At 41.4% G+C, this 144,179-nt stretch overlaps 2 protein-coding genes across 2 annotated transcripts; one reads left to right on the top strand and one right to left on the bottom strand.

Moving 5' to 3' along the window:
• Positions 1 to 29,814: 29,814 nt before the first annotated feature.
• On the top strand, positions 29,815 to 85,484 carry LOC308668901 (cytochrome P450 2J2-like; the record flags this gene model as incomplete). Its single annotated transcript, XM_081329168.1, has 9 exons — positions 29,815 to 29,985; positions 33,029 to 33,191; positions 49,883 to 50,032; positions 50,222 to 50,382; positions 63,448 to 63,624; positions 68,500 to 68,641; positions 69,859 to 70,046; positions 70,167 to 70,308; positions 85,300 to 85,484. The coding sequence occupies 9 exons, from the start codon at positions 29,815 to 29,817 to the stop codon at positions 85,482 to 85,484; spliced, it is 1,479 nt and encodes a 492-aa protein (XP_081185294.1).
• Positions 85,485 to 108,545: 23,061 nt separating this feature from the next.
• On the bottom strand, positions 108,546 to 138,805 carry LOC308668900 (cytochrome P450 2J2-like; the record flags this gene model as incomplete). The annotated part of the gene is made up of 9 exons (XM_081329167.1): positions 108,546 to 108,730; positions 112,248 to 112,389; positions 112,510 to 112,697; positions 117,474 to 117,615; positions 124,707 to 124,883; positions 126,831 to 126,991; positions 127,180 to 127,329; positions 133,059 to 133,221; positions 138,635 to 138,805. The coding sequence occupies 9 exons, from the start codon at positions 138,803 to 138,805 to the stop codon at positions 108,546 to 108,548; spliced, it is 1,479 nt and encodes a 492-aa protein (XP_081185293.1).
• Between the last annotated feature and the right edge of the window lie 5,374 nt (positions 138,806 to 144,179).

The following is a 144,179-nucleotide window of genomic DNA, read 5'->3' as shown; positions in this document are numbered from 1 at the left end:
ACACACACACACACACACACACACACGTACTCTCAGCCGTGGAGATGGGGGGTTGGCCATAGATGAATTTTCCCTGAACACAGAGGCTGCACCCACTGAGTGGAACCGGCAAATGGCTCCAACTTTCAGCTCAGTGGGAAATGTTCCCCCATTGGACTTTGGTTTGGGTCTACCGGAACAGACCAGCCAAAGAGACTGAGGTATTTGGCAAGAACTGGACCTAAATATATATTTAACACAAATGTAATCAGAAATCATTTAACATTGTCTGCTGATGCTTTCGGGTATTATTTTTCCCAAGCTTCTTGACTTGTTTTCCCCTTTAGGATTCTCATCCATGGAATTCTTCCCATGGTCTCTCTAAGTTTATTGAAATTAGCTCTTTTAAAGTCCAAGATTCTAGTTTGGCTGTGTTCTATTGCTTGTGCCTCCAGAATGTTGAATTCCAATATTGCATGATCACTTCCCCCCAAGGTTCCTGTGGCTTCGACACCTTCTATCATTTCATCTCTGTTTGTGAGAATTAAATCCAATATGGCTAATCCCCTAGTTCCCTTCTCTACTTTTTGGGAGAGAAAGTTGTCTGCTAGGTTTGACAGGAATCTGTTTGATCTTCCACTTGGTGCAGAGTTTGTCTCCCAGTTGATATCAGGGTAATTAAAGTCCCCCATTACTATTGTGATGTGCTTCTTACATACCTTAGTTAGCTGACTAGCAAAAAGTTCATCTATTTCCTCTGCTTGGTTGGGCGGCCTATAGTATACACCTATGGCAATGTCATTTCCCCCCCTTTAATATTGACCCAAATGCATTCAAGTTTACAGTTTTTGCCATTGTTGTGCTCTATTTCTGTGGAGATAAAGTTATTTCTTATATATAGAGCAACTCCACCTCCTCTTTTGTTTAGTCTGTTTCTTTTAAATAGTTTAAATCCCTCTAGCTGTGTGTTCCATTTGTAGGTTTTGTCCGACCATGTTTCTGTAATGGCAACAATATCATATCTGCCCTCATGTCATCTGTATATAACTATTAATAGACAATTTGTTTGAATGCCAAGCAATACATCAAGTACATCTCAGAAACCACTAATAGACTTTTACCACCACATGGATTACTGTAGCTCTGCTCACAAAATTGTGTATTCTTCATCATGCAAGAATATTTTATTAGAAAATAACAAAAGCTTTATCAATTTAGTCATTTAACCCTATCGAAAAATAAAATATTTTCTAATTGAATACTTGAATTACTAGATGGCTTTGTATAGGGGGTATACCACCTAGAACCTTATTGCTGGAAGTGGTGTAGAGTTATCCACCCCCAGGATACATTTCAGAAAAGTAGATTGCATCATTTCCATTAAAAAGGCATTTGTATATTCCCACAGCTCTGTGCCATTTGCGATCATTGGAACTATTTTGCTGTAATAGACCTCTTTGATAGGAAGTAAAGAATCCAAGTAACTATACTCTGCCCTATTGCATTGGCAGAGGCTGTAGCCCTTCTCTTAAATGTGGGAGTCAGAAACCTTGTTTTCAGTGAAACCCAGTCCTGTGTATAGGTAGGATGTAACTTGAGGTGTACATTCCCTATCCAAGTTCCAACTATACATACTCCACCTCTTCCTGAAAACAGTTACTTTGGGTTTGAACTTATTGATCTTCAGGTCATTGAGTGCACAATATGAGTTATCCCTACCTGGATACATGACATTAATACTACCTCATCTGCATAGAGCACAATGGTTATGTGTTTAATTTTGCGGATATTGGTTAAAGTGAGGGACCTTAGGATTTCATTCATTCAGGTAGTCCATTGCTAAGCACAATAGTTTTTAAGTAAATTTTGCCCCAGTTTATGATCTTTTTTGCCATTGTTGTTAAGTGAATCACTGCAGTTGTTAAATTAGTTACACAATTGTTAAGTAAATCTGGCTTCCCTATTGACTTTGCTTGTCAGAAGGTTGCAAAAGATGATCACATGATCCATAAATAGATGTCAGTTGGCAAGCATCCATATTTTGATCAAAGGACCTTGAGGTTGCTGTAATGGTTGTGTGGAAACATTTGTTAAGTCTCTTTTTCAATGTCATTGTAATATTTAATAGTTACTAAATGAATGGTTGTAAATCAAGGATGACCTATATCCATATTAGAGAAAATGGGAGCCAGTATACATCCTTGACTGACTCCCTTATTGGTACTAAGTGCTATGCATTCCTCTATGTACCTTAGGCATGAATTTGTGTATAATGCCTTGAATAAAGAGAGGAGTCTAGGATCCATGCTCAGGTCCATAGATTTCTTCCACAAATGGTCCCTGTTTATTAAATCAAATGTTGCACTGAGGTCTATAAAAGTTGTGAACATCTGTCTCCTCTTAATGGTATATATTTGTATTAGATGACATAAAATGAAACCATTATCAATGGTGAGGTGACCAGACTTAAAACCAGTTTGCTCTTTGAATAGTAAGCCCTTTTCAATTACCCACTCCTCATTTGGCCTATGATTTGGCTATGGTGTCAGTGGGACTAATTAGTCTGTAACTGAAAGATCATCGTTATTACACTTTTGCTAAATGGGGACTACAATTGAAAATTTGACAGGAATTATTTATATGGGTAAATAAGCTTGCTTGAAACTAAACATTAAGAAAACCAAGATCATGGCATCTGGCCCTCTCCATTCCTGCCAAATAGATGGGGAAGAAATGGAGGTAGTAACAGATTTTATTTTCCTGGGCTCCAAGATCACTGCAGACAGGGACCTGCAGCCAAGAAATTAAAAGACACTTGCTCCTGGGAAGGAAAGCCATGGCAAATCTAGACAGCACATTAAAAAGCAGAGACATCACCCTGCCAACAAAAGTGTGTATCGTCAAACTATGGTCTTCCCAGTTGCAATGTATGGCTGTGAAAGTTGGACCATAAGAAAGGCTGAGTGCCAAAGAATTGAAGCCTTTGAACTATGGTGCTGGAGAAGACTCCTGCGAGTCCCTTGGACTGCAAGGCGATCAAACCGGTCAGTCCTAGAGGAGATCAACCCTGACTGCTCTTTAGAAGGCCAGATCCTGAAGTTGAAACTGAAATACTTTGGCTACCTAATGAGAAGGAAGGACTCACTGGAGAAGAGCCTAATGCTGGGAAAGGTTGAGGGCAAGAGAAGAAGGGGACGATGGAGAATAATGTGGCTAGATGGAGTCACTGAAGCAGTAGGCATGAGCTTAAGTGAACTCCAGAAGATGGTAGAGGACAGGAAGGCCTGGAGGAATGTTGTCCATGGGTTCACGATGGGTCAAACATGACTTCCCAACTAACAACAACAACAAAAACAACATCTATTTCTTGCTCAGGAATCCCTGATCATAAAGATGATGGGCAGGACCAGGATACCAAATTTCATAGGATGTCTTTTTCGGATTGCACAGCCTGAGATTCATCTTCAAACCTGGTTCTCATCCCACATGTGAATAGATCAAAATCCCATAGCTCGGGCAGCTGTAGGGCAGCTGTCCACTCCATGGCTTCCCCTTCCAAATTTGCAGTCACAGTATCAACCATTTCGGAATCGTCTAAGTAAGCACAGCCATAACAATTTACATGAGACCACACCTGGTTCAGGAAAACAGTCACCTTCTTGATATCACCATCAAAAGTGGGCTTGGGGTGTGTGGATCTGCAGGTTGTTGGTCCCAGAGATCAGAGATGGATTTGGAGCCTTCTGGTATTGAACACCAGGTTATGGCAGCAAACTTTGGAATTCTAAGACATATATTTATTTATTTTATTTATTTATTTTAATTCCATTTATATCCCGCCCTTCTCCGAAGACTCAGGACGGCTTACAAGCTTAGCCCAGAAGCTGGCAATAGCTCGAAAGACAAGGAGAGATGCTCTGAAGAACGTTGATGGCAACAAGCCTTTGGGACTGACAGGGAGAACTGACAGTATTTTGGAGGATACAGAGTCCAAGACTCTGAAGTGATAGTGAGTTTGGCCCTAGGTTGAGAGCATAGGGGTCACCTGAATGTGTTGCTATTCTACAGTTGCTACCCTTTTGCCTGGGTGTGAGAAGTGAAGAGCCTATATGTGTGAATATGGTCTCCTCTCTGTTTGGCCACTAGGAGAGACCAGCTCAAGGTGAGGATACATTGAGTGTGTGTGTGGAGATTGTGGACCATGAGGATTCCCATTGGCGCTAAGAGCTACAGTGCAAATGCCACACATTGGGTGAGTCTGTATGACTGGCAGAATGGCAGGTCTGCAAGCACAGTGGGAGGTCAGGTTTAGGGATAGAAGATCATCTCAAAGGGTTTAGGGCAGGAAAACCAATTCCACTGGTGATGGGTAGGAATATAAACAGGTGCCAGAGGCAGGTCCCAGAAGCAGCTTAAGAGTTCATGGCTACCAAGGTGGCCTTCTCAGGTTATCCATAGCCCAACCCAGGATAGTGGACACACCCTAGACATGATCTTCTTGTCAAAACAGTGGCAATGTAATCTGCTCTGGGAGTTATCATTATTCCCTCTGTTATGTATGCAGACATCTGCATAGCAACAGCCCTCAGGGGGCGTTGGCCTGGACAGTTTCGGCGGGAAACCTAGGGCCAACCCCATTGGCTGTTAGCTTACCTGGCCAGGTATATAAGGAGGCAAGGTAGCCCTTATTCCTCAGTTCACTTCCCCTTCCAATAAAGAGCTGAAATCACACACCGGCTGGCGTCTCTCTTGCGTCGGACCCACTACACAATAGTGGCGACGAAGGTGGGATTGCTGCCGACCAAGAGCTGAAGTCACTGGGGAAACGCTCCGCGAGCTGAAGGGAAAGGCATTTTTCCTTCTTCCCCCCACGACCGCCAGCCGAACCGGCAACGCCAAGCGCCACATCCACGACCAACTGCCGCCATGGCTAGAGCCGGACAACCCCGCGAATTCGAGACCCGCCGCCCCGAAACCTGGACCCGTTACCTGGCTCACGTTGAACTGTACATGCGGTTCAATCAGATATCGGAGGACGGTGCAAAGGCGGCCGCCCTGCTCTGCCTTGGGGGACCAGCGCTGCTGGAAGTCGCCGTGAACCTGTTCCCCCAGGAGGCCATCAACACCGTCGCGTACCGAGACCTCGTGGCCAGGCTCAATGCACATTTCAGGCCCCGGCGCTCCAAGGTGGCCGCATGGTCACAATTCGAGAAAAGGGACCAGCGCCCCGACGAGACCGGCGCCGACTTCCTCGCCGCCCTACGGGAAGCTGCCGTCGCTTGCAGGTTCACAAATTTGGAGGAGCGACTACGGGACCGGCTGATTTGCGGCCTACGCGACAGGCGGTTGCAGGAGCGCCTGTTCGAAAGAGAGGAGGTCTCTCTCCAGGAAGCCGAGGACGCCATCCTAGCCCACGAAGCAGCCTGAGGGGCCGTCCAAGCCTGCCAGGGAACCCGGCCCGGCAACCAGGCAACCAGCGTCCACCGGCAAGGGGCCACAGAGGAGGACGACCTGAGCATCGACCTCCTCCAGCGGAAGTCGACCCCCGACCAGCGAGCCAGATGCCCAGACAGGCCCAGGCCTCCCAGCAACACTGCCGTTCCCCAGAGGTGTGCAGGGTGTGGTGGGAACCACATGCGCAGCCTCTGCAAGTTCCGGTCCACCACGTGCCGGGCCTGCAAGAAAACAGGCCACATAGCCGCCGTCTGCCGTAGCCGCCGCCCCCGAGAGGAGATCCACGAGCTGCAGCCGGAGGAACCACCGTTCGAAGGTACTGGGGCCCCCACCAAAACAAAAATTGGCTATGTCGAGAGCCGGCTGGCCATTAACCATACGGGTAGCCGCCGGCTGCTCAAACCCAAAATTAGATTAACAATCCGTTTGCAAGGTGTCCCTTGCAGCATGGAGCTTGACTCCGGATCAGCGGTCTCGATTATTTCGGACGAGACCCTTAACCACATAATTAGCCGGAGCAAGCAACGGATTAAATTACGGCCTACTAAATTAACCTTGACAGATTTTCAGAATTCGCCGGTCAAGGTGAAGGGGGAGGCCACCATTTCAGTGGGGTTTAAGGGTCGCGAAGGGCACCTGGATGTTGTAGTGGTAGAGGGCCGCAGAGCCAGCCTGGTTGGGCTGGACTGGTTTGAGGCCCTGGGAATCTCAGTATCCGGGATCCATCGGATCCAGGGGGACTCCGTTGAGGCCGTTTGCCGGGAGTTCGCCGACGTCTTCGACGGGTCATTAGGCAAGTACACCGGGGCCCCCATATCGTTCAAGCTTAACTCGAACGTCTCCCCCGTTAGGGTCCGGCCGCGGCGAGTCCCGTTTGCGCTCAAACACAAAATCGAGCGCGAACTAGACAAGTTGGTGGCCCAGGGAATCTTAGAGCCTGTAGATGGAGGGGAGTGGGAAACCCCCATCGTGACCCCCCTCAAATCCAACGGGGAAATAAGGATCTGCGCCGACTATAAGTGCTCGGTGAACCGCGCCCTAAACCCGCACGCTTAACCGGTTCCCGCGGTCAGCCACGTTCTTGCTTCCCTCCAAGGCGGTGCCATTTTTGCAAGGCTCGATCTTGCACAGGCGTACCAGCAACTCACGGTCACTAGGGAAACAGCTGACATCCAAACCATAGTAACCCATAGGGGGGCGTTCCGGGTGAACAGGCTGCAGTTTGGAGTCAGCGTTGCTCCCGGGATTTTCCAGGAGGTTATGGAAAAGACACTCAAGGGCATTCCAGGAGTCTGCCCCTATTTTGATGACATCCTGATCGCAGGAGCATCAGCAGAGGAACTGGCAGGGAGGCTTAGGGAAGTGCTGGCAAGGCTGCGCACAGCTGGCCTCAAACTCAAAAAGGAAAAATGCAGCATAGGCGTTCCTTCCACAGAATTTTTGGGGTTCAGAGTAGACGCCAGGGGAATCCACCCCACAGAATCCAAGGTGAGGGCAATCAAACTAGCACCCACACCCAAGAACAAAGCAGAGCTTCAGGCATTCCTGGGTCTGCTGAATTTCTACCATACATTCCTCCCACACAAGGCAGCCATCGCTGAACCGCTCCACAGGCTGCTAGACAAACAGGCAACATGGGCCTGGACAGCCACCCATGATCAGAGCTTCAAGGCCCTGAAGGCATTGCTGTCGGACAAGTCCACAGTAACCCATTTCATCGAGTCCAAGCCCATTTGTATCGCCTGCGATGCATCCCCTTATGGTGTGGGCGCTGTCCTAAGCCACCTTGAGCCCAACGGGGCACAAGTCCCCATAGCATACTATTCTGGGACACTGTCTGGAGCAGAAAGAAACTACGCCCAAATAGACAAAGAAGCCCTGGCAATCGTGGCAGGAATCAAGAAATTCCATGATTACTTATATGGCAGGGAGTTCACTGTCTTCACGGACCACAAACCACTCCTGGGCCTGTTCACCACAGACAGGCAAACCCCCCAGATTCTGTCCCCCAGGATGCTCTGGTGGTCTATCTTCCTTGCAGCATACAATTGCAAGCTGGTATACAAGCCAGGGAAGGAGATGGGCCACGCAGACGGTCTAAGTAGGCTCCCCCTAGACACACACGACCCAGACCCAGCACCAGCCACACAGATCCTAGCCCTGCAGGAACTACCCGAGTGCCCAGTTCTTGCCAAGGACATTGCCAGCCACACAGCCACAGACAACATCATGGGCAGGGTGCACTCATGGGTTTGCACAGGGTATCCTTGAAATTTTCCAGCACTGCCCCCTCTGCAGGGAGGCTGGACCTATTCACATATTCCCTTCTTGATGACTGATGGACCATTCAGATTCCAGAAGGAGCTGTGGGATTGTCCTGGGGGATCTGCTGCATGGCCCTTTCAAAGCTCTGGCCACAGCCTGGAATCAGAAAACAGCTGGAGCCACGGACCCATGTGCCCTCTCTTGGTCCATCGCTTCTGACACTCCAGTGGGTTATGGAAGAGTTGAGCATGTTGAAAATGGCCAAGAGACAAATGCCACTGGAGGAATACAAAAAATGCTTATGACTGGAAATGGATCAGAGTTGCCATTAAGTCCTTACCTCATGGTGCTAAGAGTGACAAAATGCCACATCACTGCAGAGGGGATGTTCACAGCACCATTTATGGAGGCCTTGATCTGACTCTTCCTTAAGTCACCTTCACTGAACCACACCAATCTTGACAATTTCTGTCTAGTTTGCCATCTCCCCTTTTTAGTGAAGGGGAAAGTAGTGGGGAAAAATGGTTGCTCTGTTGGTCCAGAGGGTCCTGGATGAAATGGATTATCTGGACCCCTTTCAGCCAGATTTCAGGCCTGGTTATGGGACAGAGACAGCATTAATCACACTTTCCATCATTGCTCTTCTTTTCCCTCTGCGGCTTTTGATACCATCAAGAAGGGCGGTATATAAGTTCAATAAATAAATAAATAAATAAATAAATAAATAAATAAATAAATAAATAAATAATTCCTCCTAAGATAATATATATTCATTCCCAAAATTTCTTATTCTTTTTAACGATGATTTAAAATATATTTAATCGTTAAATATTCCATTTAATGTGCCTAGTCATCTAATCCTTTAACTCTTATTCAAAACATTTTTTTCTTTTTTATACATTATAATTTCCCTAAATTCAGACACATTGAATTATCTAAAACATTTCCTTCATCTAGGCCATTTCAGCAGTATTATATTACTTATATCAAGAAATAAAATAAAAAGGGGGAAAAAGCATACAGTATTATTTAAGGAATTCATCTCTCTTAGAACGACATATGTATTCAGAATCTTTTATATTTCTTTAACCCATACTGAAACAACTGTTTCTTTTTGAAATATTCTCTCTGGTAGATCCCATCATCTATTTTCTTAATTTTCACTTTGATCTTTTTCCTTTGACCAGTATCTTTCTTGATCAATGTGTTTTGCTAAATCAAAAAGTTTTCCCACATATTCATGTTGCTGTAGGTATAAGAAATAAATTGAATAAAGTGTCTTTATGTGAGGGTTTTGCCTTTCCATGTTTCTTGAAAATGTTTTTCTCTTTCTCGTTCTTTGCTTCTCTTATCACTTCCTTTCTCTCTGATGATTTCAACATCTCTACATTCCATTTTATCCAATCTGTTTTTTTATCCTTGGATTTATTTTGTAGGCTTAAGGGATGAGTTGTTTTTCCCATTTCTTGTAAATTTTCCCCACTAGGATTAAATCATGTTTTCTTGCTTTATTAAGTTCCGTCTTTGAGTCTCCATTTTCAATTTTATGTCCACTTATTTGTTTTGTCTTATTTGTTATGTCCACTTATTTGTTTCCTGGAAGTTTTTTTGTTGTAAAGTTTACTTAGAGAAAGATTGATTTGTATTTTCAAAGTTATTTTGGATTTCTTTGTGATTTGAACTCAGTATTATTTGAATTAATTGCAGTATACTATACAGTATATCTCCTCCTGAGAGGTATTTATGTTTTCTTGGTGTGTTCTGTCTACATCTCTCTGATCCAAGATGGCCAAAAGTTGGAGTTTTCCTTCTTATTTGCAAATAGCTTTAGTGTCCTGGTTAAATAGATATTTGTAATCCAAAGAGTTCAAAAAGATTTTTCCCTAAAGTTTATAATTCTCTCTTTGTCTGCTGTCTTTTTTTGTCACAGCTGTTCTTTATTATTAAAGATTTGAAGGTCACAAATATAGAATAGCTTTTCCCAGATTTTGGCAAATTCTCTATAGAAATCATAGCTGTCGTAATCTTCATCCAGCACTAGGTGTCAGCATCTATTTAGTTTTCAGTATGAACAATGGTCTTTAAAATAAGTCTTAACCATTCAACAATCTTAAACTTGTCCAAAGTTAAAATTTAGCTTTCAAGTTTATAAATTTATTTCACTACCATATATTTTGATCCTCCATAGAAATTTTAATTCACTGCTTCCATTAGTACATTAGTACATTAGTAATTTGATTGAGGGCCACATCAGCATTGTGGTTTCCCTCAGGGGGCTGGGTGGGTGTGGCCTACTGGGTGGGCGTGGCTAAAGTGCGTATGGCCTACTCGGTGGCCGTGGCCAGCTCTACATCATTTGCATCAAGGGTGCCTATGGGGGCCTGGGCAGGAGTGGACAGATCTGAGGGTCTCTGGCAGGAGGAGGGTCTCTGGGCCAGGGCCAAGGCAGTGGGGGCCATTCCCTCACTGTTTCCAGGATGGCTTCGCGGGCCACATGAAACCACTGTACGGGCCAGATCTGGCCCCCGGGCCTTGTGTTTGACATGTCTGCATTAGTATAATGATGGGGCGGAAGTCCTCGTCCTTCACTTTCGGAGATATTTTCTTCTTGGGGATCTTTTCCGGGAAATTAAGTGTAAAATAGAGAAGGGAAAACCAGATTCCTCACCCAGTTTCAAGCATGCTGTTTACTGCAGTTCTGGATAGTTCTTTTGGACTCTTGTTGCCAGTAGCTTAGGCTGATCAATAAAATACAGCCTTTCTGCTGTCGGGTTAGAATGCTTTCCCCAAGATGAACGGAATGACTGCCATCATTACAGAGTTGCCGAGGCACCCTTTTTTCTTCACTGCCTCTCCGGGGCAGCTTGGACCCCTTAGGGTCTCCAGGCAGGACGAACGTTGGCTATGGGCAGTGCTTTTTTTGTAAAAGAAAAAGGTGCCGGAACTCACACATGTCATACAACCCACCTTGCCTACCCTACAAGGTTCTATTCAAAAAAGGTGCTGGAACTCCATTCTGAGGGTTCTATGACAAAAAAAGCCCTGGCTATGGGGGTGCATGGGTCCACAAGCCTGCAACCAGTCACTACCGTGCAGGACCGGAACTCCGGGAACCTGATATATTTAAATATACACACTGATTGGTGATTTTGCTTTTCCTTGAAGACTGTATTTGCCAAAGCAGCATCCCTGGTCAATGCAATTCTCTACTATATTGTCTTCCCTTGTTTGCAATGTTTCCTCTATTTCCTTGTGAGTCTTCACCTGGCACTCCAATGGATTGGTTTTAAGGTTGTTCATCTTAGGCTCAATGCTAGAAGAGGTCTGAAGATCTTGAATATTTGATTGAGTCTGCTGAGCTAGAGGTGTTGTTAGTCTGTTCATGGCAGTGGGTTAATCCAAAGTTTTGTGAATTTTCTTTGGAAGTGGGATTTAGTTACCCAGCAGTCCCTTTGGTAAAACCATGGCATCAGGTAAAAGCAATTGTTGTTTTTAATGGTGCAAGATCAACCTTTCTTCATCTTTTAAAATTGCCAGATTGTCTTCCTTCTGGTTGCTCTTCTGTTGAAAATCCTCATTTAAGTCAAAGTGTACCAGAGATTTTTGTAAATTGCTCTCATTGTTCATGCAACCTTTTTTGGAGATGAGATGTTACCACTAATTCAGTCAGAGGTTCTGCTGCTGTATGAGTTGTTAACAATGTCCATTGTAAATACATTAATTTTGTCTAGGTCATTATTTGGTGGGGCTCCAAATAAATGAATGAGCTGTTTTTAGAAATTTATGAGTAACCTTTTTGTTAGCACATGACTTGAGTCAAGGCCAAAATCTCAAGGCTCTTTGTGATAAACAGTTTATCATTCCTACGGCCTAGAGCAGACATGTCAAACACAAGGCCCGGGGGCCGGATCCGGCCCACGAAGTGGTTTCATGTGGCCCGCAAAGCCATCCTGAAACACATCTAGTGGGAATATTTTTGAACCCTGAAAAGATTTTATTTTAAGCAGCAAAGTAGGTATTGTAGAGCACTCAAAAATCAGCACAACTCTCCTACTTTCCCTTTTACAGGGTAGCCATTCTGTTCCCTTTGGGCCTATTAGAAGAAGCTGACAGCAGAGATGTGGACCTAAGGATAACACAATCTCTCTTTTTGGTATTCCAAAGACACATGTTAACACTATTAAGAGAAATATACAGGGCTTTTTTTTTTTCATAGAACGCTCAGAACGGCGTTCCGGCACTTTGTTTTTTGCAAAAAGAAAAAAAAAGCTTTTGCACAAGCTGTGCTGCTATTGGCTTAAGCCTATTGCAGGCTTTGCTCTTTTATGACTCATGGACTTCAACTCCCAGAATTCCTTAGTCAGCTATGCTATTGGCTTTTGGAAGCCAATAGGAATTGCTGCTGAGCTTGCCAAAAGACCCGGCAGGCAAACGTTGCAGTGAAGGCAGGAACATTGTACTCCTGCCTGCTCCCCAACTACACCATCTCAACTAGCTAAGTAAGATATTATTTGCAAATAGGATATTCAAGTATGACTCAAGGAAATTTTCCCTGCATGGAGGGAGTAGTGGTTTGTTTCATTTTGTTTTACTTTTCAAATTGCTGTAGGGAAGAAATGATGATTAGAAAAAGGCAGAAAGTTATTTTTATTAGAAAGAATTCATTTATCCCATGCTAGATCTTTGGGAGCTTAGTACCACCAGCACAGAACATTTGGTTTTCTGAAACTTCATTCAAATTCAATTGCTGACAGGGGCATTTGAAAAAAAAAGTTATTTATTAAATGTATATGCTGACTATCTCACCAGCATGACTCTGAAGTCAAGGAGGGGGCTTGCAACTTCTGTTTGTAGTTATCCACATTTCTGCACACTGAGATAATCGGCCATTGTACAAATACAGAGCCTATCATGCTTTTATATTTACATGGAACAGATACATTACCTGAAATTTTTGGAATGTGTAAAAAATTTGAACCCGCCCAGAAACTCATTTCCCATTGTTTGCGTATATAGAAAGTAAACCCTGAAATAGATTTGGAAAGAGCAAGAACTTTGATTAAATGTAAATGTTGCTAAGCATAGAACTGTTGAGTTAATTTGCAGCTGTTTCTTCTGTTTTCTTTTTATGTGCTTATGATTTTACATAACATTTTAAAATCAGCCAAATTGAATAGGAATAAGATTGTGACTGAAAGAATATTAATTCTGAAATATAGTAAATATCTTTAACAAGTAACGTTAAATTTAGCTTTAGTGTAATTTGCTTGTTTACTGTAGCTAAAACTGGAAATTATATTTCTAAAGCATTAGTTTGGATCATTGGAAAGAAAAAAAGATTTAATATTTATGATTCAAAAATATAAATATGTGAGAAACATGCTTTTAAAGACCTTTGCAGCTTGTTCTCATATATACCCTGCCACAAAGTAATAACTAAAATTACGAAATTTAGAATCTACCAAGCTTTCCTCCCATGGACAGAAGACAATCCATGGGAAATGTGAATCTGTAATCCATAGCTTTAGCAGCAATAATAAATCTAATTATGCTATGCATATTTAAGTTAGCCAAACCCTGGAGCAGTGGTAACAATCTTCTATCACAATGGCAAGCCCTTTAAGATTATATATTGTTAATCATATAAGTGAAGAAATGAGGAAAACTGTGGTTAAAGAAATTGTTTGATCCAATAATAAAATTTCATTGATAATTGATGAATCAACCACAATAAGCAAAAAAAACTACCCTCACTCATAGTATTTGTTCGATGCTGTATCGAAGGTATGGGAATGAATTCACCAGTAAATTTGTTTTTGGTAGAACTTGAAAAAGTAACAGCAGAAGGAATATTTGATTCCTTACTCCAATGTCTTTACTCTTATGGGATGACAGAAGATTATTTGAAAAAAAATATTTGATTTCTCTGGCATGCGATGGTGCCACTATGATGATGGGATGTAAAAGTGGAGTGAAAAAATTGCTGTCAGAATGTTTTCCTTCTATTATAGTTTGGCATTGTGCTAATCACAGACTAGAATTATTAGTAGGTGATGCTGCCAAGGAAACTTCAGGAATAAATAGATTCCAATGATTTATTGAAAAACTGTATGTCATATACCATGCTTCACCAAAGAATAGCAGAGATTTGCATTCATGTGCAGAATTACTGGGGACTGAGCTGCTGAACCCCTTCATGGAGTACTGCCTTGTCGTGGTGAAGGGGCTTGCGTAATTCAATGAAGCTATGAGCTATGCCATGCAGGGCCACCCAAGACGGACAGGTCATAGCAGAGAGTTCTGACAAAACGTGATCCACTGGAGAAGGAAATGGCAAACCACTCCAGTATCTTTGCCACGAAAACCCTATGGACAGTACCAAAAGGCAAAACGATATGATGCTGGAAGATGAGCCCCTCAGGTCGGAAGGCGTCCAATATGCTACTGGGGAAGAGCAGAGGGCTAGTACTAGTAGCGCCAGAAAGAATGAAGCGACTGGGCCAAAGCCGAAAGGACGCTCAGCTGTGGATGTGTCTGGTGGTGAAAGGAAAGTCCGATGCTGTAAAGATTTTTTCTTCATAGGAACCTGGAATGTAAGATCCATGAATCAAGGAAAGCTGGACGTGGGCAAACAAGAGATGACAAGACTAAACATCGACATCTTAGGTATCAGCGAACTAAAATGGACAGGAATGGGTCAATTTAATTCAGATGACCATCAGGTATACTACTGCGGGCAAGAATCCCTCAGAAGAAATGGAGTAGCCTTCATAGTCAATAAAAGAGTAGGAAAAGCAACACTGGGATACAATCCTCAAAATGACAGAATGATCTCAGTTCGAATCCAAGGCAAACCATTCAATATCACAGTAGTCCAAGCCTATGCCCCAACCACCAGTGCTGAAGAGGATGAAATTGACCGGTTCTATGAAGCCCTACAGCACCTTATAGAACTAACACCAAAAATGATGTCCTTATCATCATGGGGGATTGGAATGCTAAAGTAGGAAGCCAAAAGATAACCGGAATAACAGGCAAGTTTGGCCTTGGAGTACAAAATGAAGCAGGGCACAGGCTGATAGAATTTTGTCAAGAGAATACAATGGTCATAGCAAACACTCTTCTCCAACAACCCAAGAGATGGCTTTACACATGGACATCACCAGACGGTCAACACAGAAATCAGATTGACTATATGCTCTGCAGCCAAAGATGGAGAAGCTCTTTACAGTCAGTAAAAAGAAGTCCAGGAGCTGACTGTGGCTCAGACCATGAGCTTCTTGTTGCAAAGTTTAGGCTTAAATTAAAGAAAGTAGGGAAAAGCGCTAGGCCAGTCAGGTATGAATTAAATCATATCCCTGTTGAATATACAGTAGAGGTGACAAATAGATTTAAGGAATTAGATCTGATAGACAGAGTGCCTGAAGAACTATGGACAGAGGTTCGCAACATTGTACAACAGGTAGCAACCAAAACCATCCCAAAGAAAAAGAAATGCAAGAAAGCAAAATGGCTGTCTGAGGAAGCTTTGCAAATAGCTGAGGAAAGGAGGGAAGCAAAAGGCAAGGGAGAAAAAGAAAGATACGTCCAATTGAATGCAGAATTCCAGAGAATAGCTAGAAGAGATAAGAATGCCTTCTTAAATGAACAGTGCAAAGAAATAGAAGAAAACAGTAGAATAGGGAGGACCAGAGATCTCTTCAAGAAAATTGGAGAGATATATATACAAAAAACTAAAATGTTGTCTAAAAACATGACAGTATCACAAAAGGCTGTTTTAGAAGAGCTAACGGGATTTGAAATAGTTAAAAGGGTTAAATATTTGGGGATATATTTGTCAGCCTCAAATGTGAAGTTATAAAAAAATAATTATGAAAAGCTATGGGGAAAAGTACAAAAAGAATTAGATAGTTGGAAAAAATTAAATTATCTTTATTGGGAAGAATTGCAGCAGTGAAAATGAATGTTTTGCCAAAATTTTTATTTTTATTTCAAATGATACCTATACTTAAAAAGGATTTAAATTTGGAGGAATGGCAAAAAAGGAGTTAATAAATTTGTTTGGGCAGGGAAAAAGCCACGAGTTAAATTTAAGATAATGCAAGATATGCGTGAAAGAGGTGGTCTTAAAATGCCTAATTTCAAATTATATTATGAGGCTGCTGCTTTGTCAGCGATAAGTGATTGGTTTAATTTAACACAAGCGAGATTATTAAATCTTGAGGGTCATGATTTGTTATTTGGATGGCATGCATATTTATTGTATGATAAGAAGGTGGATAATGTGTTTAAGATACATATTTTAAGGTATGCTCTGTTGCGAGTTTGGAAAAAGTATAGACATAAGTTAAATTATAAGATACCTATTTGGGCAATACCTAAACATGCAATAGAAAATATAAATGTGGGATTTAAACATGATGTGACTACATATAAGGAAATTTTAAGTTTGGAAAGGAATGTATGGCAATTAAAGTCATATAACATTTTAAAAGAAGAAAAGATTGTACAAACTTGGTTTCAGTATGGGCAATTACAGGCTAGGTGGAAAGAGGACCAGAAAACTGGTTTTTTGATGACTGATGAAAACTTGGTAAAGCAAATTAGAGATCAAGGTCAAGCACATATAAAAAGGATATATCTTGCATTGATAGAAATTGATTCAGAGATGGAACTTGTTAAAGATTGTATGATAAAGTGGGCTCAGAACTTTCAAGAAGTTATTACAATGGATACTTGGGAAAAGATTTGGGTGAGAAATGTAAAATTTACACAGGCCCAAAATTTAAGAGAGAACTTGTGGCTAAAGGAGTGGTGTAAAGGAGAAGGCTTTGGTTATATTAGTCACGATGTCTGTAGCTGGTCCAATGAAAAAATGTACAAAAGAGATGGTCTGCATCCATCCAAGAAAGCTTTTCTGAAGGAATATTTAAACTAAACAACGGAGACAGTGAGTTAATTGATACAGAACATCACTGTCCCCGGCAATCTAAGAAGATAGGGGAACTTAGGCACCACACAAGTTATGTAGCAAGTAAACACAGGGTCAGTCATAAAGGACTCAAATGTCTGTACACCAATGCGCAGAGTATGAACAGTAAGCAGGGTGAACTAGAAATTCAGGTTAATGAGGGTGGATATGATATTGTTGCCATTACAGAAACATGGTGGGATGAAACCCACAAATGGAACACACCTTGCTCAATAGTAGCAACTGTGAAAGAGATCTCAGAGTCCTAGTGGACAATCACTTAAGTATGAGCCAGCAGTGTGCTGCAGCTGCCAAAAAAGCCAACACAGTGCTAGGCTGCATTAACAGAGGGATAGAATCAAGATCGCGTGAAGTACTAATACCACTTTACAATGCCTTTGTAAGGCCACCCCTGGAATACTGCATCCAGTTTTGGTCACCACGATGTAAAAAAGATGTCGAGACTCTAGAAAGAGTACAAAGAAGAGCAACAAAGATGATTGGGGGACTGGAGGCTAAAACATATAGGGAACGGTTGCTGGAATTGGATATATGCAGTTTAATGAAGAGAAGGGTGAGGGGTGACAAGATAGCAGTGTTCCAATATCTCAGGGGCTGCCACAAAGAAGAGGGAGTCAAGCTATTCTCCAAAGCACCTGAAAGCAGGACAAAAAGCAACGGATGGAAACTAGTCAAGGAGAGACGCAGTCTGTCTGAGGAAGCTTTGCAAATAGCTGAGGAAAGGAGGGAAGCAAAAGGCAAGGGAGAAAAAGAAAGATATGCCCAATTAAATGGAGAATTCCAAAGAATAGCTAGACGAGATAAGAATGCCTTCTTAAATGAACAATGCAAAGAAATAGAAGAAAACAATAGAATAGGGAGGACCAGAGATCTTTTCAGGAAAATTGGAGAGATGAAAGGAACATTTCATGCAAAAATGGGCATGATAAAGGACCAAAATGGCAGGGACCTAACAGAGGCAGAAGAGATTAAGAAGAAGTGGCAAAATTACACAGAGGAACTATACAAGAATGAGCTTAACGTCCCTGATAATCACAATGAGGTAGTCACTGACCTCGAGCCAGACATCCTAGAATGTGAAGTGGGCCTTAGAAAGGTTGAGCAACAACAAAGCTAGTGGAGGTGACAGTATTCCAGCTGAGCTATTCAAAATCTTAAAAGACGATGCAGTAAAAGTGCTACACTCAATTTGCCAGCAAATTTTGAAAACTCAACAGTGGCCACAGGATTGGAAAAAATCAGTTTACATTCCAATTCCAAAGAAAGGCAGTGCCAAAGAATGTTCAAACCTCCGCACCATTGCACTCATTTCTCACGCTAGTAAAGTTATGCTTAAAATCCTACAAGCTAGACTCCAGCAGTATGTGGATCGAGAACTACCAGAAGTACAGGCAGGATTTCGAAGAGGTAGAAGAACTAGAGATCAAATTGCTAACATACGCTGGATCATGGAGAAAGCTAGAGAGTTCCAGAAAAACATCTACCTCTGCTTCATTGACTATGCTAAAGCCTTTGATTGTGTGGATCATAACAAACTGTGGCAAGTCCTTAAAGAGATGGGCGTACCAGACCATCTTATTTGTCTCTTGAGAAACCTATATGCGGGCCAAGAAGCAACAGTGAGAACTGGACACGGAACCACTGATTGGTTCAAAATTGGGAAAGGAGTCCGGCAAGGCTGTATACTGTCGCCTTGCCTATTTAACTTATATGCAGAGCACATCATGAGAAAGGCAGGGCTAGATGAATCAAAAGTTGGAATTAAGATTGCCGGAAGAAACATCAACAACCTAAGATATGCAGATGATACCACTCTAATGGCAGAAAGTGAAGAGGAACTAAAGAGCTGTCACTGCACGTTTTTTTTGTTTGTCAGAAAAGTTCATTTCTAACTGTACATTTTCCCCTGCTCTCTGCACCTGTTGTGATAACTTATCTGGTAACCATAGTGAATCCCATATGACTAGCTATGTTATGTTTTCAGTCTGTTTAGTGCGCATGTCTAGAAAAAGTTCCCAGAGTTATTATCTGTATTGTTTTATTCACCTTTGCTGTTACTGACTGTTACGTTTAGGATGTAGTGAGCTAGCTCTGTATAATGTATATTTAGTTTTTATATTTTTGTAAGTAAAAGGTATTTAGTAAGATTATGCGTCGTGTTTTTCTTGCCTTCCTGCATGCACATCATGCATTCTCTGAAGCACGGTCCGTCGCCCTCTACAAAGGTGATTTTTACCTTGACATTTTGGTAGCAGAGGATGGTTTGATTTATGTTTTTGGAGATGCATGTTTCTGCGGCTGTTATCAGTTAGTTAGTGCTAGTGAGGCAGCGGTGATTAACTGCTGAAACATGTCAGGAAGGAAGCCACGGCTGAAAAGGAGTCTTTCTGTGGGGCAGCTCCCTTCTACTTTAAGAACTCCGATAGCTTCGGCCACACGCCTTGGAGAAGACGCACCTGCTCCTGTCGATGATGCAAGGTCAGTCACTCCTTTTTCAACTTTTCCAAGCTCCCTGGCAGCTGCTTTTGGAAATGTTCACACTCCAGGGGCTCAAGATGAATTTCAAAGGCTTGGAGCGAAACCTAAAGTTCAGCCGAAGAAAATTCCTTCTGCTCCTTCAAGCCCCAAGCAAACTATGCGAGATAGGGCTATGCAAGGCTACTGTGAACAAATTGGGGTTTTTGAAAGGCGTTTGCAGCAGGCAAAGGAATATGTGTCAATGGTTCAGCAATATGAGAGGAATTATGAGCATGAACCGGCCATATTGCCACACCCACAAGGAGAAGCCATATTGCCTCCTTCTTCCCCAAAGCCAAAGTCACGCCCATCATTGAGTGTCATGCAAGACGAATGGGAACCGGAGGCTCCTATGTCACATGATTATGGGCTGTCCCAAAGGCCATACAGAGCCACAGTGATGCCTGAAGCAAATGTTATAGCACCATCTACTGGTGAAGCTACATTAAGACATGAATTGGAGCTCTCACTCTCGCAATTTTCTATGGAGGAGTCTTTGCTCAGAGATACAAGATTTCTGCCGTTATCTGAGGCTCCAGTCCCTGATGGTGTTAGGATTCCTGTTACTATTGCTTCTCCTGTTAATATTGCTTCTATGCAAGTCCCTCTACCTGGCAGAGCACAGCCATATTTAACCCACATGCAATTGCCACCGGGTTCTTATATGCGAAGGCCAGTGTCATCTGCAGGTTATGCTACTGCACCAGCCCCAGCGCCAGCGCCTCCTGCTGGCCAGGGTGGAATAGCAGCTCAAAGACAGTCACAGCCAGCACCAAGACTACCGGCAGCTTCAATGCAACTGCCGCATGTCCAGGCACAGGCACAGACGCCACTGGTGCCCCCTGCAGGTTATGGTCGGATTGCACAACCTGCACAGCCAGTACCTCAATTGTATATTCCTCATCAAACACCTTCCATTGTACCACTGGCTGGTGATTCAAAATTAAAGAAGTCAGGACAGAATTACAGGGCATGGGTCAGTGAGGTTGGACTTTTGCTACGCAGAGAAGGTACTCACATGATGGTGTTTAATCCTCCTGCCCAGCCATGGACTCCTGACATATGGGACTTGGATAATAGAGCATGCACAACATTATTGATGTCAATGGACACTGAATTGCAGCTCACGTTTTCACAAGATGCAACTGCCCAACAAATTTGGACTCAGTTAGAGGCATGTTATCGGCCTACATCAATTGAGTCTACATGTTTACTTTTGTCTGAGTTCCATGGTTCCAGATTAAAACCTGGTGAACATATTGGAGCACATTTGACTAAAATGAAAGGTATTAGAAAAGAACTGGGTGAACAAGGCTATCCTATTGATGATTTTCAAATGATCAGCATTATCATCAATTCTTTGAATCATGAGTGGAAAGATGCTATTTCCAAGATTAATCAAGTGCCTATTGTTCAACGCACAGTGGATCATGTATGCAGAATTTTAACCGAAGAAGAGGCACTTATGCAAGCTGCACCACATTTAAGGGAACCACCTGCATCAAGAGCTTCAGCGAGGCGTGCCTTCCGTGGAAGGACCTACGTTCCAAGGATGCCAAGATGCTACATCTGCAATCGTGTGGGACATGCCACCCGGGATTGTCCCCAACGAGTTCCAGCGCCCGTCACATACCAGCCCAGAGGAACAGATTCCAGAGGAGGCAGAGGTAGAGGCGGACGACAAGGTCGTGGTCGTGGTTCCAAGCGTGATCCACAAGCTCCACTTGCCACATTGGTTGTGACCAACGATCCACAGCCTCAACCAGAGTACGACAGACGACTTCTTTGGACTTTGGACAGTGGAGCAGCATTACATGTTACCTACAGAAAAGAGCTTTACACAGAGATACACGAGCCTGAACCTGAACTTCGTGAACTTTACTCTTTTTCCAATCATCCTGTTCAGGTCATGGGAAAAGGAACTGTCTACATTGAAGAGCTCGGTGCTCTCATTCCAAACGTTTACTATGTTCCGTCTGCCAGTAGTAATTTGCTTAGTCAGAGTCATTTGTCTAGGTTTTCTCATTTTCAGGTCCACCATCTTGAAAAAGCAAGTTATATAGTCAAAGACGGAGATATTGTTGCTGAAACCATGTTGATTGGTGGTGTTTATTACTTAAAACCAAAGCCTAAGCAGCAAGAGCAGGCAAGTATACACGTTCCAAAAAGCACAGGCCCAGAGAGAGACGTCCCAGAGAGAGATCCTGTTGCTACTCCAAAGGTTCCTAATAATGATAAAAATACAAAAAAGACACAGGTTGCTCACAGCAAGCCTGGGGTTCCTAATAAAAATGCTAACGTTGAGAATTCACTAACAGGTAAACCTTTACATTCCAGGTGTATCCATAAGTGGCACAGAAGATTGGGTCATGCCAGTTTCCGTGTTCTGAAGAAGATGCCAGAGTTCGCAAGAGGTTTGGATCTAAAGGGGTGTAAGGTGTTTTTGGACTGTGCTGTCTGCAAGAAAGCCAAATCCAAGGCAGCAGCAATTCCAAAACGCGCTACACGCCTGTCAACACGCATTTTTGATTTGGTACACACTGACATAGTTGGTCCTTTTGCACCAACACTTGGTGGTAAAAGATATTTCTTGACAATCGTTGATAACTATTCTAGATATGGATATGTATATCCTATGAAAGAAAAATCTGAGACCTTTCAGATCTTTAAAGACTTTGCTAGTCTTGTCTATACCCAATTCGAGGTCAACATTGCCAGAATCCAGAGTGATCGCGGTGCTGAATTCATGTCTCAGCGTTTCCAGGACTGGATGCGTGAGAATGGGATAGTACATCAGACATCTGCTCCTTATACTCCAGCTGAAAATGGAGTGGCAGAACGCAGAAATGGAGTTCTGCAAACCATGATGCGTTGCCTCCTTAAAGATGCTAACCTCAGTCTTCCATATTGCGGTGAAGCTATCAAATATGCTAACCATATCATCAACCACACTTGGAGTAGTGTGATAAATCAGACCCCTTATTTCATGTTGTATGGACACAAGCCTGATCTCTCACATCTCCATATTTTTGGTTCCTATGCTATGGTGAATATTCCTTTAGCCCAAAGAAAGAAAGGGGGTCCTGCAGCAAAAAGGATGAGATTTATGGGCATTGATGATAATTCAAAATGGAGCAAATACATTGACTCTCATCATGTTATTGTGGTTTCACAATCTGCTACTTTTGAGGAAGATGCTGACTGGTCCAGGATTCATTCTAACGATCCTGGAGTTTATTTTCCTAGAGATGATGTTGCTGATGCCACGCAACCTGATGATCAAGATTCACAGGATATTGTTCCTTCCACGAGTTCTTCTCAACCTACTGTTCCGTCTTCGCAAGCCGCTGATGTTGCTGCTGGCGACGATGAAGACGAGGACGACACGGAAGAAGAATGGACGGTTGGCCCGAGGCGTTCCAAGAGGACCACAAAGGGAATCCCTCCAAAACGGTATTCGTGGCAAGTAACAAAAACACCTGTACCTTTGATTTGTAATGTTACACTTCCACCTGAGAAGTTCACACAGATCAAACATCTTCCTGAATCAGAACAAGATAAATGGTTTGAGGCAATGCAGGCTGAAATGGACAGTTTAAAGAAACTTCAAGTGTTTACGCCTGCAAGCCCTCCAGCAAACAAGAAAGTTATTGGTACTCGATGGGTCTACAGGATCAAAAAGAAGCCGAATGGTGAGTCGTTGTACAAGGCCAGACTCGTAGCCCAGGGTTTCGCTCAACGTTATCCTGAGGACTATACAAATACATACTCACCCACAGTGCGGACTGAAAGTGTGAAAATTGCTTTAGCCACTGCAACTATCCTTGGCCTGGAAGTTTTTCAGTTCGATGTTGAAACGGCTTATCTACACGCTGATCTTGACGAGGACATTTACGTGAAAGGTCCTCCAGGTTTCCGACAGCAAGAAGGGGATACCTGGTTTCTACACAAAAGTCTTTATGGTCTGAAACAGTCTGGTTTAATGTGGTACTTATGTCTTTCTGACAAACTAAATTCAATGGGCTTTATTAAGTCTGAAACAGATGAATGTGTGTTTACTAAAAGATCCGGTAATAGGTATGAGATAATTCTTGTTTATGTCGATGATATTGTTTATATTGGTCCAAATAAGCAGATGAGTGAGGTTTTTGCTAAAGCTTTACAAATGTTTTTCACGTTGAAGTGTTTAGGGTGTATTAACACTTATTTAGGTGTTCAAATTGCCAAAACTCAGAAGGGGTTTAGTCTCACACAAGAAGAGAAGATTGAACAACTGTTACATCACTGCAACATGGAGGATGCTAAGCCTGTGAGTATACCCATGCAAACTGACTTTCACATTTTGGCACATGAACCAAGTCCTGAGTTCGAAGATCAAACACTATATCGCTCAGTCATTGGGTCGCTGCTGTATATTAGTAGTTGGACTAGACCCGACATTGCACTTAGTGTTAATCTTTTATCACGACATGTAGGCAAGGCAAAACAGTTTCATTGGACATGTGTTAAAAAGTTATTGAGGTATCTAAAACACACCAAAGACATGAAGTTGTTGTTGGAACCCACACATACTGACTATGCAGAGTTATGTTGTTTTGCAGATTCAGATTGGGCGAGTGATAAGAAGTCACGGAAAAGTACTTCAGGTTACATGATGTTCTTAAATGGATGTCCTGTTTACTGGCATGTGCGTAAATAGAATCTTGTTTCTTGTTCCTCTACAGAAGCTGAGTATGCTTGTGTGTCTGATGCATGCAATTCTTTAACCTGGTTTGATGCTTTAGTCACAGATATCTGGACACATCCGATTCGACCGATCACTGTGATGGAAGATAATGAATCTGTGGTTTATATTTCTGAAACACGTTTTACAGGTTCAAGGTCCAGACACATTGACATCCGATATCAAAACATAAGGCAACTGGTTAAACAAGGTTTTGTAACATTACAGTACGTGCCTACACGTGATCAAATTGCTGATATGCTGAACAAACCACTTCCTACAGCCCAGCATGAGTATCTGCGTGAGAAGATGTGCCTTACTTGAGTCTTCACTTTGCTGACGAAAGAAGGGGAATGTCACTGCACGTTTTTTTTGTTCGTCAGAAAAGTTCATTTCTAACTGTACATTTTCCCCTGCTCTCTGCACCTGTTGTGATAACTTATCTGGTAACCATAGTGAATCCCATATGACTAGCTATGTTATGTTTTCAGTCTGTTTAGTGCGCATGTCTAGAAAAAGTTCCCAGAGTTATTATCTGTATTGTTTTATTCACCTTTGCTGTTACTGACTGTTACGTTTAGGATGTAGTGAGCTAGCTCTGTATAATATATATTTAGTTTTTATATTTTTGTAAGTAAAAGGTATTTAGTAAGATTATGCGTCGTGTTTTTCTTGCCTTCCTGCATGCACATCATGCATTCTCTGAAGCACGGTCCGTCGCCCTCTACAAAGGTGATTTTTACCTTGACAAGAGCCTCTGTTGCGAGTGAAGAAGGAGAGTGCAAAACTTGGGTTGAAACTAAACATTAAGAAAACCAAGATCATGGCATCTGGCCCTCTCAATTCCTGGCAAATAGATGGGGAAGAAATGGAGGTAGTGATTAAAAGACCCTTGCTCCTGGGGAGGAAAGCCATGGCAAATCTAGACAGCACACTAAAAAGCAGAGATATCACCCTGTCAACAAAAGTGCGTATAGTCAAGGCTATGGCCTTCCCAGTTGCAATGTATGGCAGTGAAAGTTGGACCATAAGAAAGGCTGAGCACCAAAGAATTGAAGCCTTTGAACTATGGTGCTGGAGAAGACTCCTGCGAGTCCCTTGGACTGCAAGGTGATCAAACCAGTCAGTCCTAGAGGAGATCAACCCTGACTGCTCTTTAGAAGGCCAGATCCTGAAGCTAAAACTCAAATACTTTGGCCACCTAATGAGAAGGAAGGACTCACTGGAGAAGAGCCTAATGCTGGGAAAGATTGAGGGCACTAGAAGAAGGGGATGACAGAGAATGAGGTGGCTGGATGGAGTCACTGAAGCAGTAGGCATGATCTTAAATGGACTCCAGAAGATGGTAGAGGACAGGAAGGCCTGGAGGAACGTTGTCCATAGGGTCGCGATGGGTCGGACACGACTTCGCAACTAACAACAACAACAGAGCTGCTGAAAATTGGAAGAATTTTAAGTACCCGATGGGTGTCATCTAGTTTGTGTACAGTTTTGGCTGTATGGAATAATTTTGAATCCCTTATGTACCATTTTGAACAAGCAATGCATGATCCTATAAGAGATAAAAATGATAAATGCACTTATGATGGCTTGAAAAGAAAAATAACATCTACAGAATTTTTATTGGACCAAGGATTGATGTGTGACGCTCTCCAAGAATTGTCAGATTTAAGTTTGGATCTACAGGACTGCAACATCGACTTGTATAAGGCAAATAAGAAAATAAAAATACTGGTACAAGTTTTTGAAGAAAGAAGACAGAACTTTGGGCCCTATTATAAATGTGCTGTTGCTGCTGATCTTCGCTTTGGTGGAGTTTTACTTCACAAAAGAGATTCAAAAAAGAATCCTCCCATTGACCCAAGTATATTTTATACAAAATTGAAAGAGTCAATTGAAAAAAGATTACTTGATAGCAAAGACGATGAGTTGGCATATTCGTCTCGCGTACTCGCGTATGGAACCATCTTCCGGTAGAGCTCCGGATGGCGCCCGATCTCCGCTCCTTCCGGCGCGATCTTAAAACCCATCTTTTTAAACAAGCGGGCCTGGCCTGATGGGACGGGGTGGGATTTTATTACTACTTCAATTTTAAATCTGTATTATTTATGGGCATTGTTTAATTATGTTTTAATAATTTTAATTTTTGTATCCTATTTTTATGTATTGCCCTGTTCACCGCCCTGAGTCTCTTGAGAGAAGGGCGGTATATAAATTAAATTAATAAATAAATAATAAATAATACTTGATCAAAAACATTGGCCTGAAGATGTTAATACTCAATTGACATTTGGAGAAGTGGAAATTAGAAATTTATCAATCAGACTGCAACTAAATGAAAGAGAAATGATTTGTGGATTCCGTGAATACATTCTTGAAAAGACATATCCAGAAAAACTGTTGCATTTGATACGGACTCTGAATACCATTCCTATTTCTTCAAGTGAATGTGAACATGGGTTTTCACAGATGAATCTAATTGCCACCCCAACAAGAGCTTTGTTAAAGACTAAGACAATTTCAGCACTTTTGTTCATCAAATTTGTCGTACTACCTCTGAGACTTTTCGATCCTTCAAAGTACGTTGATCTGTGGTTACTCAGAGGACAACATTCGGCCATAGTTACTAAGAGCAAGGAAAGGAGTCAAGAAGATTTGCCAGACGAGAATTGGACAAAAGTTTGGAATTTTCTATGAACATTTGCCTTAAATACAATAAAGTAAATGTATGTTAAGAATTGAATATATAATTATTTAATTATATAAATATATAAATAAAATTATATACAGTAAATAAAAGATTAACAAGATGAGAGTTCCAGCACCTTTTTTTTTTTTTAGAAAAAAGCCCTGGATATATGTAGGGCAACCTAGTTTGAAGGATTCAGGTATTCCAAATTTTCCTCTTCCTTTACTCATATAGTGATTGGGGATACTCTTTCCTGTCCCAATTACAATTGCTGTTGTTTTCTTTTATCTGATGCTTCAGCTTTTCTTCCTGATGACTGTACTCTGCTGATTGCACATTAATAGCAGTCCATCTTTTGATGCTCTGTAAAATTAGTGTTGGTATTTTATTAACAAGACATTAGCCCATTAATTCGCATACCTCTGATCATGTTTCATTTACTGTAAATAGGAGGGGAGTTTTTAAATGAATGGCAAGGATTGAGGTAGGGGCAAAAGCAGTTAGGGAAAGAAAGTCAACTATTGCATATCACCTAGAGTCACTTTGGTGAATTAGCAGTCCTCCTCCCTCTTGGAGAATGGCTCCCCTCCTTGGAACCTGGCAACAGCCTCTTTTACACAGGAGGGAGATGTAGCAAATTTGAAGGGGGAAAATAATGGTGTTTGGAAGAAACCATCAGAGACATAAGTGGCAGTTAGATGGTGAACCAATTGAGCAGGTTAATACCTTTGTATATTTGGGAGTAACTTTTTCCAAGACTGGATCTTGGGCCTGCCATCATCAACGAAGTACATTTAGAGCAAAAGCCCGTTTGAATTTATTGCTCAAACTAAAGAACCATAGTTACCCAGGGTCCCTAGCTCCACTACTCAAAGTTTATAAGGCTAAGGTTACGACAATGCTCTTGTATGGAGCAGAAATTTGGGGTCTTTATTCAACCACAGCTTTAGAACAAACACAGTCCCAGCATCTGAGATGTATTTTGGGTGTAGATCCAAGAACATCTGCTGCAGCAGTTAGAGCTGAATTGGGAATTCATACAATTCAGGCATTATCTAAAATTAGAGCTTATAACTACTGGTGCAAAGTTAATGAAATGGAGACTGATAGACTCCCCAAATTATGCCTACTAGAGCAAATAAAACTTCAATCACAAATCTTCTGGATCACCAAACTAACAAATTTTGTAAGAAGCTGTGGCCTTCCTGTTTCTTGCGTAACAGGAGAACAATCTAAAAAAAGAGTTGCCCAAAGAAATAAGGTTATAGAAGCACAAACTGATATAGCTATCCTTAGTAAGGTGGGTAACTTGAAATGGCTGAGTAAATACAAATGTACTTTTCAAGTGGACAGTTATTTGAAGTTACAACTCCCAAAACATCTTAGGGAGATATTTACGAGAGCGAGATTCGAACAGCTTGATACAATGGTCAGATATGGGAGATTTCATGCTATACCGTACAATGAGCGTCTCTGCATTTGCAGAGCGGCAGAGGTAGAGGACCTGGCTCACATCCTATTTGACTGTTGTTTGTATAAGAGGGTGAGAGACAGGTATCTTGGTCTATATACCAAACGAATGACCCATTGGGATCCCCATATCAAAATAACTTACCTTATGTCCGGCCAGAACTTGAAAATAACATTCAACGTAGCACAGTATTTAAACAAAATGATCCGGTTAAGATCTGCATATGTGGGACTGATTGGGGTAGATTGTAAGGGCGACTCCGAAATATAATGTTACCATATTTTATCTATATCTTAAATTTGTATTTTATTACTATTTTAACTTAAATTGTATTTTAATTCCATTTTAAATTGTATTTTATCCAATTCCATTTCGGATTGTTTTTATCTAGTTTTGGTGATGGTTTGTTGCTGGAACTTTGTACTTTGATATGGCCCAAGGGCTAATCAATAAAGTTGCTGTTGAATTAGCAATAGCATTACCACTGAGACTTATATACCACTTCACAGTACTCTATAGCCCTGTCTAAGCAGTACACCGAGTCAGCATATTGGCCCCAATAATCTGGGTTCTCATTTAGGTAAATTAACAACAAGTAAGGAGGTCATTCAAGGAGAGAACTGGGGGATCCCTATCCCTATCCTTGAGGCATGGCCTGGCACCCAATTACCATAAAGATGGTCCTATGAAAGGATAATTATGGAATGACTCTAGGAACCAAGTGAAACATGAGTCATTCTGAGTTTTGCTGTGTTGCCAAGGAGAAAAAGAAAACACCTGGAGCTCAGGAACAAGGGCAGATGTGAGCTTCAAAAAAACTTCCAAAGATTCAGACTGTGCTCAGAATGAGATACATCATGGCAATCAGTAATATAGTTATAAGGAATAAAAAGAACAATAACAATATTAGACCATAAAGCAAAACAAAATATCACAAAGGATGGCTAGGTCCTACTCAAGACATGCGGTCTCTATTGGGTTTAATATTACTTCAGAGATAGGTAAATTGTCCCTGCTAAAACTTTAGCATCTATCATATGAGATGTGCTAATGGGTTAGGCAGCTGATTGATGACATCGTTTTCACATAGGTATTTGTAAACACTTATAGCTTTCTACCTATAATTAGATGCTTGGATTAAGGGCATCTTTCAATCAATAACAGATGTTGCAGAATCTATTACAACAGCCCTTCTTGTTAGCACAAGGATTACACTTAGTTTAGTTACAAAAGGCTGCACAGCACCAGAAATGGTCCTGAACTGTATGAAGCCTTCATGAAGACATTCCCTTATTTCTAAGCAAAATTGAGGTAGTTTTATGATAATATCCTAAAGCTGGAAATGCAAGGATATATATGAGATATAATCCTGGACTAGATATTATCTCTTGGGCCATGAGGTATACTATGATTTTAAAATTATTCTGGCATACTATAATGTTTGCAACAAAATGGATTACACAACCCTTGACTTTAAAAAATAATAATCTCTCCCTCTGTTAATTTTGTGGGACATGGTCAGAGGCAACCTCATTAACCTGAGTTAGTGTGATAATATCTTCTTGACAAAGTTCCATCACAAATGAGGCAGAGCATCAGCATCATGTTGCTATTTGTTTCCCATCAATGGAGTATATAAAACAGGGAGAAAAAAGCATCAGACAAAAGGATGCAACCATTTTCAAATCCACAAGTGAGGATCAAAGAAAAAAAAGTTCATAAAAATGATGGCTGTAGCGACAATTTTCTTTGTTTTGCTGCTTGCTCTGCTGATTCACAACTTCCTGAGACAAATTTGGACCCGAAGACATTTGCCTCCTGGTTCTTTGGTTCTACCCCTCATTGGGAACTTGTGGGCTTATGGATTTTGGCTTTGTGAAGATTATTTTCGGAAGGTATTTCATTCTAAATAATTAATCAACAATATATAAAGTCATTCTCAATTATTTGTAACATAAATGTAGAAAAATGTATTAACCTAGTAAATATTCTTGTCTGATGAGGAATATAATTAATTAAATGATAGTAATGACTCTTGATTATTTTCCTCTTCATGTCAGACTATCCAAGCCAAGACCTGCTGATCACCATTTCACAGAGCAGGATGTGAAATCAATGGGGCTGAGTTTTTAGGCAGCAGATTCCAGTTCAGTCTTACCAAGAAATGTTTGATAATGGAACCAGTTCTTCAGAGAAGGGTGGTTTCTCCTTCATTCTGCCTAAATGAAGCTAGACATTTTGTAACGATTTCAAAAGCTCTATGGATCTTTGTTCTAGACTAAAATCTATTTCCACTATCTGCATGAGTCATGATATTACAAGGAAGTATTTCCTCTTAAATTTGACTATTGAATGGTAGGATTTTTTTCATTTTCCTGCCGACAATCTGCTGATTTTGCTTCCAAAGCTGGTTCTCTAGCACTGCTGCTCCCTGGATTTGAATGAGAGCACTTAGGAATGAGCCAAGAGAGCTCATGAAGGGGAGTTGTGAAGATTCCAGGTCCCCGTTGAATGATCAGAAAGTTACCAATCATCCATCTTCCTCTCAGCAGTTCATTTTCTTAAGCATCCCTGGGTTTTACCTTCACTTTTTGAATCTTTTGTTTTACTTTGCCTTTTATCTTTAAAAGTAGACTGCTGGCAGAATGCTGATTTATTTTAACCCCTTTTTGGACTTTATAACTTCTTTTTTTTTCTTTTTCTCTTTGATTTATGTGGTTGTTTTGAATAAGGTTTGCTTTTCTGTAAGGAAATATAGCATGTTCTTGAATATTGGAAATACTTTCACTTGATTTACATCTGTATTGGACTCTCACCACAGAGTTTTTGCATTTTATTAATTTTGCAAAATATTTGGAGCTTATTTTCTTCTTTTTCTTTTAACTTTCCATCAAAATATCCAGAAAATATTTCCCCTGCTTCATTATATACTTCTTACTTTGCTTCTGGATTTTGTCTTAAATGTTTTCTTTCATGTATCATTGCTAAATTACACAAAGCAACAATGTATCAGATTAGAGACCAGCAAATCTGTATGATATCTAATAAAAATTTTGATAACGTGCAATCCTTAGTTTTGAAAGCCTTTTTAAAAACTTTGATGAAATCATAATGTCTTTGGAAAATATTCAGATGCATGTAGCTGTGGATAAATTAAATTCAGAAAAGGAATGTGGTTTGAAAGCAGCAGATTCATTTCTAAGAAATATGGACTGTACAGATTGAGAACTGACTTGAGTTGATTGCATACACCTCCATGAAGTTCAAGTCTGAATTCTTTTACAACAGCAGAAACCTAACTGAGTGGAGAAGTGATAAATTCATTTTCCCTAGGAGGATTGAAGGCAATTTGGGGAATGGATTTATCACACTTAACTGGAAAACAATTTCATTAGGACCTTTTTGGGTAGATAGACCAACTTTGGAGATTGAATTTATTATTTTTAACCAGACAAATATTGAAAGGATTTAGTATTGAGAAATAAATGTTGATATTTAATCTAGGATGAATTACTGTTAAGTCTTGGGATGATTTGGGATAGATAAGATGCCATGGTAGATTTTCTATGAGTTGATTAAAATAACAATTTCTTAACAGAGGATTTTGAAACTTTAATTTTGCCATTATTATTATTATTATTATTATTATTATTATTATTATTATTATTATTATTATTATTATTATTATCTACTTTCTCAATATAATACTGTATATAGATGACAGGTTAACAATTTGCAAATAGATTTAGAAGTTAAAAATTGGGGGGCAGTTTCTCAAGGGGTGGAAAACTAATATTGTAGCAATGAATTAATCTATACAGCTAGGGGGGATAATATGTGTATGTGTGTTACTTTTTCTTTTTTAATGCACTTTTAAAAATGTTTGCTTTTTCTTTGTTTTTTTAAATATTTTTGGAGTGTTGTATTTTAACTTTTTCTGTGAATAAAATAAAAATAGAACAAAAAGAAAGAAAGAAAGACAGCCAGTCAATTATTTTAACAACATACCTAATAATTCATATGGATAATACTACTCTTGTGGCCAATTTTAATTCAGGTTTAATTCAGCAGCCCAAGTCTCTAGAATGTTCTCTCAATATAACTGCAGTTGGAAATTTGAGGTGTGGGTGGCTGAAAAAAGCAGAAGGCAGAGAGGCTGAGAAAGCCTCTGAAGACCATCCAAAGGGTGGTGTTCAAAGGATGTGACTCATAGACAAGCCGTGGCTCACATATCTGTCAATCACAGGAGGATTGGGCAGTGAGAAGGCCATCTCTCATCCAAGGCAAGGGGGAATGGAGGAAATAGATGTTTCAAGCAGAAACAAAGAGAAAGGCACAGCCCAGGAAAATAAAGGAAATACAAGCGCAGAAGTTTTTGGCAGAAATCTGGGGGTGGAGGGAATAAATTTTCAAAGAGCAGATAATCGCATATGGTGAAAAATCTTAGAAGTGAGGATTTAGGAAAGACTGTAAGTGGCATATTAACTATAAATAATCAATGCTCAATAGACACGTAGATACATAATCAATAGATCACATAGAGATTAACAACATTTATTGACTTTTGAAAGGATACAATCAGCCCAGAAGAGAAAGAGATTGGAGCACTTCTCCACCAGTAATTAGCACTCAGATCAGCATAGATTAACTCCAAGGTCACCTTCAGACCAACAATCAAGTAAGCAATACCCCAATCAAGAAACTGCCACAGAGCCATTAGTAAACAGCCCCACTGAAGAATCTGCCCCCACCCACCCAGAAATGAAAGACATCAGGACATAAAGTGACAGGAAACAGCACTCCTTACTTGCACGGATGGTGTTACCTAATTAGCATAATTAAATGAAAGAAATGAAAACAAGCAAGCTCAGAAAGCACCAAGGACCATTTAGGGTTTTATTTGATTATAACATTTCTCAACTTTGATTTACTTGGCAGCCTGTAAAACGATATGGAAATATATACTCCATGTGGTTTGGACATCGCCTTGTAGTAGTGCTGTCTGGATTCAAAACTGTGAAAGAAGTAATGAAGAGCTTCCCAGAGGAATTCTCTGATAGACCAGAGGATGCTTTCATTACCGCTTTGGGGAAAAAAAGGGGTAAGTGCAAATAGCAAGGAATTGTATCTAAATAACCACTGTTACCATTTGTAATAATAATAATAATAATAATAATAATAATAATAATAATAATAATAATAATAATAATAATAATAATAATAATAATAATAATAATAATAATAAAGTTGGAAGGGACTTTGCAGGTCATCTAGTCCAACCCCCTGCTTAAGCAGGAAACCCTACACCATTTCAGACAAATGGCTGTCCAGTCTCTTCTTAAAAACTTCCAGTGTTGGAGCATTCACAGCTTCTGGAGGCAGGTTGTTCCACTGGTTAATTGTTCTAACTGTCAGGAAATTTCTCCTTAGTTCTAGGCTGCTTCTCTCTTTGGTGAGTTTTCTTTTTTCTTTTATTAAAGAGTTTTACAAAAAATTTTTTACAATACACATCCCCAAAACCCACCCACCCCAAACCACCCCCCTTCCCCCCCACTTCCCAGAGCTGAATACAGGGTTATAGATATAATAATCATATTCTAACTAAGATTATCAATTATAAAATTAACCAAATTCATAATGTGCTTTAACTGCCCTTTAACATAAATACATTCTCTTTGGTGAGTTTTCATCCATTGCTTATTGTCCTGCCTTCAGGTGCTTTGGAGAATAGCTTGACTCCCTCTTCTTTGGAGCAGCCCCTGAGATACTGGAACACTGCTATTATGTCACCCCTTGTCCTTCTCTTAATTATACCTCAAAGTTGGACAGTAGTTATCTGAGTTAGATTTTTGCATATTGTTTTGTGGTTTACTGAGTTGGATGAGTGCAGGATACTTTGTCACTTTAATATATTATGCAAACCGTAGTTATAATATGCATACCTTGGTGAGGAAGGTAAGTAAAGGATAAAGAAAATGATTTAAAGTCATGAAATAAGGAAAATAAATATTGCTCTAATCCAGTTTATGCCAAATTATTACATGCCTCAACTGCTTTTTATCTTGTCCATTACATTCATATATTGACTTAAAGATATTACTTCTTTTTCACTAAACATCTACCTCTTTTTCCAGGCTCTCATCATCCCCATTCAACGAAAACCTCCCCAATCTTCCCTTACCTCTTCAGCCCTTTCCTTTGTTTCATATCTTGCCTCTTTTTTTTCTTCCAAATTTTGCCTCTTCCTTCAAATTTTGCCTCTTTCTTCAGATTTGATTTTCACCAATTCTGTCTATATGGCCAACCCACCCAAGGGCACCAATTTCATACTGATTACCCACATAGATAACCATGAGCTTTCAGTACTTTCTATAAAACGACTAGCACGCAGGTGTGGGGAAACCTTTACCTTTATATATAAGAAATAGGTTTAGTTGGGACTTCCGGGTGGCAAGGCTACATCGATGGCGGTCATTTTTGACCGTCAGCCCCATTGTTCCGTTCAAATCACGAAAACAGTGACAATCAGCTGTTTTGCGGTTTGGGAATCCCCCCTTCAGGAGAAGAGGGGGGTGAGCATTCAGGTAGAGGTAGAGCTCCCCTAGATCCCCAGAATGATTAGTCTGGGGAGCAAAGGGCGAGAGCTCCCTCGGAGCCTGAATTCAACTCCGGACTTGGGGACTCCTCTGTTTTAAGGCTTTAAAAGAGAGCAGGACACTGCAACCATCCCTGCATTCAATATTGAACTTTGGATTACTCGGACGCAGGCAGAGCTAAGCAGGAGAATCCTGAAATTGCAAGTACAAGATCTTTAATTCTGAAGAGTTTTTTTCTTCTTCTCCAAAGCTTAATTTAAAAGAAAGGGGAGGAAGATAGCGCTGGAATGAACTTTTAAAAGTTGTAAAAGACTTTTTTAAAAAACATTTGAAGCTGGTACAAAAGAGATTTACAAGATTCGGAGATTTAAAAGGAAAGCAACAATGTTGCAACCTGGGTTTCTAAGTTGAACTGTGATTTTTTTAAGGACTGAGTGAAAAAGTGAAAGTGAGAAACAAAAGTTAATGAGTGTTAAAATGGCTTCTAAACCGCCTACAGCTCCTGTTTCCAGAGGTGCGGGGGCATCACCAGCTCAACAATAATCTGTATTTCAGACCTTGATGCCATCCCCCGCACCACCCTCATCAACATTAACATTAAAAGACTTACAAGAGGCGATAAAACTTCAATCTGAGCAAATTACAGAGCTCATTAATGAGAAAAATAAGGAAATAAGAAAGGATATTTTATTGGCATGCCAGGGGTTGGCAGTTTGCATTGAGCATTTGGATGAATGTGTGGAAGAAATTAACCAAAATAATTTGATATTGGAAGCTAAAATATGTGAAGTTGAGAATAAAATGTATAAGATTGATGATGAGGTGGTAATGATACAATATAGAGACATGGAGTTTGCTTTGAGGATAAGAGGTCTGAAAGAAAACCCACAAGAAAATTTGGAAGAGACATTCGCAAATGCCCTGGCACCTATATTGGGATGGCGAGCTGAAGATTTTATAGGGGAAATAGATAGAATATTTCATGTCAACTCTTGGATTGCCAGGCAAAGAAAACTACCAAGAGATGTGGTTGTTTATTTTACAAAGAGAACAATTAGAAATGTGATTATTCAAACTTTTTATAATAACAGATTTAAAGTGGCTGATCAAGAGGTCCTAATTTTGAAAGAAATTCCATCAAGAATTTTAAGAAAAAGGAAAGAGTTTGGTTTCTTGGTAGATGAATTAAAAAAACAATAGATCCAGTTCAGATGGGAGATACCAACTGGGATGGTGGTGAACTATGCAGGTACAAGATATCATCTTAATACAGTTCTGAAGGAAAGAGATTTTTATTGTAATATACTGAAAGTAGATTCACCGCCACTCCCAGAATTCAAAAGAGGAAAGGAAGAAAGAGCGCGACAGCTTCAAATGGAAAAAAATACAGTATGGTGAAGAAATAACCTCGCTGATTGTAAAAGAAGCACAACAAACTTTGGAAACTGCACAGCCCCTGGTACTAATAGAAGAGCCAAAGAATCAAATAATGACACGGGCTGCAACCAGACGAAAGGAACGACAACAAGAACAACAGAAATAGTATTCTAAAATCACAGCTCAAGAATCTACTAATACCGAACCAGTGGGAGGAGTGAGACCAAAGAGGCAGGTGTTTATGGATCTGCAAGATATGTTCCGAAAGCTTCAAGCTGCAAAAGATGGTGACAAAGCTTAATAGAAGGGAAGAAAATACTTTTAATTGGAATATATGCACCTATAAGAGCAAAGGGATTTTTGGATTAAAATTTGGTGGAATACGTAGAAGATATTTAAGAAAAAGATAAGGTTTTCTTTGCAGTTATTTCTGTTGAACATTATTACAGATTGTATTGTTATAGAATAGAATTTAATAGTGGCAGCAAGACTTTGGGTATCATAATATTGGAAGAAGGAGGATCTGCCTATTATAGAAGAGTGGACTTTAAAAGTTTCAAACTTAGTAGAAATGGTAAAAATTTCAGTATATTTGAAAGGTTAATTGCAGCAAAGATACATTTCAGAATGGAGAAGATGGATTGATTACATTCTGAATAAATATGGGACTAAAAAGTTTTATTTAGCATATGAATGAGTATTAGACTTTAATAAGATGTATTATTGTTTAGTTATGCTTAACGGGAGTTAAAGTGCGATAGGATTTAAAGTGTATTTGTAGATAGTTAGCATATTCTAGCTCAAGCTTGTTAGATGCAATACCCTGTATTCAGCTCTGGGAAGTCGGGGGGAAAGTAGAGGAGGAGGGAAGGGTGGGTTTTATGGGGAGGTGGGGGCAATTTATGTTTAAAATCTACTGTAAAACTTTTCAATAAAAAAAAGAAATAGGTTTAGTTGAGGATCTGTTCTAAGCTAATAAAATTTCCAAAATTGGAATAAAATCAGCAGCTTTAATTATCTCACCTGAAATCAAGATAACAGTTTAAACACTTACATACCTTCAATCGGAGCTCCTAAACCTCAGATAGAATGAGAAAGTAGCAACACCGTCCATCATCCATGATCACCCAGACCCATCCACTATTTTAGTTTTCTGATAAATGCTAGGAAGATACCTGGCCTGTGAAAAGCATTCTAAGCTCTAAGCATATACTCCATGTACATAGAAACAGTCCCAGGTGGGAGGGAAAGTGGTTGGAAGGAGAGAGTTTTAGGAGGAGAGTACTACATGTACTTCTTGATTTACAACCATTTGAAGTTTCAATCGACTAAAAACAATGAGTTTGCTTAACAACCATCTCAAAAGAGGTCATAAAATTGGGCATGAGTCACTTAACAACCAGCCTAGATGAATTCAAATCACCAGGACCAGATGGATTACACCCCAAGGTTCTCAAGGAACTGGCAGACATGATCTCAGAACCACTGAACTATATTTTTCATAGATCCTGGAGCACTGGGGAGCTACCAGAGGACTGGAAGAGAGCTGATGTAGTTTCCACCTTCAAAAAAGTTAAAAAAAATGGATCCAGGAAATTACAGACCTATCAGCCTGACCTCAATACCTGGGAAGATTCTGGAAAAGATAATCAAACAACGAATCAGCGAGCACCTTGATGCAAACAAAGTTATTACTAAAAGCCAACATGGGTTTGTCAAAAACAGATCATGTCAGACAAATCTTATTGCATTCTTTGACCAAGTGACAAAATTAGTGGACCAGAGGAATGCTGTAGATATAATTTACTTGGACTTCAGTAAAGCATTTGAAAAAGTAGATCACAACCTACTACTTGATAAGATAGAAAAATGTGGGTTAGATAGCATCACCGCCAGATGGATTCGTAGCTGGCTGACAGGCCGTACTCAGCGTGGAACTGCATCTACATGGAAGGAAGTGTGGAGTGGGGTACCGCAGGGCTCTGTTCTGGGCCCAGTGCTCTTCAACATCTTCATCAACGAATTGGATGAGGGGATAGATGGGGAACTCATCAAATTTGCAGATGACACCAAGCTGGCAGGAACAGCCAATACTCCAGAAGATAGGCTTAAGATACAGGAGGATCTGGACAGACTTGAACACTGGGCACTATCTAACAAAATGAAATTCAATTGTGAAAAAGTAAGGTTCTACATTTAGGCAGGAAAAATCAAATGCGCAGGTATAGTATAGGTGGTACCTTGCTCAATAGTAGCAACTGTGAGAGGGATCTCGGAGTCCTAGTGGACAATCACTTAAGTATGAGCCAGCAGTGTGCTGCAGCTGCCAAAAAAGCCAACACAGTGCTAGGCTGCATTAACAGAGGGATAGAATCAAGATCAAGTGAAGTACTAATACCACTTTACAATGCCTTGGTAAGGCCACCCCTGGAATACTGCATCTAGTTTTGGTCACCACGATGTAAAAAAGATGTCGAGACTAGAGTACAAAGAAGAGCAACAAAGATGATTGGGGGACTGGAGGCTAGAACATATAGGGGACGGTTGCTGGAATTGGATATATGCAGTTTAATGAAGAGAAGGGTGAGGGGTGACAAGATAGCAGTTTTCCAATATCTCAGGGGCTGCCACAAAGAAGAGGGAGTCAAGCTATTCTCCAAAGCACCTGAAAGCAGGACAAGAAGCAACGGATGGAAACTAGTCAAGGAGAGACTAAGGAGAAACTTCCTGACAGTTAGAACAATTAACCAGTGGAACAACCTGCCTCCAGAAGTGATGAATGCTCCAACACTGGACGTTTTTAAGAAAAGACTGGCCAGCCACTTGTGTGAAATGGGATAGGGTTTCCTGCCTGAGCAGGGGGTTGGACTAGATGACCTCCAAGGTCCCTTCCAACATTATTATTATTTTTATTATTATTATTATTATTATTATTATTATTATTATTATTATTATTATTATTATTATTATTATTATTAATTAGTATTAGTATTAGTATTACCTTGCTTAACAATGGAAATTCTGGTCCTAATTGTGGTTATAAGTTGAGACTATCTGTAATGAAACATGAGCGAAGAAACATCGGTTCTTGCATTAGAGTTCCAGAATGGTCAGGAGAAGACCTCTGAGGCAGACATCAAACTCTAGATCAGACATGTCAAACACAAGGCCCGGGGGCCGGATCCGGCCTGTGAAGTGGTTTCATGTGGCCTGCGAAGCCATCCTGGAAACAGGGAGGGAACGGCCCCCACTGCCTTGGCCCTGGCGCAGAGACCCTCCTTCTGCCAGAGACCCTCAGATCTGCCCCACTCCTGCCCAGGCCCCCATAGGCACCCTTGATGCGAAGGATGTAGAGCTGGCCACGCCCACCCAGTAGGCCACACCCACTCTAGCCACGCCCAGCCAGTAAGCCACGCCCACCCGGCCCCCTGAGGGCAACCGCAATGCTGATGCGGCCCTCAATGAAATTGAGTTTGACACCCCTGCTCTAGATCTATTCAGATGGAGACAAATCCAATACTCTGCTTTTTAAGGATAATCGATACCTCTGTTTGACTCTGAGAGTTGGGAGGGGAAGAAGGTGGTTAGAACTAAACACACATGAAATATTTAGAAATCTCCCCTAATGTTACAATTGCAAACCTATGACATGCATGTCACAGGTGACACATCAGACCTCCAGACCCTCTGAAAATCCCACAAGAGTGTCCTTCTTTCATGCAGCCTCTGGGTCATGCAAAAACATGCAAGAACAAGGTGTGCGTTCTCCAAGGTTTCCACCCTTTAAGGTCTTGTGTGACCTTCAATCTATCTCAGGTAGGCAGTTTTTCTGAGAGACACCAGCGGCTGGGGCAGAAGGTCTAACTGGCAAAGAAGAGACAAGTTAGACTTTTTGTGAATTTTTGACACAAAAGGTTCATCATTACCTTTTGAACCACAAAAGGTTCATCATCACTGCTATATTATGAACATTATTTCACTTGCTAGATTTTTTATTCTGCTATCCTTTGATCTTATTAAAGAGAATAGAAGAATGTATTTTAAATTTTATTTATTTTTACTCCAAGGATATAGAAGGGAAACTCATAGAGGGGATAGAAGGGAAACTCATCAGATTTTAAGATGAAATTAAGTTAGAGGGAATAGCCAATACTTGAGAAGATGAGGCTCAGGATGGACAGACTTGGGCATTGGTCCTTATCCAACAAGATATCGTTCGAAGGTGAGAAACATGTTGTCCTGCATCTAGCCAGGAAAAAACAAATGCATAAATATAGAAAAGGTGGTACCTGGCTGAACAGTAGTGCTTGTGAGAGGGATCAAGGTGTCCTAGTGGACCACTTCTTAAGTGTGAGCCATTGATTTGCTGCAGCTGCCAAAAATGCCAGTATAATTCTATGCTGCATCAACTCATAGCACTGCTTTACATCACTCAGATGAGACCACATTTAAACTACTGCATCCAGTTTTGGTCACCAGTTGTTAAGGGAATCATTGTTGTTGTTAGCTGCGAAGTCATGTCCAACTCATCGCGACCTTATGGACAACATTCCTCTAGGCTTTCCTGTCCTCTACCATCTTCTGGAGTCCATTTAAGCTCACGCCTACCGCTTCAGTGACTCCATCCAGCCACCTCATTCTCTGTCGTCCCCTTCTTCTATTGCCCTCAATCTTTCCCAGCATTAGGCTCTTCTCCAGTGAGTCCTTCCTTCTCATTTGGTGGCCAAAGTATTTGAGTTTTAGCTTCAGGATCTGGCCTTCTAAGGAGCAGTCAGGGTTGATCTCCTCCAGGACTGACCGGTTTGATCGCCTTGCAGTCCAAGGGACTTGCAGAAGTCTTCTCCAGTACCACAGTTCAAAGGCCTCAATTCTTCGGCGCTCAGCCTTTTTTATGGTCCAGCTTTCACTGCCATACATTACAACTGGGAAGACCATAGCCTTGACTATATGCACTTTAGATGACATGGTGATGTCTCCGCTTTTTAGTGTGCTCTCTAGATTTGCCATGGCTTTCCTCCCCAGGAGCAAGCGTCTTTTAATTTCTTGGCTACAGTCCACATCTGCAGTGATCTTGGAGCCCAGGAAAATAAAATCTGTCACTACCTCCATTTCTTCCCCATCTATTTGCCAGAAATTGAGAGGGCCGGATGCCATGATCTTGGTTTTCTTAATGTTAAGTTTCAACCCAAGTTTTGCACTCTCCTTCTTCACCCGCAACAAGAGGCTCTTTAGTTCCTCTTCAGTTTCTGCCATTAGAGTGGTATCATCTGCATATCTTAGGTTGTTGATATTTCTTCCGGCAATCTTAATTCCAACTTTTGATTCATCTAACCCTGCCTTTCTCATGATGTGCTCTGCATATAGGTTAAATAGGCAGGGCGACAGTATACAGCCTTGCCGGACTCCTTTCCCAATTTTGAACCAATCAGTGGTTCCATGTCCCGTTCTCACTGTTGCTTCTTGGCCCACATATAGGTTTCTCAAGAGACAAATAAGATGGTCTGGTATGCCCATCTCTTTGAGAACTTGCTACAGTTTTTTATGATCCACACAATCAAAAGCTTTAGATTTTTGATTGGAACTCTCTAGCTTTCTTCATGATCCAGCGTATGTTGGCAATTTGATCTCTAGTTCCTCTGCCTCTTCGAAATCCTGCTTGTACCTCTGGTAGTTCTCGGTCCACATACTGCTGGAGTCTAGCTTGTAGGATTTTAAGCATAACTTTACCAGCATGAGAAATGAGTGCAATGGTGCGGTAGTTTGAACATTCTTTGGCACTGCCTTTCTTTGGAATTGGAATGTAAATTGATCTTTTCCAATCCTGTGGCCACTGTTGAGTTTTCAAAATTTGCTGGCAAATTGAGTGTAGCACTTTTACTGCATCGTCTTTTAAGATTTTGAATAGCTCAGCAGGAATACTGTCACCTCCACTAGCTTTGTTGTTGCTCAGCTTTTCTAAGGCCCACTTCACTTCACATTCTAGGATGTCTGGCTCGAGGTCAGTGACCACTTCATTGTGATTATCAGGGACGTTAAGCTCATTCTTGTATAGTTCTTCTGTGTAATTTTGCCACCTCTTCTTAATGTCTTCTGCCTCTGTTAGGTCCCTACCATTTTGGTCCTTTATCATGCCCATTTTTGCATGAAACGTTCCCTTCATCTCTCCAATTTTCTTTCTTTTTTTTATTGAAAAGTTTTACAATACATTTTTAAATACAAAACCCCTCCCCCTCCCCTCTCCCCAAACCTCCCCAACTCTCCCCTCCCCTCCCCTCCCCCCTCCCCGACTTCCCAGAGCTAAATACAGGGTATAGAAATACAAACAAACATAATCTAAAATATGCAAACAACAATAAGGTATTAAATTCTATCGCACTTTAACTCTTAATAAAATAACTACAAGCTAATTATACATCATATAAATCCACTACTTATTCAAATGCTAAGTGAAACTTTTTAGTCCCATATTTATTCTGAATATAATCTATCCATCTCTTCCACTCCACAGTGTATCTCTGTTGCGATTGATCTTTCAAATACGATGTGATCTTTGCCATCTCCGCCAAGTTAGAAACTTTTAAAGTCCATTCTTCTATAGTCGGCAGTTCTTCCTTCTTCCAATATTGCGCTACTAAAAGTCTCGCTGCCGTAATTAAATTCAACATCAATTTAATATCTACAACGGTGGTATCTGTGATAATACCCAATAAAAACAATTGCGGAGAAAACTTTATCCTTTTCTTGAATATTTTTTGCATATTCCACCAAATTTTCATCCAAAAAGCTTTAACCTTTTTACTAGTCCACCATATATGAAAATACGTTGCATCCTCACAACCACACCTCCACCACTTGGGCTGGCAGTTCGGATACATACTTGCTAATTTTTTTGGGATCTAAATGCCACCTATAAAACATTTTGTAAAAATAATAATAATAATAATAATAATAATAATAATAATAATAATAATAATAATAATAATAAGAAGAAGAAGAAGAAGAAGAAGAAGAAGAAGAAGAAGAAGAAGAAGAAGAAGTTGGAAGGGACCTTGGAGGTCATCTAGTCCAACCCCCTGCTAAGGCAGGAAACCCTATACCATTTCAGACAAATGGCTGTCCAGTCTCTTCTTAAAAACTTCCAGTGTTGGAGCATTCACCACTTCTGGAGGCAGGTTGTTCCACTGGTTAGTTGTTCTAACTGTCAGGAAGTTTCTCCTTAGTTCTAGGTTGCTTCTCTCCTTGACTAGTTTCCATCCATTGTTTCTGGTCCTGATTTCAGGTGCTTTGGAGAATAGCTTGGCTCCCTCTTCTTTGTGGCGGCCCCTGAGATATTGGAACACTGCTATCATGTCACCCCTCACCCTTCTCTTCATTAAACTACACATACCCAATTCCAGCAACCGTTCCCTATATTGTTCTAGCCTCCAGTCCCCCAATCATCTTTGTTGCTCTTCTCTGTACTCTTTCTAGAGTCTCGACATCTTTTTTACATCACGGTGACCAAAACTGGATGCAATATTCCAGGGGTGGCCTTACCAAGGCATTGTAAAGTGGTATTAGTACTTCACTTGATCTTGATTCTATTCCTCTGTTAATGCAGCCTAGCACTGTGTTGGCTTTTTTGGCAGCTGCAGCACACTGCTGGCTCATATTTAAGTGATTGTCCACTAGGACTCCGAGATCCCTGTCACAGTTACTACTATCGAGCAAGGTACCACCTATACTATACCTGTGCATTTGATTTTTCCTGCCTAAATGCCGAACCTTACTTTTTTCACAATTGAATTTCATTTTTTTAGATAGTGCCCAGTGTTCGAGTCTGTCCAGATCCTCCTGTATCTTAAGCCTATCTTCTGGAGTATTGGCTATTCCTGCCAGCTTGGTGTCATCTGCAAATTTGATGAGTTCCCCATCTATCCCCTCATCCAAATCATTGATGAAGATGTTGAAGAGCACTGGGCCCAGAACAGAGCCCTGGGGCACCCCACTACACACTTCCTTCCATGTAGATGCAGTTCCATTGACGACCACGCGCTGAGTACGGCCTGTCAGCCAGCTACGAATCCATCTGGTGGTGATGCTATCTAACCCACACTTTTCTATCTTATCAAGTAGTAGGTTGTGATCTACTTTATCAAATGCCTTACTGAAATCCAAGTAAATTAAATCTACAGCATTCATCTGGTTCACTAGTTTTGTCACTTGGTCAAAGAATGCAATAAGGTTTGTCTGGCATGATCTGTTTTTGACAAACCCATGTTGGCTTTTAGTGATAACTTTGTTCACATCAAGGTTTTCGCTGATTTGTTGTTTGATTATCTTTTCCAGAATCTTCCCAGGTATTGAGGTCAGGCTGATAGGTCTGTAGTTTCCTGGATCTGTTTTTTTCCCCTTTTTTGAAGATGGGAACTACATCAGCTCTCTTCCAGTCCTCTGGTAGTTCCCCAGTGCTCCAGGATCTTTGAAAAATATAGCTCAGTGGTTCTGAGATCACGTCTGCCAGTTCCTTGAGAATCTTGGGGTGTAATCCATCTGGTCCTGGTGATTTGAACTCATCTAGGCTGGACAGGTGCTCACTTACCATTTTCTTGCCTATCTTAACTTGCGTTTCTATTCTGTTTTTTATGGCACTGGTTTTGGTAGGTTGCACTGTTTTTTCCCTTTGTGTAAAGACAGATGCAAAAAACGAATTAAATAGTTCTGCTTTCTCCCTGTTGCTTGTCACCTTCTTCCCACTTTCCCCCACTAATGGACCAATCATTTCCTTAACTTTTTTCTTTTTTCTTATATGTTGAAAGAAGCTTTTTTTTGTTATTTTTGACTTTGGTTGCAAGCCTTAGTTCATTTTGAGCCTTAGCTTTCCTCACTTCATCTTTGCAGGCACGGGCTGTTTGCTGATATTCTGCCTTAGTTATGTGCCCCTCTTTCCACTTCCTATACTTGTCCCTTTTATCTTTCAGTTTGTCAGAGAGTTCTTTATGCAGCCATGCTGTTTTCCTTTGAAAGCTGTTATTTTTCTTCTTTGTTGGTATTGTGCTAGACTGGGCCTTTATTATCTCACTTTTCAAAATTTCCCAAACTTCTTGTTTTCCCCTTTAGGATTCTCATCCATGGAATTCTTCCCAAGGTCTCTCTAAGTTTATTGAAATTAGCTCTTTTAAAGTCCAAGACTCTAGTTTGGCTGTATTCTATTGCTTGTGCTTGCATAATGTTGAATTCCAATATTGCATGATCACTTCCCCCCAAGGTTCCTGTGGCTTTGACACTTTCTATCATTTCATCTCTGTTAGTGAGAATTAAATCCAACATGGCTAATCCCCTAGTTCCCTTCTCTACTTTTTGGGAGAGAAAATTGTCTGCTAGGTTTGTCAGGAATCTGTTAGATCTTCCACTTGGTGCAGAATTTGTCTCCCAGTTGATATCAGGGTAATTAAAGTCCCCCATTACTATTGTGATGCGCTTCCTACATACCTTAGTTAACTGACTAGCAAAAAGTTCATCTATTTCCTCTGTTTGGTTGGGCGGCCTATAGTATACACCTATGGCAATGTCATTTTTTCTCCCTTTTATATTGACCCAAATACATTCAAGTTTACAGTTTTCATCATTGTTGTGCTCTATTTCTGTCGAGATAAAGTTATTTCTTATATATAGAGCAACTCCACCTCCTCTTTTGTTTAGTCTATTTCTTTTAAATAATTTAAAACCCTCTAGCTGTGTGTTCCATTTGTGGGTTTCGTCCCACCATGTTTCTGTAATGGCAACAATATCATATCCGCCCTCATTTACCTGAATTTCTAGTTCACCCTGCTTACTGTTCATACTCTGTGCATTGGTGTACAGACATTTGAGTCCTTTATGACTGACCCTGTGTTTACTTGCTACATAACTTGTGTGGTGCCTAAGTTCCCCTATCTTCTTAGATTGCTGGGGACAGTGATGTTCTGTATCAATTAACTCACTGTCCCTGTTGTTTAGTTTAAATATTCCTTCAGAAAAGCTGTGAATTTATTGCTAAGTAACTCAGTCCCTTTCTTGGATGGATGCAGACCATCTCTTTTGTACATTTTTTCATTGGACCAGCTACAGACATCGTGACTAATATAACCAAAGCCTTCTCCTTTACACCACTCCTTTAGCCACAAGTTGTCTCTTAAATTTTGGGCCTGTGTAAATTTTACATTTCTCACCCAAATCTTTTCCCAAGTATCCATTGTAATAACTTCTTGAAAGTTCTGAGCCCACTTTATCATACAAACTTTAACAAGTTCCATCTCTGAATCAATTTCTACCAATGCAAGATATATCCTTTTTATATGTGCTTGACCTTGATCTCTAATTTGCTTTACCAAGTTTTCATCAGTCATCAAAAAACCAGTTTTCTGGTCCTCTTTCCACCTAGCCTGTAATTGCCCATGCTGAAACCAAGTTTGTACAATCTTTTCTTCTTTTAAAATGTTATATGACTTTAATTGCCATACATTCCTTTCCAAACTTAAAATTTCCTTATATGTAGTCACATCATGTTTAAATCCCACATTTATATTTTCTATTGCGTGTTTAGGTATTGCCCAAATAGGTATCTTATAATTTAACTTATGTCTATACTTTTTCCAAACTCGCAACAGAGCATACCTTAAAATATGTATCTTAAACACATTATCCACCTTCTTATCATACAATAAATATGCATGCCATCCAAATAACAAATCATGACCCTCAAGATTTAATAATCTCGCTTGTGTTAAATTAAACCAATCACTTATCGCTGACAAAGCAGCAGCCTCATAATATAATTTGAAATTAGGCATTTTAAGACCACCTCTTTCACGCGTATCTTGCGTTATCTTCAATTTAACTCGTGGCTTTTTCCCTGCCCAAACAAATTTATTAACTCTTTTTTGCCATTCCTCCAAATTTAAATCCTTTTCAAGTATAGGTATCATTTGAAATAAAAATAAAAATTTTGGCAAAACATTCATTTTCACTGCTGCAATTCTTCCCAATAAAGATAATTGTAATTTTTTCCAACTATCTAATTCTTTTTGTACTTTTCCCCATAGCTTTTCATAATTATTTTTATATAACTTCACATTTGAGGCTGACAAATATATCCCCAAATATTTAACCCTTTTAACTATTTCAAATCCCGTTAGCTCTTCTAAAACAGCCTTTTGTGATACTGTCATGTTTTTAGACAACATTTTAGTTTTTTGTATATATATCTCTCCAATTTTCTTGAAGAGATCTCTGGTCCTCCCTATTCTATTGTTTTCTTCTATTTCTTTGCACTGTTCATTTAAGAAGGCATTCTTACCTCTTCTAGCTATTCTCTGGAATTCTGCATTCAATTGGGTGTATATTTCTTTTTCTCCCTTGCCTTTTGCTTCCCTCCTTTCCTCAGCTATTTGCAAAGCTTCCTCAGACAGCCATTTTGCTTTCTTGCATTTCTTTTTCTTTGGGATGGTTTTGGTTGCTACTTCTTGTACAATGTTGCGAACCTCTGTCCATAGTTCTTCAGGCACTCTGTCTATCAGATCTAATTCCTTAAATCTATTTGTCACCTCTACTGTATATTCAACAGGGATATGATTTAATTCATACCTGAGTGGTCTAGTGCTTTTTCTTACTTTCTTCAGTTTAAGCCTAAACTTTGCAATGAGAAGCTCATGGTCTGAGCCACAGTCAGCTCCTGGTCTTGTTTTTACTGACTGTATAGAGCTCCTCCATCTTTGGCTGCAGAGCGTATAGTCAATCTGATTTCTGTGTTGACCGTCTGGTGATGTCCATGTGTAGAGCCATCTCTTGGGTTGTTGGAAAAGAGTGTTTGCTATGACCATTGTATTCTTTTGACAAAATTCTATCAGCCTGTGCCCTGCTTCATTTTGTACTCCAAGGCCAAACTTGCCTGTTATTCCGGTTATCTTTTGGCTTCCTACTTTAGCATTCCAATCCCCCATGATGATAAGGACATCATTTTTTGGTGTTAGTTCTATAAGGTGCTGTAGGGCTTCATAGAACCGGTCAATTTCATCCTCTTCAGCACTGGTGGTTGGGGCATAGACTTGGACTACTGTGATATTAAATGGTTTGCCTTGGATTCGAACTGAGATCATTCTGTCATTTTGAGGATTGTATCCCAATATTGCTTCTTCTACTCTTTTATTGACTGTGAAGGCTACTCCATTTCTTCTGAGCGATTCTCGCAGTAGTATACATGATGGTCATCTGAATTAAATTCACCCATTCCTGTCCATTTTAGTTCGCTGATACCTAAGATGTCGATGTTCAGTCTAGTCATCTCTTGTTTGACTACGTCCAGCTTTCCTTGATTCATGAATCTTACATTCCAGGTTCCTATGGAGAAAAAATCTTTGCAGCATCGGACTTTCCTTTCACCACCAGACACATCCACAGCTGAGCGTCCTTTCGGCTTTGGCCCAGTCGCTTCATTCTTTCTGGCGCTACTAGTACTAGCACTCTGCTCTTCCCCAGTAGCATATTGGATGCCTTCCAACCTGAGGGGCTCATCTTCCAGCGTCATATCATATTGCCTTTTGGTACTGTCCATAGGGTTTTCATGGCAAAGATACTGGAGTGGGTTGCCATTTCCTTCTCCAGTGGATCACGTTTGTCTGTCTTGGGTGGCCCTGCACGGCATAGCTCATAGCTTCATTGAATTACACAAGCCCCTTCGCCACAACAAGGCAGTAATCCATGAAGGGGAATGGAATCATAGCAGTTGTTAAATTAGTAACAAGTTTGTTAAGTGAAACTGGCTTCCCCATTGACTTTGTATGTCAGAAAGTCTCAAAATGGGATCACGTGATCTCATGACACTGCAACTGACATAAATATGAACCAGTTGCAAAGCATCACGTGAGCATGGGAATGCTGCATGTTTGTAAATGTGAAAGTGGCCATAAGTCACTTTTTTAGTGCCATTGCAAGTTCAAACTGTCACTAAACAAATTGGTGTTAGTCAAGGACTACCTGTAGTGGGTGGAAACTAGTCAAAGAGAGAACTGATGATGTTAGCTAGTTTGGGGAATGAAATATCTGCAAATGTCTAGGGAGATTCTCAGTAATCCAGTGCTTCAGTTTGAGATGAAGACATCACAGACTCATCCCCAACAACCCGCACTTGTCTTCAACAATGAAGGGATACAGGGCAGAAAAAAACCTGCATTCAAGTAGGCTCCACACCCATTTGCACTACTCAGGTGACCCTGAGAACACAGGTAAACCTCCAAATGCCATCAATGACTCTTTAAAAGAATGCAAATGACCAGCAGTCATTTCACACAATTCAGTCAGAGCTGAAGGAGCTTCTTGGATGAGAAGTGAAACATCTTCAAAGAAAAACAAGAAAGTCCAGTTGTCTCCTGAAAAAGGACCTTTGGGACAACCATGATGACTGAGAATCTCCATAGAACTTGTAGGAGAATGTTACAAATGGATTCTACTGCCATTGAGAACATCCTGTCGCTTGTCCCTATAACATGTTCTCGTACGTGAACGTTTACATCATCTTAGAAGCTTTTGATGTGAATCACATAAGATAGAGGCTGACAAGCACTGCAACTGTGGTCACAATACCACACGTGTCTCTCAGTGTCCATCTGACTCCCAACATGAATAAATATTATTATAATAAAAATTAACATAGCCAGAATCCTACAAAATGGCAACATTGCACAAAGGATTGGTATTCCCACCTGAAATTCATAGAAATGTTTGCAAGAACTTCTAGACCTGTTTTATTTTTAAACATGAATGTCCTCAGGAATCACTTATCTTTCTCTGCTGATGCCCTCAGGTATTGTTTTCTCCAATGGCCACATCTGGAAACAGCAGCGACACATTGGCATCACTTCTCTGCGGAAGCTGGGCCTGGGGAAGAAGAGCATTGAGCATCAGATAGAAGACACAGCTCAGACGTTGGTGGAAAAATTTACAAAAATGAAAGGTATGCAATTTGGGCTAATTGCTCAAGTGTCTGCAGAATTTTTTTCCATTCTGTTTATTTCAAATAAGAACAGACATATTTGATAAGATTTTTTAATTTTTTTGAAACAATTGCAGTTCCCAATAATGTTGTTCATTGCATAGAAGTCCTGTTCTTTAATAATTGATTATGAAATATCTTCATTTGCAGGACAGCCATTTGACCCTTCAATTCCAATAACAAGTGCAGTTTCTAATGTCATATGTGCTTTGAGTTTTGGAGAACAGTTTGCTCCTGAAGATAAAAACTTCCAAAAGCTAATTCAAGCAATTGAATTTATTGTGAAATTCAGTGGTACCTTTTTTCATGTGGTGAGTAATGTTTTCTGTTCAAGAGACAAAACTATTTCCATGAATATTTTCATGTAATGACAAATGGAATTCACGGAGGAAGCCTTGGAAATTGTCTATTGTACTATTATCCCCAGTAGCCAAGACAAGTCAAGTTTCCTTGCCATTGTCCACTTTCTAGGGCTGAGAGAGAGGGACTGGTCCAGTGTCACCCGATTGACTTAGTGGTTTAGTTGGGACAAATACTCAGAATATCTCAATAAAAGATGGTCCAACACTTCCTGGGTCAGTCTGACATTGAACAGTTCTTTCAATTTCTGCTTAATTATGATTTAAGCCCATTGCTTCCATGCAGAAATTCTTTTGCTGCAGCCACCAGAAAAGCCAATGCCATCCTAGGCTGCATTAACAGAGGGATAGAATAAAGATCACATGAAGGCTTAGTACTGATTTATAAGGCCTTGATAAGACCACACTTGCAATATCACATTCAGTTTTGGTTGCCATGATATAAAAAAGATCTTTAGACTCTGGAAAAAGTGGAAAGAAGAGCAACAAAGATGATTAGGGGGTAGGAGACTAAAACATATGAAGAACAACTGCAGGAATTGGGTATATTTAATCTAGTGAAAAGAAGGACTAGTGGTGCCATGGTAGCAGTACAATATCTAAAGGGTTGCCACAAAGAAGAGGGGGTCAACCTACTCTCCAAAGCCTCTTAAGACAAGACACGAAGCAATGGATGGAAACTAATCAAGGAATGAACCAAGCTAGAATGAAGGAGAAATTTCCTGACAGGGAGAAGAATTAACCAGTGGAATGGCTTGCTTCCAGATGTTGTGGGTGCTCCACCACTGGAGATTTTAAAGGAGAGATTGGCCAGCCATTCTCTGAAATAATATAGAGTCTCTTGCATGAACTGGGTGTTAGCCTAGAAGACCTTGAAGGTCCCTGTTATTCCGTTATGAAAAGCTAACAGACCGAAAATTCAACCCATGTAGATAATTCATTATTTAACCTGCCATGTGTTCAAGAAAAGTCTTCATTAGGGTCCAGTCCAAGCCGGGAATAAACAAAATGGAGACTGCTTTAGAAAGAAGGTTGTAGTTTATTGAAGAGGAGAGCCAGGCAGAAAGATGGCTCTGGGAAAGATGACCACATGTAGCTGGGAGTGGTGGGTTTTTATACCTTTTGGGGCTTTTGAGGCCCTTCCCTGTTCCTGTTTGAGGCTTTGTAATTCCTGTGTCATATACTTTGACCTGAGTCTCAGTGTGTCCTTTTGGTATTCTGATGGTGAGTTGATTCTATTATGTCACCAAAGGTCATGTCTTTTAGAGTTTTGGTTGGATGTGTAGATTTTAGGGGTCTGTCTTCTTAGTCTCATCAGCTTCTAGATTCCTGGCTCCAACCTTCCTGAATGGATTATTACATCTGCATTTCTAAAAGCTGGTTTCTGTTGAGTTTCTGCTTGGGGCTATTAAGATAAAGTGGGCTTGCTTTTCTGCCTTTAAGACCCTTTGGGGACATATATTTTGCCTATTTAATATTTCCAAAAATATTTCTTTCTCTGGCTTATTCCTACACATGTGAATCCAGTTGGTTTAATTTATTAAATCAGTTAGCCATAGGTTACCATAATTACAAAGGCTCCTGGAGAGAATGAGAGAATAAGAGAATTTTATATTAGCTCTAAAATAATCTATCTACTTCTAACACGATTCTTCTTATTGAAAAGTTTTAAATACATTTTTAAAAACATAAACTCCCTCCCTCCCCCTCCCCTCCCCTCCCCCTTCCCCTCCCTTCCCCTCCCCCCCGGACTTCCCAGAGCTGAATACAGGGTATTAACTTTACAAACTTAAGCTAAAATATGCTAAATAACTAAAAAAAGACATATTAAATTCTATCGCACTTTAACTCCCCTTAAACATAACTAAATTACTAACCAATAATGAATAACTAATAATACATCATATAAAACTTATATTTATTCAAATGCTAAACGAAACTTTTTAGTCCCGTATTTATTCTGATTATATTCAATCCATTTTCTCCATTCCACAATATATCTCTGTTGTGATTGTTCTTTCAAATATGCTGAAATCTTTGCCATTTCTGCCAGGTTTGAAAATTTCACTCTTCTACAGTAGGCAGTTCTATCGCACTTTAACTCCCCTTAAACATAACTAAATTACTAACCAATAATGAATAACTAATAATACATCATATAAAACTTATATTTATTCAAATGCTAAACGAAACTTTTTAGTCCCGTATTTATTCTGATTATATTCAATCCATTTTCTCCATTCCACAATATATCTCTGTTGTGATTGTTCTTTCAAATATGCTGAAATCTTTGCCATTTCTGCCAGGTTTGAAAATTTCACTCTTCTACAGTAGGCAGTTCCTCTTTCTTCCAATATTTCGCTACTAAAAGTCTTGCTGCCGTAATTAAATTCAACATAAATTTAGTATCTATGACAGTAAAAAAAGGTAAAGGTTCCCCCGCACATGTGTGCTAGTCGTTTCCGACTCTAGGGGCCGGTGCTCATCTCCGTTTCAAAGCCGAAGAGCCAGCGCTTGTCCAAGGACGTCTCCATGGTCATGTGGCCGGCATGACTAGACACCAAAGGCGCACGGAACGCTGTTACCTTCCCACCAGAGTGGTCCCTATTTTTCTACTTGCATTTTTACGTGCTTTCGAACTGCTAGGTTGGCAGAAGCTGGGACGAGTAACAGGCGCTCACTCTGTTACGCGGCAGTCGGGATTTGACCCGCCAAACTGCCGACCTTCTGATCAACAGCCTCAGTGTCCTAACCCACTGAGCCACCGCGTCCCTTATCTATGACAGTACAATCTGTAATAATACCCAACAGAAATAACTGTGGAGAAAACCTTATCTTTTTCTTAAATATCTTCTGCATGTTCCACCAAATTTTAATCCAAAAAGCTCTGACTTTTTACAAGTCCACCATATATGATAATACGTTGCATCCTCACAACCACACCTCCAACATTTAGGCTGGCAGTTCGGATACATACTTGCTTATTTTTTAGGATCTAAATGCCATCTATAAAACATTTTATAAAAATTCTCTCTTAAATTTTGAGCCTGTGTAAATTTTACATTTCTGACCCATATCTTTTCCCAAGTATCCATTGTAATAACCTCCTGAAAATTCTGGGCCCACTTTATCATACAATCTTTAACAAGTTTCGTTTCTGAGTCTATTTCTATCAATGCATTATATATCCTTCTTATATGTGCTTGACCTTGATCTCTAATTTGTTTTACCAAATTTCCATCAGTTGTCAAAATACCAACTTTCTGATCTTCTTTCCATCTAGCTTGTAGCTGCCCATACTGGAACCAAGTTTGTACTATTTTCCTTTCTTTAAAATATTATATGGCTTTAATTGCCATACATTCCTTTCCATCCTAAGAATTACTTTGTATGTAATCACATCATGTTTAAATCCCACATTTATATTTTCTATTGCATGTTTAGGTATTGCCCAAATTGGTATTTTATAATTTAACTTATGTCGATATTTTTTCCAAACTCGCAACAGAGCATACCTTAATATATGTGTCTTAAAAACATTATCCACCTCCTTGTCATACAATAAATATGCATGCCAACCAAATAAAAAATCATAACCCTCAACATTCAATAATCTCCCTTGTGTTAAATTAAACCAATCACTAATTGATGATAAAGCAGCAGCCTCATAATATAATTTAAAATTGGGCATTTTAAGACCACCTCTCTCACGTACATCTTGCATTATCTTAAATTTAACTCTTGGTCTTTTCCCTGCCCAAACAAATTTATTAATACCTTTCTGCCATTCCTCCAAGTTTGAATCTTTTTTAAGTATAGGTATCATTTGAAACAAAAATAAAAATTTTGGCAAAACATTCATTTTTACTGCTGCAATTCTTCCCAGTAAAGATAATTGTAATTTTTTTCAACTATCTAACTCTTTTTGTATTTTTAACCATAACAATTCATAATTATTTTTATATAATTTTACATTTGAAGCTGAAAGATATACCCCTAAATATTTAATCTTTTTAACTATTTCAAATCCAGTTAGCTCTTCTAAAACAACCTTTTGTTCTGTAGTCATATTTTTAGACAAAATTTTAGTTTCTTAAATCCAGAAACCTTTCCATATAACAATATTATCTCCATCAAGTCTACAACTGAGTAAGTCGGTTGACTTAATGTAATAACCAAGTCATCCACAAATGCTCTCAATCTATAATCTTGATCTCTTATTTTAATTCCCTTAATTTTATTTGAGTCTCGTATCTTAATCAATAATATTTCCAATGTTAAAACAAACAAAAAAGGTGACAACAGACACCCCTGTCTTGTACCCTTTTCAATATTACATGTTTCTGTCAAACTACCATTAATTATTATTTGACCTGTTTGCTTCTGATATATTGCCCTAATAGGTTGTAAAAAATTATGCCCAAACTCCATTTTCTCCAGTACCTTAAATAAAAATTGCCAGTCCAATTGATCAAAAGCTTTTTCAGCATCCAAAAAAATCAGCGCTGCAGAGACCTGGTTATTTCTTTCCAAACATTCCAATAAATCTACAATATGTCTCACATTATTCTTCATTTGTCTACTACTTGTAAATCCTGTTTGGTCACTATGAATCATTTGCTGCATTACCTTCATTAATCTATGTTAGGCATATGGTGTTAGCCTACAATGTTGGGTTGAAAATATATTAACCATAATGCTATGTCTTTAAGTTGTTAATTGGCCAATGGGTGTGTAAGTGTTCTCATGGCCATAAGAGGGAGCTAGTAACGTAGCTTCTCTCTCTCTCTGAATTCACTGCTCTCTACTATTACTGTTTTTGCTCTGTTACCTGAACTGTGTATTGACCTCTGGACTGGTAAGAAGACTTTGTATTTTGGATTACATCTTGGACCGTTGCTATTGTGTATGACCTGGACTGTTTATTTTTGATTGTGCATTTTTGTTTTTATACCACCTTCAAGTAAACTACTTTTTGCTTTTACAACTCAGTGTACTCTTGTGTGACTTTTGCTGCTCTCAGTACCCTTCCTTGTCTGTGCAACTCCTTGGTAGCACAAGGAGACCTCTGCACAACAAATTCCTTAACACTGGTTATGGGCCCAGGCCTGTACTGAGAGTTAGTACACACAGTATTCCTAGCTGAGTTTGTTTTAGCTATTTGGTGTAAAATGGCACAAGAACTGTTGTCAGGCATCTCCTGGATAACCCGGTTGGATGGGACAAACTATGTTTCCTGGTCCACAAAATGCTGCTTGCTTTTGCGCAAGGAAGGACTATGGACTGTTGTAAATAACCCACCAGATACTACTGCTTGGGATGCAAATAACGAAGAGGATGCAAAGAAGATAGATGACTTTAAAAGAAACAATGAGAAAGCTCTTTGCATTATTGGACTAACACTGAATGACCAGCAGCTTGTCCATATTCGTGGTGAGGAGTCTGCTGCTAGGTGTTGGGCTGTTTTGCGAAGGCTTTATGTTCGTGACAGTGTGGGAGCACATATACACCTTACACATAAGCTGTTTAGGGCTCGTCTGCAGAAGAATGGAGATATGCTGACCCATTTAAACTACATGAAGGCAACTTTTCAAGAGCTTCATGAAAAGGAGCTGATTTTTTCAGAGTTGCATCAGGTCTACATTATTCTGTCATCTTTGGATGAAAGTTATGATGAGTATGTTTCTTCTTTGGAAGTCCTGACCAGAGAGGAACTGACATTGACTAACATTACTGGGAGACTGCTAGAAGAGTCCAGAAGGAGGCGTGACAGAGACAAGCTGAGAGAGACACAGCTACAAGAGGAGCAGCCATTCACCACTGCTTACAACGTCAAGAAATGTTATTCTTGTGGGGCTAGAGGGCATATAGCCAAATTCTGTAGGAAGGGTAAAAAACAGAATGTAAATAGCAGTGGGAAGGCTAAGAAGGGCATTGGTTTGGCTGTTTCTGGTGAACCAACATCCAGAAATAATGAATTGTGGGTTGTTGATAGTGGGGCTTCACAATGTATCACTAAAGTGAAAGAGAGGTTTATTAATATGAAAAACAGCAATCAATATGTTTCACTGGCAAACGGTTGGAAGATGAAGGCCTCTGGTGAAGGTAATTCCTATTGTCCATGCATTGATGAACAGTTACCTATGTTATATATACCTAAGTTAAGATTCAACCTGTTATCTGTAAGGGAATTGGTTAAAGTTGGGTTTGTGGTAACATTCAGAGGGGAGCAATGCACTATTGAAAGGAATGGAACCTGTGTAACTGCTAATTTGAAAAATGGTTTATTTGTTCTCACAAGTAACCAGGTTAGTACAGTAAAAGCTAATTCAATATGTGAAAACAAGAAGCCACATGATGAATGTATACATTTATTGCATAGGCGGTTAGGGCATGTAAACTTTAACTCACTACGTAAAACAGTTGAGTTAGTAGAAGGAATTAAACTGATGCCATGTAGTAAGTATTTGAATTGCAATGCCTGTAATCAGGAAAAGAGTAAGGCAACTCCTGCAAACAGGTTAAACGGCTTCAAAACAACTGTACCTTTGGAAGTTGTGTTTGCAGATTTAATTGGACCCATGAAACCAAGTTTAGGAGGATCATGCTATATTTTAAATATATTGGATCATTACTCTCGATATGGATTTTGTTATCTGCTTAAGTCAAAAGCAGATACTTTCCAACAATTTGCAAACTGGCTCAAATTCGTCGAGAGGAAAACAAAGAGAAAGGTTCAGTGCATAATTACTGATAATGGCACTGAATTTACAAACAAGCGCTTTGTTGATATGCTACAATCAGCTGGCATTGAGCATAAACGTTCAGCTCCTTATAGGCCTCAACATAATGCATTTGTTGAGAGACGTGGGCAAACATTACAAGCCATGATGAGAACCATGTTAAAAGATTCTGACTTAACAGATAGACTGTGGGGGGAGGCAGCAAAATGTGCAAACCATGTTCTGAATATAGTTGTTAATACTTCTACTGGTAAAATACCATACACAATATGGCGTGGTAGAAAACCAAACCTTGATTATCTGCACACGTTTGGCACCCCAGCTTGGGTCCACATTCCTGCACAACTCAGGAGTAAAGGCCAACATAGGGCTAGGCAATTATACTCCGTAGGTTACGAAGCTAATCACAGATCCTATCATTTCCGGGAACGAGGCACAACTAATGTATATAATAGTGCAAGTGCCAAATTTCTTGAGCACGTTGGTTGGGATAGGTTAGAGCAAGAAACTGTTAATACTGATCCTCTAGTGTTTGAGGACTCCTCTGATAACGTAACTAGTAATGATAATACATCTCCTGTAAATATAAAAGATGAAGAGGAGATAGGGGAGATAAAGGATGAATCAGAGGAAGGAAAGGAGTCAGAAATTCAAAGCCCTGTAATTCCTTGGCGTTCAACACGCATCAGACGTCCACCTGATCGCTATGAAGCTAGTATAATATGTCAAGTTAGTTCAGTACCTTCTAACTATGATGAGATCAGGATGTATCCTGAAAAGGAACAGGCATCATGGAAAGCTGCAATGAACAGGGAGTTGAAGTCTTTGCAGGATCTTAAGGTCTATGAGAAAGCAAAACTGCCACCTGGTGAGCAAGCTATAGGTTGTAAATGGATATATAAAATAAAGAAGGGTGTAGATGGGACTGTAACCCATAAGGCACGTTTGGTTGCACAAGGTTTTGCCCAAACTACTGAGGATTATGACGAGGTGTTTTCACCCAGTCTGAGGGCAACTACTTTGAGAGCAGCTTTAGTGTGGGTGGCTAAAAACCAATATATGGTTAACCATGTAGATGTTGAAACTGCATATTTACATGCTCCATTGCAACATACTATTTATTTAAGAATACCACCAGGATTGACCAATGATAGAGACCATGATTGTTGGGAATTAAAGAAAAGCCTCTATGGATTGAAACAATCAGGCTATGAGTGGAATAAATGTATAGTTAATGAGTTAAGTGCATTAGGTTTTGTAGCCAGTAATGCTGATCGTTTGTTTAGAAGAGAACACAATGGAGCATTATCTTTTCTTTTATTATTCACAGATGATATTGCAATAATAACAAAAACTGAGTTAGAAGCACAAACCATCATTTCAAGATTGCAAAATAAATTCACAATTAGAAATCTTGGAGAAATAAGCCACTATTTATACCGCCCTGAGTCCTTCGGGAGAAGGGCGGTATAAAAATTCAATTAAATAAATAAATAAATATTTGGGGTTAGATATTGTGAAAACGAATAGGGGTTTTAAGGTGTCGCAAGCCAGTAAAATATCTCAGTTATTAAAGAGATACAATATGGAAATGTGTAAACCAGCAAAAACTCCGATGGCTATGGATTTTAAGGACACTAATGCTGAGAGTCCTGTATTTGATAAGACTATGTACCAATCTTTGATAGGAAGCCTTATGTATCTTAGTAATTGGACTAGACCTGATATTTCTTACTGTGTAAACCAATTGGCTAGGTACAACAATAATCCAACTGTTAGACACTGGCAATCAGCTAAACAAGTATTAAGGTATTTGAAGCAGACTATTCACTACTCGTTATATTTAGAGCCAAATCGTGAGTTAATCCTCACTGCATATGCAGATGCGAGTTTTGCCTCTGATACAAACACTCGTAAATCTACTTCAGGGTTGGCTATAATGTTGGGTGATTCTTTGATTGGATGGAAGTCCATTAGGCAAAAACACATAAGCTTATCTACAATGGAGGCTGAATTTTCATGTCTATCAGTGTTATGTACAGAACTGCTAGTGTACAAACAATTATTGTTAGATATGGGTTTAAATGTAAATAATCCATTTATTGTATATGAGGAAAATCAAGCTGCGATAAAGATGGCAAATAATGCTGCAGTAAGAACAAGATCTAAACATACTGATCTTCGTTATTTAAATGTCAGACAATGTGTCAAAGATAAATTAATACAGCTAGAGTATTGCCCATCTGATGTAAATATTGCAGACCATTTTACGAAGGTACAAAGTGCTGTGAAACACAATGCTAATTGTGAAAGAATGTGCATAAGATTGTAAGGGTTATATATTATTCTACCCAAAGGGGAGAATGTTAGGCATATGGTGTTAGCCTACAATGTTGGGTTGAAAATATATTAACCATAATGCTATGTCTTTAAGTTGTTAATTGGCCAATGGGTGTGTAAGTGTTCTCATGGCCATAAGAGGGAGCTAGGAACGTAGCTTCTCTCTCTCTCTGAATTCACTGCTCTCTACTATTACTGTTTTTGCTCTGTTACCTGAACTGTGTATTGACCTCTGGACTGGTAAGAAGACTTTGTATTTTGGATTACATCTTGGACTGTTGCTCTTGTGTATGACCTGGACTGTTTATTTTTGATTGTGCATTTTTGTTTTTACACCACCTTCAAGTAAACTTCTTTTTGCTTTTACAACTCAGTGTACTCTTGTGTGACTTTTGCTGCTCTCAGTACCCTTCCTTGTCTGTGCAACTCCTTGGTAGCACAAGGAGACCTCTGCACAACAAATTCCTTAACACTATTTGCTAATTTTTTGCAAATATCTTATAATCAGTATTTAAAAGCGATATTGGCCTGTAATTTTTGGTTTGGGTGAGATCTTGATCTTCCTTCGGAATCAGTGATATAAAAGCTGTTTTCCACGATGGAGGCACTTCTCCTCCAGATTGAATTGTTCTAAATAATTCTTTTAAAGGTCCCACCATTTCTAACTGTAAGTCTTTATAGTAAATGGCAGTCAAGCCATCTGTTCCTGGTGCTTTCCCCACCTTTAATTGTTTAATTGCTAAAATAATTTCTTCATCATTTATCAGTTGATTCATCCCTTCCCTTTACTCTTGTGTAAGAACAGGGATATTCACTTCTTGTAGATATCTATCTGTATCTACATATTGAATCTTATCCCTAACATATAACTTAGAGTAAAATTCAACAAAAGTCTTTTTAATAAGATTCTGCTGAAACACCTCTTTACCCTTGTATTCTATTCTATCTATATTACGTGACCTTTGTTTCTTTCTTAACAAGTAAGCTAACCATCTACCTGGCTTATTAGCATTAGAAAAAGTATTATGTTTAACATACTGTAAATTGGTTGCCACTTGATCTGCCATCAACATATTAAACTGACCTCTTAACAAAGTAATTGCTTCTTTAATCTTTTTATCAGATGGATTCAAAATTAGAGCCTTCTCTTTCCTCTTAATTTTCTCCTCTAACTCTTTTCGCTTATATTCCAGTTTACGCCTATGTTTATTATTCAAATATATTAACACTCCTCTCATATAAGCTTTACTTGCATCCCAAACCATTTCAATAGAAGTACCCTTGTGCATATTTATATTAAAAAATTCTTTCATCTTTTTTTTACATTCTTCCACATTTTCTTGATATCTGAACAAATTTTCATTCAGTCTCCAAGACCTCCTCTCTCCACTCTCTTTTTCTAGTTCCAGCCATACTGGACTATGATCTGATAGAGTTCTTGGACATATCTTAATCTTCTTAATCCTAGAAAAAAAATCATTAGTAATTAATACAAAATCGATCCTAGAAAAAGATTGATGTCTATTGGAAAAAAAGGTAAAATCTTTTTCTTCCAAATTTCTTTCTCTCCAAACATCTCTCAATTCCAAGTCATCTTTCATCTCAAAAAAAGATTTAGGCAATCTAGCATGATTTGGTATACTTCTAAAAAGACCTTTTTTGTCTTTTTGTACATCCAGGACACCATTCCAATCTCCCATCAAAATACACGATTTATAATCCCATTGAATTATCTTGCTATGTAAAAGTTTATAAAATTCTCCTTGCTGTTGATTAGGAGCATATAATGCAACCAAAAGTATTTTCTTGCCTTCTATTAACAATTCAATTGTAACATATCTTCTGTTTGTCTGTTTCAATTAAATTAGCTGTTAAATTCTTCTTCACATAAATAACTACTCCATTTTTCTTATCTGGAGCAGACACATTAAACTGTGTACCCAATCTAAAGTTTATCAAATATTTTTGATCAGCTGCTTGAATATGCATTTCCTGTAAACAAATAACATCATTTTTAAATTGTTTCAAATACTGAAATACTTTCTTTCTCTTGTGTGGGGAATTTAATCCATTAACGTTCCAGGTTAGAAACTTTGTCGCCATCTTTTGCGACCTGAATCTTTCGGAGTGCCTCTTGCAAAACCACCTGCACCTGCCTCTTCGGTTTTGCTCCTCCCACTGCTTCACTATAAGTAGGTTCTTGAGATGTAACTGTAGCTTTCTGTTGCTCTTTTTCTTGTCTCATTCATTTAATTGCAGCCCATGTCATTCTTTATTCTCTAACCTCTTCTGATGACGTCTGGGACTGCTCAACTTCTGAAATTTGCTGAGATTCTTTATCCTTCTGCAAAGTAACTCCTTCAGCTCCTTGTATACTCTCCACTGGAATCTGACGCTCTCCTTTGTCCTTCCTTCCTTTAAATTCTGAAGATGGTGGAGAACCTGCCTTCCATATGTTAGAATAAAAATCTCGTGCCTTCAAAACTGTGTTAAGATGATATCTTGTGCCAGCATAATTCACCACCAAGCCTACTGGAATCTCCCATCTAAACTGAAGCTGCCATTTCTTTAATTCCTCTGCCAAAAAAGCAAATTCTTTTCTTCTCCTTAAAATTCTTGGAGGAATCTCTTTCAGAATCAAAACTTCTTGCTCAGCAATTTTAAATCTATTGTTATAAAAGGCTTGGATAATCACATTTCTGAACGATCTCTTTGTAAAGTAAACCACCACATCTCTAGGTAATTTTCTTTGTCTAGCAATCCAAGAGTTAACCTGAAATATTTTGTCTATATCCCTCATAATATCTTCTGCTTGAGGCTCCAAAACCGGTTCGAGGGCTTGTGCCAATAACTCTTTCAAGTTTTCCTTTGGGTCTTCCTTCAATCCTCTAATCCTCACAGCAAACTCCATATCTCTATATTGTATCACAACTACATCATCATCAATCTTCTCCATCAAATTTTCAGCTTCCAACATTTTAGCATCCAATCTCAAATTATTTTGATTCAGCTCTTCCATACGATCATCCAGACCCTCAATACAGACTGCAAGCCCTTGAAATGCAGCTAAAATGTCTGCTCTTATTTCAGTATTCTTCTCCTCAATAAGTTCAGCTATTTGCTGGGATTGTATTTTTAAAGCATCTTGTAAAGCATCTTGTAAATCTTTTATTGTTAATGCGGGTGCGGGTGCCGCAGGAGGAGGCATCAAAGCCTGTAACAAAGAATGCTAAACTGGAGAAGCACCAGCACTTCTAGGAACTTTAGTTGGTTTAGAAGCCATCTTAGCACCCAGTTAATTTCTATTGCACACTTTCACTTTCCACACCGCTTGCAACTTTTTCTTTCAAAATAAACCAGAGTTAATGTTCGAATACTTGCTGTTCCAATATTCTCCTGCACAGCTCTGCCTGCATCCAGGTAATTCAAAGTTAATTGTTGATTGCAGGGATGGTTGCAGCGTCCTGCTCCGCTCCAAAACCTTGGAGCAGAGGAGTCCCCGAATCCAGAGTAAGTTCAGGCTTCAGGGGGGCTCTCACCCTTCAACCCCCAGAATTTAAACTCTGTGGGTCTAGGGGAGCTCTACCCCTACCTGAATGCTCACCCCCCTCTTCTCCCAAGGAGAGGGTTTCCGAGCCGCTGTTTTAGCGGCTCCAATGGAAAACAATGGGGCTGATGGCTGGAACAGCCGCCATCAACGGAGCCTTGCCACCCGGGAGTCACTTTTAACACGATTCTTTTCTGGAAGAATTTGGAAACAGCTTTTTTGGAGGACTTTTGGGACCTGACACCATGTAAAGTTTTCCATGTTTTAATGTGCTTGCAATGTTTTCTTTGGTTATTAAGTGCTGTCTATTACTGTAAACTGCTGAGAGTCTTCTTTAGTTGCAGTAGGAAATAAATAAATAAACGTTTCCTTTTCCATTTCTATTAGATGTTTGTAGTGTTCCCATGTTTAATGACCTATCTCCCGGGCCCTCACCAGGATCTCTTGGCTTCAGTAGAGGTGATCAATTCCTTTGCAAAGCAAGAAGTACAGAAACACAAGGAATCAAGGTGTCTGCATGAGCCACAAGATTTCATTGATCACTATCTTCTTCAGATGGAGAAGGTATGGGTTTATTGTAGTTCAATACATGGGCAAGGAATTATTACTTTCCTGGCTATAAGTAAAGAAGAAGAGATACTGGTATTGTTTTCCTTGAAGTTATTTCTTTTTCATTCAAGTCCCATTCTGAATTTTGCCCATTCTAACTTCTGATTGCTTCTAAATAAGGACTATATTGTACCTCTGCAATATTAGACTCTTGTTATACATGGGCGGTTCCTTGGGAAAGTTAGAAATGTTTCTGTTTGTCATCCTGTAATGTTTGCCTACCACTCCTTTCCCCTTTTTATAAAGAAGTTCAATTAAGAAGAAAAAGAATTAACAAGGTAAGGTCTTTTGATTGAGTCATACTTAAACGAATACTTTACCCTGAAATGGTTGGAAAAGCTCAGATATTTTCACAGATTTGAACACAAGTAAAAATGTAGAAGAGTTGAAACAAGGAATAAAGGTCCTTCTCTCCATTGTTTTCAGAAAAAGATTGATTTTTTTAAGAACAACTTTTATCAATTTGAAGTTACGTTGCCCTTGGTCACTTTATTTACAATTTGATAGCATCAGTCCTGAGTGTACTAATGGTTCAAGGGTGGTTCAATTCATCAGTTCATCTTTCACTGTCTATCATGCTATTGTCAGTACATAGTAGCATCCATGGGTGTTATAATTATAGGTTTCTGGTTACAGTGTCCACACTAATTATAAAGAGCGATGGTGAGAGATTGGCCCATTTGTGGTTGGGAAAGGAATAAGTCATGTGGTACTTGCTCAAACGCTTCTCTATCTCAGTGATTGTCATATCTCTGGTGTTTTGTTTCATAAGATGCTTCTCAATCAATAGGCAGGTGGACTGGATTGTCTCATTTGTCCCATAATTCTTCATGACATTACACTGGTTTGGTGAAAGGTTATTGAGGTCTCACAAGAATCCAGTACAGGTACTATCTGATGTACAACCAGTCCCAAAATTTCTATTGCTAAGCAAGGCAGTTAATTCTACCCCCTTTTATAACCTTCCTTGCTACAGTTGTTAAGTCAATCATGGGATCATTAAGTGAATCTGGCTTCTCCGTTGACTTTGTTTGTCAGAAGCCAGCTAGGAAGGTTACAAATGATGATAGCATGACCCCAGGATAGTGCAACTGTCATTAATACATGCCTGTTGCCAAGCCCCTGAATTTTGTTCATGTGACCATGGGGATGCTACAATGGTATGAAAACTGGTCATAAGTCATGTTTTTCTCTGCTGTTGAAACTTTGAATGATCACCAAATGAATGGTTGTAAGTTGCATGAATTGTCATAATGTGGCATAGTAGCCATAAAAACTGGTAGTGATGTCAGTCATATACATCAACTTTGGGCATAACTTTAAATTACAATGCATGCAGATACTCCTGCTTGTGATGTTTTGTGATCGCTCTAGTAGGTAGACATTAATCACCGTTCCGCATGCAAGCATTTACTGAGGTAACTAATAATAAAATAAAAGGAAATGAATTCAAATTCTTCCAAAGCCAAATCTCTCTTGGATCTTGGCTACTTCAATATAGTGTCTTACTCAATGTGAACCTGCCACTGTACTTTTTACTCTCATGCATTGATTTTCCAATATACAGTAACTACTAGGAATATATTTATTCTTTTTTTAAAGATATTTTCCAGTTTTACATATAAGTATTTAATTTAATTTTAATTTAATTTAATTTATTAATATTTCTATACCGCCCTTCTCCTGAAGGACTCAGGGCGGTGTACAGGGCAAGAATAAAAACACAGAGTTACAAAAGTTAAAAAGTAATTAAATACATGCCCACTAAAAACAATTAATACATAATAAAAACCCCAATAAAATGACAATAAAAACCCCACCAATCCCCCCTCAGGCCAGGCCGGCTTGTTCGAACAAGTATGTTTTTAGATCGCGGCGAAAGGAGCGAAGATCGGGCGCCGTCCGGAGCTCAACTGGTAACTGGTTCCATAGTTCTGGGGCGCCCACAGAGAAGGATCTCCCCCTGGGGGCCACCAATCTACATTCTCTGACCGGTGGCACCCTGAGGAGGCCCTCTCTGTGGGAACGCACAGGGCGGAGGGAAGTTGATGCCGGCAGCAGGTGTTCCCTAAGGTACTCCGGACCCCTGCCATGTAGGGCTTTAAACACCATTACTAGTACCTTGAATCTCACCCGGAAGACAACTGGTAACCAATGCAGCGCACAGAGCAGAGGTGTAACATGGGAGTATCGGGAGACTCCCAACACAACTCTCGTGGCTGCATTCTGTACCAGCTGGAGCCTCCGGGTGGTCCTCAAGGGAAGCCCCATGTAGAGAGCGTTGCAGTAGTCTAGACGAGAGGTCACGAGCGCATGAGTGACTGTGCATAAATCATCCCGGCTTAGATAGGGCCGCAACTGGCGCACCAGGCGAACCTGGGTGAAAGCCCCCCTAGTCACAGCCACTATGTGATCTTCCAAGGTGAGCCGTGAATCTAGGAGGACTCCCAAGTTGCGAGCCCTATCTACGGGGGGTAATAGATCACCCCCCATAGAAAGAGATGGAATATCCGAGTAGACCCGGGATGAAGGTATGCAAAGCCACTCAGTCTTGTCGGGGTTGAGTTGAAGTCTGTTCCTCCCCATCCAGACCCGAACCGCCTCCAGGCAACGGGACATCACGTTGAGGGCATCACTGGGGTGGTTTGGGGTCGAAAGAAAAAGCTGGGTATCATCAGTGTTTAGAAGGCAATGTGGTAATTGGGTTGAACAATAGTTCAGTAATACAATCTTTGCTAGGTATCTCAGGTTACAACATCAAATATTTCTTCTCCTTTTCCCTTAACATTTGCTATTTCATATTTAAGCTAAATAATTTCTAATTGTATCAAAACTTAGTATAAGCTTCATTATCGCAATTCTAAATACATTTTTTGTTTATACATATCTTAATAAATCTCGATGAACAATCAATGTCCTCTTATTAAATTTTACCTAATTTTAATTTTTAATTGCATATTTCCAGTATGATCTTTAATATCCATAGTATTTAACTTTCAGGTAACCTAAATTTCCTTTATCTCATTTCATAAAATTTATAATATCTAAAATACACATATTAGTTACTTAACTATATTCTTATTCTATTCCATAAACATTTTCTACTTCCCACCCTAATACATCACCACCTTGATAACAGTGTCCTTTATTAGCTCAAATCCATCATCCAGTCAATAATTCATACCTATTTTCTGATAGTTAGTTTACATTTCCCTTGTATATCTAAATCTTCAATATTAAGCAGATTAATCACTTATTTTTTGCTATTTTCCAACTATTTTAAATCTAGTAATCAAATTTCCCTTTGTCTCAAAATTTCCCTTTAGCCCAGTAGCTGACAGTGTAGGGTCCTCTCTAATAAATCAAAAGGCCCCAGTTTTTCATCCCAATTCTAGCTTTCTTCTTTTGCCAACCAGGCTTCCATACCAATGTTTTTAAATCATCAGATCTCCCTTGATTCTTGTATGTATTATTTGAATTAACGGAGACCATCTCATTGCCAATTTTCTGAAAAATCTGGCCCATTTATAATCATTAGGCTGTCGCCCTGATATCCCAGATCCCCGTGTTTGTTCTGATAGAGTTGTCTTCAATTTGATCTGGTCTTTTTTCCCCTCAAATTTCTTCTGGTTTGCATAGAAGGTCATTTCCAGTTTTGGAGTTATTGTTTCATTGACTGGATTTTTAGTAGACTGTGCTTGTTGTTCTGTAAATCCCTCTGTCTTGGTATCCACTTGTTCCACTCCTGTTGTTTTTTGAGTTAATCATTTTCTAGCTGCAATCAGGATTTCGCTTTCTGGAGGTAAGCTGGCACCTTTGTCTTTCAAATTAGCTTTGAGTTTTTCAGTGTTTGCCAAGATGATTTCAAGTATAAGTCTTAGCATATCTGAGATCTTTTGTTGATCCTCCTCCATTTCTGACATAGTTAGAGACGGTCTTTCTAGTGAAGGCTATCTATTAAGCAAGAGTCAGTAAGCGTTCACTTCCACTGTTCCTACCAATTGCATTACCCACCTGCTCTCTCAAAATAAACTCTCTCAAAGATAATACTAAGGTCAGATCTGGGAAGTGAACAAGTCTCTTTGTCAGAGCTAATAAAACTGCTATACTGAGCTTTGCCACAAGACGTCCCCTATAGCATTTAGAGTATTTCAGATCCTGGGCTAGATTCTTATCCGGTTTTAGTTCTTTTTGCAAATAAAGCAAATTAGCAGATTCCAGTGAGAATAGGAACTTTTTGGATCCCTAATTCCAAACAGAAGACAGATATCCAAGTTAATCTTTTCAAAGCTTTGTTTCCCCTGAGTAAGCAGGAGCCGTCATTTTAGAGGGTTTGGTAATGGACTTCTCTTCCCTCTCTCCTCAGAAGGGGAATAGATTTTCAAAATGCTTTTAACAGGAAAGGTACTTGGGGTAGAGAGAAGGTAAAATCTCACCCAATTTTCCCACATTGCTTTCAAGGTGCTTGGTAGTAAGTTTGGCCTCGGATGTCAGCAACTTGATGATGGGCTATAAATGGCCAATCTTTTCCCCATCAGATCAAAGTGCTGCCCTGGATCAAACGGGAGGGCTGTCACCCTTCCACAATCACTCGGGTGCCTCTTCATCCTCATCACCCCTACAAGGTGACTTCAAAACCTCTTAAGGGTCCCCTGGCAGGAGAAACCTGGCCGGTGGAGGGAGCAATCTCCCCAAAGGTCCACCAGAACCATGATCGCAAACTGGAAGCTGGAATATATTTACTCTCATGACTTACTACCACAGACAAAAAAACTAAAGAAAACTTACATAGAATACATTGTAATTTTCATTTTCCATTTTAAACATCAGAGCAGGAATGATCCCAACTCTACCTACAGTGAAGACAACCTGGCTCAGTGTATTTTTGATTTTTTTGGTGCTGGGACAGAGACAACTTTCGCTACTCTGATGTGGGCATTGCTCCTCTTGACTAATCATCCTGACATCCAAGGTGAGAGAAATCAGAGCTGTGGGAACAAGGGCCAGTCTCAGGTTCTATAATATACAGAAATTATTTTAAATTCTAAGCTATTGAATAAGGAACTGAATCTATTCTTCATAATAATAGGCTTGTATTTTCATCCTGCCAACCAGGGAAGACCCCTGACCACAGATTTGGGGTGGAGGGCTGCGGAATCAATCTAGGGCCATTGTCTGCAGCACTGAGGGACACAACTAGGACAACCTACTGTTCATCGTTGTAAATTGTTGGAAGTATCAAAATGTTAAAAGTATTAACTAGTATTGTCATGCTGCCTGGGGAATGTTCTTTTAGGGATTCCTTTCATGTCCCCTAAATAACCCCACCAATGTGGTACCTATTTATCTATTCATGTTTGCAAGCTTTCAAACTTCTAGATCAGCAGGAGCTGCAGCAAATGTCAGGAGCTCACCAACAATGAAGCAGCCCTCAGGTCTCAAACGAGGTCTTGCAGATTGTCAGCCAAACATTCTAACCATGTGAGCCACCATGCTCCAATGAAACTGGTGGGAAGTAGAGAGGTGGCCTTGAGTCTGGCCCAGTGCCAGTCTGAAAGGGTTGAAGGGCTGGAAGCCATGTCAAAGAGTTTGTGCTGAATCAACAGCTTGCATGAATATTCTGAACCTGTTTGGACTGGATATGATCAGAGCCCAGGAAATGCATTTTCAATCTGCTCTCCTTCATAATATTTTTTTAAAAGGATGGGATTACATTTAATGCCCTAAAGCAGGGGTGTCAAACTCAATTTCATTGAGGGCCGCATCAGCATTGCGGTTGCCCTCAGGGGGCCAGGTGGGTATGGCCAGGGTGGGTGTGGCCTACTGGGTGGGCGTGGCTAGAGTGCGTATGGCCTACTTGGTGGGCATGGCCAGCTCTACATCATTTGTGTCAAGGGTGCCTCTGGAGGCCTGGGCAGCAGTGGGACAGATCTGAGGGTCTCTGGCAGGAGGAGGGTCTCTGGGCCAGGGCCAAGGCAGGGGGCCGTTCCCTCCCTGTTCCCAGGATGGCTTTGCGGGCCGCATGAAACCACTTCGCAGGCCGCATCTGGCCCCCAGGCCTTGCGTTTAACATGTCTGCCCTAAAGGCTATTCTATGTCCTAAAGTTCTGTTAAGGATTAGAATACAGAAACGAGTAAATGAAACATAATAATGAGAATGAGGCTTCTATTTCTATTGTTTTTTTCTAGAGAAAGTCCAGAAGGAGATTGAAGAAGCCTTTAGTTCTTCGGCTTCAATTTCCTATCAGGATCGGAAGAAGCTGCACTACACCAATGCCGTGATCCATGAAATGCAGCGTTTCAAAAGTGTCTTGCTATTTGGGCTTCCCAGGCAAAGTACAAAGGATGTTATGATGAAGGGTTACCACATTCCAAAGGTGAGAAATGCTAAGAAGAGCCACTGCTCTCAGAAACTGCTTTGGAAATGAATAAATATGGGCCTATCAAGACAAGCTAAAACCAAACATTTCATCAATATTGTTTGAATATTTTTGCAGGGGACCATTATTTTGCCAGATCTGCGCTCTGTTCTTCTTGACCCTGAACAATGGGAGACACCTGAAGAATTCAACCCAAATCACTTTTTAGATAAGGATGGGAAGTTCATTAAACGAGAAGAGTTTCTGTCCTTTGGAATAGGTACGTACATGAGCCCAAAGCAGTTTATCACTTATAGCTTCTGACCACCCCCATCACTGTGTTATTCTGAGTAGAAAATCCATGAATCTCTATTCCTTCTACTTTCAAAACCATGAGAGTCAGAAATTCCTCTTAGGCTACAAAGTTTAAAGTAGAAAGAAATACTAATTATATTTAGATAGTAATCAGTAGAGCTTTGCACAATTATCTCTGTTATTTGGGAGAGAATCATTAGCTAAATCCAAAGAAAGCAAGCCTACTTTTAGCTTCTTAATGATGGATCTGCATCGCAGAGTTTTCATCCTAGATGCATTAAACTCCGTGTTTTTAATGGCTGCAGAGCTCCCCCTATAACAGTGTTTTCATCCTGTCTGGTACTGTTTGTACACCAATGAATCTTTCTCTATTGCTGGTGCTGATAACAAAGGGCGTAAAAGGCAAAGCTTCAGTTATGATAGATGTTAAGTTGTGGGCTCTGGTGAGCAGGAAGGAAGACACAAGGCTCAGTATAGAGAAACTCATTCTTTATTCTCGCTGGAACTGTACTTGACTTTGGGCCGCACCCGGCCACAATATATAGCCTAGCCCTACGGAAGCAGCCAATAGGATTGAACCCGCGCTTGCCACCTGGGGCTGACCAATTGCAGGACGGGAGACGGCCTGTCTGCGTTTCTTGGAAACCGATAGCTCTCCATCAATGCACATGGTGTGGTACCACAAGCCCAATACATAGCACCCCTCCCTCCTAAGATCAGGCTATAATCCCCTTAATAAGCTTGGCAACAGTCAAGACTTATGAATCACTCCCAACAACCAAAATAACATAATAACAAAAAATACAAATTAATAAGTAATAATGCTTATAAATTCAAGGTGGCTAGAATGACATTATGTGACCTTTACAGATGTGCCATTATAGTAGGGACTACAATAAGATTATACAACGGCTAAATGGCTTGCCATAGCAGTAAGGACTACAATGAGATTAAACAATGTAGCAGTGAACATGCTTATAAGTAGTACAGACAGTTTCAAAAGGCCCTCGATTTCTGTAGGTAGTGGTACACTTGTCACAACACTATGCATCACTTTATTTTACAATATAGTCAGAGAGATATACTGGAGGTTTGTGTGTCCTGGAGGAATGCCTTAGAGTTCCCCTCACTTTGTGGTCTACCAGCTTACCCAGTGGGCTGGGTAGACCCATGTCCCCTTGTGCTCCATTGTTCAGGGTGATTGAAACGCTCTGGTTGGCCTCACCAGGTTGGCCCACCCCAGAGTCAGTCTGTTCTGCAGAGTAGGCACAGCGGTTGCTGAGATTTGGCTGGCTCGCCTGGTCAGGGGTCCCATGTTGCACTTCTGAGCTTCCTGGTTCTTCCTTGGAATCAACTTCTGCTGAGAAGGGAAAACCCTGGTGGTTCTGGTGTGGGCTGGCTTGGGTACCAGTTTGAGGATCTCGGGAGGGACTTATGCCACTGTCCTCACTTAGTGACTATTCTGGAAACCTCTTTCTGAGTTGGCCGATGTGTCTTCTGACCAGTCGCCCTCCTTCCAACCCCACTTCATAAGATAGGTGGTCCAGATGCCTTGGTTACTTGAGCAGGAACCCATAAATTCCCTGGCCCATAGTTTCTGTCCCAAACCCAATCGCCCATTTGCAGCCCCTTCAGGGGTTTTGGCCTAGAGGCTTCTGATGCCACTCTGTCTGGATGCAACCTGTCCAGTTTAGTAATTAAACGTCTTCCCCAATGTAGCTCAGCAGGACTTTTACCTGTAGCAGTGCAGGGCATAGAATGCTGGCAGAGCAAAACATCTGCCAATCTGTGATGCCAGTCACCTGTGATGATACGCTTGAGTGCCTCCTTCATTGTCCTCACCATGCGTTCAGCTTGTCCATTCAAAGAAGGATGAAATGGTGCAGACATAGCATGTCTGATGAGGTTAGCCCTCAGAAAAGCCTGAAACTCCGCAGCAGTGACTTGAACCCCATTATTAGAAACTAAAATGTCAGGCAACCCATGTGTTGCAAAGATTTTTCTCAGCACCTGGATGGTCCTAGCAGTAGTCATATTAGGAACTGGAACTACTTCCAGCCATTTCGAATGGCTATCCACAACTATCAGGAAAAGCTGTCCTTGAAAAGGTCCAGTGTAATCTATGTGAATCCGGGACCAGCGGGTATGCGTTTCTTCCCACCTATGAACTGGGGCCTGAGGCATTTCAAGCCTAGATTGCTGGCATATAGAGCAACCATGAACTTGATCCTCTACAGCCTTATCCAGGCCAGGCCACCAAAGGTAGCTTCTAGCTAAGGCTTTCATTCTTACAATGCCTGGATGGCCTTCATGTAAAAAGTGCAAGACTGTCCCTCAATGAAGTTGGAATTATGGCTCTGTTGCCCCATAATATGCAGCCCTTGTGTGCAGACAACTCATGTCTCCTGACAAAATAACTTTGAAATTCAGAGCCTGGACTTTTTTCCAACCAACCCATGTATACCCATGACAACACTCTGCTCAGAATTTTATCTGTGGCAGTTTCAGCAGCAATATCTCTTGCATGGAGGGGAAACTCAGGTAAGTCCTGAAAGGACAATATGTTAGCAGCAGGAGCTGGATCAGGATCCATTAGTGGCAGTGGTAGTCTGCTGAGGACATCCGCATGGCCCATTTCCTTCCCTGGTTTATGAATTAACTTAAAATTGTATGCAGACAAAAATATAGACCATCTCAGCACTCTGGGGGAAAGTATGTGGGGAGTTTGTTTGTCTGTTGTGAAGAACCCCAAAATAGGTTTGTGATCAGTGTAGACAGTGAAATACCTGCCATATAAATAATCATGGAATTTCTTAACTCCAGCCACTATGGCCAAGGCTTCTTTATCAATCTGTGCATAATTGTGTTCAGCAGAAGATAAAGTCCTAGAATAAAACGCAATAGGAACCTGTTTCCCATTTTTCTCTATGTGGCTTAAGACTGCCCCCACCCCATAGGGAAATGCATCACATGCAAGAGATACAGGTTTAGACACTATGTAATGAGTTACAGTGGACTTTTCTGATAGAAGGGCTTTCAGATCCTGGAATTTTTTTGTGCATGTTAGTTCATTTCCAAGGGGCTTTTTTTTATCAAGCAGCCTGTGGAGGTTCTCTGCTATCGCAGCCTTATGAGTTAAGAATGTGTGATAAAAATTTAGGAGGCCCAGAAATGCTTGCAGCTCTCCCTTTGAATTTGGCCTTGGAGCCATTTTGATGGCCTTCACTTTTGAATCAGCAGGGCGAATTCCATTAGCATCGATAGGAACCCCAAGAATTCCGTTGATGAGATCCCAATGCTACATTTGTTTTTCTTCAATTTGAGGCCTGCATTGCAGAGCCTCTGCAAAACAGCCCTGAACATATTGGCCAACACTTCTGGGGATTCTCTGGCAATGAGAACATCATAAAAATAGGGGCAGACACCCTGAATACCCTTAAGTGTACCTTCCATAATCCCTTGGAAAATACCCGGTGCACTGACTCCAAACTGTAAGCGTTTGACTTTGAATGCCCCTTTGTGAGTTACTATTGTTTGAACCGCGGCTGTGGCCTCATCAACCGGCAATTGCTGATACACCTGTGCTAAATCAAGTTTAGGAAAAATGGTGCCCCCTTGCAAAGAGGATAAAATATGGCTGACTACAGGAACCGGGTAAGCATGTTGATTTAGGGCCTTATTTAATGTGTACTTATTATCTGCACAAATGCAAACTTCTCTGTTGGACTTCAAAGGGGTGACAATAGGAGTTTCCCACTTCCCACCATCAACAGGCTGTAATATGCCCTGTTCTACTAGCTTATTGATTTCGGAATCGATTTTGTGCTTTAGGGCAAAAGGAACCCTGCGAGGCTTAATTCTAATAGGCACAATGTTAGGATCTAACTTAAAAGAAATTGGTGGGCCCGTGTAAGTCCCCAGGGTTGACTCAAAAACATCTGCGTATTCCTTGCAAACAGTCATGAGTTCTGCTGTTTGTGTCCGATTAATGCCTGTAATTTGAATGCCTAAAGCATCAAACCAATCAAGTCCAATAAGACTCGTTCTTTGGCCCTCTACTACTATTACATCCAGGTACCCCCCAAACTCTTTAAATTTTACCGATAATGTGGCTTCCCCATTAACTTTTAACATGAGCATTCTGAAAATCCATTAAAATAATATGTGAAGGCCTTAGTTTAGCCCAATTGTTACTGCGCCTGCATACAAAGTTGAATGTGTCTTGCGAAATGATTGATACTGCTGAGTCGGAGTCCATCTTACATGGAACTCCTTGTAGCTCTACTGAGAGTTTGAGTTTAGGCTTGAGGGGGTGATGAGCTCCAGTGTGGCAAATGCTTCTCCGGCTTCTCAAGAACCCCACACTAACTGGACCCTGGGCCCCAGTACCTCTCCTAGTCGGTTCTTCCAACTGGTGTTTGGGTGGTCTGTCTCTCTGGCGTGCTCTGCAAACCATTGCAATGTGGCCGGTCCTTCCGCAAGCTCTACACATGGCCAAGCAAAATCTGCAATTGGCGTGAAGATGGTTGCCTCTGCACCCCTTATATCTAGGCAAAAGAACTGCCTTGTAATTGTTCTCCTATTGGTGGTTGCCTTGGTTTTGCGAATTTGGTTGTCTTTGGAGCTTGTTGATTTCGGGTTCTTCATCTTCTGACAATTCACCGATGCATTTGGTGACTTTGAGATGGACAAAATCTTCACCTTTTGAAGATTTGGTGGGCTGCAGTCTGCAGTGCACCCCCGCGGCTTCATCGGCCATGACCTCATCCTGTGCCTTGGAGAATGTGAGATTGGGTCTAGCAAACAGTCTCTGCTGAAGAATTCTATCTCGAAGGCCACAGAGTGGCTGCTTTTAGGCCTTCCTCTGCAATTTGGTTTGCTCATACATAGTTCTCCACTTGTGAGAGGTAAGACGGCCAGTCTTCTGTATGTTTTACATCGAACTCTCTGAGTTTGCCGACCTTTAGCATCTTCCTTGATTCCTGCATTCTTGGATCCTGCTACCTAGGCTCAGGGAATACGTCCACTGAGCACACAGCTGCTAGTATGGCTTTACTAGCTGGCCTAGGGGGGGGGGAGAGCCTCTTCCCTCCAGTGTGTATTGCCGACCCCTCGTTGACATCAGCCCCTTTAAATGGTGAAACAGGATCCCACCTTCATCACCACTGTTAAGTCGTGGGCTCTGGTGAGCAGGAAGGAAGACACAAGGCTGAGTACAGAGGAACTCATTCTTTATTGTCGCTGGAACTGTACTTGAACTTGGGCCGCACCTGGCCACAATATATAGCCTAGCCCTACGGAAGCAGCCAATAGGATTCAACCTGTGCTTGCCACCTGGGGCTGACCAATTGCAGGACCAGAGATGGCCTGTCTGGGTTTCTGGGAAACCTTTAGCTCTCCATTAACGGATGTGGTATGGTACCACAAGCCCAATACATAACAATAGATATGAAAAAATATTTTTGTCTCCCAAAACTCAGGTCCTCTTACCGAAACATACAGTCCCAATGAACCACACCAGCCAGTTGGAAAGGAAAAAAACCTTTTTTATAGTTTATAGTTTATTATATTTGTATACCGCCCTTCTCCCGAAGGACTCAGGGCAGTGAACAGGGCACATATAAAATACAAGGTACAAAAGTTAAAAAGAGAATTAAATACAGAGCCCAAGCTAAAACAATAACTGCTCCTTGGTGGAGCAGTGGGCTAATGCCTCCTTAAGTAACACCAGCTGCCTGCAATTAGTGCAGGTTCGCATCCCACCAGGCTCAAGGTTGACTCAGCCTTCCATCCTTCCGAGGTAGGTAAAATGAGGACCCAGATTGTTGGGGGCAATTAAGCTGACTTTGTAATAATGCCGCTTAGGGGGTGTGTGAAAGCCCTAATAAGCAGGCATATACATAGAATGAAGGCTACTGCTAAGCTTGTAAGCCGCCCTGAGTCTTCGGAGAAGGGCGGGATATAAATGGAATTAAAATAAAAAATAAAAAAAATAATGTAAAAAACCACAATAAAAAACCCCAACACATCCCCCATCAGGCCAGGCCGGCTTGTTCAAATAAATAGGTCTTCAGATCGGGTCGGAAGGAGCGAAGGTCGGGCGCCGTCCGGAGCTCAACCGGCAACCGATTCCATAAGTCCGGGGCGCCCACAGAGAAGGACCTCCCCTTGGGGGCCACTAGACAACATTCTCTGACCGGTGGCACCCTGAGGAGGCCCTCTCTGTGGGAACGCACAGGGCGTAGGGAAGTTGACGCCGGCAGCAGGTGATCCCTGAGGTACTCCGGACCCATGCCATGTAGGGCCTTGAAAACCATTACCAAAACCTTGAATCTCACTCAGAAGACAACTGGCAGCCAATGCAGCTCGCGGAGCAGAGGTGTAATATGGGAGTATCGGGAGACTCCCAACACAACTCTCGTGGCTGCATTCTGTACCAGTTGGAGCCTCCGAGTGGTCCTCAAGGGAAGCCCCATGTAGAGAGTGTTGAAGTAGTCCAAACGAGAGGTCACGAGCGCATGAGTGACCGTACACAGGGCATCCCGGTCTAGATAGGGCCGCAACTGGTGCACCAGGTGAACCTGGGCGAAGGCCCCCCTAATCACAGCCACTATAAGGTCTTCCAAAGTAAGCCGTGAATCTAGGAGGACTCCCAAGTTGCGAGCCCTATCTACGGGGGGGTAATAGCTCACCCCCCATGGAAAGAGATGGAATATTCTGAATATTCCGGTATGCTGGTATGCACAGCCACTCAGTCTTGTCGGGGTTGAGTTGAAGTCTGTTCCTCCCCATCCAGACCCAAACCGCTTCCAGGCAACGGGACATCACGTCGAGGGCATCACTGGGGTGGTTTGGGGTCGAAATGAAAAGCTGGGTATCATCAGCATACTGATGATACCCAACTCCAAAACCACGAATGATCTCACCCAGCGGTTTCATGTAGATGTTGAACAGGAGAGGTGAGAGGACCGATCCCTGAGGAACTCCACAAACGAGAGACCTCGAGGTTGACCTCTGCCCCCCTGCCAACACCGACTGCGAACGTCCCAGGAGATAGGAGGAGAACCACTGAAAAACAATGCCTCCCACTCCCAATCCCCTGAGACGCCGCAGCAGGATACCATGGTCGATGTTTTATATGTTAATAAAAGGTCTACCCAGAAGCAAGTTCTGAATGGGCACACCTCTGCTTGGTGTGGACCCCCTTTTATGCAATTTTGAAAAGCATACATTGCCATGATGCCAATCATGGAAATACATATCATGGTAAAATAATCATTAAAAGCAGCATACATCTTGCTTACATCTTCAGGGTCATAGTAAGACAGTTTTAATTAATCAATATGTCATCCACCTTATAATAAAATGAGTTTGGGTTGCTTAGTTCAGCTAAAGCTCTTCGATCCTGAGTCAAGATTGACTCAGCCTTCCATCCTTCTGAGGTCAGTAAAATGAGAACCCTGATTGTTGGGGGCAATATGCTGACAATGTAAATCGCTCAGAAGAATGTGGTAAAGCCCTATGGAGTGGTATATAACTCTAACCACTATTATAATTGCTATTGCTAAAGGTTACATGTTAAAGGTTACAAGGTAGTCTAAGACTTTATCAATATCACCAATAGTGTTCCTCCTTACTATAAACCTTCCTATGCAATTTGGTATCCTGCTCCTGTCCATCACCTTTATGGTCAGTGATTTTTGAGCAAGAAATAGATGTTGTTTTTGTTGTTGTTGTTAGTTGTGAAGTCGTGTCCGACCCATCACGACCCCATGGACAACGTTCCTCCAGGTCTTTCTGTCCTCTACCATCTTCTGGAGTTCACTTAAGCTCATACCTACTGCTTCAGTGACTCCATCTAGCCACATTATTCTCTGTCGTCCCCTTTTTCTCTTGCCCTCAATCTTTCTCAGCATTAGGCTCCTCCCCAGTGAGTCATTTCTTCTCAATAGGTGGCCAAAGTATTTGAGTTCAACTTCAGGATCTGGCCTTCTAAAGAGCAGTCAGCATTGATCTCCTCTAGGACTGACCAGTTTGATCGCTTTGCAGTCCAAGGGACTCACAGGAGTCTTCTCCAGCACCGTAGTTCAAAGGCCTCAATTCTTTGGTGCTCAGCCATTCTTATGGTCCAACTTTCACAGCCATACATTGCAACTGGGAAGACCATAGCCTTGACTATACACACTTTTGCTGGCAGGGTTTTTAGTGTGCTGTCTAGATTTGCCATGGCTTTCCTCCCCTGGAGCAAGTGTCTTTTAATTTCTTGGCTACAGTCCCCATCTGCAGTGATCTTGGAGCCCAGGAAAATAAAATCTGTCACTACCTCCATTTCTTCCCCATCTATTTGCCAGGAATTGAGAGGGCCAGATGCCATGATCTTGGTTTTCTTAATGTTAAGTTTCAAGCCAACGTTTGCACTCTCCTTCTTCAACTGCAACAAGAGGCTCTTTAGTTCCTCTTCAGTTTCTGCCATTTGAGTGGTATCATCTGCATATCTTAGGTTGTTGATATTTCTCCCGGCAATCTTAATTCCAACTTTTGATTCATCTAGCCCTGCCTTTCTCATGATGTGCTCTGCATATAGGTTAAATAGGCAGGGCGACAGTATAAAGCCTTGCCGGACTCCTTTCCCAATTTTGAACCAATCTGTGGTTCTGTGTCCAGTTCTCACTGTTGCTTCTTGACCCAGATACAGGTTTCTCAAGAGACAAATAAGATGGTCTGGTACACCCATCTCTTTAAGAACTTGCCACAGTTTGTTGTGATCCACAAAATCAAAGGCTTTAACATAGTCAATGAAGCAGAAGTACAGTAGATGGTTTTTTTGGAACTCCCTAGATTTCTCCATGATCCAGCGTATGTTGGCAATTTGATCTCTAGTTCCTCTGCCTCTTCGAAATCCTGCCTGTACCTCTGGTAGTTCTCGATCCACTTATTGCTGGATTCTAGCTGTGGTAGGATTTTAAGCATAACTTTACTATCATGTGTAATGAGTGCAATGGTGCGATAGTTTGAACATTCTTTGGCACTGCCTTTCTTTGGAATTGGAATGTAAACTGATCTTTTCCAATCCTTTGGCCACTGTTGAGTTTTCCAAATTTGCTGTAAATTGAGTGTAACACTTTTACTGCATCGTCTTTTAAGAGTTTGAATAGCTCAGCTGGAATACTGTCATGTCCACTAGCTTTGTTGTAGCTCAGCTTTTCTAAGGCCCACCACTTCACATTCTAGGATGTCTGGCTCGAGGTCAGTGACCACCTCATTGTGATTATCAGGAACATTAAACTCATTCTTGTATAGTTCTTCTGTGTAGGGGGATCAAAAGGGAGGTGGAGAGGAAGAAGTCAATGACCATAAAGATTTGAAGTTCCTTTTTTTTTCTTTTTCCCACGAAAGGGTTGACACGAAGTAGAAGGATGGGGGCTGACCAAATCGGGTTGAGGGAAGGGGGGTTGAACTGGGTACCCTTTATAAAATTTCAATTTGTAAAACAATACTAAGTCCTGTCTTGTATTCCCACAACCAAGCATGTCCTAATAAAGATTCCTTTTGGACTAGAACTGACTCCAAATGTTTTTGTCTTCCTAAGACGTGGTTTGGGGTGGGTCCTGAGAGTAGACAGGACTTGCACTGGCAGTCCCCCGGTAAGGGGAGAACTCTTACCGGGGGAGTTTGCAACAAATACAATGTCTGGCGACGAAGCAAGAGAAGGGGGAAGCCCCATGGAGAGGGTGTCTTCCCCTCCGAATGGAATCCCAGAGCTGATGGGAAGAGTGGTGGAGCAGCATGACCGAAAGCCCCTGTGGTCGATGGGCGTTGGAAGGAAAAGTGAGTGGGAAAAGCCTTCGAGAGAAGTGACCCTGAGGCGGAGTGACCACCAACTGGACTGGAGGCAAGAGATGGAGAGCTCCCTGCATGCCAGTGAGGGGGAGCAGATCCTGGAAAAAGCCATTGATCTGATGAAAGCAACCCTGAGCTCACTAAGGGAGGAGAGGGCTGAAAAATGCAACTGAGGCAGCGCCTGAGGCTGCAACTGGAGAGGTAATGGAGGGGATACAGCACCTGAAATCCCGGGGCCGTCCAATAGAACAGGAGTCACTGCCTGAGCAGTACCCACACCCCCAGAATCCCAGACGGGGAGGAGAGAGACTGTCTGCGGTGCAGACAATGCTCCAGTCAAAGACTCCTACCCCTGGAAACAAAATTCATGGGGGAGCCATCACGATTGGGTTTTTTTTTAACCCAAGTCCTTAGCTATATGGAAGAATATGGATGGGACATCCCCAGTGACAAAACCCGCATCCGAATTGTGCAATCCGCCCTGGATGGACTGGCTGCAGACTGGGTGGTGAACCTACATGACTCCAACACGCCAGAACTCAACGATTTCAACCGGTTCATGGCATCCTTGAGGCGGCGTTTCGAAGATCCCCTGGCTGATCGTAAAGCCCGGGAGAGAATCAAAACAGTCAGGCAGGGCAGACGGCCGGTGGCTGAATACAATCAAGAATTCCGAGCCATTGCCAGCAAGCTGAACTGGCCAGAAGACATGCTCCTTAGCCATTTCAAAGACGGGCTAAACTATGACCTGTATGATGCTTGCCTGCCTTGAAGAGACCCACACCATCTCGATGACTGGTATGTCCTGGCAGAGGAGGGGGAGATAAACCTACTGAAGAGACACCGTCAGGGGAAACCATGGGGCCGCTCACCAACCAAGCCAACACATGAGATGGAGAACCCACCGCCCACAGCTAAAAATTAAACAGGCTGTTTCAAATGCGGGAGAGAGGGTCACCGCGCCACAGACTGCTGCTCAAAAAACCCCCAGCATAAAACAGAGTCATCACCCCCCAAGAAACTAGGGAAACCCCAAGGCAACCCAAAAGTATCTTCCATGAAGGGGAAAGGGGCTGTAGAGCCCACAATTCCTGCCAGGAACTGGGATTGGACTCCGGCCTACACCGCAGGGGCAGTGGACATCTCGGAAGACAGCTCAGAGGGAGAACCATTGGTAAGTTGACCCATTCCACCTATATTTAAGACAGTGGGGAAAGACAGGGAGGAGACAGCAGCAGTGGGGAAAGAGCAGGACTTACCAGAGATACCAGAGGAATACAGGGACCTTGCTGACATTTTCAGTGAGGAGCAGGCAGATGAGTTTCCCCCGCACCACCCCACAGACTGTGCCATAGAATTCAAACCTGGGGCAAAACTCCCAAAACCCAGGATGTATGCCATGAGCCCAAAAGAAATGGCAGAAATGGAAAGATTCATAAAGAAAAACTTAGAAAGAGGGTTCATCGAGCCTGCCAAACCCAAAGTGGCCGCCCCAGTCCTGTTCAGGGAGAAGAAAGATGGTTCTTTTCACTTTTGTGTTGATTATAGAAATCTGAACACAATTAGCCAATGTAATCTGTACCCTCTACCCCTAATGAAGGACATGCTATCCCACCTATTGAAAGGAAGGATTTTTACTAAACTATATCTGAGGGAAGCATATTAAAGTATTAGGATTAAGGAAGGAGATGAATGGAAGACTGCATTCAACTGCCCAATGGGGTGCTACCAATTCAAAGTATTGCCATTCGGACTGCAAGGGCCCTCCGCAGTCTTTATGCAATTAATTAATGACGTACTAAGGGAGCACCTATATAAGGGGATCCTGGTTTACCTGGACGACATTCTTATCTTCATGGAGACCAAAGAGGAACATATCAAACTAGTCAGAGCAGTCCTGAAAAAGTTGCGAGCTGCCCACTTATATGCTAAATTATCAAAGTGTGAATTCCATCAGGAAAAAATCGACTACCTGGGATATCGCATATCTCCAGAGGGCATCGAAATGGACCCTGAGAAAGTCAGGGCAGTATTAGAGTGGGCACCCCCCCACACACGGAAGCAATTGCAAAGTTTCCAGGGGTTTGCAAATTTCTACTGCCAATTCATCCCTGCGTTTGGCCAAATAGCCATGCCCCTGACAAACTTGTTAAAAATGAAGGGGGGGGGATGTGAAATCCAGACAGCCTCTAAAATGGACAATGGAATGTCAAGCATCATTTGAGAGGCTAAAGAGACTCTTTTCTGCTGAACCTGTACTAAAACACCCAGATCCCGACCAACCTTTTGTAATACAGGCAGATGCGAGCGATGTAGCAGTCAGGGCTGTATTATTACAGGAAAATGATGAGGGGATGTTGCAACCTTGCGCATATACATCCAGAAAACTCACGGAAACAGAACAACGGTGGCCAATATGGGAGAAGGAAGCGTTCTCATTAAGGTGGTTGTTATTAACATGGCGACAATTTTTGGAAGGGAATAAAATATCTTTCCAGATCTGGACAGACCACAAAAACTTAGAAGCACTAAAGACGCCCAGGAAACTCACTCCTAAGCAAGTCCACTGGTCCCAACACTTTCACCAATTCAATTTCACTCTCAAACACTTGCCGGGGGGAAGAACTTCCTGGCAGACGCATTATCTCGCATGCCCCAATATAACAGCACACGAGTAACTGACTTTAAACTACTTGTACCAGTACAACAACTGGCAGCACCAGTTACCACCAGGGCACAAGTAAAAATGAAGCCGGAAGTAAATAGCCAAACCAGAATAGAATTCCGAAAGTCCTTGGAAAGCGACGAATAGTTCCAGAAAAATAGACATGTGTTCACAATTAAAGATGGGTTACCTTGGGTGGGTGAGAAGTTACGTATACATACCTACCACCCAGAGGATCAATTTCATGCAACTGTGCCATGATATAAAATCAGCAGGACATTTTGGATTTGTAAAAACATTACACTTAACTAAAAGGCAATTTTGGTGGCCATCTATGAAAAAAGACATAGAAAGCTATGTGAGCAGTTGTCAAATTTGCTCAATGGCTAAGAGGTTGCAAGGGAAATCGCCAGGACTGTTACAACCGGTGGTGAATCCCTCGGCCCCATGGAAAGAAATAGCCATGGACTTTATCGTAGAACTACCAGAAAGCAACGGAAATACCGTAGTCTGGACCTTCACAGATCTGTTCTCTAAGCAAGTTCATTTCATACCTTGCCAAAAAATGCGAACTGCAAAAGCATTAGCAAAACCTTTTGTACAGCATATTTACAGAGTGCACGGGGCACCACTACGCATCATATCTGACAGAGAGGTGCAATTTACCTCAGCATTTTGGAAGGAATTCTTATCCCTGTTAGGAACTACCCAAGGATCGACATCTAGTCATCATCCTCAAGGTAACGGGCAATGTGAGAGATCTAATGCAGTACTTGAGCAATATTTAAGATGTTATGTACAGTTTCAGCAGAACAATTGGACAGACCTGCTGCCTTTTGCAGAAGTGGCATATAATAATGTAGTCCACTCCAGCACAGGTTACACTCCTTTTCAAGTAGCTACAGGCCAAAGCTTCAACCCCATACCTGAGCTAACCCAAAAAGAACCGGTAATTCCAGAACTAAAGGAATGGATCGCTCAATTACAATACACCTGGCCTATTGTCAGAAAAGTGTTAACAGATGCTAGACTAGCATACAAAACACAGGAAGACAGGAAAAGAGCCAATCCCACACCGTTCAAAGTGGGAGAGATGGTATATCTGTCCACAAAATACCTTAAATCACTCCAACCCTGCAAAAAACTAGGACCAAAATATATTGGACCTTTTCCTATTAAAAGAATCATAAACCCAGTAACAGTTGAAATAGGACTACCTAAAAATCTTAGACAAATACACCCAATCTTTCACTGCAGCCTAATAAAGAGAGAACAACAATCTCCCCTACGAACAAAAATCCCACCACCACCACCTCCCATCATGGTGGAAGGGGAACAACATTTTGAGTGAAAGAAATTTTGGATTCCAGGAAACATCACAGAACGACCCAATATTTAGTGGCTTGCAAATACCTCCCTTCCTCAGAAAACAAATGGGTCAGCAAATGCCACGTTAAAGCACCAAAGCTGCTTAAGAGATTTCATACAGAATATCCGAACAAACCGAGTTAACATTTATATAAGTTTTTTTTCTTTCTTTCTTTCCCTACAGATGGACATATCTTTCTTTTAAGGAGAGCGGGATGTCAGAATCCATTTATATCACATTCATAAATGTATATTTAAAACATTATTCCCCCCCATACGGATTCTGACATCTCCCGAGGAAGGAGGAGCATATGTGAATTCAGCCTGCCTAAAGTTATTTCAAAGACCAGGGAAACCTTTTGAACTAGGGGGATCAAAAGGGAGGGGGAGAGGAAGAAGGCAATAACCATAAAGATTCGAAGTTCCTTTTTTTTCTTTCTTTTTTCTTTCCCACAAAAGGGTTGACACAAAGTAGAAGGATGGGGGCTGACCAAATGGGGTTGAGGGAAGGGGGGGTTGAACTGAGTACCCTTTATAAAATTTCAATTTGTAAAACAATACTAAGTCCTGTCTTGTATTCCCACAACCAAGCATGTCCTAGTAAAGATTCCTTTTGGACTAGAACTGACTCCAAGAGTTTTTGTCTTCCTAAGACATGGTTTGGGGTGGGTCCTGACAGCTTTTATAGCCCTCTCTAAGTGGTTTACAGAATCAGCATATTGCCCCAAACAATCTGGGTCCTTGTTTTACCGACCTCGGAAGAATGGAAGGATGAGTTAATCTTGAGCCAGTCATAATCAAACTCCTGGCAGTTACCTGAGTTAGCTTCAGTACTGCATTCTAACCACTGCCCCACCAGGGCTCATAAACCTCTTTAACAAAGCAGTTTGACCAATGGCTAACCACGTCAATAGACTCAAAGCATTATCCCCCAAAGCTGTTCCTGTGTACTAAATAATGCGCTAACTAATAAGCAATACTAGAAGATAGGAAGATTCAATCTTCTTTGACGTTTCCTTACTGATGGGATAAATTCTAGAGAATTGATTATTATCCCCTTCATGCATGCTCTTATATCTACAGGTGAACGCATCTGTTTGGGAGAGCAGCTGGCAAGAATTGAGATCTTCATCTTTCTGACCAGCCTGTTGAGGGCCTTCAGCTTCCGGGTGCCTGAAGGAGTGAAACAACTAAATGAAGCCCCTATTGTAAATGTGGGAATCCATCCACACCCTTACAAACTGTGTGCTATTCCCACAAAGGCTTAAAACTAAATAGCATAAAAGGCATTAAATTATTACAGAGTAACTATTCAGTATGATAAATGTTTCCTATGTACCTATTGACTTAATATTGTGTTTTGCTTCTATTTACTCAATACTGAAACTTCTTCAACCTATTGCTGGGTTCACACAACATACCTAACAAGGTCAACCAATGACTAGGTTTGAAAAATGTGCTAACTATGCTTATCATGCTTTATCTTTCTTTCCTTTTAGGTACCAATAAAACATATTACTTTCCATTTATCTTTCATATCTTTTTCATTTTTACTAAATTTTGGCTATGGACCATGTTCCCCACTCTGTGCAAACCTCATAGACAGACCAAAAGGATGCCATGCGTGAAAGGTTGAAATGATGCTGAGAGAACTAACAGGCAAAGAAAGAGTGTAGCTCCCATCCACATCCCAGGGCAGAGCATCCACTAGAGCAACCAATCCATTTTTCATCCCACACTTAGAGCTGAACCTAGACTGGATCTAATTCTGTGCTTCATCTGAAGCCCTCTACAGCCTAATCACTTTGTCTATAACCTTCCCCAAATATTTTTGCCAGTACAGGTACTCCTCAACTTACAACAGTTCACTGAATGACCTTTCAACGTTACAACAGCCCTGAAAAATGAACTATGACCACTTTTTAAAGTTACGACCTTTGCAGCATCCCCATGATCCTGTGATCAAAATTCAGAACCTTGGCAAATGGTTCATGTTTATTACCACTGCTGTGTCCAAAAATCATGGGATCACTTTTTGCAATCTTCTGATGGGCAAAATCAATGGGGAAACCAAATTTGCTTTCATCTGGGTCACTAACTTATCAATTGCAGTGATTTATTTAACAAGCAAGGCAAGAAAAGTTGTTAAATGGGTCAAAACTCACTTAACAAATGTCTCACTTAACAACAAAAACTTTGGGATCACTTGTGACCATAAGTTGAGGATTATTTGTATTGCACCAGTTCTGCCAGTTTCTGGCAATTCCTCTACCAGAATTCTTATTCAAAATCTTCCTCTGAATCAATGCAAAGAAAGAGGCCCCTTGGGCTTAATCCTGCATGGTCCTTTTGTTATCCCTGTATTATGGAGACTGAGTAAATTCCCAACAGAAGGGCCTGCTAGGCTTGTGGGACATTTCCTTAAGTGCCTCCTGGAAACCAGTTGGATCTGAATGACACAATTGAAACAGAGAGCTGAGTCCTAGCAGCGAGCTTCCTGGTATATGGAGAGTGATCTCACCACAAGTGACGTGAATGTCCTAGATCTTCAGATCACACGTTAGCTAAGAAACAAACTAGAGCAAGAGTGTATTGCTCTCAGTGTGAGTATCATGATAACTTCTTGGTTTTATCTTGGTGACCCTGAATTTCTGAGCCACTCAGAGCCTGCACTAATGGCCTAGACTAGAGATTGACATTTTAGAATATAATAAGCCTGGATGAACTTACCAACATCGGGGTAATGAGGTCAAAGAGCCTTGGTGGAGCAGTGGGCTAATGCCTCCTTAAGTAACACCAGCTGCCTGCAATTAGTGCAGGTTGGAGTCCCACCAGGCTCAAGGTTGACTCAGCCTTCCATCCTTCCGAGGTAGGTAAAATGAGGACCCAGATTGTTGGGGGCAATAAGCTGACTTTGTAAAATGCCGCTTAGGGGGGGCCGAAAGCCCTAATACGCAGGCATATACTTAGAATGAAGGCTATTGCTAAGCACATTGATTTGTGCTTCTTAGATTGTAAGCCGCCCTGAGTCTTCGGAGAAGGGCGGGATATAAACGGGATTAAAAAAAAAAGGCCTGGACAGTGAGGAAGGCAGTATGTCAGCAGTACTCACAGCTTATACTTGATTCCTTATGCAGGGCCCCCTAGAAAGCTACCTATGGAACAACGCATCTTGATACTACCAAGTTCTCCCAGAGATCATTTTCACTTTTCCTCCTCTTCCTTGGAGCCGGGGCTGGTATAAGAGCTGAAATCCTGTCTGGAGTATCTCAGACAGTGGTATACCTCATGTCCATGAACGTTCCAAATTATTTTGGAACAACTTAGAATTTATATTGATAAGCTTCACCTGTCAACTACACATTATTTCTACTTTCCATATTTTACACACTGCCTTTCATGAATCACAAGCATTGGTGTAGGGGAACTTTCCCTCATCCTGATAGGAAATTGTCCCTGAGAAGCCAAACATGTCTTCAATCAATTTCTGCATTTTCTCTAGAAAAAATGATGGAAAAAGAAGCTTCATTTTATTCATTCAAGCCTATTGCCCCCAATGTTCTTCAGAGGATCTGATCTTCTCCTTCAAGTTATTGCCAGCTTCTGGGCTCCAATTCCAGATTTGCAGCCCCAGTTGGACCTTCATTGCCAGTTGCCATTTCATTGACCTTTATGCTGCTACTTGCAGCAGACCACCTAACAGAGGGCTCTAAATCCATCTCCAGTCTCTGAGCACTGCACTGCTCCCTCTGGCTTCTGATCTCTGATCTGGGCCATGGATTCACTTGCGAGGCCCCTGTTGACTCTCTGGGCCAATTCTTGCTTCCAGTCCCTGCCAGCTTGTCTTCCTTCTGGGCTGCGGCTCGGAGTCCAAGCTGGCTCTTCACTGTGCCTCCACCAGCCTTTCGCCCTCAGCACACACTCTCCACCTTGGTTTCATCTCCAGGGATGAAACCCCTTAGAATGGCACTGAGGCTCAGCTCTCCACCTTCTATCAGGCCTTTATGGTGCTGCCCCACTCATGCACACACGCTCACAATGGAAAGTTCAAAGTTTTTTATTCAAAACCCTCAACAGTTTCAGCATTAAACCAAATGAGAAGCTGGCCAGGTTACCAAACTCAACACAAGATGATTTTTTTGACAAGATTCAATGCAAGAAATACCAAACAAAGTCCAAAGCCAGTCCTAAATCAATACACAAAGCCAGAGATCAAGATGCAAAGAACAGGAACACAAGAAACTGGCCATGCTGTTCCAGAAACACCCATTACTTTGACAGGATTAAATGGGCAGCACCGGTACAGCTGGTTTTGATGGGCGAGATTACTTCCTTGCAAGTAACCTGGCCAACTAGCATTGCACCCGTTCCTCTCTCTCACGCTCAACCTTGGATCAGGAGGAGGTGTGGACTTCACCTCATCTTCACTGACTTCTGGCGTTTGCTCAAGGATTCAAAGAATATTTATCTATTTAGCATATGGCAGGCTCTCTGTATGTACATTCTTTGCTTGCCTTTAATCCTGCTAAGTTCACACTCCTCCTTGATTCCTACAAAGAATCAAGAATCTACACAGGAAAATTATTATGAAGGGTAGATTTCAAATATTTTTTGTGTTTTTAGAACCTGAGAGTGACCCTTGTTCCACTAGCCAAGTCTATCTCATTTTGGCTATTGGGATGATTGGTGAAGAGGAGCAGTGCCCACATCAGAGTATCCAAGGTTGTGTCTGTTCCAGCAGAAAAAAAAGTCAGAAACACACTGGGTGTCAGAATCCATTTATATCACATTCATGAATGTATGTTTAAAATATTGTCCCTCACCCTGGATTCTGACATCTTCCGAGGGGGAAGGAGAAGAGGTGTATTCAGCCTGACTGTAGGCTATCTTCAAAGACCAAGGACAACCTTTTGTATTGGGGACAACAAGGGGGACGGTTAGGGAAGAAGGGATCTGGGCTCTATCTCCATTTGAAACTGAAAGGAAGAAAGCAATAGCAATAAAAAGGAGCCATGGCCAGGGGGGCTTTTGCCCAGGTTCGCCTGGTGCTCCAGTTGGAGCCCTATCTGGACTCAGATGCCCTACCTACAGTCACTCATGCACTTGTGACCTCCTGGATAGACTACTGCAATGCTCTCTACATGGGGCTGCCCTTGAGGACCACTCGGAGGCTTCAGCTGGTGCAGAATATATTATATTATATTATATTATATTATATTATATTATATTATATTATATTATATTATATTATATTATATTATATTATATTATATTATATTATATTATATTATATTATATTATATTATATTATATTATATTATATTATATTATATTATATTATATTATATTATATTATATTATATTATATTATATTATATTATATTATATTATATTATATTATATTATATTATTATATTATATTATATTATATTATATTATTATATTATATTATTATATTATATTATATTATTATTATATTATATTATTATATTATATTATATTATATTATATTATATTATATTATATTATATTATATTATATTATATTATATTATATTATATTATATTATATTATATTATATTATATTATATTATATTATATTATATTATATTATATTATATTATATTATATTATATTATATTATATTATATTATTATATTATATTATATTAATTTTATTTGTATACTGCCCTTCTCCCGAAGGACTCAGGGCGGTGAACAGGGCAATACATGTTAAAAAGACAGAATACAAAAATTAAAAAAGATTAAACAAGTGCCCAGAACTCTTAAATAGATTAAAACGCATTTAAAAGTAATAAAAACCCAACCCCTCCCATCAGGCCAGGCCAGCTTGTTCAAAAAGATACGTCTTTAGATCGCACCAGAAGGAGCGAAGGTCGGGCGCCATCCGGAGCTCAACCGGAAGACGGTTCCATAAATCTGGCGCGCCCACAGAGAACGCCCTCCCCCTGGGGGCCACCAGTCGGCATTCTTTGACCGGTGGCACCCTGAGGAGACCCTCTCTGTGGGAGCGTATTGGGCGGAGGGAAGTTGATGCCGGCCGCAGGTGCTCCCCATGGTATTCCGGACCCATGCCATGAAGGGCTTTGTAGGTCAATACCAGCACCTTGAACCTCACCCGGAAGACAACTGGGAGCCAATGCAGCTCACGGAGCAGAGGTGTAACATGGGAGTATCGGGAGACTCCCAACACAACTCTCACGGCTGCATTCTGTACCAGTTGGAGCCTCCGAGTGGTCTTCAAGGGAAGCCCCATGTAGAGAGCGTTGCAGTAGTCTAAACGAGAGGTCACGAGCGCATGAGTGACCGTACGCAGGGCATCCCGGGCTAGATAGGGCCGCAACTGGTGCACCAGGCGAACCTGGGCGAAGGCCCCCCTAGTCACGGCCACTATGTGATCTTCCAAAGTAAGCCGTGAATCTAGGACTCCCAAGTTGTGAGCCCTATCTACGGGGGGTAATAGCTCACCCCCCATAGAAAGAGATGGGATATTCTGAATATCCTGGGATGCCGGTATGCACAGCCACTCAGTCTTGTCGGGGTTGAGTTGAAGTCTGTTCCTCCCCATCCAGATCCGAACCGCTTCCAGGCAACGGGACATCACGTTGAGGGCATCACTGGGATGGTTTGGGGTCGAAATAAAAAGCTGGGTATCATCAGCATACTGATGATACCCAACTCCAAAACCACGAATGATCTCACCCAGCGGTTTCATGTAGATGTTGAACAGGAGAGGCAAGAGGACCGACCCCTGAGGAACTCCACAAGCGAGAGGCCTCGAGGTCGACCTCTGCCCCCCTGCCAACACCGACTACGAACGTCCCAGGAGATAGGAGGAGAACCACTGAAAGACTGTGCCTCCCACTCCCAATCCCCTGAGACGCCGCAGCAGGATACCATGGTTGATGGTATCGAACGCCGCTGAGAGGTCTAATAGGACTAGGACAGAGGAATGTCCCCTGTCCCGGGCCCTCCAGAGATCATTCACCAGAGCGACCAATGCCGTCTCCGTGCTGTGCCCGGGCCTGAAACCTGATTGGTACGGGTCTAGATAATCCACTTCATCCAGGACCAGAGGGAGCTGATGCGCCACCACACTCTCAACAACCTTCGCAAGAAAGCGAAGGTTGGAGACCGGATGAAAGTTATTTAACACAGCTGGATCCAAGGCAGGCTTCTTGAGGAGAGGTCTCACCACCGCCTCCTTCAAGATGGCGGGGAAACTGCCCTCACTCAAAGAGGCAGATATAACCGCCTGGAACCAGCCTCGTGTCCCCTCCTGAGCCGCATAAACCAGCCAGGAAGGGCACGGGTCCAATAAACATGTGGTGGAGCTCAACCTCCCCATAATCCTGTCCACTTCCTCTGGAGTCACAGAGTCAAACTCCTCCCTGATAATATGCGGCCATGCAAGTTGTGATGGGGGTCTCCCGATATTCCCATGTAACGCCTCTTCTCCGTGAGCTGCATTGGCTTCTAGTTGCCCTCCGGGTGAGATTCAAGGTGCTGGTGATGACTATAAAGCCCTAAATGGCATGGGTCCAGATTATCTGAGGGAGCACCTGCTGCCAGGGTCAACTTCTCATCGTCCTGTGCGCTCCCACAGGGAAGGCCTCCTCAGGGTCCCGCCGGTCAAGGACTGCCGGCGGGTGATTCCCAGGGGGAGAACACTCTTGGTGGGTGCGCCTGCCCTATGGAATCAGCTGCCAGTGGAACTCCGGATCGCCCCTGACGTTCGTTCGTTTCGCTGGGACCTAAAAACCTGGCTATTTGAGCTGGCCTGCCTGGACTGAGGGGTTTTTAAGGTTTTAAATTCAATTTTAAATTGTTGGGGCTATTAATTTAATTGTATTTTAATCTGTATATTGTATTTATTTTTATTTTTTAAAATTTGCCCTGTAAACCACCCTGAGTCCTTCGGGAAAAGGGCGGTATATAAATCGAATAAAATAAAATAAATAAATAAATAAATAAATAAAAAGCATGAGAAGATTACTCTTTCCCACGGAAGGTCCTGACACCTAAGTTTAATTAATGTGAGTCTGACCAAATGGGGTTGAAGGGAGGAGGTTGAAACGGGAATCCTTTATATAGTATCAAAATGTAAGACAATGCCAGATCCTGTCTTGTATTCCCACAATTGACTACATCTTAGTAAAATCGCCTTTTTGGACAAGCCTGGTTCGAAGAGTTCTTTATTTCCTAAGATGTGAATTGGGGTGGGTCCTGACACTGGGCCAGGTTCTCTTCATTGTACAGTAGCTAGAGTTAGAGGCACTCCTGCTCTGATGTTTAAAATGGAAAATAAAAATTAAGATGTATTCTATCCACCTTCTCTGTGGTTATTTTTGCTTCTCTATCTCATCTAGACAATGAATACATCCCTGGGGATTATATAGGAATACCAATGCAGGAGAGTAATAATTAAAGTGGTAGATTCACACTAATACACTATCTTAAAGTAGCCAAGATCAAAGACAGGCTCAGCTTTTAAAGAACTTTAATGCATTTTGTTTAAATTTATAGTTTGTTTGTTTGTTTGTTTGTTTGTTTATTTATTTATTTATTTATTTATTTATTTATTTATTTATTTATTTATTTGATTTATATACTGCCCTTCTCCCAAAGGACTCAGGGCGGTGTACAGGGCAACAAAAATATGAATACAGGATGCAAGATTTAAAGTTAAATGATTGTGCCCAATGTAGTAGGTTAGTTAAAATAATGTTAAAACCCAAACCCATCAGGCCAGGCCGGCTTGTTCGAATAGATAAGTTTTTAGATCCCGTCGGAAGGAGCGAAGGTCGGGGGCCATCCAGAGTTCAGCCGGTAAGCGGTTCCAAAGGATTGGTGCACCCACCGAGAATGCTTTCCCCCTGGGGGTCACCAGCCGTCATTCTCTGACCGGTGGTACCCTGAGGAGGCCCTCTCTGTGGGAACGTACAGGACGGAGGGAGGTTGACGCCGGCAGTAGGTGCTCCCGTAGGTAATCCAGACCCATGCCATGTAGGGCTTTGTATGTCATCACCAGCACCTTGAATTTCACCCAGAAGGCAACTGGAAGCCAATGCAGCTCACGGAGCAAAGGTGTAATATGGGAGTATCGGGAGACCCCCAAAAGAACTCGCGCAGCTGCATTCTGTACCAGCTGAAGCTTCTGAGTGGATCTCAAGGGCAGCCCCATGTAAAGAGCATTGCAGTAGTCTAGACGAGAGGTCACAAGGGCATGAGTGACTGTACGCAAGGCATCCAGGTCCAGATAGGGTTGCAACTGGTGCACCAGACGAACCTGTGCAAAGGCCCCTCTAGTCACAGCTCCTATATGATCATCTAAGGAGAGCTGTGAATCTAAAAGGACACCCAAATTGTGAGCCTTATCTATGGGGGGTAATAACTCACCCCCAATAGTAAGAGATGGAATAATCTGAACTTCCTGAGATGAGGGTATGTACAGCCATTCAGTCTTGTCCGGGTTGAGTTGAAGCCTGTTCTTCCCCATCCAGACCCAGACCGCTTCCAGGCAACGGGACATCACGTCGAGGGCATCACTGGGGTGGTTTGGGGTTGAGATGAAAAGCTGGGTATCATCAGCATACTGATGATATCCCACTCCAAAACCACGGATGATCTCACCTAGCGGCTTCATATAGATGTTAAATAGGAGTGGTGAGAGGAACGACCCCTGAGGAACTCCATAAATGAGAGGTCTCGGGGTCGATCTCTGCCCACCCGCCAACACAGACTGTGAACGTTCTAGAAGGTAGGAGGAGAACCACTGGAGAACAGTGCCTCCCACTCCCAATCTCCTGAGACACCGCAGTAAGATACCATGGTCGATGGTATCAAAAGCCGCTGAGAGGTCTAATAGGACTAGGACAGAGGAACAACCCCTGTCCCGAGCTCACCAGAGATCATTCATCAGAGCGACCAATGCCGTCTCCGTGCTGTGTCCGGGCCTGAAACCCGATTGGTACGGGTCTAGATAATCAGCATCTTCCAGGAACAGAGGAAGTTGATGCGCCACTACGCTCTCAACAACCTTCACAAGAAAGCAAAGGTTGGAGACCGGGCGAAAGTTGTTTAAAACAGCTGGGTCCAGGGCAGGCTTTTTGAGGAGGGGTCTCACCACCGCTTCTTTCAAGGCTGTGGGGAAATTGCCCTCTTTCAATGAAGCAGTTATCACTGCATGGATCCAGCCTCGTGTCCCATCCCGGGCCGCATAAACCAGCCAGGAGGGGCACGGGTCCAATAAGGACGTAGTGGAGCTCAGCTTCCTCATGATCTTGTCTACCTCGTCCAGAGTCACAGGGTCGAACTCTTCCCAGATAACATCAACAAGACTGTCCATGTTCTCATCGTCAGATTCTGCCCAGTCGGAATCCAGACCGGTCCGGATCCGAGCGATTTTGTCCAGCAGATGTTGGCTAAATTCCTCGGCACGACCCTGTAAGGGATCCTCCCTCACCACTTGATTAAGGAGGGAGTGGGTCACCCTAAACAGGGCGGCCAGGCGATTATCTGTGGACGCGATAAGGGTAGCAAAGTGATTAGACCTTGCCCTCCTCAACGCCGCGAGATAAGACCTCGTAAAGGACCTTAGTCGCGATCGGTCGGATTCGGATCGGCTGGATCTCCAACAGCTCTCTAGGCCCCGTCTCCGACGTTTCATCTCCCAGAGCTCCGTAGAAAACCATGGAGCCCACTGGGATCTACACCGGGTCAGGGGCCGCATGGGTACAACTCGGTCGAGTGCTTCTGTGGCTGCCTTTTCCCAGGCTTCCACCATGGCATTGGCCGAGCTATGAGCAAAGGAGGCAGGTGGGGACCCAAGCGCTGTTTGGAACCACTCAGGGTCCATTAGCCATCTGGGGCGGTACCATTTCGTTGGTTCAGTAACCCCTCAGTAAATATTTGCAGGTGGAATGGTGAATATTGATTTTTTTTAAGAAGCAACTTTATTCATTTGAAATTACTTTGCACTGGGTCACTTTATTTAAATTTGATATCAGTCTTAAGTGTACCACTGGTCTGGTCACCACATTCAAGATATACAGTCCTCATTCCTAAACCATTAAGGCAGGTTTTCCACCCTCCTATTAATGGTACAAAAGTGCTTCATGTTCTACTATCTACCAAGATATCATCAGCATGTAATACCATCTGTGGGTGTTGTAATTGAAGGATTCTGGTTACAGTGTCCATACTGAGAACAAAGAACAATGCTGAGAATTGGATCATTTGTGGATGGGAAAGAAATAGGCCATGTGGTGCTTGTTCAAATGCTTTTTCAAGCTCAGTGACTGACATATTTCTAGTGGTTTGCTTCTCAAGATGCTTCTCTATCACTAGACAAATGGCCTGTATTGTGTCAGTTGTCCCACAATTCTTCACGAATTTTCACTGGTTTGGTGCAAGGTTAATGTTGTCTCACAAAATGCCGTCTCACAAAATCTAGCACAAGTAGTCTTCGACTTGCTACCACAGTTGAGCTGCTTTGCAAAGCAGTTATTAAGTGAATTTTGCCCCATTTTCCTATATTCAGGAATTGCCAATGTAGTCATGCAAAATTAAATGACCAGTTTTTGTGGGGAATGGATTATGAGTTTAAATCAAAACATCTCTTTTAAAGCTAGAACCATAAATGTTTTCTATTTATTCTAGGAAGATGATAAGTGATTAAGGGCGAACTTAAGTTCAGAATTGTAGTCATATCTGGACATGTCTGCCCATTTCTTGGTGCAACCTTTTGTGATAAATAGCTTTCTGTTTTAATGGAAGGGATAGAAGAAAGGAAGCTAAACAGTTAAGCAGCTACTACTGTCTTAGACTGCTCTGGAAATGAACAAATATGGGTCCACAAAGGCAAGCTAAAACCAAATACTTCATCAATCTTGTTTGAACTTTTTTGCCTGTTTCCCTTATGAAACTGTTGTATTTAACCATCTCTTTGTTTGCAGGAGACCTGCCTTCTGTTGTCATTGACCTTGAACAATAGGAGACACCTGAAGAATTCAATCCATATCACTTTTAGATAAGGATGGGAAGTTCATTGAACAGGAAGAGTTTCTTCCATTCGGAATAGGTACACCTATGAGTCCAAAGCAGCTTATAATTTATCGATTCCCATCACCCCCTCACTGAGTTGTTCTGAATTCATCATGATCTGAATAAAAAAATCAAGGAAATTCTATTCCTTCTAGTTTCAAAACTATGTGAATATGAACTTCCCCTTAGGCTGCTAATGTTGCAGTACAAATAAATACTTCTTAAATTTAGAGTGTAATCAGTAGAGCTTTGTAAGACATGTACAAGTTTGCATAATGTCCCCAGGTATTTGGGAGAGATTTGTTCTCTAAATCTAAAGAAAGGGATCTTGTTGTAGCTTCTTAGAATTGGATATGGACCACAGAGTTACGGTTCTAGATCAGGGGTAGGCAACCTTGGCTTTTTTATGACTCATGAACTTCAACTCTCAGAATTCCTGAGCCAGCATGGCTCAGCTTGGAAACCTCTCTCTTTCCCCTCAGCATGGCTGGCTCAGGAATTCTGGGAGTTGAAGTCCTTGAGTCATAAAAGAGCCAAGGTTGCCTACCCCTGTTCTAGATGCATTAAGCTGCCGGCCAAATGCCTGGGTAGTGAGGAAGAAAATAGAGCAGCAGTACTCATAGCTTACTGTATACTTGATTCCTTATGTAGACCCACACACAAAGCATCATGATTGTTAGGAAATTGTTGTGCAGAGGTCAATACACAGTTCAGGTTTATCACAGTAACAGAGCAAAAACAGTAATAGTAGAGAGCAGTGAATTCAGAGAGAGAAAAGCTACATTCCTAGCTCCCTCTTATGGCCATGAGAACTTCCATTGGCCAATTAACATCTTAAAGACATAACATCATGGTTAATATATTTTCAACCCAACATTGTAGGCTATCACCATATGCCTAACATTCTCCCCTTTGGGTAGAATAATATATAACCTCTTACAATCTTATGCACATTCTTTCACAATTAGCATTGTGTTTCACAGCACTTTGTACCTTCGTAAAATGGTCTGCGATGTTTACATCAGATGGACAATACTCTAGCTGTATTAATTGATCTTTGACACATTGTCTTACATTCAAATAACGAAGATCAGTATGTTTGGATCTTGTTCTTACTGCAGCATTATTTGCCATCTTTATCGCAGCTTGATTGTCCTCATATACAATAAATGGATCATTTACATTTAAACCCATATCCAACAGTAATTGTTTGTACACTAGCAGTTCTGTACATAACACTGATAAACATGAAAATTCAGCCTCCATTTTAGACAGGCTTATGTGCTTTTGCCTGATGGACTTCCATCCAATCAAAGAATCACCCAACATTACAGCCAACCCTGAAGTAGATTTACGAGTGTTTGTATCAGAGGCAAAACTCGCATCTGCATATGCAGTAAGGATTAACTCACAATTTGGCTCTAAATATAACGAGTAGTGAATAGTCTGCTTCAAATACCTTAATACTTGTTTAGCTGCTTGCCAGTGTCTAACAGTTGGTTCATTGTTGTACCTAGCTAATTGGTTGACACAATAAGCGATGTCAGGTCTAGTCCAATTGCTCAGATACATAAGACTTCCTATCAAAGATTGGTACATAGTCTTATCAAATACAGGACTCTCAATGTTAGTGTCCTTAAAATCCATAGCCATTGGAGTTTTTGCTGGTTTACACATTTCCATGTTGTATCTCTTTAATAACTGAGATATTTTACTGGCTTGCGAAACTTTAAAACCCCTATTCGTTTTCACAATATCTAACCCCAAATAGTGGCTTATTTCTCCAAGATTCCTAATTGTGAATTTGTTTTGCAATCTTGAAATGATGTCCTTAGCTTCTAACTCAGTTTTTGTTATTATTGCAATATCATCTGTGAATAATAAAAGAAAAGATAATACTCCATTGTGTTCTCTTCTAAACAAACAAGGATCAGCATTACTGGCTACAAAACCTATCGCAGTCAACTCATTGACTATACATTTATTCCACTGATAACCTGATTGTTTCAATCCATAGAGGCCTTTCTTTAATTTCCAACAATCATGGTCTCTATCATTAGTCAATCCTGGTGGTATTCTTAAATAAATAGTATGTTGCAATGGAGCATGTAAATATGCAGTTTCAACATCTACATGGTTAACCATATATTGGTTTTTAGCCGCCCACACTAAAGCTGCTCTCAAAGTAGTTGCCCTCAGACTGGGTGAAAACACCTCGTCATAATCCTCAGTAGTTTGGGCAAAACCTTGTGCAACCAAACCTGCCTTATGGGTTACAGTCCCATCTACACCCTTCTTTATTTTATATATCCATTTACAACCTATAGCTTGCTCACCAGGTGGCAGTTTTGCTTTCTCATAGACCTTAAGATCCTGAAACGACTTTAGCTCCCTGTTCATTGCAGCTTTCCATGATGCCTGTTCCTTTTCAGGATACATCCTGATCTCATCATAGTTAGAAGGCTCTAAACTAACTTGACATATTATACTGGCTTCATAGCGATCAGGTGGACGTCTGATGCGTGTTGAACGCCAAGGAATTACAGGGCTTTGAATTTCTGACTCCTTTCCTTCCTCTGATTCATCTACTGTGATATTGAATGGTTTGCCTTGGATTCGAACTGAGATCATTCTGTCATTTTGAGGGTTGTATCCCAGTATTGCTTTTCCTACTTTTTTATTGACTATGAAGGCTACTCCATTTCTTCTGAGGGATTCTTGCCCGCAGTAGTATACCTGATGGTCATCTGAATTAAATTCACCCATTCCTGTCCATTTTAGTTCGCTGATACCTAAGATGTCGATGTTTAGTCTTGTCATCTCTTGTTTGACCATGTCCAGCTTTCCTTGATTCATGGATCTTACATTCCAGGTTCCTATGGAGAAAGAATCTTTACAGCATCGGACTTTCCTTTCACCACCAGACATATCCAAAGCTGAGCGTCCTTTCGGCTTTGGCCCAGTCGCTTCATTCTTTCTGGCGCTACTAGTACTAGCCCTCTGCTCTTCCCCAGTAGCATATTGGATGCCTTCCGACCTGAGGGGCTCATCTTCCAGCGTCATATCGTTTTGCCTTTTGGTACTGTCCATAGGGTTTTCATGGCAAAGATACTGGAGTGGTTTGCCATTTCCTTCTCCAGTGGATCACGTTTTGTCAGAACTCTCTGCTATGACCTTTCCGTCTTGGGTGGCCCTGCACGGCATAGCTCATAGCTTCATTGAATTACGCAAGCCCCTTCGCCACGACAAGGCAGTAATCCATGAAGGGGCTCTGTGCTGTACCCGGGCCTAAAACCCAATTGGTATGGGTCCAGATAGTCAGCTTCCTCCAGGAACAGAGGGAGCTGATGCGCCACCATGCTCTCAACAACCTTCGCAAGGAAGCGAAGGTTGGAGACCAGACAATAGTTCAAAATAGCCGGGTCCAGGGCAGGCTTCTTGAGGAGGCCTCACCACTGCCTCCTTCAAGGTGGCAGGGAAGCTACCCTCTCTCAACGAAGCAGTTATTACTGCCTGGAGCCAGCCTCGTGTCCCCTCCCGAGATGCATACACCAGCCAGGAGGGGCACGGGTCCAATAGACACATGGTGGAACTCAGCCTCGCCATGATCCTGTCCACCTCTTCTGGAGTCACATAGTCAAATTCTTCCCAGATAACATTCCCCACATATTGAAGATGCCTTTAGTTCCTCGGCCTCAATTTCCTATCAGGATCGGAAGAAGCTGTCCTACACCAATGCCATGATTCATGAAATGCAGTGTATCGAATATGCCTTGCTACTTGGGGCTCCCAGGCAAAGTACAAAGTACAAAGGATATGAAGATGAACGGTTACTACATTCCAAAGGTGAGAAATGCTAAGAACAGCCACTGCTCTCAGAAACTGCTTTGGAAATCAACAAATGTGGATCTATAAAGACAACTGCTCTGTTTAATCATCTTTTTTTTGCAGGGCACCATGATTTTGCCAGGCCTGCATTCTGTTCTTCTTGACCCTGAACAATGGGAGACACCTGAAGAATTCAACCCAAATCACTTTTTAGATAAGGATTGAGAGTTCATTGAACGAGAAGTCTTTCTGCCCTTCGGAATAGGTACATTCATGAGCCCAAAGCAGTATATCACTTATAGATTCCTGTCACCCCCATCTCTGAGTTGCTCTGAAGTCTGCGCTACCACAGCTAATAAATTGCTTTAAGAAAGCAGTTTGACCAATAGCTAACCACACCAACAAATTCAAAGCATTATCCCAAAAAGCTGTTCCTATCTACTAAATGACAATCCAGTAATAAGCAATACTAGAAGATAGGAACATTCAAAAAGGAAATTTGCTTCATTTGTTACAAATCTTCTTTCACATTTCCTTGCTAATAGGATATATTCTGGAGTACTGATTATTATCTCCTTTTTGCATGCTTTTATCATCTACAGGTAAACGCGCATGTGTGGGAAAGCAGCTGGCGAAAATTGAAATCTTCATCTTTGTGACCAACCTGTTGAGGGCCTTCAGCTTCCAGTTGCCTGAAGGAGTGAAAGAACTGAATGAAGCACCTATTGTAAAAATGACAATGCTTCCACACCCTTAAAAACTGTGTGCTATTTCCAGAAAGACTTAAAATTAAGCACCATAAAAAGCATAAAATTATTACAGAATAGGTCACAGTATGATGAATGTTTCCTATGTACTTATTCACTTAATATTGTGTTTTCCTTCTACATACTCAGTACTGAAAGATCTTCAAGCTGTTGCTGGGTTCACACAACATACCTAACAAGGTCAACCAAAGACTATGTTTGAAAAATGTGTTAACTAAGCTTATCATGCTTTATCTTTGTTTCCTTTTGGGTGTTCTGTACCAGCCTGCTACCGGCCCTGCAGCAAAAGCAGGGACAACCCCTTTACAAACGGCAAGAGGCTGGAATTACGCCTGCCAAATTTATTCACATAAAACAGAGCAAGACAAGACACCAACCATAAAACACGACCTAAGAAGCAGGAACAATCCAAGCGGTTGCCTTCAGCAAACCAGCCCTCCCACACATTCCCCTTAAATACAGTTCAAGGCGTGGCCTCACTCTGCCTCCTTCCGAGGTGCCCCATTGCCTTCCTCTGTTTCCTCCTGACTGACTGCCTCCTGCGTCGGGTGTCCTTGAACAGGGCCAGCTGTGGGTCATCTTCATCCACGCTGTCAGGCTCACACAGCTGGGTCTGCATTGTGACCAGATGAGAGGGCCTGGCTGAGGGCTCTCATCAAGCTGTCCAATCCCCTCAGCAAGCTCTTCAACACCCCCCTCCTCCTCCTCTGAGTCGTCCGACCCAACTGCCGAACCCACAGGCTGACCCTGAATCACAACATTGGGTGCCAATAAAACATATTACTTTCCATTTGTTTTTCGTATCTTTTTCATTTTTACTAAATTTCTCCTCTGGAACATGTTCCCCACTCAGGGCAAACTTCATAGATAAACCAAAATGATGCCATGCTTGAAGGGTTGAAGACAAGGAAGGAGCATGCCTCCCATCACATCCCAGGGCAGAACATCCAGGAGAGCAACCAATGCATTTTTTCATCCCACACTTAGAGCTGAAGCTAGACTGGATCTAATTCTGTGCTTCATCTAAAGCTCTCTGGGGCCTTATTATGTTGTCTACAACCTTCCCAAATATTTTTGCTGGTATTGCTCCAGCTGTCTTTTCTGGCAATTCCTCTCCCAGAATTCTTTGATGATTCTTCCTCTGAATCAAATTGTAAACAAAGTGATCTCTTCAGAGTAATCTGCCTGGTCCCTTTGTTATCCCTGTATTCTGGAGACTGAGTAGATTCCCCACAGAAGGGTCTGCCAGGCTTCTGGGACATTTCCTGAAGTGCCTGTTGGAAACCAGTTGGTTCTGAATGATATGATCTAAATAGAGAGGTGGGTGGTAGCAATGAGCTTCCTGGTATCTGGAAAGTTATCTCACCATGAGGGACGTGAATGTCTTAGATCTTCAGATCACAAGTTAGCTAAAAAGTTAGAAAAAAACCAAAGTGTTTGTTGGTCTCAGGGTGAGAGAGTATCATGATAACTTCTTGGTTTTGTCTTGGTGACCCTAAATTTCTTTTTTTTATACATTTTATTGGTTTTTATAGGGTTAGGGATAAAATGGGGTCAGGATTGGGACTGAGGTTTGGGTTCAGGTTGGAATTAGGGTTGGGGTTGGGGTTTCCCCAAGTAACATTTTCAATATTTAGCAAACGGCATATTGTCTGGGTACATGTATTTAACTAACAGTGATAAATATAGTTAATTATCATAAACAATGTTGATTAATCACTCAGTAGCCTTCTTCTTACTAATATATATTCCAGATTACATATCACATTCCTTTCTCTCTGACACGTTTTTCTAGCCATTGGTAAAAATTATCCCATGTTCTAAAGTACACCAAGTCTTCTTTCTCTTTAATCTCTAAAGTCAATCTATCCATTTCTGCACACTCTAGAATTTTCTTAATTAGAACTTCTTCAGTTGGTAAGTTTTCTTTTTTCCAATATTGGGCAAATACAATTCTTGCTGCTGTTAATACATGTAGAATTAAATATCTACAATCTTTCTTGTATTTGGTTCCATTATTCCTAACAAAAACAATTTTGGTTTGAATTCTGGTGAGCACAGCACAAAACATCGTGGGCTGTTCCCTGATACCATTGGATGACCTCGCCAGGGCTCACTGCCTTGGAGGAGTGAGGAAAGTTCTCAGGGACGACTCACACCCTGGACGGTATCTCTTTACTCTCCTACCATTGGGTAGGAGATACAGGAGTATAGCCAGGTGCACCAACAGGCTGAAGAACAGTTTCTATCCATGGGCTGTCAGGCTCTTGAACGGGAAATAACTTTATGTATGATTGACTTGCGAGGCCAGTGTGTTGTGCACTTAGCTCACATGGTGTAACAAGATGGTGGGGTTTCTTTTCACTGTGAGTTGTGGAGGGGGGGAATGAAGGGAGGCTCAGCCAATCTCATTGTATACATGTTGTACTTTGATAATAAAGGTTCATTCATTCAAGTCTATTTTATTTTTCATCATGTTCTCCAACCATAGGTGTATTTTAGCCCAAACCCTTTTTGCTTTAGGGCATGTCCACCAGATGTGGTAATAAGTATCTGGCCCTTGTTTGCATTTCCAACAATTGTTAGAAGTATTTTTAAACATTTTCGCTAGTCTCACTGGTGTCATATGCCATTTATGGTTCTAGCTTTAAAAGAGATGTTTTGATTTAAACTCATAATCCATTCCCCACAAAAACTGGTCATTCAATTTTGCATGACTACATTGGCAATTCCTGAATACAGGAAAATGGGGCAAAATTCACTTAATAACTGCTTTGCAAAGCAGCTCAACTGTGGTAGCAAGTCGAAGACTACTTGTGCTAGATTTTGTGAGACGGCATTTTGTGAGACAATATTAACCTTGCACCAAACCAGTGCAAATTCATGAAGAATTGTGGGACAACTGACACAATACGGGCCATTTGTCTAGTGAAAGAGAAGCATCTTGAGAAGCAAACCACTAGAAATATGTGTCACTGAGCTTGAAAAAGCATTTGAACAAGCACCACATGGCCTATTTCTTTCCCATCCACAAATGATCCAATTCTCAGCATTGGTCTTTGTTCTCAGTATGGACACTGTTACCAGAATCATTCAATTACAACACCCACAGATGGTATTACATGCTGATGATATCTTGGTAGATAGTAGAACATGAAGCACTTTTGTACCATTAATACGAGGGTGGAAAACCTGCCTTAATGGTTTAGGAATGAAGACTGTATATCTTGAATGTGGTGACCAGACCACTGGTACACTTAAGACTGATATCAAATTTAAATAAAGTGACCCAGTGCAAAGTAATTTCAAATGAATAAAGTTGCTTCTTAAAGAAATCAATCTTCACCATTCCACCTGCAAACATTTACTGAGGTAAATCAACTGTAAATTTAAACAAAATGCATTAAAGTTCTTTAAAAGCTGAACCTGTCTTTGATCTTGGCTACTTTAAGATAGTGTATTAGTGTGAATCTACCACTTTAATTATTACTCTCCTGCATTGGTATTCCTATATAATCCCCAGGGATGTATTTATTCTCTAGATGAGATAGAGAAGCAAAAATAACTACAGAGAAGGTGGATAGAATGCATCGTAATTTTTATTTTCCATTTTAAACATCAGAGCAGGAGTGCCTCTAACTCTAGCTACTGTACAATGAAGAGAACCTGGCCCAGTGTCAGGACCCACCCCAATTCACATCTTAGGAAATAAAGAACTCTTCGAACGAGGCTTGTCCAAAAAGGCGATTTTACTAAGATGTAGTCAATTGTGGGAATACAAGACAGGATCTGGCATTGTGTTACATTTTGATACTATATAAAGGATTCCCGTTGCAACCCCCTCCCTTCAACCCCATTTGGTCAGACTCACATTAATTAAACTTAGGTGTCAGGCTTTTCTGTGGGAAAGGGTAATCTTCTCATGCTTTTTATTGCTATTGCTTTCTTCCTTTCAGTTTCAAATGGAGATACAGCCCAGATACCTTCTTCCCTAACCCTCCCCCTTGTTGTCCCCAGTTCAAAAGGTTGTCCATGGTCTTTGAAGATAGCCTACAGGTAGGCTGAATACACCTCTTCTCCTTCCCCCTCGGAAGATGGCAGAATCCAGGGGGAGGCACAATATTTTAACATACGTTGAATGTGATATAAATGGATTCTGACACCCAGTGTGTTTCTGACTTTTTTTCTGCTGGAACAGACACAACCTTGGATACTCTGATGTGGGCACTGCTCCTCTTGACCAATCATCCCAATAGCCAAGATGAGATAGACTTGGCTAGTGGAACAAGAGTCACTCTCAGGTTCTAAAAACACAAAAAATATTTGAAATCTACCCTTCATAATAATTTTCCTGTGTAGATTCTTGATTCTACATAGGAATCAAGGAGGAGTATGAACTTAGCAGGATTAAAGGCAAGCAAAGAATGTACATACAGAGAGCCTGCCATATGCTAAATAAATAAATATTCTTTGAATCCTTGAGCAAACGCCAGCAGTCAGTGAAGATGAGGTGGAGCCCACACCTCCTCCTGATCCAAGGTTGGGCATGAGAGAGAGGAACAGGTGCAATGCTAGTTGGCCAGGTTACTTGCAAGGAAGTAATCTCACCCATCAAAAGCAGCTGTACCGGTGCTGCCCATTTAATCCTGTCAAAGTAATGGGTGTTTCTGGAACAGCATGGCCAGTTTCTTGTGTTCCTGTTCTTTGCATCTTGATCTCTGGCTTTGTGTATTGATTTAGGACTGGCTTTGGACTTTGTTTGGTATTTCTTGCATTGAATCTTGTCAAGAATTCATCTTGTGTTGAGTTTGGTAACCTGGCCAGCTTCTCATTTGGTTTAATGCTGAAACTGTTGAGGGTTTTGAATAAAAAACTTTGAACTTTCCATTGTGAGCGTGTGTGCATGAGTGGGGCAGCACCATAAAGGCCTGGTAGAAGGTGGAGAGCTGAGCCTCAGTGCCATTCTGGAGGGGTTTCATCCCTGGAGGCCAAGGTGGAGAGTGTGTGCTGAGGGCGAAAGGCTGGTGGAGGCACAGTGAAGAGCCAGCTTGGACTCCGAGCTGCAGCCCAGAAGGAAGACAAGCTGGCAGGGACTGGAAGCAAGAATTGGCCCAGAGAGTCAACAGGGGCCTCGCAAGTGAATCCATGGCCCAGATCAGAGATCAGAAGCCAGAGGGAGCAGTGCAGTGCTCAGAGACTGGAGCTGGATTTAGAGCCCTCTGTAAGGTGGTCTGCTGCAAGTAGCAACATAAAGGTCATTGAAATGGCAACTGGCATTGGAGGTCCAACTGGGGCTGCAAATCTGGAATTGGAGTTCAGAAGCTGGTAATAACTTGAAGGAGAAGGCCAGATCCTCTGAAGAACATTGGGGGCAACAGGCTTGAATGAATAAAATGAAGCTTCTATTTCCATCGTTTTTTCTAGAGAAAATACAGAAATTGATTGAAGACATGTTTGGCTTCTCGGGGGCAATTTCCTATCAGGATGAGGGAAAGTTCCCCTACACCAATGCTTGTGATTCATGGAAGGCAGTTGTAAAATATGTCTTTCTAGCTGGGGCTCCCAGGCAAAGTAGAAATAATGTGTAGTTGACAGGTGAAGCTTATGAATATAAATTCTAAGTTGTTCCAAAATAATTTGGAACGTTCATGGACATGAGGTATACCACTGTCTGAGATTCTCCAGACAGGATTTCAGCTCTTATACCAGCCCCGACTCCAAGGAAGAGGAAGAAAAGTGAAAATGATCCTCTGGGAGAACTTGGTAGTATCAAGATGTGTTGTTCCATAGGTAGCTTTCTAGGGGGGCCTGCATAAGGAATCAAGTATAAGCTGTGAGTACTGCTGACATACTGCCTTCCTCACTGTCCAGGCCTTTGACCTCATTTCCCCGACGTTGGTAAATTCATCCAGGCTTATTATATTCTGAAGTGTCAATCTCTAGTCTAGGCCATTAGTGCAGGCTCTGAGTGGCTCAGAAATTCAGGGTCACCAAGATAAAACCAAGAAGTTATCATGATACTCACACTGAGAGCAATACACTCTTGCTCTAGTTTGTTTCTTAGCTAACGTGTGATCTGAAGATCTAGGACATTCACGTCACTTGTGGTGAGATCACTCTCCATATACCAGGAAGCTCGCTGCTAGGACTCAGCTCTCTGTTTCGATTGTGTCATTCAGATCCAACTGGTTTCCAGGAGGCACTTGAGGAAATGTCCCACAAGCCTAGCAGGCCCTTCTGTTGGGAATTTACTCAGTCTCCATAATACAGGGATAGCAAAGGGACCAGGCAGGATTAAGCCCAAGGGGCCTCTTTCTTTGCATTGATTCAGAGGAAGATTTTGAATAAGAATTCTGGGAGAGGAATTGTCAGAAACTGGCAGAACTGGTGCAATACAAATAATCCTCAACTTATGGTCACAAGTGATCGCAAAGTTTTTGTTGTTAAGTGAGACATTTGTTAAGTGAGTTTTTTTTAATACCATTTCTATCCCGCCCTTCTCCGAAGACTCAGGATGGCTTACAATCTAAGCACAAATCAATGTGCTTAGCAATAGCCTTCATTCTATGTATATGCCTGCTTATTAGGGCTTTCGGGCCCCCCCAAGCATCATTGTTACAAAGTCAGCTTATTGCCCCCAACAATCTGGGTCCTCATTTTACCTGCCTCGGAAGGATAGAAGGCTGAGTCAACCTTGAGCCTGGTGGGACTCGAACCTGCAGTAATTGCAGGCAGCTGGTGTTACTTAAGGAGGTATTAGCCCACTGCTCCACCAAGGCTCCTTGGTTTTGACCCATTTTACAACTTTTCTTGCCTTGCTTGTTAAATAAATCACTGCAATTGATAAGTTAGTGACCCGGATGAAAGCGAATTTAGTTTCCCCATTGATTTTGCCCATCAGAAGATTGCAAACAGTGATCACATGATTTTGGGACACAGCAGTGGTCATAAACATGAACCATTTGCCAAGCTTCTGAATTTTGATCACAGGATCATGGGGATGCTGCAAAGGTCGTAACTTTAAAAAGTGGTCATAGTTCATTTCTCAGGGCAGTTGTAACGTTGAAAGGTCATTCAGTGAACTGTTGTAAGTTGAGAAGTACCTGTAATGGCAAAAATATTTGGGGAAGGTTATAGAGAAAGTGATTAGGCTGTAGAGGGCTTCAGATGAAGCACAGAATTAGATCCAGTCTAGGTTCAGCTCTAAGTGTGGAATGAAAAATGGATTGGTTGCTCTAGTGGATGCTCTGCCCTGGGTTGTGGATGGGAGCTATGCTCTTTCTTTGCCTGTTAGTTCTCTTAGCATCATTTCAACCCTTCAACCTTTTGGTCTATCTATGAGGTTTGCACAGAGTAGGGAACATGGTCCATAGCCAAAATTTAGTAAAAATGAAAAAGATATGAAAGATAAATGGAAAGTAATATGTTTTATTGGCACCTAAAAGGAAAGAAAGATAAAGCATGATAAGCATAGTTAGCACATTTTTCAAACCTAGTCATTGGTTGACCTTGTTAGGTATGTTGTGTGAACCCAGCAATAGGTTGAAGAAGTTTCAGTATTGAGTAAATAGAAGCAAAACACAATATTAAGTCAATAGGTACATAGGAAACATTTATCATACTGAATAGTTACTCTGTAATAATTTAATGCCTTTTATGCTATTTAGTTTTAAGCCTTTGTGGGAATAGCACACAGTTTGTAAGGGTGTGGATGCATTGCCACATTTACAATAGGGGCTTCATTGAGTTCTTTCACTCCTTCAGGCAACCGGAAGCTGAAGGCCCTCAACAGGCTGGTCACAAAGGTGAAGATCTCAATTCTTGCCAGCTGCTCTCCCAAACAGATGCGTTCACCTGTAGATATAAGAGCATGCATGAAGGGGATAATAATCAATTCTCTAGAATTTATCCCATCAGCAAGGAAACATGAAAGAAGATTGAATCTTCCTATCTTCTAGTATTGCTTTTTAGTTAGCACATTATTTAGTACACAGGAACAGCTTTGGGGGATAATGCTTTGAGTCTATTGATGTGGTTAGCCATTGGTCAAACTGCTTTGTTAAAGAGGTTTATGAGCCCTGGTGGGTCAGTGGTTAGAATGCAGTACTGAAGCTAACTCAGGTCACTGCCAGGAGTTTGATTATTTATTTATTTATTTATTTATTTATTTATTTATTTATTTATTTATTTATTTGTTTGTTTGTTTGTTTGTTTGTTTGTTTGTTTGTTTGTTTGTTTTTATATACCGCCCTTCTCGCGAAGGACTCGGGGCGGTGTACAGAGCAAGGTAAGTATACAGTAAAGCAATAGTAAAACAAATGAAACCCCAAAAAATCTATCAGGCCAGGCCGGCTTGCTGGAATAGGTAGGTTTTTAAGTCACGCCGGAAGGTGCGAAGGTCGGGGGCCATCCGGATTTCGGCAGGCAAGCAGTTCCAAAGGGTTGGTGCACCCACCGAGAATGCTCTCCCACTGGGGGCCACCAGCCGGCATTCTCTGACCGGTGGCACCCTGAGGAGGCCTTCTCTGTGGGAGCGCACAGGACGGAGGGGTGTTGACGCTGGCAGTAGGTGCTCCCGTAGGTAATGACTGGCTCAAGATTAACTCATCCTTCCATTCTTCCGAGGTCGGTAAAACAAGGACCCAGATTGTTTGGGGCAATATGCTGATTCTGTAAACCACTTAGAGAGGGTTATAAAAGCACTATGAAGTGGTATATAAGTCTAAGTGGTAAGTGCTTGGTATTGCTAAACAGAAATAATGCCAATTTGAGCAGACCATCTATTTCTTCCAAACAAGAGATGACAAGACTGAACATCGACATCTTAGGTATCAGCAAACTAAAATAGACAGGAATGGGTAAATTTAATTCAGATGACCATCAGGTATACTACTGTGGGCAAGAATCCCACAGAAGAAATGATGTAGCCTTCATAGTCAATAAAAGAGTAGGAAAAGCAATACTGGGATACAATCCCCAAAATGACAGAATGATCTCAGTTCGAATCCAAGGCAAACCATTCAATATCGCAATAGTCCAAGTCTATGCCCCAACCACCAGTGCTGAAGAGGCTAAAATTGACTGGTTCTATGAAGGCCTACAGCACCTTATAGAACTAACACCAAAAAATGATGTCCTTGTTATCATGGAGGATTGGAATGCTAAAGTAGGAAGCCAAAAGGTAACTGGAATAATAGACAAGTTTGGCCTTGGAGTACAAAATGAAGCAGGGCACAGGCTGTCAGAATTTTGTCAACAGAATACGATGGTCATAGCAAACACTCTTTTCCAACAACCCAAGAGACAGCTCTACACATGGACATCACCAGACAGTCAAGACAGAAATCAGATTGACTATGTGCTCTACAACCAAAGACGGAGAAGCTAGATGAATCAAAAGTTGGAATTAAGATTGCTGGAAGAAATATCAACAAACTAAGATATGCAGATGATACCACTCAAATGGCAGAAAGTGAAGAGGAACTAAAGAGCCTCATGTTGCGGGTGAAGAAGGAGAGTGCAAAAGTTGGGTTGAAACTTAACATTAAGAAAACCAAGATCATGGCATCTGGCCCTCTCCATTCGTGGCAAATAGATGGGGAAGAAATGGAGGTAGTGACAGATTTTATTTTCCTTGGCTCCAAGATCACCTCCTATGGGGACTGTAGTCAAGAAATTAAAAGACGCTTGCTCCTGGGGAGGAAAGCCATGGCAAATCTAGACAGCACACTAAAAAGCAGAGACATCACCCTGTCAACAAAAGTGCGTATAGTCAAGGCTATGGTTTTCCCAGTTGCAATGTATGGCTGTGAAAGTTGGACCATAAGAATGGCTGAGCACCAAAGAATTGAGGCCTTTGAACTCTGGTGCTGGAGAAGACTCCTGGTTCAAATCGGTCAGTCCTAGAGGAGATCAACCCTGACTACTCTTTAGATCGCCAGATCCTGAATTTGAAACTCAAATACTTTGGCCACCTATTGAGAAGGAAGGGCTCACTGGAGAGGAGCCTAATGCTGGGAAAGATTGAGGGCAAGAGAAGAAGGGGACAATGGAGAATAACGTGGCTAGATGGAGTCACTGAAGCAGTAGGCATGAGCTTAAGTGAACTCCAGAAGATGGTAAAGGACAGGAAGGCCTGGAGGAACGTTGTCCATGTGGTCGCAATGGGTCAGATACGACTTCACAACTAACAGCGACAACAAAAACAACATCTTTTTCTTGCTCAGGAATCCCTGACCATAAAGGTGATGGGCAGGACCTTGGTACCAAATTGCATAGGAAGGTTTATAGTAAGGAGGAACACTATTGGTGATACTGACAAAGTCTTAGACTACCTTGTAACCTTTAACATGTAACCTTTAGCAATAGCAATAATAATAGCGGTTATAGTTATATACCACTCCACAGGGCTTTACCACATTCTTCTGAGCGATTTACATTGTCAGCATATTGCCCCCAACAATCAGGGTTCTCATTTTACTGACCTCAGAAGGATGGAAGGCTGAGTCAATCTTGACTCAGGATCGAAGAGCTGGCTGTGGGCAGTTCAAGCTTTAACTGAACTAAGCAACCCAAACTCATTTTATTATAAGGTGGATGACATATTGATTAATTAAAACTGTCTTACTATGACCCTGAAGATGGAAGCAAGATGTATGCTGCTTTTAGTGATTATTTTATCATGATATGTATTTCCATGATTGGCATCATGGCAATGTATGCTTTTCAAAATTGCATAAAAGGGGGTCCACACCAAGCAGAGGTGTGCCCATTTGGAATTTGCTTCTTGATAGATCTTTTATTTACATATAAAAGGGTTTTTTTTCCTTTCCACCTGGCTGGTGTTGTTCATTGGGGCTGTATGTTTAGGTAAGAGGACCTGAGTTTTGGGGGACAACAATATTTTTTTGTCTCTATCATAACTGAAGCTTTGCCTTTTAAGCCCTTTGTTATCAGCACCAGCAATAGAGAGAGATTCATTGGTGTACAAGCAGTACCAGACAGGATGAAAACACTGTTATAGGGGGAGCTCTGCAGCCATTAAAAAGATGGAGCTTAATGCATCTAGGATGAAAACTCTGCGATGCAGATCCATCATTAGGAAGCTAAAAGTAGGTTTGCTTTCTTTGGATTTAGCTAATAATTCTCTCCCAAATAACAGAGATAATTGTGCAAAGCTCTACTGATTACTATCTAAATATAATTAGTGTTTCATTGTAGTTTAAACTTTGTAGCCTAAGAGGAATTTCCGACTCTCATGGTTTTGAAAGTAGAAGGAATAGAGATTCATGGATTTTCTACTCAGAATAACACAGTGATGGGGGTGGTTGGAATCTATAAGTGATAAACTGCTTTGGGCTCATGTACGTACCTATTCCGAAGGGCAGAAACTCTTCTCGTTTAATGAACTTCCCATCCTTATCTAAAAAGTGATTTGGGTTGAATTCTTCAGGTGTCTCCCATTGTTCAGGGTCAAGAAGAACAGAGCGCAGATCTGGCAAAATCATGGTCCCCTGCAAAAATATTCAAACAATATTGATGAAATGTTTGGTTTTAGCTTGTCTTGATAGTCCCATATTTATTCATTTCCAAAGCAGTTTCTGAGAGCAGTGGCTCTTCTTAGCATTTCTCACCTTTGGAATGTGGTAACCCTTCATCATAACATCCTTTGTACTTTGCCTGGGGACCCCAAGTAGCAAGACATTTTTGAAACGCTGCATTTCATGAATCACGGCATTGGTGTAGGGCAGCTTCTTCTGATCCTGATAGGAAATTGAGGCCGAAGAACTAAAGGCTTCTTCAATCTCCTTCTGGGCTTTCTCTAGAAAAAACAATAGAAATAGAAGTTTTATTTTCATTATTATGTTTCATTTACTCGTTTCCAAATTCTAATCCTTAACCGAACTTTAGGACATAGAATAGCCTTTAGGGTATTAAATGTAATCCCATCCTTTAAAAAAAATATTATGAAGGAGAGCAGATTGAAAATGCATTTCCTGGGCTCTGATCATATCCAGTCCAAACAGGTTCAGAATATTCATGCAAGCTGTTGATTCAGTTTAAATATTCGGTGGAATCTTTTTCAGTCTAAACTGTGTGCATAATTATTAGGCAAGTGAGTATTTTGACCGTATCATCATTTTTATGTGTATATTTTCCACCTCCAAGGTTTATAAATCTGAATGCTTAGTGGATATCAGGTGATGTGTATTTGTGTAACGAGGGAGGGTTTGGCTAAGGAGATCAACACCCTTTATCAAGGTCTACATAATTATTAGGCAGCTTGTTTTCCTCAGGCAGAAAAGACATTCAATTGACTCTTAAAAAGTCAAATATTGTAAAAGGTCTTTCGGAGGGATGCAGCACTCTTGAAATTGCCACAGAACCATCAAATGTTTTGTTGGAAATGCTCAACAGGGTCGTAAGAAATTTGTTGAGAAAAAGAGACACACGTTAACTGCCAAAGATATGAGAAGAATCAAACGTGAAGCTACCCAGGAACCCACTATCCTCCAATGCTGACATATTCCAGATTTGAAACCTACCTGGGGTACCTTGAAGTACAAGGTGCTCCATGCTCAGAGATATGGCCAAGGTAAGGAAGACTGAAACCGACCACCACTGAACAAGACACGTAAGATAAAATGGCAAGATTGGGCCAAGAAATCTCTGAAGACAGTTTTTTCAAAGGTTTTATGGACTGATGAGATGTGAATGACTCTTGATGGAGCAGATGGATGGCCCCATGGCTGGATCAGTAATGCGCACAGAGCTCCACTTTGATTCAGATGCCAGAAAGGTGGAGGTGGGGTACTGGTATGAGCTGGTATTATTAAAGATGAGCTAGTTGGACTTTTTCAGGTTGAAGATGCACTCAAAATCATCTCATTTCATTTAGTCACCTGATAATTCTGCTCACTAATAGTTGCCCAATAATTGTGCACACATAGATATTCTTCTAAGAAAGACAAAACTACACTTTTACTTTCTTAAATATTCAATCCCAAAGCAGTTTGAAAATCTGATTTTGTTTAAAGAAAGTTCTATAATTCTCTTGAAAATAATGTGGATCAAATTTTTGCACAGCACTCATTTGTTTATTTATTTTTATTATTTTTTAAAGTCATTAAATGTATATGCTACCCATCTCATGGTTACAATGACTCGGAAGGGGAAGCTTACAATATAATAAAAAAACAAAACAAAAAAGATAATAAAGAACAATTAAAATAAGGAGGATTACATAAACTAAAAAAACAAGAGGAGTAGGGATCTTCTCTCTACCCTGCCAGTCACTCCCAAAGTAGCGCTCCTCTATCAGGTCCCCTGGGCAATTGGCAGAGCCAGGTTTTAAGACTCTTCCTGAACACCCGCAGGGTATGGGTAGACCTCACCTTCAGGAGGAGAAGAGTGTGAGTGCATGCTCACCCCTTTTGCACCAGCACTGGCATTGCTGTGAACATCTTGCCAGTGTGATCCTCACCATGAGCCTTGCGCCGGCGTCACCACCCCATTTGCGGAGTGCTAATGCTTGTGGCCCCATTTGTGCACACGCGTGCACAGCCAAATTTGCATGTGTGTGCATGCAGGCATAAAGGTATCTGCCCTCCCTTTCCAACTGGGCCACTAACCAAGATATGTTGTGGAGTCCTGCCCTACACCCACTCCATAAAAGGCTTTAAATTCACCTTGAACTGGACCCAGAACCAAACTAGCAACCAGCGCAGCTCATGTAACAGTGGTGTTATATGTGCCACCCAAGAGATCTCTAGAAGTAGCTGCACCACTGGATTTGCTATCAACTATAGTTTACAAATACTCTTCAAGGGTAGCCCAAGTAGAGCACATTGCAGGAATCCAACTGAGAGATTACAATGGCATGAGAGACCCTGCACGGATCCTCACAATTCATGAAAGCATACAATTGGCAAATAACATGAAATTACACAATGGGTGTCCTAGCCTTGATGCCACCTGCTCTTTCAGTTGGAGTCATGAGTCTGGAAGAACCACAAATTGCACACAGGATCTATCTGGCAAAATGCTGTCCACTCAGAACCCCTAAATCCTTGAGTCTCTTTCAACCCACAGTGAATCCATCTTACCAAAAGAAGGTGTAGGGGTGACATGACAGCATTGTTCCAATATTTGAGGGGTGTCTTTAAAGATGAGGGGGGTCAAACTATTTTTCAAAGGACCAAAAGGCAAGACAAGAAACAATGATTGGATATTAACCAAGGATAGAAGCAACCTAGAACTAAGAAGAAATTTCCTAACAATAAGAGTAATCAGCGATTGGAACAACTTGTCTTTTGAAGTTGTGGGTGCTCCATCACTGGAGGCTTTTGAGAAGAGATTGGACAGCCACTTGCCTGGAATAGTATAGGTCTTCTGCTTGAGGAACATTCCTTCCAATTCTATTATACTACATTCTACCAGGGTGAAGCTGAAGCCTGTTTTCCCCCATTCAGACACCCAATGTGTCCAGGCATTGCAAGAAAAGAGGAGCAATGATGAACATGTTATCCCCATCCCCCTCCCTCAAGAGATCATCCACAAGTATGATTAATGCTGTCTCTGTCCCATAAGCAGGCCTCAACATGGCTGAAAGGGGTCCAGATAATCCATTTCATCCAAGACCCTCTGGACCAACAGTGCAGCCATTTTTACCACTACTTTCCCTTCACTAAAAAGGGGAGATGGCAAACTGGACAGAAATTGTCAAGATAGGTGTTGTTCAGTGAAGGTGACTTATGGAAGAGTCAAATCAAGGCCTCCTTAAATGGTGCTGTGAACATCCCCTCTGCAGTGATGTGGCATTTTGTCACTCTTAGCACCATGAGGTAAGGACTTAATGGCAACTCTGATCTATTTCCAGTCATAAGCATTTTTTGTATTCCTCCAGTGGCATTTGTCTCTTGGCCATTTTCAACATGCTCAACTACTGCATAACCCACTGGACTGTCGGAAGTGATGGGCCAAGAGAGGGCACATGGGTACAATCCTGTCCATGGCTCCAGCTGTTTTCTGATTCCAGGCTGTGGCCAGAGCTTTGAAAGGGCCATGCAGCAGATCCCCCAGGACAATCCCACAGTTCCTTCTGGAATCTGAATGGTCCATCAGTCATCAAGAAGGGAATATGTGAATAGTTCCAGCCTCCCTGCAGAGGAGGCAGTGCTGGAAAGTCTCAAGGATACCACTGTGTAGTCTGACCATGACAGAGGGAATAATGATAACTCCCAGAGCAGATCTCATTGTCACTGTTTTGACAATAAGATCATATCTTCAAGGGTGTCCACTTTCCTGGGTTGGGCCATGGCTAACTGAGAAAGCTGGCATGATGGCCATGAACACTTAAGTTGCTTATGGGGCTTGCCCCCAGCACCTATTTATATTCCTACCAATCACTATTTGAATTGCTTTTCCTAAACCCTACGAGATGCTCTTCGACCCCTAAACCTGACCTCCTGCTGTGCTGGCAGACCTGCCATTCTGCCAGTCGTACAGACTCACCCAATGTGTGGCATTTTCACTGTAGCTCTTAGTGCCAATGGGAATCCAGCTTCTGGGCTCTACATGTGTTGGAATTCCAAAGTTTGCTTCCATAACTTGGTGTTGAACACCAGAAGGCTCCAAATCCATCTCTGATCTCTGGGATTTGTACTCCTCCTTTCCATCTCTGATCTGGGTCACATACTTCACTGCAAAGGCCCCTGTTGATTCTCTGGGCCAGTTCTTGCTTCCTTTCCATTCCAGTGTGACATCCTTTGGGGCTGTCTCCAGCTCCAGCTCCAAGCTGGCTCTTCCCTATACCTCCACCAGCCTTCCACCCTCAGCACAAATTCTTTGGCATGGCTTCCAGCCCTTCAACCCTTTCAGACTGGCACTGGGTCAGACTCAAGGCCACCTCTCTACTTCCCACCAGATTCATTGGAGCATGGTGGCTCACATGGTTAGAATTTTCAGCTGACAATCTGCAAGACCTCATTTGAGACCTGAGGGCTCCTTTGTTATTGGGTGAGCTCCTGACATTTGTTGCAGCTCCTGGTGATCTAGCAGTGTGAAAGCTTGCAAACATGAATAGATAAATAGGTACCACTTTGGTGGGCTTATTTAGGGGACATGAAAGGAATCCCTAAAAGAACATTCCCCAGGCATCATGATGATACTAGTTAATACTTTTAACATCTTGGTACTTCCAACAATTTATGATAATGAACAGTCTGTTGTCCTAGTTGTGTCCCTCAGTGCTGCAGGCAATGGCCCTAGATTGATTCCCCAGCCCTCCACCCAAATCTGTGGTCAGGGGTCTTCCCTGGTTGGCAGGATGAAAATACAAGCCTATTGTTATGAAGAATAGATTCAGTACCTCATTCAATAGCTTAGAACAGACATGTCAAACTCACGACGTCACGTGATGTCGCACGAGTTATCGGAGCTTTTTCTCCATTGCCGGTAATGGAGTCGGCACAGTTTCGTTGCGACTCATCCGGCCCACGGGCTGGCAGTTTGACACCCCTGGCTTAGAATTTAAAATAATTTCTGTATATTATAGAACCTGAGACTGGCCCTTGTTCCCACAGCTCTGATTTCTCACCTTGGATGTCAGGATGATTAGTCAAGAGGAGCAATGCCCACATCAGAGTAGTGAAAGTTGTCTCTGTCCCAGCACCAAAAAAATCAAAAATACACTGAACCAGGTTGTCTTCATTGTAGGTAGAGTTGGGGTCATTCCTGCTCTGATGTTTAAAATGGAAAATTAAAATTACAATGTATTCTATGCAAGTTTTCTTTAGTTTTTTCCCCCTCTATGTAGCAAGTCATGAGAGTAAACATATACTGGCTTCCGGTTTGCGATCGTGGTGCTGGTGGACTTTTGGGGAGATCGCTCCTTCCACCGGCCAGTTTTCTCCTGCCGGTGGACCCTGAAGAGGTTTTGAAGTCTCCTTGTAGTGGCAATGAGGATGAAGAGGCACCTGAGTGACTCCGGAAGGGTGACAGACCTCCTGTTTGATCCAGGGCAGCTGTTTGATCTGATGGGGAAAAGATCGGCCATTTATGGCCCATCATCAAGCTGCTGACATCCGAGGCCAAACTTACTACCAAGCACCTTGAAAGCAATGTGGGAAAAATGGGTGAGATTTTACCTTCTCTCTACCCCAAGTACCTTTCCTGTTAAAAGCATTTTGAAAATCTATCCCCTTCTGAGGAGAGAGGGAAGGGAAGTCCATTACCACACCCTCTAAAACGACGCCTCCTGGTTACTCAGGGGAAACAAAGCTTTGAAAACATTAACTTACCACAATTGGATATCTGTCTTCTGTTTGGAATTAGGGACCCAAAAAGTTCCTATTCTCACTGGAATCTACTATTTTGCTTTATTTGCAAAAAGAACTTACATGAACAAAATTCAAGGGCTTGGAAATGAGCATGTATGACAGTTGCACTGTCCCGGGTCATGCGATCACCATTCGTAACCTTCCTAGCTGGCTTCTGACAAGAAAAGTCAATGGAGAAGCCAGATTCACTTAACGATCCCATGATTCACTTAACAACTGTAGCAAGGGAGGTTATAAAAGGGGGTAGACTTTACTGCCTTGCTTAGCAATAGAAATTTGGGGCCTGGTTGTACATCAGAAAGTACCTGTACTGGATTCTTGTGAGACCTCAATAACCTTTCACCAAACCAGTGTAATGTCATGAAGAATTATGGGACAAATGAGACAATCCAGTCCACCTGCCTATTGATTGAGAAGCATCTTATGAAACAAAACACCAGAGGTATGACAATCACTGAGATAGAGAAGCGTTTGAGCAAGTACCACATGACTTATTCCTTTCCCAACCACAAATGGGCCAATCGCTCACCATCGCTCTTTATAATTAGTGTGGACACTGTAACCAGAAACCTATAATTATAACACCCATGGATGTACTGACAATAGCATGATAGACAGTGAAAGATGAACTGAAGAATTGAACCACCCTTGAACCATTAGTACACTCAAGACTGATGCTATCAAATTGTAAATAAAGTGATCAAGGGCAACTTAACTTCAAATTGATAAAAGTTGTTCTAAAAAAATCAATCTTTTTTCTGAAAACAATGGAGAGGAGGACCTTTATTCCTTGTTTCAACTCTTCTACATTTTTACTTGTGATCAAATCTGTGAAAATATCTGAGCTTTTCCAACCATTTCTGTGTAAGTATGACTCAATCAAAAGACCTTACCTTGTTAACTCTTTTTCTTCTTAATGGAACTTCTTTATAAAAAGGGGAAAGGAGTGGTAGGCAAACATTACAGGATGACAAACAGAAACATTTCTAACTTCCCCAAGGAACCTCCCATGTATAACAAGTGTTAGATCGTGGGCTCTGGACCTCATGGCCAAGATGGATGACGCAGGACAGCAGGGTTCAGCATAACATTCTTTATTGATGTAGCACAGACTTGGCAAACAAAGGGGCAACTGCCGCTCTTATATACCTAGCCAGGTATACTTGGAACCAATCCCATTGTCCGGATTTCCCGCCAAAGACTGCCCTGCCAATCCTGACAGGGCACCCTGCCACCTGGTGGTGTCAGTGGCCATCTCTGTGAACATCTCCTATATACATATATACATAACACCCCTTCCCCCATACAAAAATCCCCAATAATAATGGAAACCATAAACAACTAATGGAATAAAACCCTGCAGTGTGGAGCTTGATTTTTTTTTTATAATACCCTAGCCTCAAGACCTTACATAGTCCTTAAGATATGCCGGTGGCCTATGGATCCTTGCTGACTGTTTCACTGATTGCCCCACATTCTGGTCACCCGGATCAGCAAGGGCATCTGGGTCTGCAATGTAGTCATCCCTTGGGAAGCCATCAGGGTCCTGATTACCAGCCAGATGTTGCTCTGGAAACACATTTTGTGGCTTTTCAGGTTGTCTCTTCCTCAACTGGTCAATGTGTCTTCTCATCTCGCAACCCTCCTCCACCTCTACAATGTAAGATACAGGCCCAGTTTTGCCCACTACCACCCCCTGAATCCAGATAGGCCCTAGACCATAGTTCCGGGCCCAAACCTTTTCACCAATGTGCAATTCTCTGGTGGTGTCTGGTTGCTCCTGTTGAGCTGCCACTCTGTCTGGGTGTAGTCTGTCCAACTTAGTAATGAGTCACCGTCCCCAACGCAACTCAGCAGGGCTCTTGCCCGTAGCAGTATATGGAGTGGTATGTTGCGTCAAAAGAAACTGAGCTAACCAATGATGCCAATCTCCACTGATGATGCGCCTCAATGCGTCCTTGGTTGTCCTCACCATTCGTTCTGCCAAACCCTTAGTCGACAGGTGAAAAGGCTCTGACGTGACGTGTCTAATTGACTTGGCTCTGGTAAATGCCTGGAAATCAGCAGATGTGAATTGTGGGCCCTTATCAGAGACCAAGACATCAGGCAACCCATGAGTGGCAAATAGTCCCCGAAGCACTTGAATTGTCTTTGCAGTGGTCATGCTAGCGACTGGGACTACTTCTAGCCATTTAGAGTGACTGTCAAGGTGCTGGTGATGACCTATAAATGGCGAGGGTCCAGGATATTTGAGGGAACACCTGCTGCCAGCATCAAGCTCCCTTTGTTCAGTGCGATCCCACAGGGAGGGTCTTCTCAGGGTGCCGGCGGTTAAAGATTGCCGGCGGGTGACACCCAGGGGTAGGGCCTTCTCAGTGGGCGTGCCTGCCCTTTGGAACCAGCTGCCCGCAGAGCTTAGGACTGCCCCCGACCTCCGTTCATTGCGCCGGGACCTGAAGACCTGGCTCTTCGAGCTCTCTGGCCCAGGCTGAGAATTTTTAATTTTAATTTTAACTGGGTTTTTATTTTCTCTCAGGGTTTCATTTAATATTTTTTAATTTGTTTTAACTTTTGTATTGATTTTCTTTTAAATATCCTGTAAACCGCCCTGAGTCCTTCGGGAAAGGGTGGTATATAAATCTAAATAAATAAATAAACAAACAAACCACTACCAGGAACGATTGTCCCTGAAAAGGCCCAGCGTAATCAATGTGTAACCTAGACCATGGGGTGTGAGTCGTTCCCATTTGTGAATGGGAGCTTGTGGCTGTTCTGGCCTTGATCTCTGACATGTGTAGCACCCCGCTGCCTGCTCCTCTATGGCTTTGTCAAGACCAGGCCACCATAAGTAGCTCCTAGCTAGTGCCTTTGTCCTTACTATGCCAGGATGCCCCTCGTGTAATGATTGTAAGACCCTTTCCCTAAATTTCTCTGGAATAATAACTCCACTACCCCACAGCAAACATCTTTTATGAGAAGACAAATCGTGCCTCCTCATAAAATATGCCTGGAATTCTGACCCCGGGCTCTTGTCCTGCCACCCAGATGCTACCCATGAGCTGACCCTGCTCAGTACCTTGTCTGCTGTGGTGCCAGCAGCAATATCCTTCACCTGTAGAGGACAATCTGGAAGATCTTGGATGAGTAGGATCTGCTCTGCTGGTGCTGGATCAGGGTCATTGCTCATCATTGGCAATCTGCTTAATGCATCTGCATGGCCCATGTCCTTTCCCGGTTTATGGACTAGTTTGCAAGCAGAGGCGGATAGAAAAATGGACCACCTAAGCATTCTTGGGGAAAGAATTTGTGGTGTTTGTTTGTCAGTTGTGAACAACCCCAACAATGGTTTGTGATCTGTAAAAATGGTGGACTCCCTGCCATACAGGTAATCATGGAATTTTTTTACACCTGACACAATTGCCAGTGCTTCCTTGTCAATTTGTGCATAATTCCTTTCTGCTTTTGACAGAGTTCAGGAGTAGTATGCAATAGGCCTTTGCTCCCCATTTTCCTCTATATGACTTAATACAGTGCCCACCCCATAAGGGGATGCATCACACGCGATGCAGATAGGCTTATTTTCTATAAAATGTGTGGTGGTTGAATCACTATTTAACAGGTGTTTAAGATTTGTAAAACTCTGTTCGTGGTCCTTGGTCCAGATCCATGGAGTTTTCTTATCTAACAGCCTGTTCTGCAATTGCTGCTTTGTGGGGTAAAAACGTGTGATAGAAGTTAAGTAACCCCAGAAAAGCTTGCAATTCAGCCTTATTTGTTGGGGTTGGAGCCAACTTAATTGCTTTCACCTTAGAGTCAGTGGGGGTGAATACCCTTGGCATCAATCCTGAACCCTAAGAACTCAGTGGATGCCACACCAATGCTGCACTTACTTTTTTTAAGTTTAAGCCCAGCAGAGTGAAATCTGCTTAAAACAGCTTGCAGCCTGTCAGCCAAGATCTCCTCAGATTCCCCAGTGATGAGGACATCGTCAAAATAGGGACATACACCAGGAATGCCCTTCAGAGTCCTCTCCATCACTTCCTGAAAAATCCCAGGAGCTACTGAGATACCAAACTGTAACAAGTTAACTCGGAAAGCTCCTCTATGTGTCACTATTGTTTGAGCGTCAGCTGCTTCCTTATTCACTGACAGCTGCTGATATGCTTGCGCCAAATCAAGTTTTGCAAAGAGCGCACCACCTTGGACAGCGGCGAGAACTTGCCAGACTGACGGAACCGGGTAAGTGTGCGGATTTAAGGCTCAATTTACCGTAGCCTTATAACCAGCACATATTCTAATTTCTCCATTTGCCTTTAACGGAGTCACAATTGGAGTTTCCCAGTCTCCCCCGTCCACCGGTTCTAACACTCCCTGTTCCACCAGTTTCTCCAGTTCACTCTCAATCTTATGTTTGAGCACGAATGGGACTCTTCGGGGCTTGATACGAACCGGTGGAATGTTCGGGTTTAGTTTAAATTTAATGGGAGGGCCCGTGTACTCCCCCAGCCTGTCATCGAATACGTCTGTAAATTAATTACAAACGGATTCAAGACGTTTGTGCTGATGCTATTCACTCCCCCCAACCAAATGCCCAGGGCATCAAACCAATCCAGCCCTACTAAACTAGTTCTCCGCCCATTGGTCAGCAAAATATCTAAGGGATCCTGAAAGTCCTTAAACCCCACAGACACGGTGGCCTTTCCCCTGATTTTAATAGGGGTGTGCTGAAAATCTGACAGCTGTAAACTGGTGGGCTTTAAAGGAACCCTCTGCTTACTCCGATCGCAAATTCTTTTAAATGTCTCAGAGGAGATTACTGAGACTGCAGAGCTGGAGTCCAGCTCCATTGTGCAAGGTACCCCTTGCAGATGGACCTGTATTGTTATTTTTGGTTTGAGCAGCTGATGGACTTCCATGTGAGACACGGTCCGTCTGCTCTTTCCAGGGACTGAGGGATTGTGCCGGGGTTTGTGCCGAGGGAGAACAGTACCTTCAAGCTCCGATGCCATAGCTTGTAATTCATTCAGGCTGTCTCTGCTCTGATTCTGGCAGACAGCTGCAATGTGCCCTGTCTTGCTGCAGGAATGACACTTTATGGATCTGAACTGGCAGGTCGCTCGCAAATGGTTTCCCCCACAGCTGGCACATTTATGGTTGGATGAGTTGGCTCCCCTCAGTTCCTTGCAACTGCAGCTGCACACTGTGCTCTTGTTGGCTGATGATTGTCTCCACTGGCCCCCGTGGTTGTCCCGCCATGGTGGATGCTTTCTGAGTCTATGCTGTACCGCATCTACCTCTGTCTCTTTGTCCAGGTTGCTGCTTCCGCTGCTTGAAGCACACTCATGACGTATGGTCGCTCCTGAGCTGCTGTTATTGCAGTGTGTGTGTTTGCCAGAGTCATTGGCTGCTTCGTAAGCCATCACCTTGTCTAAAACCTCCCACAGATTCATTGGTGGTTTTGCGAGGATCCTTTGTCGGCATTGCTGGTCTCTCAGTCCAAACACCACTCAATCCCTGATCCTGTCTTCAAGATCAGGAAATTTACACTGGCGAGCAGCCTGTCTCAGCGCTGAGACGAATTGTGAGGTTGGCTCACCCAGATGCTGGCTGCGCTGGATGAATTTATGCTGCCAATAGATTGGAGCTCTCCCTGGCATGAAATGCTCCTCCAACTTCTTTTTAAAATCAGCATAAGAAACATTTTCAACGGGCGTCAGTGAGCACAGACCCACGGCCACATCATACACATCCTGACCGCTTAGGCACAAAGCGCCGCTGCTTTCATTTTATCTTCTGTGATCTTGTTGATCATCAGGAACCCTTCGACTTCTCCCAGATGCACTCCCCATCTCTCTGGCTCATTGATGTTGAAACAAAATTCACTGGTCGCTCCAGATTTAGCCATGTTGCACTGGTCCTAGAATGCTGCTTCGTTAGGAAGGTCTCAGAAATTTTTTTCTGCCTTTCGCACTTCAGAGTGACTTCAGCTCTGATTGAAACAGCATCCCACCTTTGTTGCCACTGTTAGATCATGGGCTCTGGACCGCATGGCCAAGATGGATGACGCAGGACAACAGGGTTCAGTATAACTTTCTTTATTGATGTAGCACAGACTTGGTAATAAGGGGCAACTGCCCCTCTTATATACCTAGCCAGGTATACTTGGAACCAATCCCATTGTCCGAATTTCCTGCCAAAGACTGCCCTGCCAATCCTGACAGGGCACCCTGCCACCTGGTGGTGTCAGTGGCCATCTCTATGAACATCTCCTATATACATATATACATAACAACAAGAGTCTAATATTGCAGAGGTACAATATAGTCCTTATTTAGAAGCAATCAGAAGTTAGAACGGGCAAAATTCAAAATGGGACTTGAATGAAAAAGAAATAACTCCAAGGAAAACAATACCAGTATCTTTTCTTCTTTACTTATAGCCAGGAATGTAATAATTCCTTGCCCATGTATTGAACTACAATAAACCCATACCTTCTCCATCTGAAGAAGATAGTGATCAATGAAATCTTGTGGCTCATGCAGACACCTTGATTCCTTGTGTTTCTCTACTTCCTGCTTTGCAAAGGAATTGATCACCTCTACTGAAGCCAAGAGATCCTTGTGAGGGCCCGGGAGATAGGTCATTATTCGTGGGAACATAATAAGCATCTAATAGAAATGGAAAAGGAAAGGTTGTTTATTCATTTCCTACTGCAACTAAAGAAGACTCTCAGCAGTTTGCAGTAATAGACAGCACTTAATAACCAAAGAAAAACATTGCAAGCACATTGAAACATGGAAAACTTTACATGGTGTCAGGTCCCAAAAGTCCTCCAGAAAAGCTGTTTCCAAATTCTTCCAGAAAAGAATCGTGTTAGAAGTAGATAGATTATTTTAAAGCTAATATAAAATTCTCTTATTCTCTCATTCTCTCCAGGAGCCTTTGTAATTATGGTAACCTATGGCTAATTGATTTAATAAATTAGACCAACTGGATTCACATGTGTAGGAATAAGCCAGAGAAATAAATATTTTGGGGAATATTAAATAGGCAAAATATATGTCCCCAAAGGAACTTAAAGGCAGAAAAGCAAGCCCAGTTTATCTTAATAGCCCCAAGCAGAAACTCAGCAGAAACCAGCTTTTAGAAATGCAGATGTAATAATCCATTCAGGAAGGTTGGAACCAGTATTTTAGAAGCTGATGAGATTAAGAAGACAAAGAACCCTAAAATCTACAAATCCAACCCAAACTCTAAAAGACATGACCTTTGGTGACATAATAGGATCAACCCACCATCAGAATACCAAAAGGACACACTGAGACTCAGGTCAAAGTATATGACACAGGAATTACAAAGCCTCAAACAGGAACAGAGAATGACCTCAAAAGCCCCAGAAGATATAAAAACCCACCACTCCTAGCTACATGTGGTCATCTTTCCCAGAGCCATCTTTCTGCCTGGCTCTCCTCTTCAATAAACTGCAACCTTCTTTCTAAAGCAGTCTCCATTTTGTTTATTCCTGGCTTGGACTGGACCGTAATGAAGACTTTTCTTCCAACACATGGCAGGCTAAACAATGAATTAACTACATGGGTTGAATTTTCGGTCTGTTAGCTTTTCATAATGGAATAACAGGGACCTTGGAGGTCTTCTAGGCTAACCCCAAGCAAGAAACTCTACTGTATATTATTTCAGAGAATGGCTAGCCAATCTCTCCTTTAAAATCTCCAGTGGTGGAGCACCCACAACATCTGGAGGCAAGCCGTTACACTGGTTCATTGTTCTCCCTCTCGGGAAATTTCTCCTTTGTTCTAGCTTGGTTCACTCCTTGATTAGTTTCCATCCATTGCTTCGTGTCTTGTCTTAAGGGGCTTTGGAGAATAGGTTGACCCCCTCTTCTTTGCGGCAACCCTTTAGATATTGTACTGCTACCATGGCACCACTAGTCCTTCTTTTCACTAGATTAGATATACCCAATTCCTGCAGTTGTTCTTCATATGTTTTAGTCTCCTGCCCCCTAATCATCTTTCTTGCTCTTCTTTGCACTTTTTCCAGAGTCTCAAGATCTTTTTTATATCGTGGCAACCAAAACTGAATGTAATATTCCAAGTGTGGTCTTATCAAGGCCTTATAAATCAGTACTAAGCCTTCATGTGATCTTTATTCTATCCCTCTGTTAATGCAGCCTAGGATGGCATTGGCTTTTCTGGTGGCTGCAGCAAAAGAATTTCTGCATGGAAGTGATGGGCTTAAATCATAATGAAGTAGACGTTGCTTTGCTATTAAGAAAAAAATGAAAGAACTGTTCAATGTCAGACTGACCCAGGAAGTGGTGGACCATCTTTTATTGAGATATTCTGAGTATTTGTCCCAACTAAAGTACTAAGGCATTCAGGTGACACTGGACCAGTCCCTCTTTCTCAGCCCTAGAAAGTGGGAAATGGCAAACCACTTCCAAAATCTTGACAAGGAAACTGCAAAGACTTGTCTTGGCTACTGGGGATAATAGTACAATAGACAATTTCCAAGGCTTCCCCCATGAATTCCATTCGTGATTACATGAAAATATTCATGGAAATAGTTTTGTCTCTTGAACAGAAAACATTACTCACCGCATGAAAAAAGGTACCACTGAATTTCACAATAAATTCAATTGCTTGAATTAGCTTCTGGAAGCTTTCATCTTCAGGAGCAAACTGATGTCCAAAACTCAAAGCACATATGACATTAGAAACTGTATTTATTATTGGAATTGAAGGGTCAAATGGCTGTCCTGCAAATGAAGATATTTCATAATCAATTATTAAAGAACAGGACTTCTATGCAATGAACAACATTATTGGGAACTGAAATTGTTTCAAAAAAATTATTTTTTTTAATCAAATATGTCTGTTCTTATTTGAAATACACAAATGGAAAAAAATTCTGCAGACACTTGAGCGATTACCCCAAATTGCATACCTTTCATTTTTTTAAATGTTTCCACCAACGTCTGAGCTGTGTCTTCTATGTGATGCTCAATGCTCTTCTTTCCCAGGCCCAGCTTCCGCAGAGAAGTGATGCCAATGTGTCGCTGCTGTTTCCAGATGTGGCCATTGGAGAAAATAATACCTGAGGGCATCAGCAGAGAATGATAAGTGATTCCTGAGGACATTCATGTTAAAAAATAAAACAGGTCTAGAAGTTAGGGGAGATTTCTATATATTTCATGTGTGTTTAGTTCTAACCACCTTCTTCCCCTCCCACCTCCCAGAGTTAAACAGGGGGGCTAATTATCCTTAAAAAGCAGAGTATTGCAATCCTGGACTTTTGTCCATCTGAATAGATCTAGAGTTTGATGTCTGCCTTTGGTGGTTTTCTCCTGACCATTCTTCTATCATGTTTCATTACAGATAGTCTCAACTTATGATCACAATTAGGACCAGAATTTCCATTGTTAAGCAACGTGGTTGTTAAGTGACTCATGCCCAATTTTATGATCTCTTTTGAGATGGTTCTTAAGCAAACTCATTGTTTTTAGTCGATTGAAACTTCAAATGGTTGTAAATCAAGAAGTACATGTAGTCCTCTCCTCCTAAAACTCTCTCTTTCCAACCACTTTCCCTCCCACCTGGGAATGTTTCTATGTACATGGAGTATATGCTTAGAGCTTAGAATGCTTTTCCCTGGCCAGGTTTCCTCCTTGCATTTATCAGAAAACAAAAATAGTTGATGGGTCTGGGTGATCATGGATGATGGACGGTGTTGCCACTTTCTCATTCTATCTGAGCTTTAGGAGCTCCGATTCAAGGTATGTAAGTATTTAAACTGTTATCTTGATTTCAGGTGAGATAATTAAAGCTGCTGATTTTATTCCAATTTTGGAAATTTTATTAGCTTAGAGCAGATCCTCAACTAAACCTATTTCTTATACATAGTGTTAAGTATTGGGTTCCGATGCATAGAGAAGATGCCAGACAGATGAGTACAAACAAACTAATGTTTTATTAGCAGTCATTATCTGTACTAAGGGGTTAGGGCATACAAGCAAACTTATATACTTCCATACAGCCAATCAGATTGAACCTAACAATTCCGCCATTAAAACTCCTGCCAGAACTGTTAGAGTTCAAACATGTGAATAGCTGTTTCCCAAAACCTAATACACAACACCCCTTTCCCCTATCAAGGATCAGACAGTATACTTATAACACTGCAACTTGGCATCTTACACTTAACTTTTATACAGTGAATGATTGACCCCATTCAAGATTATATGTATATTCTTCTATAATCCTTTCTCAAGATTATAAAACTCACTCCCAACCACCAACATTAATTCTGAGTGATTGACCCCACTCAAGGTAGAAGTTTGTCAATGCGAGCTTCTTGGACGTGTACTTATGGTTGCTGCCCGTAAGATCACAAACAGACCATTCTGCTGCTCTGCCAGTATCTCTGTACTGACAAGTGGTACACAATGACCCAGTATGAGTCTATGAGTAGACTTCTCTTGTAAGTTCCATTACAAAATGAAATATACAGATAAATTAACAAAATCCAAAAAAACAAGAGGCATGTCTTTCCAACTAGAATTCTTTACATACTTCTTTCTCTAATTGACCACATAATCTTTGAGATAGGCAGGTGGCCTATGAGGGCATGAGGAACATCTCTGTGGTTCCCTCACCTTGTAGTGTACCAACTCATTTGGCATGCCCTGTGAACCAGTGTCCCTCTCAGTTGGATACTCCGAAGAATTTCTCTGGCTGGCCGTGTCTGGTAGGCCCACCCCAGAGTCAGATCCTGAAACAGGATCAGCACAGTGGTCCGTGATGATGGGTTAATCCACTCGTTGCAGGGGTTCTTGTTGCACCTCTGTCTCCACTGGATCCTCCTCAGACTGGAACTCAACTGAATGCTGAAATTGCTGGTAGGGTGAATAGGAGCTAACTTGTGTGTCAGCTTGAGAGCTATGGGAGGGATTGTCACTTACGCTTAGTGACTGTTCTGGAAATCGTTTCCTTAATTGATCTATGTGCCATCTCACTAGACGCCCTCCCTCCACCCCTACTGTGTAAGATACAGGCCCCGTTTTGTCAACCAACTTCCCCGGAACCCACAAGTGTCCTGGTCCATAGTTCCTGGCCCAGACCATGTCACCTGGTTGTAGTCCCCTTGGGGGCTTGGGATGAGCAGCATCGGATGCCACTCTGTCAGGGTGCAGTCTGTCCAGTTTGGTGATGAGGCGTTTGCCCCAGCGCAACTCCGCAGGGCTTTTCCCCGTGGAAGTACAAGGTGTGGAGTGCTGGCAAAGTAAAAAGTCTGCGAGCCTGTGAGGCCAGTCACCTGTGATGATGTGCTTTAGTGAGTCTTTGGTTGTTCTTACCATCCGTTCTGCTTGACAATTGGATGACGGGTGGAAGGGCGCAGATGTGGCGTGTCTAATCATGTTTGCTCTCAGGAAGGCCTGAAATTCAGCAGTGGTAAATTGAGTTCCATTATCAGAAACTATGACATCAGGAAGCCCATGAGTGGCAAAAAGTTTCCTGAGTACCTGGATTGTTTTGGCTGAGGTCATGCTAGAGACTGGAACAACTTCCAGCCATTTTGAATGACTATCAACAACAATTAGAAAGAGCTGCCCCTGAAATGGGCCAGCGTAATTGATGTGGACCCTGGACCAGGGCGTGTGTGTTGGCTCCCATCTGTGAACAGGTGCCTGAGGCATCTCGGGTCTAGACCTTTGACAAATATAACACCCATGTACCTGCTCTTCAACAGCCTTGTCTAATCCAGGCTACCACAAGTAGCTCCTGGCTAACACTTTCATTCGCACTATACCAGGGTGTCCCTCATGTAGAGAGTGTAGTACCCTATCTCTTAAGACAGATGGAATGATAACCCTATTTCCCCATAGTAAACACCCTTTGTGGGCTGATAACTCATGCCTTCTTAAAAAATAAGCTTGGAATTCAGGACCCGGACTTTTGTCTTGCCACCCTGTGAAAACCCATGATAGAACTCTGCTCAGAATCTTGTCTGAAGCAGTTTCAGCTGCTATGTCCCCTGCGTGAAGGGGAAATTCTGGTAAATCTTGAATGGACATTATTTGGGCAGCAGGGGCTGGATCTGGATCAATAGATTGTAAGGGAAGCCTACTTAGGCCATCAGCATGGCCCATTTCTTTCCCAGGTTTGTGAATTATTTTAAAGCTATAGGCAGATAAGAATATGGACCATCTAAGCATCCTTGGTGAGAGTATATGAGGGGTTTGCTTGTTAGTTGTGAATAAACCTAAGAGAGGCTTATGGTCAGTAAACACAGTGAAATTCCTACCATACAGGTAATCGTGGAGTTTTTTGACCCCAGCAACAATAGCCAAAGCTTCCTTGTCTATCTGAGCATAATTCCTTTCAGCCTTTGATAGGGTTCTTAATATTGCGCTACTAAAAGTCTTGCTGCCGTAATTAAATTCAACATCAATTTAATATCTACAACGGTGGTATCTGTGATAATACCCAATAAAAACAATTGCGGAGAAAACTTTATCCTTTTCTTGAATATTTGTAGTTGTAGTTTGTGTTGGCTGTCTCGGAAACGACTTCGGCAAACTGTCGCAATGTGCCCCGATCGACCGCAGGCCCGACACATGGCCGACTGGAACTTGCAGTTCATTCTTGCATGGTTGCCACTGCAACCCCCGCACCTCGAGAAGAAAACGGCCTTCTGCTTGCTCCCTCTGTGCTCACGTCCTCGTTCTCGCGGCTCTGTCTTTTTCCAAATCTTGTCCACTTCTGTTTCCTCTTCAACTGCGTTTTCATTGTAAGAAATGGCCTCGTGGTGTATTGTTTCTTCCGGCTTACTGTGTTTGGATGTCTGAACCACCTGGACCGCACCGCCGGCTGCGTCAGCCATGATTTCGTCTTGCGCGTCCTGGAGGGTTAGGTTGGGCCTAGCGAACAGTCTTTGTTCCAATGCCTTGTCTCTCAGGCCACACACGAGCTGGTCTTGCAGACGCACATCTAAGTTGGAAAACCTATAGTGTCTAGCGGCCTGGCATAGGGCCGTGATGAATTCTGATGCAGTTTCCCCAGGGCGTTGCACTCGTTGATCAAATCGGAACTGCCAGGCCATCTCCGACATTCTGGGCTTGAAGTGAGTGTTCAGCTTTTGTTTAAGATCGACAAATGAGACGGTTTCAATGGGTGTTGGGGCGAATAAGCTTTCGGCCACGTTGAATGTTGCAGGCCCGCTTATGCAGAGTAGTGTCGCCACTTTCAAGCCATCCTCTGTGATCTGATTTGCCCGCAAGTAATTTTCTATTTGTCCGAGGTGCGATGGCCACTGTTCGGGGTGGTGGATGTTGAATTCGCGAGGCTGGCCGACTTTCGGCATCTTCCTTCCTTCTCAACTGGATCCTGCTTCGCCAACTCAGATGGATTGTTCTGAGCATGAAGCCGCTAGTGTGCTGAATTAGCCAGCCAACAGAGAGGGGGGGAAAGATACCTCTTTCCTCCAGCACGTGAAGCTGTCCCCTCGTGACTTCAGCTCTCAGGCGAAGCAGGATCCCACCTTTGTTGCCACTGTTAAGTATTGGGTTCTGACGCGTAGAGAAGATGCCAGGCAGATGAGTACAAACAAACTAATGTTTTATTAGCAGTCATTATCTGTACTAAGGGGTTAGGGCATACAAGCAAGCTTACTGTATATACTTTCGTACAGCCAATCAGATTGAACCTAACAATCCCGCCACTAAAACTCCTGCCAGAACTGTTAGAGTTCAAACATGTGAATAGCTGTTTCCCAAAACCTAATACACAACACATAGAAAGCTCATGGTTATGTATGTGGGTAGTCAGTATGAAATTGGTGCCCTTGGGTGGGTTGGCCATATAGAGAGAATTGGTGAAAATCAAATCCGAAGAAAGAGGCAAAATTTGAAGGAAGAGGCAAAATTTGAAGGAAGAGGCAAGATATGAAACAAAGGAAAGGGCTGAAGAGGTAAGGGAAGATTGGGGAGGTTTTCGTTGAATGGGGATGATGAGAGCCTGAAAAAAGAGGTAGATATTTAGTGAAAAAGAAGTAATGTCTTTAAGTCAATAAATGAATGTAATGGACAAGATAAAAAGCAGTTGAGACATGTAATAATTTGATGTCAATTGGATTAGAGCAATATTTTTGTTCCTTATCTCCTGACTTTAAATCATTTTCTTTATCCTTTACTTACCTTCCCTCCCAAGTTATGCATATTATAACTGCGGTTTGCATAATATATTAAAGTGACAAAGTATCCTGCACTCATCCAACTCACTAAACCACAAAACAATATGCAAAAATCTAAGTCAGATAACTACTCTCCTACTCTGAGGTATAATGAAGAGAAGGACAAGGGTTGACATAATAGCAGTGTTCCAGTATCTCAGGGGCTGCCCCAAAGAAGAGGGAGTCAAGCTATTCTCCAAAGCACCTGAAAGCAGGACAAGAAGCAACGGATGGAAACTAATCAAGGAGAGAAGCAACCTGGAACTGAGGAGAAATTTCCTGACAGTTAGAACAAATAACCAGTGGAACAACCTGCCTCCAGAAGCTGTGAATGCTCCAACACTGGAAGTTTTTAAGAAGAGACTAGACAGCCATTTGTCTGAAATGGTATAGGATTTCCTGCCTAAGCAGGGGGTTGGACTAGATGACCTCCAAAGTCCCTTCCAACTTTATTATTATTATTATTATTATTATTATTATTATTATTATTATTATTATTATTATTATTATTATTATTATTATTATTATTATTATTATTATTATTACAAATGGTAACAGTGGTTATTTAGATACAATTCCTTACTATTTGCACTTACCCCTTTTTTTCCCCAAAGCGGTCATGAAATCATCCTCTGGTCTATCAGAAAATTCCTCTGGGAAGCTGTTCATTACTTCTTTCACAGTTTTGAATCCAGACAGCACTACTACAAGTTGATGTCCAAGCCACAAGGAGTATATATTTCCATGTCGTTTTACAGGCTGCCAAGTGAATCAAAGTTGAGAAATGTTATAATCACATAAAACAGATTATTCCTAAGTGGTCCTTGGTGCTTTCTGAGCTTGCGTGTTTTCATTACTTTAGTTTAATTATCCTAATTAGGTAACACCATCCGTGCAAGTAAGGAGTGCTGTTTGCTGTCACTTTATGTCCTGATGTCTTTCATTTCTGGGTGGGTGGGGGCAGATTCTTCGGTGGGGCTGTTTACTAATGGCTCTGTGGCAGTTTCTTGATTGGGGTATTGCTTACTTGATTGTTGGTCTGAAGGTGACCTTGGAGTTAATCTATGCTGATCTGAGTGCTAATTACTGGTGGAGAAGTGCTCCAATCTCTTTCTCTTCTGGGCTGATTGATTGTATCCTTTCAACAGTCAATAAATGTTCTTAATCTTTATGTGATCTATTGATTATGTATCTACGTGTCTATTGAGCATTGATTATTTATAGTTAATATGCCACTTACAGTCTTTCCTAAATCCTCACTTCTAAGATTCTTTTTTTTTTTATTGAAAAGTTTTAAAATACAATTTTCCTTTAAAAAACCCCCCTTCCCCCTCCCTCCTCCCCCCCTACCTCCCCCCCTCCCTCCCTCCTCCCCCCCCTGCCTCCCCCCCTCCCCCCTCCCCCCCCCGACTTCCCAGAGCTGAATACAAGGTATATATATAAAAAGAGAAAGAAAAAAAAAGAAAGGCAAACATAAGCAACCATGTACTAACAACTATAAATTCTAAAATCCATCACTCTCTAGCTTATATAGGATAAACCAAACCTTGGCAATATTAAATATATATAAAAAACTAAAATAAAAAAAAACACTTTCTAGCTTATATAGAATAAGACAAACCTTAATAATATTAAATATACATTAAAAACAGGAAAAAGAACCCCAAAATAGAAAGAGAAAAAAAGAACAGAAAAAAAAGGAAAAAAGAATTATTCAAATACCATATAATACTTCTCAACCTATACTTGTCCTAAATAGACTCCATCCCTTTTTGTCCATTACATGATATAACGTTCTTACAAATAATCTTTCAAATTAACCAAGATCTTCACCACCTCAACCAAATCAGAAAACTTTAAAGTCCACTCTTCTGTAATCGGCCGTTCCTCTTCCAGCACATCTATAATTATTCCAAACAATAAAAAAATTGCGAACAAAACTTTAACCTCCATTTGGAAATCTTCTATATATTCCACCAAACTTTAATCCAAAAAAACCTCACCCTTTCCACAAAACCACCACATGTAAAAAATATATTGCGTCTACACCCAAATCTTTTCCCACCTCCCATACTTGACTATGAATACGTCGTAGAAATTCCATAGACTTCTGCAAATCCTGCTATTTTCTCTTCTTAGATCGTTTTGCAGCAGCACGCGTCACCCTCTGTTCTATTGAATCATCCGACGAAGTTGTATCTTGATCTCTTCCAACACCGTTGTCTTCTATCTGACCACCTTCGACCTCTTGATGCACTCCTTCTCCAGATCCCTTTTCAGCTTCCAGAGATGTTAATGGCGTTGCATTTAAAACATTATTATAGAAATCACGCGCTTGCATCACAGTAACCAGACGGTACCTTTTACCTTCGTGCGTCACCATCAACCCAGCTGGGATCTCCCATCTAAACCTTATATCTCGTTGCTTGAGCTCTTGCACAAGGAATGTAAAATCCTTCCTTCTCCTTAAAATCTTTGGAGGAATTTCTTTTAAGACCAAAACTTCTTGATTAGCAATCACAACTTTAGTATCATAAGCAGCTCGTATAACTTCATCTCTAGTTTCCCTTTTTGCAAAATATACCACCACATCTCTAGGCAACTTTCTCTGTCTAGCAATCCATGAATTCACACGAAACACTTTATCCATGCCTCCTTTTATTTCAGATGCTGGCTGTTTCAACACTTCTTCAAAAGCCTCAGAAACCAGCTGCTTTAGATCTTCCTTGGTATTCTCCTTTAAGCCTCTAACTCTAATGGCAAACTGCATCTGGTAATATTGAGCAAGACTCAGTTCCTTTTCCACTTTATCTTCATTCTCCAATACTTTTGCTTCTAATATAGCATTCTTTTGAGTCAGATCTTCTAGCTTTTCCTCCAATTCTTCCACACAGCGAGCCACTTTACACACTGAAGACAAAATGTCTGCCTTCATCACTCTGAACTTCTGTTCCATCCTCTCCTCCATTCTCTCCTCCAATTTCTCCAATTTCTCCTCCATCTGTACAAATCTAGCATTAATTGATTCCAAAATTACCTGGGCGTGTTTTTCAAGAGCATCTTGTAAGTCCTTTGATGACAATACATCAGGAGGATGCAGCGCCTGCAGTAATGATTGTTGCACAGGAGAAGTTCCAGCACTCCGAAGAGTTTTAGGGGGTGGTTTAGCCGCCATCTTTTACCAAATGCGACGCACTTTCACTTCAGATTTATAATCCAAAAAAGTCCATCAAGCTGGAGAGTAAAATATCACCTTTTCCTCTTGTATCGCTCTGCCTGCTCCTTTAATCCATAGTCATTCCTTCAGGCAGGGGTGGTCGCAGACGCCTGGCTCTGCTCCAAGAATCAGGAGCAGAGGTGCCGGCCAGCTGGGAGCAGCCCAGGCTACGGGGGAGTTCAATCCTTCAGCCGCCCAAGCCATAAGCTCAGGCGGCCCTGGAGAACTCTACCCCTACCTGGAAGCTCGCCCCCTCCTCTTCTCCCGAGGAGGGGGCTTCAAATTCGCCCAAACAGCTGATCGGTGCTGTTTCGGGCGAAAAAACAACAGCTGAGCCGCGGGCAGCCTGGGAAGGCTGTCTCCGTCGCCGCGGAGCCACCGGAAGTCCCCTCACTTCTAAGATTCTTCACCATATGCGATTATCTGGTCTTTGGAAATTTATTCCCTCCACCCCCAGATTCCTGCCAAAAACTTTTGCGCTTGTATTTCCTTTATTTTCCTGGGCTGTGCCTTTCTCTTTGTTTCTGCTTGAAACATCTATTTCCTCCATTCCCCCTTGCCTTGGATGAGAGATGGCCTTCTCACTTCCCAATCCTCCTGTGATTGACAGATATGTGAGCCACGGATTGTCTATGAGTCACATCCTTTGAACACCACCATTTGGATGGTCTTCAGAGGCTTTCTCAGCCTCTCTGCCTTCTGCTTTTTTCAGCCATCCACTCCTCAACTTTCCAACTGCAGTTGTATTGACAGAACATTCTAGAGACTTGGGCTGCTGAATTAAACATGAATTAAAATTGGCCACAAGAGTAGTACTATCCATATGAATTATTAGGTAAGTTGTTAAAATAATTGATTGGCTGTCTTTCTTTCTTTCTTTCTTTTTGTTCTATTTTTATTTTATTCACAGAAAAAGTTAAAATACAAAACTCCAAAAATATTTAAAAAACAAAGAAAAAATAGAAAACAAACATTTTTAAAAGTGCATTAAAAAAGAAAAACTAACACACATACACATGTTATCCCCCCCAGTTGTATAGATTAATTCATTGCTACAATATTAGTTTTCCACCCCTTGAGAAACTGCCCCCCAATTTTTAAACTTCTAAATCTATTTGCAAATTGTTAACCTGTCATCTATATATTATATTGAGAAAGTAGATAATAATAATAATAATAATAATAATAATAATAATAATAATAATAATAATAATAATAATAGCAGCAAAATTAAAGTTTCAAAATCCTCTGTTAAGAAATTGTTATTTTAATCAACTCATAGAAAATCTACCATGGCATCTTATCTATCCCAAATCATCCCAAGACTTAACAGTAATTCATCCTAGATTAAATATCAACATTTATTTCTCAATACTACATCTTTTCAATATTTGTCTGGTTAAATATAATCAATTCTATCTCCAAAGTTGGTCTATCTACCCAAAAAGGTCCTGATGAAATTGTTTTCCAGTTAAGTGTGATAAATCCATTCCCCAAATCACTTTCAATCCTCCAAGGGAAAATGAATTTATTACTTCTCCACTCAGTTCGGTTTCTGCTGTTGTAAAAGAATTCAGACTTGAACTTCATGGATGTGTATGCAATCAACTCAAGTTAGTTCTCAATCTGTACAGTCCATATTTCTTAGAAATGAATCTGCTGCTTTCAAACCACATTCCTTATCTTAATTTAATTTATCCACAGCTACATGCATCTGAATATTTTTCAAAGCCATTACCATTTCATCAAAGTTTTTAAAAAGGCTTTCAAAACTAAGGATTGCATGTTATCAAAATTTTTGTCAGATATCAGATATATTTGCTGGTCTCTGATCTGATAAATTGTTGCTTTGTGTAATTTAGCAATAATACATGGAAGAAAACAGATAACACAAAATCCTGAAGCAAAGTAAGAAGTAGATAATGAAGCAGGGAAAATATTTTCTGGATATTTTGATGGAAAGTTAAAAGAAAAAGAAGAAAATAAGCTCCAAATATTTTGCAAAATTAATAAAATGCAAAAACTCTGTGGTGAGAGTCTAATACAGGTATAAATGAAATGAAAGTATTTCCACTATCCAAGAACTTGCTATATTTCCTTACAGAAAAGCAAACCTTATTCAAAACAACCACATAAATCAAAGAGAAAAAGAAAAAAAAGAAGTTATAAAGTCCAAAAAGGGGTTAAAATAAATCAGCATTCTGCCAGCAGTCTACTTTTAAAGATAAAAGGCAAAGTAAAACAAAAGATTCAAAAAGTGAAGGTAAAACCCAGGAATGCTTAAGAAAACGAACTGCTGAGAGGAAGATGGATGATTGGTAACTTTCTGACCACTTCAATGGGGACCTGGAATCTTCACAACTCCCCTTCATGAGCCGTCTTGGCTCATTCCTAAGTGCTCTCATTCAAATCCAGGGAGCAGCACTGATAGAGAACCAGCTTTGGAAGCAAAATCAGCAGATTGTCAGCAGGAAAATGAAAAATTCTTACCATTCAATAGTCAACTTTAAGAGGAAATACTTCCTTGTAATATCATGACTCATGCAGATAGTGGAAATAGATTTTAGTCTAGAACAAAGATCCATAGAGCTTTTGAAATCATTATAAAATGTCTAGCTTCATTTAGGCAGAATGAAGGAGAAACCATCCTTCTCTGAAGAAATGGTTCCATTATCAAACATTTCTTCATAAAACTGAACTAGAATCTGCTGCCTAAAAACTCAACCCCATTGATTTCACATCCTGCTCTGTGAAACGGTGATGAGCAGGTCTTGGCTTGGATAGTCTGACATGAAGAGGAAAATAATCAAGTGTCATCACTATCATTTAATTAATTATATTCCTCATCACACAAGAATATTTTCTAGGTTAATACATTTTTCTACAGTTATGCTACAGAGAAAATAATTGAGAATGATTTTATATATTTTTGGTTAATTGTTTAGAATGAAATACCTTCCGAAAATAATCTTCGCGAAGCCAAAATCCATAATCCCACAAGTTCCCAATGAGGGGTAGAGCCAAAGAACCGGGAGGCAAATGTCTTCGGGTCCAAAGTTGTCTCAGGAAGTTGTGAATCAGCAGAGCAAGCAGCAAAACAAACAAAATTATCCCTACAGTTATCATTTTTACAGCCTCTTTTTTTTTGATCCTCACTTGTGGATCTGAAGATGTTTGTATCCTTTTGTCTGATGCTTTTCCCCCCCTGTTTTATATACTCCATTGATGGGAAACAAATAGCAACATGATGCTGATGCTCTGCCTCATTCGTGATGGAACTTTGTCAAGAAGATATTATCACACTAACTCAGGTTAATGAGGTTGCCTCTGACCATGTCCCACAAATATTACAGAGGTAGAGATTATTTTTTTAAGTCAAGGTTTGTGTAATCCATTTTGTCCCAAACATTATAGTATGCCAGAATAATTTTAAAAGCATAGTATACCCCATGGCCCAAGAGATAATATCTACTCCAGGATTATATATCATATATATCCTTGCATTTCCAGCTTTAGGACATTATCATACCTCAATTTTGCTTAGAAATAAGGGAATGTCTTCATGAAGGCTTCATACAGTTCATGACCATTTCTGGTGCTGTGCACCCTTTTGTAACTAAACTAAGTGTAATCATTGTGCTAATAAGGAGGGCTGTTGTAATAGATTCTGCAACATCTGTTACTGATTGAATGATGCCCTTAATCCAAGCATCTAATTATAGGTAGAAAGCTATAAGTGTTTATAAATACCTATGTAAAAAAGATGTCATCAATCAGCTGCCTAACCCATCAGCACATCTGATATGATACATGCTAAAGTTTTAGCAGGGACAATTTACCTAACTCTAAAGTAACATTAAACCCAATAGAGACCACATGGCTTGAGTAGGACCGAGCCATCCTTTCTGATATTTTGTTTTGCTTTATGGTCCAATATTGTTATTGTTCTTTTTATTCCTTATAACTATATTACTGATTGCCATGATGTATCTCATTCTGAGCACAGTCTGAATCTTTCAAAGTTTTTTTGAAGCTCACATCTGCCCTTGTTCCTGAGCTCCAGGTGTTTTCTTTTTCTCCTTGGGAACACAGCAGAACTCAGAATGACTCATGTTTCACTTGGTTCCTAGAGTCATTCCATAATTATCCTTTCATAGGACCATCTTTATGGTAATTGGGTGCCAGGCCATAAGGATAGGGATCCCCCAGTTCTCTCCTTGAATGACCTCCTTGCTTGTTGTTAATTTACTTATTTACTCAATGTATAAATTATCTCATTCAGAGTCATGGAGTTACAATGTATTGAGTACTACAGTATTGTAGGCTGAGTCTGCCCACTGCCAGCAGTTCAATCCTGAGTGGCTCAAGGTTGACTCAGCCGTCCATCCTTCTGAGGTTGATAAAATGAGAAGCCAGATTATTGGGGCCAATATGCTGACTCGGTGAACTGCTTAGACAGGGCTATACAGTACTGTGAAGTGGTACATAGGTCTCAGTGATAATGCTATTGCTAATTCAACAAAGTGACTCTAGGTGATATGCAATACTTGACTTTCTTTCCCTAACTGCTTTTGCCCTTACCCCAGTCCTTGCCATTCATTTAAAAATTTCCCTCCTATTTACAGTAAATGAAAAATGATCAGAGGTATGTGAATTAATGGGCTAATGTATTGTTAATAAAATACCAACACTAATTTGACAGAGCATCAAAAGATGGGCTGCTATTAATGTGCAATCAGCAGAGTACAGCCATCAGGAAGAAAAGCTGAAGCATCAGATAAAAGAAAACTGGGACAGGAATCACTATGTGATGAGAAAAGAAAGAGGAAAATTTGGAATACCTGAATCCTTCAAACTAGGTTGCCCTACATAAATCTCCTAATAGTGTTAACATGGCTCATTGGAATACCAAAAAGAGAGACGGTGTTATCCTTAGCTCCACATCTCTGCTGTCAGCTTCTTCTAATAGGCCCAAAGGGAGCAGAATGGCTACCCTCTAAAAGGGGAAGTAGGAGAGTTGTGCTGACGTTTAAATGCTCTACAATACCTACTTTGCTGCTTAAAATAAAATCATTTCTGGGTACAGAAATATTCCCACTAGATGTGTTTCATGATAATTAAATATGGTCACTTTTTCATCCTTCTAAATAAGCTGAAGATCTCCCTCTAGGCTTTGGGATTGATAAGTTGTCTACCACAAAGAGCCTTGAGAATTTGGCCTTGACTCAAGTCATGTGCTAACAAAAAGGTTTCCAATAAATTTCTAAAAGCAGCTCATTCATTTATTTGGAGCCCCACCAAATAGTGAGCTAGATGAAATTAATGTATTTACAATGGGCATTGTTAACAACTCATACAGCAGCAGAACCTCTGACTGAATTAGTGGGAACATCTCACCCCCCAAAAGGGCTGCATGAACAATGATATCAATTTACAAAAATCTCTGATACACTTTGACTTAAATGAGGATTTTCAACAGAAGAGCAACCAGAAGGAAGACAATCTGGCAATTTTAAAAGATGAAGAAACGTTGATCTTGCACCATTAAAAACAACAACTGCATTTCCCCTGATGCCATGGTTTTACCAAAGGGACTGCTGGGTAACTAAACCCCACTCCAGAAGAAAATTCACAAAAGTTTGGTAATTTCACAAGGAAATTTGTTGCAATGTTTCCTCTAAGGGAAGACAGTATGGTAGAGAATTGCATCGACCAGGGATGCTGCTTTGGCAAATAGGCTTCAAGGAAAAGCAAAATCACCAATCGGTGTGTATACTTAAAAATGTCAGGTTCCCTAGATCTCACATCAGCTGATGATTGACAGAATGGGATACATAACAACCCACCACTAAAATGCTCCTTTTTAGGACTTCCAGTTTGCCATCACGGCCGCTGTGGCTGCTGGAAGGTGAGCTTCGCCTTCCGCGTTTGGTTTCGCTCTGCTGGGGGACCCAGGAAAGGGTCGAGAGTTGCCCCGTAGGGGCGACAAGCAATAAGGGGATCGTTGCTTGAATGCAGCAGGGCAGTAGCCCTTCTGCTCAATCTGGGGCAGCCGTCCAAACCGGTGGACAAAAGACCGGCCATAGAAATAGGACTTCCACTTTGCCATCATGGCTGCTGTGGATGCTGGAAGGCGAGCTCCGTCTTCTGCCCCTCTCCACAAGGCACACCTGGAGACTGAGACTTGAGGAGACACTGTGGAGAGGGGCATTTGTCGGGAACAAACGCTGAATGCTTGGAGTTTTGTGTGCCCTTGCTCATCTTGGAAACAACTCTCTGATTTCTTGTTCTGTGTTGTGAATTCTGCTTGGATTTAGGGTTGGATCTAATTTTAACATAGTTTAGGGTTGGATCTAATTTTAACATAGTTTTAATCATTGTATTATGTTGGGCATGATTATTTAATTCTTTTAACTTCTTTTAACTTTTGTATTTATATTCTGATATTTATTGCCCTGTACACCGCCCTGAGTCCTTCGGGAGAAGGGCGGTATAAAAATTTAATAAATAATAATAATAAACTCTGACCATTGGACTGGCTGATAAACTTGATTTGGTGTTCAAAGACCTCAGATTGGATTTTGGCTTCATTTCTGAAACTGCTCAGGCAAGCTTGTATTTCCACAGCCTCATTATATTTTGGATGTATGTTTCTTTCCTTGTTATCTAAATGACCTTGAGTAAGTTACTCTTCTAATCTAACTGTTGGAGTCACTGAAGCAGTAGGCATGAGCTTAAATGGACTCCAGAAGATGGTAGAGGACAGGAACATTGTCCATAGGGTCGCGATGGGTCGGACACGACTTCGCAGCTAACAACAATAAATCTAACTGTGAGTCAAAAGCTGAAGGAGGATGGCTTGTTCCATACACACACTTTCCCTGCCTGAAGAGTTAAAAACGTATGAAACTACTTGCAGCCAGAGGCTGCTGAAGGTGTGTGTCTGTGTTACTTTGTTCTGCAGCTTGCCAGAAACATGGGAGCATTTGGGGAAAATAAAGGGCGGTTTGATTGTTTTGCCTCTGTGCCATGCCCTGAGTCATCACAGGTAATCTTTAAATTACAACCATTCATTTAGTGATCATTTGAAGTTAGAATGACACTGAAAAAGACACTTAATGACTGTTTTCACACTTACACACTTACAAGCAATCTCATGGTCATGTTATAAAAATCTGAACACTTGGCAACTGTCATCTATTTATGGATCATGTGATCAGCTTTTGCAAATCTTCTGATAAGCAAAGTCAATAGGAAAGCCAGATTTACTTAACAACTGTGTAATTTAACAACTGCAGTGATTCACTTAACAATAGTGGCAAGAAAGATCATAAAGTGGGGCAAAACCTACTTAACAACTTTCTTGCTTAGCTGTGGACTACCTGTATTAATGATATTCTCTAAAGCACCTGAAGGCAAGACAGGAAGCAATGGGTGGAAATTAACCAAAGAGAGAAGCAACCTAGAACTAAGGAGAAACTTCCTGACTGTGAATGCTCCAACACTGGAAGTCTTTAAGAAGACTTAAGAAGAGAGTGGACAGCCATTTGTCCGAAATGATATAGAGTTTCAGGTAGACAAAAATGCCAAATCCAGTCTGAACATCTGGCTGACTGTGCAATGAATAACAACAACAACAATAATAATAATTAATAATAATAATAATAATAATAATAATAATAATAATAATAATAATAATAATAATAATAATAATAATAATAAAGTTGGAAGGGACCCTGGAGGTCATCTACTCCAACCCCCTGCTAAGGCAGGAAACCCTATACCATTTCAGACAAATGGCTGTCCAGTCTCTTCTTAAAAACTTCCAGTGTTGGAGCATTCACAGCTTCTGGAGGCAGGTTGTTCCACTTTTCTCCATCACATAGTGATTAGGGCAAAATGGGACAACTTGCCGTGGCCAGGCTCACCACAAGACAACTGTCTGCAGGACAATTCAACAGTTCAATTTAATTACTTACAATAATGAAATAATTATATTAATTTATGTCATTCACGTTTCATTTTGTCCCTCCTCTTACATCTTTTCTTTAATAATAATATTTCACCCTTTATTTTATATTACTATAAATAATATCCACATACTCCTGATCCAGCAGTATGTGGATCGAGAACTACCAGAAGTACAGGCAGGATTTCGAAGAGGCAGAGGAACTAGAGATCAAAATGCTAACATACGCTGGATCATGGAGAAAGCTAGAGAGTTCCAGAAAAACATCTACTTCTGCTTCATTGACTATGCTAAAGCCTTTGATTGTGTGGATCATAACAAACTGTGGCAAGTCCTTAAAGAGATGGGAGTACCAGAACATCTTATTTGTCTCTTGAGAAACCTATATGCGGGCCAAGAAGCAACAGTGAGAACTGGACACGGAACCACTGATTGGTTCAAAATTGGGAAAGGAGTCCGGCAAGGCTGTATACTGTCGCCTTGCCTATTTAACTTATATGCAGAGCACATCATGAGAAAGGCAGGGCTAGA

This window comes from Vipera berus (genome assembly GCF_964194415.1).
Source record: "Vipera berus genome assembly, chromosome: 5".
Classification (NCBI taxonomy): domain Eukaryota; kingdom Metazoa; phylum Chordata; class Lepidosauria; order Squamata; family Viperidae; genus Vipera; species Vipera berus.
The sequence above is the reverse complement of the archived record's forward strand: the minus strand, read 5'-3'. Positions and strand labels throughout refer to the sequence as shown.